Genomic DNA, 113,948 nt, shown 5'->3' with positions numbered 1-113,948 from the left:
AGAGATAGGGGTATTTTAGTAATTTTAGAGAATCAAGAGTTCTATAATAGGGATAGATGATCATTTGGAGTTTTATTGCCTAGCATTCATTGTATTTCATATTTACGGATAGTAATTATGTTTAGGGTTTAGAGTTTAGGATTTAGGGTTTAGGTTTATGATAGTAATTATGTCGTTTCCTTTAATTAAGAGGATCATCAAATGAGAATCAACCCACAAATATGAACGAAAATCGAGTTTGAATATCGTAATTGTGAGTGGAATATATAAAATATATTTTTTTTGTAGTTTATTATAATTTTAAAATATGGTAAAGTATGTTTATGAAATAAGTTTTTAATGCCTTGATTTAACGATTTTTCTAGAATAGATTTTATCTACTTATGGAATATTTATTATTAAAAATGTTTATATTTAGTGATTTTATTATCGATTTTCAGTAATTACACGACAATATCTTTAAAGAAAAGAAAAATAGAGTTAAAGTATGTTAAATGGAAATGAAATGAGATTTAAAGTATGATTATATATTTATATATGTGTGTATAAAAGATTGTTTGTAAAATTATTAGACAGTATCATTTTCCCCTATAAGAGATTTGCAGGTACAACAATTGACCCAATAGGCAACAACGATAATTATTTTGAAATTATAGCCACGTGATAGTGTTAGAAGTCATAAATATTTTATTGGGATATTTCAGATTGTATAATTTTGTTATAATTTGTGACCAAGGATAACATACTGTACTTTGACATTAGAATGTTTGGATGATATTTGGTACTTTGATTAAGAAAGTTGATAGTAGCTATTGGTTGAATATTGAATTCTTTTGGTAGTGTTTATTTTTTATAAATTTATAAGTTGGAAATAGTACACTTAGAGAGGAGATTCTACCAAATTTTTAGTAGGATCTTTGGATATTAGATTTATTATTAAACGGTTAGATGAAATTAGATAGACTCGCCTTAAGGGTTTCAAATAACTTTTATTCCAATCAAAGGACAGTTAATTACACAATTATTCCAATCAGACGTGTTGATCACCTGCAAAGGCTCTAAGGAAAGATCATCACATTTTGGGATTCATTACATGAATCAACGGTAGAGATTGCATCAATTACCGGCTGTACTGCCTTATATGTCGATCAAGGTCCATCATTAAACCACCAATGAGTCTCCCAAAGGAGTAACAATGAGGAAAGCCAGGTAGAACATGCATTCACACAAACAGAGTGATTTTTCTCCGGTCTAAGAAGCATTGCAAAGATAAATTTTCTGAAAACTAAAGCCAATGATTCAGAATACAATGCAAAAAGAAAAAAGCACATAACTTTTTGTGAACCATTGTGATTGTACTAATAGCATGGTAGCAATATGCCATATTTTTGTAGGATCTTATACTAAGATTTACAGCTCGTAAAGTTTGATCTAAGGGCTAAAAATTGTTGTAGGCTTATAGCTAGCATACAAAGATGCTAATGCTTGTTACACACTAATGTTTTATTCTACGTACAGTTAATCTCCACCACTGATGCTTGGCTCCCAATTTTGCCCATTGATCTTTTCTCTGTTTCTAAAGACTTCAAACGCTTTCATTATCATGCCTTGATGATGTCTTTCTTGCTTCATAATTCAAACACAAGCTTTCTCGCCCAGAATTTCTTCACTGAGACATTTTGTCGAATAGTTTCATACCTACATCAAACACTATCTCCTTTAACTAACAAGGAGATAGATATACCCTAATTTAAGCTAATACTAGCAAATTATTGATTAATCAAATAATGCCATTAAGAAATTAAGTTTATTGAGTTTTCTAAAAAGAATATTATGATCCGAATCACGATCTATAGTTGATAGATCTCAAGAAAAAATTTTCAGTTTAAATATTATGCTTCCTTAATAGGAGGAAGCTCTTTAATTAATTTACTCAATTATTTGAAATTTATTATATAACAATAACAAAATCCTGTATACATTGAAGTACATTTTAAAGATGAATGTTAATGACATTAATTATAAGATCTAGAACTGAAATATAAATAAATAAATAAATTAGCTCGTAATCGAATTAATACCATGATTTCATTGATTATATAGTCAATCACTTTTTTTGGCTTTGGCAATGAACAATCCTTCACCATGTTATAACGGTGGGAGTTCGAGAGACTTTTAAACTTAAGTTCAACTATGATATATCGAGATAGTTAATAGTAGAATATGTTTTAATTAGGTCCGGAGTTAGAGGAGCAATTTGATAATAAATTCAATATAAAGGGTGGCAACTTCAACTTTCAGGAACATTTCAATTAAGTTTACAAAAGCAGAAGCTTAAATAATAGATGCAATTTGGGGATTTTTTTAATCAAGTATACACTATAATTTTATAACCTATTATGTAATGTGATATGCTAAATAAATTCGGTTAGTATTGTGACTAATTAATCTCAAGCAGTTTAAGGGTGAATGAATTGAGATAATTAAATAGTACTTAATTTTAAATTTATTGGGAGTTAACTACTATATTTACAACAAAAATACACCTGACCGCTTCCGACCAAAATCCCACCGACACCGATTTATAAAAATTAAAAAACCAAATAAATCTTCTATTTCATTTTTTGTATTTTCCATTGACGATGAAATGAGAGCTGGTTTGGTTCCCTCAGAAAACGAAACGAAGCCCCATTTGCAGCAAAACCCCAAGAGAAAAAATTAAAAAATGTCACAACGAAAACAAACCCTCTTCATATTATCTCTTGTACTCCTCTGGTACTCATCAAACATTGGTGTCCTATTACTGAACAAGTATTTGCTCTCAAATTATGGCTTCAGGTTTCCAATTTTTCTCACAATGTGCCACATGTCAGCATGTGCGATCCTCAGTTACGTCTCCATTGTGTTTCTCAAAATCGTTCCTTTGCAAACGGTGAAATCGAGGTCTCAGCTTGCCAAGATTGCGACTTTGAGCACTGTGTTTTGTGGGTCTGTTGTGGGTGGCAACATTTCACTTAGGTACCTTCCTGTCTCTTTTAATCAGGCTGTGGGTGCCACGACGCCGTTCTTCACTGCCCTGTTTGCTTATTTGATGACTTTTAAGAGGGAGGCTTGGGTTACTTATGCCACCCTTGTGCCCGTTGTTGCTGGGGTCGTCATTGCTAGTGAGGTAACATTTGTTTAATCACCCCTTGCGCCTGTTTATAAGTTTTGGTTCAATGGCTGTTCTTGGCATTTGATCTGCATTTTAATTTGTGTTTTGTGCGATGCCTGAGAATCCAGATCTGGAACTTTATTGGAATTTGATCTATGAAATGAAAATCTCTTTGATCTATGTGCATTATAGAAATGATCTTATAATTTACAAGTTGTATGGTTTAATAAAAGATGGATTCTGGGTGAGTGCGGTTCTTTGTCAATGCAGCTAAGATGTACTATTATTATTTCCAAAGTATGCTTAGGTGACTATCTTTTAGGAAAACTTAATCTTTCATTTTAGCTCTCTGCTTTCTCATTATCTGATTTTAACCTGTTGTAATTCTACTTCCCGTGTAATTGCCTTCCTCTCTTCTAGTCTTAAAGTACTTAAACCTGGTTTCAATGGAGTTTTAAGCATTGAATATTCTTCTTGGTGGCAGGGTGAGCCGGGTTTTCATTTGTATGGATTTATAATGTGCATAAGTGCAACTGCTGCAAGGGCCTTCAAGTCTGTTCTTCAGGGTATCCTGCTTTCTTCTGAAGGGTAAATGCTTTATTGCTTTTGGTACATAACGTAAGTTTAATGCAGTCTGTAAATTCTTTATATTAAATACCATTTAGAAAATCTATTCCTTTTAAGAAGTAAGTTATTTTGTCATCAATGAAGTCAAATCACTAAAGCAAGAGTTATTGTCTCTACAGTCTACTCTTATCAATTAGCTATGAAATAGGTAATCCAAAATGGTGTCTTTCTTATATTCTTTTTGATGGTATACAAATTGCAAAAAGCAAGTTAAGGGGACAGTTGTTCTCAAAAGGTTGGGTGAGGGAAATATTATTTGTTAAAGAAAATTATTTCAGCCTTTGAAATATGTTGTTCACTTCACTTAATTCAATGTTGTCCTTAGGCATATTGTGAATGTTTCGTGCTTCAAACACAAGTATTGTGTTTTCCAAAGCTATTTCCAGTGTCTATATTGCAGATTTTGCTTATGAGCTTGAGAGGGAGCGCTTGTGCTTTGTGGACCATGTAACTTGCTCATTCTATCTCAAAGAGATTTTCGTATTAGTTTTCCTGATTCTGGAATGTACTCTCCTTACCATAGTTAAATCTTGTTAACTTGTGAGTCTGTGTGTTTGCTTTGGAGAGAGGAGTGGGCTTTCAGTTGTTAACTAGCAAGTAACAATTCTGGTTAGCTTGAGATAATTTTGTATAGCATGATTGCTTTATGCCCTTGGGAAGGGATGGATGTCATTATGGTCTTGCTCAAGCCAGATCTTTCGTTTTCTATGTGGGCATCTGGTCCATAGCTGCATCTTTTCTTTTTATTTTTTAACCGTCTTTTTTCACTTCTAATCCAATTGTCTTAGTTTTTTTATTTAAATGAAAATTGGAAAACAAAAATGTGCTTGACCCCTAGTGAGTCGTAGGTGTGGTCGTCTCATCAGTGGTTAACTGAAATAAATTCTTCCAGAAATTAGTTTTGCATTTGCTTTCTGCTGGTAGCATTCAATCCATTGATGGTCTATGACATGTTGCATCTAGATACTGTTTCTTTCTTCTTCCAATTTTTTTCTTTTTATTATTGCTAACTTTTTTTTTTGAAACTTTTTATTATTGCTAACTTTAAATGAATATGTTCATATTTTACTTTCATGATGTGATTGCAAAATATAGCACCACAAAAAAAAAAGATTAATAAACAAGTAAATTACCAAACACTTTTTAACTACTTTTAGGTGGTATGGATGTTTTGCACTTCAAAATCTTCATCTTTTCCTGTCGTTTCTTCATCTCAAACTTAAAGTTTCACGTTTGCTCACAACTGCATGCACTAACCATGTAGTATTTTGTTATTTTATTCTTACAGAGAAAGGCTGAACTCAATGAATTTGCTGCTGTACATGTCCCCAATTGCAGTGTTAGTTTTATTGCCTGCAGCACTTATAATGGAGCCAAAAGTGTTGGAGGTCATTGTATCCCTTGGACGACAACATAAATTTTTGTGGCTACTTCTTCTAATTAATTCAACAATGGCCTACTCAGCAAACTTGTTAAACTTTTTGGTGACCAAACATACAAGTGCACTAACTCTCCAGGTTTGATATCATTTGCCTTCACTATAATATTTTTTTCTACACATCAACCAATCATTGTCTAGCCTTTGTCAATCTACAGTTGATATTCAGTTTTGTTCACCAGTCTGCTTATAATAGTTATAGAGGATTTGAATAATACAATTATGTTGCATACATGTGCATGTCAGTGGCAACCATAAACCGAAAGTTCTCCAGTCTGGCTGCGATTTTGTCAAGTGAGATACATATATTTTTGATTTATGGTTGCCACTGACACGTTTAGCCATCTGAACCAATTGTCAAGTGAGATACAAACATCAGGATGTGATTTTGCTTCATATATTTTCGAGCATGGCAGTGTAATGGTGAATACATAAGTAAAAGATCTAGAAGGAAACTCCATGGTGGTTCAACAACTGTGATTCATGGATTTGTCTTCTACATAATTCTCATAACTGAAACTTGATAAAAGTAATCTCTTGAGGATTTCGTTGGATTTCTATACAAACAAAAAACAAACCCTAACAGAATTGTTACTTTCCATTGTTATTCTATTCTGATTTCCTCAGTTTTGATGCGAACAGGTATTAGGGAATGCAAAGGGTGCAGTGGCTGTTGTTATATCAATACTCCTGTTCAGAAATCCTGTTACATTCATTGGCATTGCTGGGTACACTATGACAGTTCTTGGAGTGGCTGCTTATGGCGAAGCAAAGCGAAGATATAGATGAATCATATTCTGCATTTTTTAAATTTCTTTTAAGGTAGCACGAGTACCTTGGTTTTGGTGGAGAGGATAGTGAAGTTAGATAATGCGACTAGATTCTTGGTGAAGTTGGGGGGCTACATTCTTGGTGGATATTGTTTTATCCAGACACAGAGAGGAGAGAGAAAGTGTTGTGTTTACCCTTTTAGCATTTTGTATTTGTTATGTATACAGACATATCTGCCTCTGCATTAGATTCTGTTTTGATATGTCTAGAAAGCCGTCTCCTTCTTCCTTGGGCCATCTCCATTCTTTTTCATTTTCTACAGGCTTGCACTTGATAGCTGCTAGCTAGTAATTTCAGTCGCACCATTTGAAGATCAAAAGCAAAAGCTGCACAATTTCAAGCATATTTTATAGCTTCTTCCATTCTAGTATTGTGAAAGTAAAAGGGCATTTACTGCAGTCACAAAGGCGACTTTCGGAGAAACGGGTAACTACCTGAAAGGCTCATAGCAGTTTAAAAAATCAATAGCAAACTAACGAGTATTTGACATGTGATCATAATTCATAAACATAGAAATTAAAAAGCATAGTAGGAAAATGTACGAGTCTTGTTCCATAGACTTGTAAAAGAAGCGAAGGGAATCATCGGACGACTGTAAATTTGCTCAAAAGTTCTAGATAGTTGCCTTTACAATTTAAAAAAAAAAAAAAAAAAAAAAGAACCAACTTTTGTAGCTGAGATAAACCTTTGATTGACTCGGGAGATCTTAATTGGTTGTTCTCACAAGCCTTATAACCAAGGATTTGTTTGTTAAACATCTTCAGTCTGAAATTTTATTAATTTTAAATTTTTTAACCACCAAGTTCAAGATAATTGGTGTAGTTTCTTTATACCTACAACACCAAAATATCAAATTATAAATGAAGAAAGGTGTGAGGAAAACATATTAGCTAAGTGGTTAATAAGCCGCACCTCTTGACTGGAGGTGCATAGAGGCCTCCGCCCTTCCATGCCATGTGTAGAGAGAGAGAGAGAGAGGGCAAAGATTTTATTAAATTTTTTTATTTTTTATTTACATGATTTTTAAGTATTTATACCTAAATGTAACAATAAATTTTTGTGATTTTTATGTAAATAAAAAATTGATAAAAATAAAAATTATATTTCAAAAATATTTTTATTAAATATACTTATTTCTTAAACTATAAAATTTAATTATTTTCTTTTCACTTACAAAGATATAAATGTCAAATAATTATGTTTACGATTTTTTTTTTACTAAAAAAAATACAACTTAAATTTCAACTAAAAAAAACAAAGATGTTATTCAAACATCTGTACATCTATCCAAACCTTAATTAAAATCAATTCTATTCGATTTCAGATAAAAAAACAAACTCTACCTAATTGTGATTTCACTTCAAGGTTATTCGCTTGAAGTTTCTTTCACTCAAATTGTGTGCACCACATTGCCCTTCAATTGCTTTGAAAAATTATGACCACCTTTTAAGCAGACTCTGGACCGCTAGGGATTTCTTCATAGCCATCATGGTGTTGAAGTTTGGGTTCAGACTTTTTAACCGGGATGCACTTTATGACAACTGCAATGGGCATGCTGACTGCTCCGATTAAGATGCACAGAAGCCACAGTTGCCAGCTAAGTGGCACAGTGCTTGCAAGTGCTCCGAGGAACTCGACTATTATTATTTGAAAAGCCACTGTTAAAACTAATATTCCTACGAACATCCAGCTGTCGAACATGCCTTTGAACACATTTATCTTCTCTATTTCCCGACTATTTATTTCATTGAACACCTAAAGTAAAATACAAAAGAAAAAATAAATAAATAAATAAATACCGTTCTCAATAATCATATAGGATAAGAAGTTGGTCAAGGGGAGGAAACGAGAAGCAATAAGTTAAATCCGAGAATAGTACCTGGCAAAACACAAAGGAGTTGAATATCACCGTATTGAGTACAGCGGTTGCATCTGCACCACTAAGCCCCAGTATCTGCTTCCCGTCAAAATTGAGAGCTACCAGGATGATTAGCTGATAAATGCTCTGACCAATTATGTTCCTCCACATGACCTTGGTGATGAAACTTTCACCCTTCGCAACAGGAGGCCTTTTCATTAATCCTTCATGAGGAGGTTCTGTAGCCAGTGCTAGTGCTCCAAGAGTGTCCATAATCATGTTGACCCAAAGCAATTGTACAGCCGTGAGAGGAGCAGATCCTGAAAGTTAAGTGGAAGCTCATGTTGATTATTTGTAATAAGTGTAATGGTACTATACAAGTAAAACAAGTGAACAGTGTAAAAGACTAACCTGAGGCACATGCAGAAACGAAGTTGATCACAAGAGCGACAACATTAACTGTTAACTGGAACTGCACAAATTTCTGAATGTTTATATATACTGCACGTCCCCACTTGGCAACATTTACAATCGTTGAAAAATTATCATCTAAGATGATAACATCAGCATTTCCTTTGGCAACCTGTAAATAGCATGCGCTTTAGGTTATCAGTACTATGAAACCAGGAAAAACATCATTAGACTGCATTAACCGTCTAGATGGATTAAACTGGTGCAATTCCAAAGAATCTCTCCTCAGGTTACAGTGGTTTAAAAGCCTTCAGACTTCAGGAGTACATTTTGTGAAAGCAAAGGAAATTAACTTCCCAACAGGCACTTGAAAATCCAATTATTTTTTCAAACTATCGTACTAATGCTAACCCTCGACTCAGATGTGAGCAGGGAGTGCGCCCAAACCAACTTGTCCCCACACTTAAAGACCTGATTATATTGCAAGAAATTGAAGATATAAAAAGTAAATAAACGATGCTTGATTACCATGCATAATTGTTAAAGACGCTGTTTGCTTTTATTATTAGTTGCTCTCACCAAAACACTGTACTACTACGGCAGATAACAAATTTCTTATTCACAATATCAACACGAGAATTGAGAAAGCAAAATATAAAACAATGAACGAATAAAAGTTCATGTGGTTCACGGATGCAAGTAAGCTGCAAAAATGGTTATAAAATCTCTTTACAAAGAAACATTTTTAGTTCATATAGGCATTTCTTTCAAACTATTGATGATGACAAATCTGGGGAAAAATAATTAAGCACTAGACATGACATTGATCAAATGCTAATAGTGCTCATAGACACTGCCTCCTAGAAAATATACCTCTTTTCTTTACTCAGAGGTAGAGAACAAAATCCATTAGGCACACTACGCATTATAGAAGAACCACATGTTTGAACAAATACGAAGAAGTTCTATACAATACAGAAACACTAACCTCTGTCCCAGCTATGCCCATTGAAAGTCCAATATCTGCTTCATGCAAAGCAGGAGCATCATTGGTTCCATCACCTGTCACTGCAACAACCTCCCCAAATGTTTTCCTCAACTGAGTTACCAAGGTGTGCTTGTCCAAAGGCAAAGAACGAGCCATTACCTGTATCCATAATAAACAGTCATAATAGTATTAGCACCTTGTGCATATAGATTCAGATTTTAACTTCATTATGTTCAGTTCAATAATATATAACCTGAAGTTTTGGTATGATGCGCTTCATATCAGCAGGAGACATGTTACGGAATTCTGGTCCTTCCACAGCCTCACCATCTGATGTAAGTATGCCACATTCTTTAGCTATTGCTCTAGCTGTATTTATATTATCACCAGTGACCATGCGAACAGTAATTCCAGCCTCTAAACAAGTTTGAACCGCCTCCTTGACTCCAGGACGCACGGGATCCTTAATTCCAACAACTGCTATTAATGTATAGCCACTGTCAGGGATGTTGTTTTCATTAGAAGAATCATTTAGATCTTTGAAAGCCAGGCAGAGAGTTCTCAGAGCTTCAGATGCGAAGCCATTTATTACATCAGTGATATTCCTGAATTGCTCTTCAGATAAAGGTACCGGTTCTCCATTGTCAGAAACCACTTTGTCACACATACTTAACACTATTTCTGAAGCCCCTTTGCAGAAAGCTCGCATCCCACCCGCTGGAAGAGCAATAAGCACGGACATCTTCTTTCTAACCGAATTAAAAGGCTCAACCTTGACAATCTTAAACTCTCTACGTTGGGCCTCAAAATCGCCACCCAGACGCAAGCCAAATTCTAAAATTGCTGACTCTGTTGGCGTTCCTAAAATGGAATTCTTGCCATCTTTATCTTTCACCACTTCCGAACCAGTATTTTGAAATATTGCCAGCAAGGTGATGTCCAATACTCTTTCAGATATTTCTAAGTGCAAGATGTCTTCTCTGTTATTGCCTTCAACCTTTGAAATTGTATTGCATATCCAGATTTTATCAACTACCATACGGTTCGTGGTTAATGTCCCCGTCTTATCTGTACAAATGCAGCTTGCAGAACCCATTGTCTCGCATGCAGAGAGATGCCTGACAAGTGCCCGATCATTCATTAATTTCTTCATTGCAAAGGCAAGGCTCAATGTGACTGCCAATGGCAATCCTTCAGGGACAGCCACAACAATTATAGTTACCGCAACGGCAAAGTAGTCAATCAGTGTCAATGCATCAGCTGAAGACCAAACTGTGAACTCATTATGAATTGCTTTCTCCCCCAAAAACCTTCCAGCCAATACTAAAAATGTAAGCACAGAAAAAAACAATCCAATTTTACCAATAATTGTAGCAACACCATTTAGCTTCACCTGCAGTGGGGTCTCATCTTCACCACCTTCATTCAGAGTTTCCATCAACTTCCCCCATTCAGTCCTCATACCAACTGTTGTCACCAGCATCTTTACTGAACCATCTTGAACTTTGGTACCGGCAAGAAGAAAAGGATTTTCATCACATATATACATCGGCTCACTTTCCCCCGACAAGCTTGACTCATCGATAAGCAGCGAGTATCCTGATATAAAAATCCCATCAGCAGGAACTTGGTCTCCAATAGATAAATGAACAATGTCTCCAACAACCAAATCATAAATGGAGACCTTTTGTCTTTGTCCATCCCTAGTGACCTGAATGAAAATCTTTTTCTTCTCTCTATCTAAATCCCTAAATTGCAAAGACTGCTTGTAGTCACTAATGGCAGTAACCATAACTACCAATAATATACTAAGTATGATTCCCAGCCCATCATACATGCCCTCTGGCCACCCTTCTGTAGCAAGTCCTACACCTATAGATAACACGGCGCAAACCATAAGGATAATTAATGTTAAATCTTGCAGTGCTTCCCACACAAACATCAAAAATGATCTGGGAGGTTTCTCTGTATAACGGTTGACACCATAAATCTTTTGCCTGATAGGTACATCACTTTTGCAGACACCTTCATTTAGGGAGACAGAGAGTTTTTGTGCAACTCCTTCAACTCCATCATTAGATTTCAAGCCTTTAATATCACGACCACGAACAATAGCTGCTAGATCATCAGGGTCAATAAGAAAACCCGCTTCTCTAGTCTCCTCTGAGAGCTTGTATTCAGGACGACCAGCAGCTGGACAAAAGCACAAATTGATTTGGGAAAAAGAAATTTAAGAATAAGAATCATAAGGAGCCATGTGGACTCTACAAGAAGGTGGATATCATACCATCAATGAACTGTAAAGCTGCTTTTTGAACGTAAAGAGCAACTCGTATTTTTTCCTAGGGAAAAGAGAAGAAAAAGAAAAGGATGAGATCAAAGATAATCACATAATAACTCATGACTCCATCATGAAGCTTGCTACAATTTGGGCAGCAACACCCTAGCCTTCACTGGATTCTAGTGTAGATTAGTTTCAAAGCATATCCATATTGCTGCATGGTCAATTACATTCAATATGGTGGCTAAAACTAAAATTCAGAACTAATAGAGGGTCAATTTTTCTGAGGAGAAAGATCCTTCTCTTCATGATCTGTTAAATGTGTAACTGCTTTATATTTCCACAGTTGTTACTTTTATGTAATTTTGCAACTGAGACACCAGTGATGGAACAAGCTGCATTGACAAAGGTCTCAATGTTCTCACCTAGGTTGTAAGTATCAAACATATCAGTTTATATGAATGTTTGTGGTCTTCCCTAACTACTTGAAAATCCAAGAACAATGCCTAAAGCCCCAAAGAGGTGTAACTTACAAGGACTTAAATTACCATGTATAAAATATTAGCATCCAATATATTGTTATCTACATTTACAATATTCATACAAACTTCATTGCTTTTTCTTTTTTCTTTCCTCCCCCCACAAAACAAAACCTGTCCTGCAAATTTGTGGTAACAAGAATTTAACTCCAGGTTGCATGCGTGCAATGCAAAAATAATGCACAAATTCCTGAAGCCCTTACATGACCTTGAAAATTTAACCATAGTAGTTTCAACCAATCAAGAGCCAAAAATGCTCCATAACATGAATTCTTATGCAATAGATATAATTCACACAATTCCTTGAGCTGAGGGAGTGTCTAGTGGGATGCAAATAAGTGTTCTCTCATTATATTCTGGTTATTTGAAGAAAAAAATTTATGACATAAATTACAAAAGTTAGCTTCTATATTCATCAGTTTTTGTATACCCTGGGATGATGGCCACCATCTACCTTGTCCCATCTAGTGCATTCTGCCTACAAAAAGTAATCCAATATGATGATCTCAAGTTCTTAACCATCAACCTAGCATTCACTTTCAAATACTTTCTTCCACCACTAAAATGATTCTTTTATGAATTTGATTAAAATAGAATGTTAAATTTGCCAACTTATCATGACTTGCTAGATCACTTATTTCTATGACTAGCAAAATGTAATTAATTGGTAACACAAAATTATTCTAGTACAATTACAACAGCCAAAACCGTGTTCAAACCGTGTTTAACCAATGTATTATATTCTGTCATTATCAATACCAGATAATGCATGCATTATTCTATGAAGGCTTTGTTAGGTGAACATATAAAAATTACCAATAGCTAAAAGACAACAAGTTCATCGTTGAAATCATTAAAGAAATAATTAATAAGTGTGAGATCGGCAACAGAATCTTAGGAAAGTTCTTAGATAGGAAAACTGGGTTTTTTTACTGGGATTAATTTACTTATATAGCACTGGTTAGATTTTACCCACCTTCACCCACTTATTTTTTATAATTGAAGAAAAAATTATGACCCTCGAACCGCTGTCCTCATAATTGTGAGGCTCTAGCAACTCGGCCAAGGACTGAGTAGGAAAACTAAATTTCAATTCATTGTTAGTTGCGGGTTTTTTTTTAGTATTAATTGTTATTACATAAAAAATAATATATAATTAAATCTTAATCTAATACGATTATAAATAGACATGACACAAGATTATAAAAAAATTTAATATAATTCAATTAAACATTAAATTCAAATTTCAGACTAACATACCCCATTATCCTTATTTCTAGCAAAAACATTTTACTATAGTATTTAACTTCATTTTTAAATTAATCAATTATGACAAAAGATTCCAATAAATGAGAAGCAGGACAAATCTGATAAGCTAGGTGGCAAACCAATGATTTTTATCGATAAGAAAAATGTGGAAGTGCAGAAGGTAAGTATTATTAAGAGAGAGAATTTATTTGTGAAAAAAATTGTGACAGAGTGCGAGCCGTCGTTATCAACACAGACAAAATTTCCCATTGCATCTCTATCATGTTATTAATGCTTGATGCACCGGGAAACTTCCTTGAAGTTTCCTAGATGTGAGGTAGTTATGAAAGTGAAGTTAATAATACTGGCTCAGTATGAAAGCTATTTCTTTATTTTTCAAATTTCAAGGTTGGCTCAAAGGAACACGCAAAAGGCGAAACCCTTTTTGACTGAAATTTCAATACAACTAATGACCGCTAAAACTTTGACATTACACGAGGAATTGGAATAAATTAATATTTGCATGAAGAATAAGAATCAAAATAGTTATTTATCCAAACGATAAATTTTTATTTTTGAGTTTAATTTATTTTTTAATTACAACAAATTATAGTAAATTAGTAGAATATCTTTAATTATAATTATGTATTTATTCACTAATAAAATAAAGAGAAAATAATTTATATAATTAATATTATTATCTTTACCACAATTATTATAGTAAAAAAGAATATTTAATTATTACCATTATTATTATTATAATATAATAAAATAATGGCAATTATTATTTTAATATTAGTAAAATAATTACTACTATAATTATAGTTATAATCGCAATAGCAATATTCTAATTATTTTATTTATTCTAATAATTATAATTAATAACATTATCAGAATAAAAATTATTATGATGATGATGATAATTATTATTATTATTACTACTATTATTATTACTGTTATTTTATTATAAATATTATATAATTATCAGAATTATTATTTTAAATATTTAAATGAGGTAAGAAAGAATAAATTTTGTTTAAAGATAAAAATATCAATTCAACTTCCATTTTCATTCTTATTCTTTTATATTTTTAACAAATACTATTAATGAGAAATGGGAACAAAACACACTATAATTTTATTTTATTTTTTTCAAGATAATTGCATTGACGTAATAAACGTAAGCTCTATTTGATCTTGTGGTTCAATCTATATGGTTTTTTTTTCACAACAGATAGAAAACCACCGCAACCTAAGGGCCATAGATTTTAAAACTCAAATTCCTAAAATTTCCAAAACAATTAAATGAAATTCACTGTTATATCGTATAGCACTTGCACGGTTGCACCTACCCATGGTACTAAAAACCAACTTGATAAATAAAATAAAATAAAATAAAAAGTGCTGTTATCTTCTATTAAAAGTGAGGTTATAATGGTATTTACTGTTCTTGCCAAAGTCAGTATTTTTTTCTCAAAATGAGGGGGGATTCCATGTGAAGCGGGGTAGGGGACAGTAGACGAGTGGTTGAATGCACATTTTGACTTTTTAAGAAAGGAGACTTAAGATCTACCGCGTTAAAACGTGGCAAGAGTCGATTGGTTGCTGACCTACTGGTGCATTCCATATGAAAATGCAAACATTGTATATGTGACAAAAACAGCTCAGTGAAGTTTTGAGATGCAGCCCGCGTCATCTCCGGCGCGGCGATTATTTCTATAGTTAGAAATTTTGTTAAACAAAAAGGATCTGCAAACAAACTGCCAACGGACATACACTAAAACTAAAAATTTTTGAATTGAAAGAGAGAGAGACAAAGAGAGAGAGACAAAGAAAATTTTGCCCTAATCTGGAAAAATGGGAAAATTTTTTTTAAAAAGTTTGAAGGATTAACAAAGAATGTTGGTTTCTCTTTCTAATATTTCAGTTTTGGTTGCGGAGAAAATAAAAAAAAATGAATGATAAAATGAATGAAGTAGAAGGGAGTAAGATTGGAGAGAGAGAGAGAGACAGAGAGAGAACCTGTATTTTGAGTTTTTTCTTCTCGGCCTCGGAACGCTTGACGAGATCGGCGACCATACGGAAGCGTCGACGGCGGTTCTTGACGATAGAGACGGCGGATCTCCACCGTCGCAAGGCTTGCTCCGATGGATTCTTGTGCTCCACATCGAAGTCCTTCCAGTTCCAAAATTTGTCCATTTTCCCGCTGTTGTAGAGAGCGACGAATATATGAGCGTCGAGACACAGTTTCTTCTCCTCGAGTTTCAGTCAAAACTTTTACACAATAAAATGATCTTAACTTCGTATCAACCAAAAAATTGGGCGTTGAGTGTCAAGTGTCCGTACAAGAATGCTCATGTGAGTTCCCTATTACCCAGTCAGATCATGACACGAGGACGAGGGTGAAATATAACTTTAAAATCTCGCTTTTACCCCGCCTCTGCTTTCAAGACAAAATGAGAAAGTACATATTACCAATTGTTTCCGCAAGAAAGCATATCTTGATTGGAAGCTGAAAAGTGATGGCGATGGGATCCAGATTTCCCTTTTATTTTAAGCAACTAAAAAAGTTAAATTCTAATTTATAATTAATAAATAGAAATTTAATAAAACTATTTTTTAATTATTTAGAAAAAATTTCGAGGGTTAAAAAAGAGTTTAAACCAATTTTAGACGACTTAAACAAAATAGGGTAGGATAGAAAATAAATAAATAAAAATAAAAATAAGCATAAAAGTGTATTACCAATGAGACCTCTTGCGAGACAAAAGCTAACCTAAAATTAGTATAATATAATCTTTTAATTGTTTGATAACTAAAAATTGAATTATATAAAAAATAATAATTTTAGGTTGATGTAAGTTATTAACGATGTAACTTAATAAGAATTTAGTAAGATCGTATGGAATAAATTTACATTAATTGTTTCTTGTTATTATTCCTTTTTTATTAAAGTTTTTTTGAAATAACATTTAGGTGTAATAAGTATTGCACCCTAACATATTATTAGTACGGAATTATAAACTCTTACATTTTAGTTTTTACTATTTTTTTCACTAAAAAAAGTTAATTGACTATTAGTTGAAATTTAAAGTAATAATTTTGCATTTGCTTTGAAAAAGTAAAATCACAAGACTCATTACATATATGTTGACTTGTAAAATATCAATTGAACTCTTGTTAAATTAAAAAATTATTTTACCCTTAAATTTAAAATACTAATAGAAAAAACTAACAATTATACCCATGTTAATTATACCCCTGCCATTAAGATGGGTTATTGTGGATACTTAGGTCAAGGGCATTATTGCTATTTTATATGTCAATATATGTGTAAGAATAGAGCTATTTAATAGAACTATTTAAACTTATAAATCTATTTATTAAACTCTTTTTTCTTCTTAATAAACCCATTGTTTAAATTCAAACAAGTGCATAATTATTAATTAGTATCTTAAAAGTCAATTAGCGGTTAATTGTTGGAAAAGTAGTAAAATGTAAGAGTTTGCAATTTATTAATAATAAAATATTGGATTGCAATATTTATTACATTTAAATGTTATTTTCCAATTATTTTAGTAGGAAAAAAAGATAATAACACTTTTTTAAAAAAAAGAATTTAGTCAATTTACATATTTTTTTTTAGAAGAATTTACATAAAAGTTAGTTCCAACGAAAAAGTTAGACTTTATCAAAAGAAAAAAAGGAAGGATAAAAAAAAAAGTTAAAAGAGAGAGAAGAATTTTGAAAGAACATGATTTCTCAATATATATTTTTTTTTGAGTTTGGACTATTGGCACTTTTTTAACATTCTTTCTAAATCCCTTTTCTTAACATATTCTTTTTTTAATTCTTAAAATAACTCTCATTTATTATATTTTCTTAATAAACTCGTGAGTGATACTTTAAAAAAAAAAATTATTAGGCGTTTTCTCTCACCTTTCTCCCATTTCAAACCACTTTCAATCTCTTCTTAATTAAAACATTCATAAATTTATAATTTTTATCTCTATTTGTCTTTATTTTTTCTAGTAGGTAATAACTTTGGCATATACATAAAGACATGTGTGCAAATCTTAAAAAAAAAATTGATCTAAGTAAACAAACTTCACAAAATTATCTTTCCTGCAAAAATTTTGTTTATATTTATATCAAATTCTTATTATATGACAATTCATTTTTTTTTAAAATTTTATAGATTTAATGAGTTTATAATGGAGAAAAAAATAACAAAACATAGGCAGGTTTAATTAGATAAGTTTTATTTTTAATATAATTTAAATATGAAGGATAAATTTATAAATAAAAAATAAGAGGGGTTTCATAAAAGATAATAGAGGGTTGCCAATAGCGTCTGATAAGACATGATTTCTCAATTTGAAATTATATAATTTATATAATATTGAAAGAAGTGGAAAAGATGTGATCAATATTAAAAACTGTGATCCAAAATGGACGGATTCCACATACAACATTCAACGGTGCTCTTTACTTTATCATACTATTTACCTGTTATTCAATTCCAATAACAGGTAGAAATTATTAGATACCACCACCAATGGTGTACCCAATAAGTTTTTCTATTGGATTCCGTTTCATTTTTTAATTGAAACCTTTTTCCTTCCGTCAGAATCCAATTCCACTTGATTGAATTTAATTGGATTCAATTGGCAGAATCAAAATAGGGGTATAAACAGAAATTCGTTGGATTATTCTATTCGGGCGCACCAACTAGTTATGAAATCGCATTGATAACCTCTACTCGTGTCCTAGCTCGTCTGAGAGCTAGATTTGCCTCAATTGTTTGTCTCTTGCTTTCAGCTTTCCTCAAATTAGCTTCTGCTATTTCAAGAGTTTACCAAGCTTCTCAAGGATCAATGGCACTACTCATCTCCGCTTCTTAGAATAACCATTGGTTGTTGGAGTGGATTCTTAGAATAACTATATCTACAGTTGTGGCAATAGACACTTAATTTGGTAATACATTTATTTGTCCTCTATTAGTAGATAAAATGATTCATTTCACTTCTAAATCCCAAACAATTCAATTAGGGATTAATACAAGAAGATTTAAGGTTATTTCTTTAAATTACTCCCTATTTTTAAGGTTGTAGCCTTAGCAAACAACTTCACGTATGTTACTTACCAAATAAAAGGCTTGCTCAGGAAGATCATCTAATTCTCTAGATAAGATCGATTTAAACCCTTAGTTTCAGCTAGATAAATTTATTTCCTTAGGAAAGAGGTAAATACATCAGCTATAAAAAAAAAAAAAAATTTAATAAGAAACGCTCAATTATTTTTGCCCCTACTACAGTTAAACGATCTTCTTCAGACAATTCGTCCAACCCAAGGATAGCTATGGTGTCCTCCTGTTCTTTGTAAGGTTAAAGTTTGTTTAACTCTTTTTTACTGTTTCATGATGTTACTTAACTTACTTGCCAAATTGATTGTCTTGGTTGTAACAAGGAGAAAAATCATAAGTTACAAAAGAAAATGCCAATAAACAAGCATGGGCACACCCACAAATTATCAAAACAAGAATTTTTGTATCGATTCAGGCGATAAGTCCTGGGAGGTAAAAGTTGAACAACGAAAATTATTTACCTACTATCTATTTTTTATTATTTTTTAAAATATATAAAATTGTTTTGACAGCGCTCTACTTAACGTTAATATTTTTTTATTAGTCTACACTCGTTTTAATACCATTAAAACTTTGCTAACATTATAAGGATAAAATTATCATTTCACAATGACACAGTAGTAGATAAGTACAAAATAATATAACTTCAAGTGGAATTCAGTAAAAAAAAAAATTAAGAATTACATATTTTTGAAAAAATATGAAAAAAAGTAGTCGGTAAATAATTTATCTTTACATTTAAGGGTAAAAAAAGTCATTTTCATAATATTTCATTAGTTTTCTTAACGATCTCCAAACAGAAGTGGACAAGTGAAAAGAAATGTAACTTCACGTGGATTCCAATAAAAAAAATAATTATGTATTTTTGAAAAACCTCGAAAAAACATGTGGTCGGTAGATGATTTCCCGTTGAACAAATAATACCCAAATTTCCTAAAACATCGATTACATAAATTTCCTCAATGAAAGAGTATATGAGAAAAATCTAAAATTCATGCTCATCGCTAATTTACAAGTGAACCAACGGACAAAAAGAGACCAACCATCTATAACATGTAATATGCATTTGGTAGCTAGGTTTGCTTTTTCATATCATTTGTTTTATAAAGGGTGAAAGGAACAATGGTGTTCCAAGCAAATAACCACTTTTGTAGATTTTTTTTTGCCAAACTTCAACTACTCAAATGGTCACGTCAAATGAATTAAAATTTATTAGGAATTTTTAGTCCCATCAAAGATTTTTTAGGTAAAAATATCAAACAAAAAATAAATAGAAAATAGATGAAGAATAAAGACCAAACACAAAAATTTATGTGAAAAAATTCTTATACCAGAGAAAAATCACAATCATCAATGATGACGAGAGAAAAAATTTAGTAGATGAAAAATTATTACACTGAATCTCTCAATAGACCTACCGTTTCTTTTATATTTAAAATTATCTACTTGTAGAAAAATTAATTGATGTGTTATATGAACAAAAGAATCCAACCTCTCTATATATAGTGATTATTTCTTATGGAAAAATTATTCATTTTCTTAAATTTTAAAAGAAAAATTTATAACTCCTTAAATAAGAATCGTTGCAAGTAAGAAAAATATCCTAATAAATCCAAATTTATATTACAAACAAGTTCGGGGTTGTCCAAATTGAGAAGAATTAAATGGAGGTAATAAAATAATGATAAACAAAAATAAATAACCGTTGGATGCGTTGTTGCTATCAGTCCGCCGATTATTAATATTAAAGACAAATAAGAGGTGCAAGAGTGAAGACACTCGGTACCCCACCGATTTTGCTAATGTTCAAAAAATGAAATATGCTATAAAAGTTAAAAAGCATCAAATCAGAAAAGGAAGGCTGGTGACCAATGCTACCTACATATATGTACAATGTCAAACTCTATTGGTACAAATTAATTTTACAATATGATATTATTATTACCACATATATTGTGTTTTTAAAAGAATAAAAAACCATTCCTCAAGCTGACCCAAAAAAAAATAAAAAAATAAAAAAATTAAGTAAATAGTGTAATAATGTTGACTCTTGACTCTACAAATACCGCATTTTAAAAAGAACAATCTCCATGCGTGACAACGAAACTCGCCTTAAAAGAAAACTCCTCATGCGCAAAGTCGCACCGCCTAAACTCTTCCCCTTTCCGCACGCTTAAAAAATCTCTTCCTTGTTATTATATCCACATTTATATTGTTGGCCACCTGCAATTCCACGTGTAGCACCCGTTAATGGTGGCAGGTAAAAAATGATTTCCATGGTGTGGAAGTTTCAATTTTCATAGAATATTTAAAAATGAAGAAAGAAAAAAGACATCTCCATGTGTTTTTGACCATGCCGTTGGGATATCATGATTCATGCCATGCCCCATGGGACATGTTTTGTTTTTGGGTAATGGGGTCAATGGGAGGCAAGCAAGCTTTGTTCAAAGTCTATTTTTTTATTTTTTTTGTCTTAACCACTAGGTTTATAATATAAATGATATTTGAACACCAACCCGGTCCACTTGACCGAATTATTTTCTGATAGTATTATTTATTTTGTTTCGAGTCCGAGTTTTAAGAGAGTTAGGAGATATGAACTAAAAAATTGATTCGCATTTTACTAATTATCCTATTTTTTTCTTTTTCTTTTTCTTTTTTAAAGAAAAGACAAATATATGAAAAAAAAAAAAAGTACGATGTATCATTTTGGCTGCCAGTTGCTATGATGTTATTGTACACTGAACGGTAACATTGAGTCCGTTGCCCTTTGCTACCCAGTTGTTCAAATATTAGTGCTCTTGTTTTTATAACATTGTTTTAAGCTTTAACTAACAATCTAAATTGATATTGAAATCAACCTACTTTAGCCTCCAGCATCTTTAGCATTTATTAATCTGCAGAAAACTTCTAACCCTTTAACTCAATCGGGTCAGATCTTTATGGGTGGTCTATTATTGCATGCTGCAACAGATGAAACCAACCGTCAGTGTAAGACAACTCCAGCCGTCCGCTTAAAAGTCGCAAACATTTTAGTTTTAGATAAAAGTATTCCCCGAAAATTTGAATATGGAATATAAATCATTCATTGCAGAAATTTGGGAAGAGATGATACAACTCTTGATAAGGTAATGGTATTTTCATGTCAAGTTAAATTATGAGCTCAATTGAATTACTTTCGGCTGCGACCCTTTTTCTAGAACAAAGGGTAGGGCATTGAGGGTGTTCAAAAAGATGGTAGAATTTTCAGGCACATACCAGTATATTGTCAAAGTCACTCAGCTTTTGGCTACCATGAATTTAAGCTTTTGCAACCAGTTCACGTGTTGATCTTGCTGTACATGGAGGAGAAGATAGTTGGTTAAGTGTTCTCCAATTCCTCTGGCAACTAGATATTCCTTGAGCGCGACTTGTAATTGAGGGTCCAAAGAACTGCAAATGCATTACTTTCAAGAAAGGTGATTATGTAACCAAAGAACTCAATGGGACTCCAGAATAATGAAACACAACGATGATTTCAGTAAAACAAGTCTGTTCTGTCTTGTGATATTTGAGAACAAATACAAAGATTATGCGATAGCCAGGGCCAAGCCTTACACTGAGAAGAAGTTGATGATTGTTGGAGTTTTTTAGTTTTTTTTTTTTTAATTCTGTTGGAGTTATTTAGTTAGTTTTTGTTTAATTGTATCTATTCAGCATAATCCCCAGTTGTGTCTGAGTCAACGAACATGAAATACTGCAATAATGATAATCAAATCTTCTTAATTTCATTAATGAGACACAGCACCCTACACAGTTCTATTATATACAATATCATCGGCACCCCTTATTACGATGACAAGCACAGGAAAGGGCATCCAATTGAAGAACCATGCTATCATTTTTCAGCTAAAATTAATATAACATTTACATTGTGAGTATCTTTTCACTTCAAAACTTAATCATGGCGTTGAAGTTTGGGTTCACACTTTTTAACCGGGACGCACTTTATCACAGCTGCAATGGGCATGCTACCTGCTCCGATTAAGATGCACAGAAGCCATAGTTGCCAGCTAAGTGGCACAGTGCTTGCAAATGCTCCGAGGAACTCGACTATTATTATTTGAAAAGCCACTGTTAAAACTAATATTCCTACGAACATCCAGCTGTCGAACATGCCTTTGAACACATTTATCTTCTCCATGTCCCGACTATTTATTTCATTGAACACCTAATGTAAAATACAAAAGGAAAAAATAAATAAATAAATACCATTCTCAATAATCATTTAGTATAAGAAGTTGGTCAAGGGGATGAAACGAGAAGCAATAAGCTAAATCCGAGCATAGTACCTGGAAAAACACGAAGGAGTTGAATATCACCGTATTGAGTACAGCACTGGCATCTGAACCACTAAGCCGCAGTATCTGCTTCCCGTCAAAATTGAGAACTACCAGGATGATTAGCTGATAAATGCTCTGACCAATTATGTTCCTCCACATGACCTTGGTGATGAAACTTTCACCCTTCGCAACAGGGGGCCTTTTCATTAATCCTTCATGAGGAGGTTCTGTAGCCAGTGCTAGTGCTCCAAGAGTGTCCATAATCATGTTGACCCAAAGCAATTGTACAGCCGTGAGAGGAGCAGATCCTGAAAGTTAAGTGGAAGCTCATGTTGATTATTTGTAATAAGCGTACTGGTACTATACAAGTAAAACAAGTGAACAGTGTAAAAGACTAACCTGAGGCACATGCAGAAACGAAGTTGATCACAAGAGCGACAACATTAACTGTTAACTGGAACTGCACAAACTTCTGAATGTTTATATATACTGCACGTCCCCACTTGGCAACATTTACAATCGTTGAAAAATTATCATCTAAGATGATAACATCAGCATTTCCTTTGGCAACCTGTAAACAGCATGCGCTTTAGGTTATCAGTACTATGAAACCAGGAAAAACATCATTAGACTGCATTAACCATCTAGATGGATTAAACTGAGTGCAATTCCAAAGAATCTCCCCTCAGGTTATAGCAGTTTAAAAGCCTGTTTGGGGGATTTATAACAACGAGACCAATCATACCCTAGACGAGGAGTCAGTCTCCTTACAAACAAGCAAATGGGTGAAGTCTAGTAGCAGGTATCCATGAGCAGGAATTTTCTGCTCGGCCACGAGGACGAGATAGTCTCCTGCTAGGAGTCGACAGCTTTCCCTGTTGAAGATCGAGGTCAGCAGACCCAGTCTATAGCGGTTAACGAAACGCGCACTCCTATTCGAGAATCTAGGCACGAAACCCACTCAGCCACAACTACGACATTCAAGCATCCACTTCCGTGAGTTGGGGAAAGTGATGGGTATGAATCGTGGGGGATCGGATTCACATGAAGGCTATAAAAAGGTAATCAACGAAGGTAAACAAGTTAGACATTTTGACATTAGAACTTAAGAAAAAGCATCTTTAGGGAGAAAGGAGAGAAAAGCTCAGAGTCATTTTTTACTGCCTAAGAGACCAAAAAAATAGCCACGAGATCAATGGCCGAGTTTCCCAAAAAAGTAAACCGAATTTTCTGACTTGAGTGTCGGAGGGTTTATGCCGGGGAAACTCCCGGCGTGCTCTAACCAGTTTATGTGTGCGCAAGAGTCTACTGAAGTTGAAGTCATACGAGGTGTTGTTCTGCTCGGTGAGAAGAGTTACGAGGAGAATCTACAGTTAGTCGAGAGTTTGAGAGTTAAGGAAAGATCCTGGTCGTGCAAGAGCAGACACCAGAATCTCGCATCAATATTTTGGCGCCATCTGTGAGGAGTTGGACAAAAAGCTTCCGTTAATAGAGAAGAGAATGAGAAAAGGAGTGAGGAGACAATAGACGTAGGTGGGGGTAGCGCCTAAGGAGCTTATTTAAGACTGAATGAGTCTGTGACCCTGAGAGAGATAGCTAATGAAGCATGACAAAAAGTAATGTATGAGCAGATGGAAATGATAGAGAAACAGATGGAGACTCTGACAACCATCTTACACGAGCTGAGAAATGAGCGAAGGGGAGTTCAAGAGAAGGGGATGAGAAGTGGTGGAATGGCACCAGGGCACATTTACAGAAGGAACAACGACAACACGATGAGAGGTCGTACCACTAGGAGATTTGGTGGTGAAGTAAGTAACTAATCTCTACGGGGAGAAAGTCATGGAGGAAGAGATCAATCCCTGGGGAGGCAGGTCTTTAACAATGATGATGGAGTTGTTAATACAGAGGAAAGGGAACTTCGGCAACACCTGCATGACATCGAGCAAGAAAGAGATCAAGTTGCAACACGTGACCTTGGTCATGCCATACAACTAGAGGAGGAAGTGCGTAGATTAACGGAGATAATAGATGACATGCAAGGACGTAGCAGAGCACCTGGCTGGAGGATAATGCTAGATGGTGAATCCCCCATCTCGGCAGAAATCATGAACGCAATCATTTCGAGGGATTTTTGCTTCTCAGACTTCAAATACTCTAGGAGAACTGATCCATTGATAAACATAGAGCGCTTCAATGATATAACTAGGGTGTAGGGGTTGTCTCAAGTTCAAAGGTGCAGGGTGTTTCTACTGTCTCTAGAGGGACGAACATGTGAGTAGTACCGGAAGCTTCCTCGAGGGGGTATCAAGTCATTCGAGCAGATGTGCTAGGAATTTACAGAGCAATTTCGGGGGTAATGACACATGAAGATGATATGATGGAGTTGACAAGCATGAAGTAAAGAGAGGATGAAACCCTTCGGAAGTTCATCAAAAGGTTCTATCGCGCTGTCTTCAATTTAGGAGCATTCAACCATCCCCAAGTATTGAGGGGACTAAAAGAAAGGGTAAGGATATAGCGCCTGTGGTACAATTTGAGAAGTCTAGCCATTCAGTCATATTCTACCGCTTACGAGCAGGCCAAGAGAGACATAGAGATTAAGGAGGAAAAAGCAGCAAAGATCAAGACAGACCAGCTAGAAGGGTTGAGGAGGAAAGAGAAGAGAGTCCCACCAGGAAATGGGTCGATTAAGAGGAAGGACCACCATGCCTCAGGTAGCAGTGCATGAGGTTGGGTCACCTCTTACCAGCCTAACTAGAGGCCAGCCCAATATTAGCGTAGCGGGATGCAACCTCCTCGCTCACCAGCCAGAGATTTCTGGATAAGGCATAACCAAACATACAATCATCCTTATCAATACCCATGCGGTGGTAGAGCGAGTAGACTAGAGGCACTAATGCCCCCTCTAGTTTAGAATGGCACCTGTAGGGAAAGGGCGGTGCACATGATTGACTAGAGCCAAGATAATGAGCAGTATACTTCCTTGAATGTGCCACTGGACGAGGTGTATGAGGCCATAAAAGAACAAGGATTACTGTACACCCTTATTCCAATAACAAAGCTACTCAGCAGGAGAGATAGGAGATGGTATTGCAAGTTCCATAGCACTCACGGTCATACCACGACCGAATGCAGGGATCTTAAGACTCAAGTTGAAGATTTGATGAGAAATCGTTACCTAGACGAGTTCGTAGATTGGGCCATCCTGATGTTGGGTTCGTCATGTGAAGGGGAACATAATAATAGAAACATGAGCCACGAGTAGCCGGTGGTAAGAGTAATTGCAGGGGCCCAACGTTGGCGAGAGATTCTAACAAATCGAGGAAGAACTACGCTAGGTATGCCATGACTAGTAGAGAAGTGTTCTTCAACACCCCAACAGCCAAGCGAGTAAGAATCAGGCAAGTCCCGATCATGTAGACAAATGAGGACGAAGAAGGAATTTTATATCCGCATGAGGATGCTTTAGTCATTAAAGCCACCGCTGCCAGCAAGAAGTTTGACTGGATTCTGGTAGATACAGAAAGCTCAGTCGATGACATGTTCAAGTCAACTCTGGAGGAGATGGGAATAGCAGACCTGAGATTAGAGCACACCAATACCTCATTGAAGGGGTTTGGTGGAGGAAAGCTAGTCCCTTTGGGCGTAGTCGAGTTGCCTGTCACGATAGACAGCTTCCCGACAGAAAAGATTATGATCCTGGATTTTGTAGTTGTCGATGAAGAGAGTCCCTACCAGATGATTCTATGTTGTCCCTTCCTGCGGATGAGCAAGGCAGTGCTCTCTAATCATTACTTAGCTCTCAAGTATCGGGTGAATGGAGTAATGCGGGTAGTACGAGGAGACCAGAGAATTGCCCGAAGCTGTTACTCCAAAACAGTAAGGAAAACAATGCAGATCACATCACTTGATACTCGAGTGAAGATCAAGAATGGCAGACAAAAGTCGGTTGAGGAGCTGGAAACGGTAAACTTGGAAAAAGCTGATTCGGGAAAAATAATTCGAATCGGGTCGAGACTTAAAGGAGAGCAGAAGCAGGAGCTAATGCATTGTCTGCGAGCTTACGCAGATGTGTTCGCTTGGACACATGGGGACATGCCGGGAATCGACCTTGAGGTGGCCTGCCACAGGTTAGCAATAAGGAAGGGTGCTCGGCCTGTAAAATAAAATAGAAGATGCTTTAACTAGAAGAGGTACGAAGCAATAAATAGTGAAGTAGAGAAGCTCTTGAGGGCGAGATTTATTCGGGAAATCAACTACTCTGAATGGATATCGAATGTTATTCTAGTAAAAAAGGCTAATGAAAAATGAAGAATGTGCGTTGATTTCACTGACCTTAACAATGTGTGCCCGAAAGATGGTTTTCCCTTACCAAAGATCGACTAGCTAGTTGACTCAATAGCCGGTCATGGGTTGCTTAGCTTCATGGATGCATTTTCGGGATATAACCAAATCCCAATGTACGAGCATGATGAGGAGAGCATGGCGTTTATCACTAACCAAGGTTTTTTCTGTTACAGCGTAATGTCATTTAGTTTAAAGAATGCGGGTGCCATATACCAGAGGTTGGTGAACAAAATCTTTAAGTCGTTGATTGGGAGAACGATGGAGGTTTACGTGGACGACGTGATAACCAAGTCAAAGAACCCGAATGAACATGTAGAGCACCTCAAGGAGACATTTGGGCTTTTGAGGAAATACAAGATGAAGCTCAACCCGGAGAAGTGTGCCTTTGGGGTCGAGTCAGGAAAATTTCTTGGACTCATAGTGAGCCATCGGGGGATCGAGGCGAACCTAGAAAAGATCCAAGCAATCGTGCAGATGAGATCCCCTCGCAACCTGAAGGAGATACAGAGCCTTACGAGGAAGTTGGCAGCACTGAGTCTGTTCGTATCCAAGGCGATAAATAAGTGCCAAGCTTTTTTTTCAAGTGATAAGGAATGGAAGGAAAACAGAATGGACCCCCGAATGTGAAGAAGCCTTCCAGAACTTGAAACAGGATTTGCAGAGAGCACCTTTGTTGTCCACGCCGCAGGAAGGGGACGTGCTCTTTCTATATATGGCGGTATCAGATCATACAACGAGCTCGGTTCTAGTGAGAGAGGAAGAAGGCATTCAGTATCCAATATATTAGACAAGCAACGCGCTGCTCGACGCCGAGACTAGATACCCACCGTTGGAGAAATAGGTATTTGCTCTTGTGGTTGCTGCTCAAAAGCTGAGACCATACTTTCAAGCATTCCCCGTCTCGATAATAACAAACCAACCTTTGCGGTAGACTCTGCACAAGCCGGATGCTTCTGGTCGACTAGTGAAATGGGCCATGGAGCTGAGAGAGTTTGATATAAGCTATACACCCCGAGTAGCGATAAAAACCCAAACAATGGCGGACTTCGTGGCAGAATTCACAGAGCCCGAAGTGGGTTTCGACCAGCTAGGTGCTGCTATAGTCAACGACGAAGATCGGGTCTAGCAAGTATCGGTGGATGGATCCTCTAGAGAACATGGTTCTGGAGCAGAGATTATTTTGGAGGGCCCAGAAGGGGAGGAGATCTCTTATGTAGTAAGATTAGAGTTCACAATTACAAATAACCAGGCAGAATATGAAGCTTTAATAGCGGGGTTGGAATTGGCTAAGGCAGTGAACGATAGTTGCTCGTTACTACAACCAGAAGATGCGTGTACGATAGTTCAAGGTTGGCAATTGGGTACTCAGGAGGGTAAATCAAAACACAAAAGACTCAACATAAGGAGTACTCAGTCCTAATTGAGAAGGGCCATACAAAGTCAAACATGTGGCTGGACCCGGAGCCTATAAGCTCGTCCGTGCAGATGGCCACGAGGTGAAACGACCGTGGAGCACAGCACATCTCAAGAAATATTTTCAGTAAGATCCAATTACACTTAAGAGTTATTTATTTCCTATTATCGTTTATTTCAATTTCATGTAAGTCGAGTTCAGTAATCAATAGAACGTGGAGGAATTTCATTTAGTTGTCACCGACCACGCGAAGGCAAGCAGACCACCAAAGTTCCAAAAAGTTTCTAAGGCATGAAAAGACTCAAAAGTCTCAAAGCCTGTTTTATGGCAAGACAGGAAGTCAAGCATGCCAGGATCTGCTCGACCAAGCTAAGACGAGCAGACAACTAAAAGTTTCAATAAGTTTCTAAGGCATGCAGAGCCAAGTCTCCTAGCATCTGCTCAATCAAGTGTAAGCGAGCCAAAAAAAAAAAACAAGAGTATGTGAAGCAAGCAAACGAACTGAGGAGTTTTATTAATTTCCCAACAAAAGTAAAGAACAACTAATATCGACATACAATGTTCCAAAAGGAAATCCACAATACAAAATACAATTAAGAAGGCGGGGGATCAGAAGGCGGGGGATCAGTAAGCGGAGTCGTTTCCGCTGGTTGGTCAACTTCAGGAGCAGGGGGTCTCACTGGTTGCGCCCGGAGGAGTACTTGCCTTGGCAACATCAGTAAGGGCTGCACGAGGAGGAGAAGTTGCCTCCTCGGATGCATTTGGATCTAACTCTTTACCATTTTCTTTGGCTGCCTCTTTGTCCATATATTCAGCAACACTAGCGGCAAGCTCATCCATCTTTAGATCAGGATACTGCTTCCCGAGAACGGCCATGATGCGCCGATAAAAAAGCCGAAACCCCTGGTCGTACTGGTTGTCAGCTTCTTTCTCTAAGTTTTCGACATGAGTCTAGTGAGAAGCACTCAGGGATTCGAGCTGAGTTTCATAGGTAGCTTTCTGCGTTTACAAGTCCTCTTTAACCTTATTCATCTCTTCTTCAAGAGTGATAGCCTTTGCCTGCGCGAGGGACTCTCGCTCAATCAACTTAATATTCTCAAGGTTGAGATCTCCAGCTTTCTTCTCTGCAGCGCCAGCTTTGCTTTTGGCCGACTGAATGTCTTTTTTCATTCTTCTATCGTAACGGCCGACCTTCGCTTTATAATAAGTGGCCATACAATCGAAATGAAAGGCACTGAACTGTATAGCCCCGACCAGCTCGCCTAGAGTGCTACCATCAAATTCCTCAAAGTCTTTCTCGCTCACGAGCTTAAAAAACTCGCTGATGTAAGGGATCAACTCTGGTCGATTATCGTGCAAACGAGGTTTTAGGCCTGTACGTAGAGGCGGAGAAGTGGGATCAGTGCCATTGGCAGTCCCACTAGTTTCGCCGGCCTTGGGAGGAGGAGGAGGTGATAGAGTCTTCAAAAGGGCGACCTGCTCCACAGTGTTGACCCATTTGCCAAGAGGAGAATCCTTATGGTGATCTTGCTTAGCAGCATTGAGATGAGGACGCTGTGATTGTTTTCTGTTCATAGCCCCGATTACAGCGTCCTCCATCTTGAGGTTGGTGGATATCGGGCGAGATTGGAGCAAGTTATAAGTGGACAACAATTCTCTGCACGAGCAGGAATTGGCCAACACAGTCTCGACCCGCTTGAGCACGTCAAGCTTGAGTTTGTAGTGGACGCCCCAGGAACCTATAGCTCGAGCAAAGACAGTGTCAAAGATAGATCAATCATGAGACCAACTAGGGGTACAAGACATCTAAAACAAGCGGGCTACCTGGAACTACGAAACGGGAGGGGACGAGAACATTCTCCCCATCAATCTGTGTCACTTGACCTTAAGGACCCCTAGTGAAAAAGAATTATTTTCTTCCAATTCCCACCACCACCTGTTGGAAGATCAGTTATGAGTTTCCTGGTCTTGGTGCTTGACATGAAATAATACCAACCGGCGTCTTTAAGGCTACTCTTTAACTGTTATAGGTGTTTGACCTCATCAACCGTGGGCTCACTCTGATAGCATCTGCTCCACAAAATGAACAGACCAGAAAGTAATCTCCACCCGTTAGGGTTAAGCTGACCAGGAGTTAAGTGCAACCCACTAAGCATCTGGATGAAATAAGGTTGTAAGGGCAGCCTGATCCCAAATTTAAAGCTTTTCAGAAACATAGTAACATATCCCCTAGGAGGTCACTGGGAGTATTATTTTTACCTAGAACCCTAAGAGGTATACCATCAGGGATGTCATAAATAGTTTGAAGATCTATAAGGTCTTCTATTGTGGTCATACAGATCGTGAGGTCAATAACATAATTTTTTGCCAGAGCTCTACCCCCTAGGTTCCTCTTCCTTTCTGGTTGTGATACCCCAGGTGAGGATGCTTCACCAGAGTCTTCACTCGGGTCCTCACTTAGAGTATCCTCCGAACCAGAAGACCCGTCATCGTCGCTATTTGAAGTGGTTACTTCAGGAGACATTCTCCTAGCACTATTCCCTAAACTAGATCTTATCAGTTCTAAAGGAATCTCGGGGTCAAAAGCGGGATTAGTAAGTAGACTAGATAGGAAGTCTAACTCGTCATCGCCAACCTCAATCACTTTCTCTTTGCCTTTTGACATTCCTTAAACTCTATCCGAAATGACACAACTGAACCCCATTCAAAATAACAACAAAAATCCAAAGTTGGGAAGGAGAAAACAGTACTTGAAGTAGTGAAGCACCATAACGAAAATAAGAACGGTAGTTTGAATTTTGGAGATGAAAGGATCACCGGCCGTCGGAAGATGTGAAAGAGATTGGATGAGGAAAAGAACACTTTAGAGAGTTAGGGTTTTGAAGTGACGGTGATGCTTTCGGTTTATTGCCATTCAAATAGCACGTGCTCCGAGGGTTCCACAATCGTCAATTTGAAGTTCAAACGGGTGGACGTATTCCTGCTGCCTCTTCTACATTTAATTGCGAAATGACTCTTCAAGGAAACAGCCTGTTAGTGGCAAAAGGGGAAACGACTAAGCGGGAGTGAGCAATATCCTTATTTCTTACAGCCAAGTCAGATGTGCCTCGAGAAAGCCCAGACTAATAAAGTTTCTAGTATTAATCTATTGCATTGCAAATACCAGAAACTGGGAGACTAGTGTTTGGGGATTTATAACGATGAGACCAACCATACCCTGAACGAGGAGTCAGCCTCCTTACAAGTGAGTAGATGGGTAAAGTCTGGTAGCGGGTATCCACGAGCAGGAATTTTTTGCTCGCCCACGAGGACGAGATGGTCTCCTGCTAGGAGCCGACAAGTTTCCCTGCTAAAGATCGAGGTTAGCAGACACAGTCTATAGTGGTTAACGAAATGCGCACTCCTATTCGAGAATCTAGGCACGAAACCCACTCAGCCACAATTACGACATTCAAGCATCCACTTCCGTGGGTTGGGGAAAGTGATGGGCATGGATTGTGGGGGATCGGATTCACAGGAAGGCTATAAAAAGGTAATCAATGAAGGTAAACGGGTTAGACATTTTGACTTTAGAACTTAAGAAAAAATATCTTTAGGGAGAAAGGAGAGAAAAGCTCAGAGGTATTTTTTAATAAACTTGTTTTGTTCAGCTGAGATTTTGCACTACTCCAAAATCTTATATAATCATCAGTTATATGTTGGTTTTCAAAGTAAATACACATATATAATATGTAAACACTAACCTCTGTCCCTGCTATGCCCATTGCAAGTCCAATATCTGCTTCATGCAAAGCAGAAGCATCATTGGTTCCATCACCAGTCACTGCAACAACCTCCCCAAATGTATTCCTCAACTGAGTTACCAAGGTGTGCTTGTCCGAGGGCAAAGAACGAGCCATTACCTGTATCCATAATAAACAGTCATAAAAGTATTAGCACCTTCTTGTGCATATAGATTCAGATTTTAACTTCATTATGTTCAGTTCGATAATATATAACCTGAAGCTTTGGTATGATATCAGCGGGAGACATGTTACGAAATTCTGGTCCTTCCACAGCCTCACCATCTGATGTAAGTATGCCACATTCTTTAGCTATTGCTCTAGCTGTATTTATATTATTACCAGTGACCATGCGAACAGTAATTCCAGCCTCTAAACAAGTTTGAACCGCCTCCTTGACTCCAGGACGCACGGGATCCTTAATTCCAACAACTGCTATTAATGTATAGCCACTGTCAGGGATGTTGTTTTCATTAGAAGAATCATTTAGATCTTTAAAAGCCAGGCAGAGAGTTCTCAGAGCTTCAGATGCGAAGCCATTTATTACATCAGTGATATTCCTGAATTGCTCTTCAGATAAAGGTACCGGTTCTCCGTTGTCAGAAACCACTTTGTCACACATACTTAACACTATTTCTGAAGCCCCTTTGCAGAAAGCTCGCATCCCACCCGCTGGAAGAGCAATAAGCACGGACATCTTCTTCCTAACCGAATTAAAAGGCTCAACCTTGACAATCTTAAACTCTCTACGTTGGGCCTCAAAATCGCCACCCAGACGCAAGCCAAATTCTAATATTGCTGACTCTGTTGGCGTTCCTAAAATGGAATTCTTGCCATCTTTATCTTTCACCACTTTCGAACCAGTGTTTTGAAATATTGCCTGCAAGGTGATGTCTAATACTCTCTCAGATATTTCTGACTGCAAGATATCTTTTCTGTTATTTCCTTCAACATTTGAAATTGTATTGGCTATCCAGATCTTATCAACTACCATGTGGTTCGTGGTTAACATCCTCGTCTTATCTGTACAAATGCAGCTTGCAGAACCCATTGTCTCACATGCAGAGAGATGCCTGACAAGTGCCCCATCATTCATTAATTTCTTCATTGCAAAGGCAAGGCTCAATGTGACTGCCAATGGCAATCCTTCAGGGACAGCCACATCAATTATAGTTACCACAACGGCAAAGTAGTCGATCAGTGTCAATGCATCAGCTGAGGACCAATCTGTGAACTCATTATGAATCACTTTCTCCCCCAAAAACCTTCCAATCAATACTAAAAATTCAAGCACAGAAAAAAACAATTCAATTTTACCAATTATTGTAGCAACACCATTTAGCTTCACCTGCAGTGGGGTCTCATCTTCACCACCTTCATTCAGAGTTTCCATCAACTTCCCCCATTCAGTCCTCATACCAACTGTTGTCACTAGCATCTTTCCTGACCCACCTTGAACTTTAGTACCAGCAAGAAGAAAAGGATTTTCTTCGTACATATACCTTGGCTCACTTTGCCCCGACAAGCTCGACTCATCAATAAGCAGCGAGTGTCCTGATATAAAAATCCCATAAGCAGGAACTTGGTCTCCAATAGATAAATGAACAATGTCTCCAACAACCAAATCATACGTGCAGACCTTTTGTCTTTGTCCATCCCTAGTGACCTGAATGAAAATCTTTTTCTTCTCTCTATCTAAATCCCTAAATTGCAAAGACTGCTTGTAGTCACTAATGGCAGTAACCATAACTACCAAGAATTTACTAAGTATGATTCCCAACACTACAAGAAAAATACTATATGACAACAGGCAGAGCTTGTTGTGGAAGGAGTTTCACGACGAGCACATGCATGGTGCGGTTCTTGCTGTAGCGAAAAGCAGGTAACTTTTAACTACACGCAATTCTTGTTGTTGAAAAATATATGAATGTTGTTAAATATCTTATGACAACTTGTAGTGATTGTGGTTAAAAAAGTCATCTACATCCAAATTTTTGACTACAAGCTTGTGAATGTTGTCATAAACTATATAGCTACAAGCAACTAATTGTCGCCATTAATTTCAATTTTTTTTTCAATAAACAACATATCTTGCATGTTGCCAATAATAATAATAATAATAATAATAAATATATAATAACAATAATGATAATGATAATGATAATAATAATAATAATAATAATAATAATAATAATAATAATTATTATTATTATTATTATTACTTACTTACTTACTTACTTACTACAACTACTACTACACTGCTGCCACCATATATAAAATGTATATGAACTAATTCAAATATTCGGCTTATTGTAATAAGATTTGATAAACATAGTAATGACCACACATCCCCGCAAAAAGTCACACAAATATTTTAGTATTCATACAATTAATCCATAGAAATTTCCAACATCAGTATAATTTCCATCTAGCAAAACACCAAAAAAAAAATAATTACAACACATCAGTGGCAGTTGCAATTCCATAAATATCAAATTCAAAAAATCATCTCCAGCAAAAGCTCCTTCAGCTTGCAATTCCAGCAAAAACTTCTTCAAGGCATACATACACGCCAACAAAAACATCTTCTTCAAGGCATATATACACGCTAACAAAAACATCTTCTTCAAGGCATAAACTCCTACAAAAAGGTCAACTAAATCAATTTTTATTTGCTGCATTTGAAAAATAATTATATATACATACCAAAGAGAATATTTGTATGCCTACATACCTTCTTTAAAACAATTTAATTCAACTTTTTGGCCAAGCAACAGTGCTTCCCAAAGCCTCAACTATTATATGAGCTTCATATGTCACTTTATATAAAGTCACTTCATCCATACCATCAGATATTGATTCCACCCAAACTTTCCAACAATATCTTCCAAGAGGCATGTGGTGAACTTTTGCCTTAGGGTCTGTTGAGGCAATCGTTCCTTCAGCCACTATTTCATCAACATCATCTGAATACCAATTCAATAAATAACATCTTGCATTTTCATAGTGGCCATTTTCTTGCATTGTACCGCTTCCTTGTTGTGACTATAAGCAAGACGAATATGGATTTACAACTTATAGGAGTGAGAAATAAAAGTTGGTTTAGCGAGTACTTTTTTTTTCTTTTCAATGAAACATTCTTAATAAGTCTAAAAAAAGATAAAAAAGCATTACCTGAGGAGTACAAGCTTGAGAAGTTATAATATCATCAAAACCTTTGCTTGGATTCTGTAAATGATTATAATTCTCTTAAGTCTTAGAATGGATTTCAAATAACTAGTTACATGTATATATGCATTATCATATAGTCATTTACCTGTTGGCATTGTTTTAAAAGCGCAGCTATCAAATGCTCATAATTCTTTTCAAGGACAGACATTCTTTCAGATTGAGCTTGCAGTTGGTTTTGAAGTTCTTTTACTTTTCCAGTAGATCGAATATGTGCTTCTAATTGAGTGGGAGTGGCTCCAAACCCCAGTCCTCGAACTTGTCCACGCTTTTCAGGTCCAAATACTTTTGCAATAGCATCATTACGTATGTTGTTAGGCCTTGCATTATCTTTTGAATGATGGCACTTTCTAACTTTTTCCTAGAAGAAGGCAAAATAGCATTATTAAAAACATACATATGAATAGTTATAACAAGAATACTTTGTATAGATATCTCTTACCAATGCTTTAGAAGCTGCTTCATTAACAGGTTGACCATTCTTTTTCAGATGGCCTTCAATCCAAACATCAACTCTAGTGATTTCAGATGGATTTGAACTCTTTTTTTTCTACAATTAAGAAAAATATGTAATTTAAAGTAAATCAAATAAGTGTAAAAAAATATTCGAATTAAATAAACTCATACCATGGTATGCTCCTTCCTAGCATAACCTAGTCGGCCCATTGAATGAACCACTTCCTGATTATTTCTCATTTCTTTAAACTTCTTACTTATTGCCTATCAATCAAACATTGAAATGTATAGTTTTAATAGATATGAACTTAATTCGAATACCATTATTGCAATGCAATGGACTAACTTACTTTAAATTCTGGAGACAACCTTTCCTTGACAAATTTAGCCCAATCTTCTTTGGAAGTTATATTTTTTGGCTTGATAAGAGAAAGTACACGTGCTTTATTATGCTCTTTGTTGGCTTGTTTGATCTTAGTTGTTCTCTGATTTGTATCGTCTCCAGCAATCACCCATCATTCTTAAAGCCAAGCGTTTACGAGACTCATCCACAACGAATTTTTCCTGTATAAATTATAAGAAAAATGCAAACAATAGTTGATATAATAAATCTCAAGATAAATGCTGTATTTGTTAATAAAGATAATTATTGCATAATATCATATACCTGCACTAATGACCAAAGATCTTCTTTTAGCTTGTGGTCAACCGAAAGCCAATTTTTCATGCAAACAGGCACATGTTCTCTTGTTATAACTCCAATAAAAGATGCATATTTATCAGAATTTACACCTACTGCCTGGCCACATTCGTTAAACTCAATGCTCAATGGTGGAGAACGATCTTGAATCATTCCAAGTTTGATTGGACCTCTTTTCTTTTTTGTGCCTTTGTCATCAGATTGAGATATGTGTGCATTTTCTCTATTACTAGTTGCTAATGGTCCATTCTCCCCTTGAATAGTTGCATTTTCTCCAAATTTATCTCGACTTCTTTTCTCACCTTGCCTAGAAGACTTTATACATAGCATAATTAATGTAGGAATAAACAAAAATAAAATAAGTATATGAAGATAAAAAAATTATAATTCAATGTTGAACCAAAAAAAAAAATTACTTACTTCAGCATTGTCCATCTCTTTTACCCCCTGCACAATTGTTAAATGCTGAAAAAAATGTTTATATTATTATGACAAGAGATTAATGCCAATGACAAAGCTAGAGCTTTGTTTAGAAATAAACATATAAAAATAATCACGGAGAAATAAGCACATTAACATAATCGTTTAATTTAAGGAACCAATTAATAGATTCATGAAAACAAATAACTATAACAATAAACTATAATTCAAGAATACATAAATAATTAGTATACTAAACTAGTCATCACACACTATATCCTCAACTCCTTCCCTTCTAAGAGGTTCGTCCTCATTATCATTTTCAGTTCCATGCCCACTTATGTCAATTGATAGGCATATACTATTATATCTAGATTACCTGAATTTGCACGAGCACTATTAACAAAGTCACGTGCTCCATTTCTATATTCATCTGAATGTCTACAAAAAAATAATAATGAGAGTAATAACTTATTGGTTAATCTAAAGCTATAACTGTTCCTAAAACTATTCATTATTTTATTAAATAAACATGAAACCTTGAGAAGTAGACCCATCTTTTATCCATTTTGAATTACTAATGTTGGCAAGACCTGGTTGTGCAAAGGTGATTAGTTTGGACCATATAAAGATAAATATAAAGAAATAGGATCCATTTAGAGTATCCAATAGGTTAGTAAAAGTTAACAGAATCAGACTATGAACAAACATAAAATAGACAAAATAATATAACTGCAATAGATTTTTTAAAGCAAACATCAAAATAGAGAAATTTCATTTAGAATTTTAATTATACAGCAGAAAGCAATACCTCAAGTTTTGCTTCGCAGTCAAATTGTAAAAAGTCACTGCTGATATAGGAGACTATGTTCAATGGCGTTAATAGGAGTTACCTGTTTCATCATGTCAACAACACCAATAATAGATTAAAATTGTGCCACTCAATTAAAAGAAATCATTATCCATCTCATTAGTAATATTTACTAATTTAAATTAAAAATAAAATATAATCTCCAAAATCAACTTTTCCGTGTAAATATTTTCAAAGAAGAAAATCATCTTTTGGTTTCAATGACCCACCACAAAAAATTAATATTTAGTTTGGTTTATGTCATAACATATGAACCCCACAAACAATAAAGAATTGTCCCACTTACCAAGAAATGAATTTGCAATGGGACCATCTGGAACGATTTTGAGTGGGAACATTAGTACAAAGCCCGAAATCTCCTGAAAAGAATTAGTGGAAAGAGCAAACTATTAATTAAATGGAATTAGGAAAGTGAAACTGGGCTTTATTAATGAAATTGAAAAGAAAAGTACCTGATAAACCCGATTCCTTGGGCACTTGTTATTACAATGACGATGAAGGAGCTTGATTTGCTTGAGTGGCAGAGAAAGAGTAAAGTGGCATTGTAAAGTGAACCCAGGTTTCATTAAGTCAATTACTTTTCTTTTCTTTTTTTTGGTTTAGTCAATTTGTCTTTTTTTTTATCTTCCTTTTGCCGCGCTTTAACCCGCGCTGTATAACTTATGCACGCGCAATGAAATTTTTTATTTATTGCACATTATTTTCTACTATTTTAGTTCTAAGAAATATAGTTAATGATATACTTGTTGTGCAAATTTTAATGTACTCGCAAGCGCACGAATCTATTGTAGTATAGACTAATGGTGACGAGTGTCGATCCCACGAGGAGGTGGATTTTAATTGTGTATAGAATTAATTTTGTAAATGAGTGGTTGGATTTTTTGGTGGAAATGATTTGGAATATGCTAAAACTTAAATTAAAATGGCGATAATAAATTCTGAAATTGGAATTGAAATGACGAGAATAAATTGAAGCGAAGATCTATTGAAATGACGTACTTGGGTATCTGGATCCATATCAACATGCATCATGGGCTAAATAATCCGTATTAATGCCAATTAAATCATGAGGGGGGAATCCACACCTCATGAACCACGCTCTAATCAATATGGTGCTAAGGGCTTATCGTGCCAAATAATAATAATCTTATACTAGAGGGCCGGTGAAACCAAGGCGGTACTAGACAAGATTAGTATTATTTGTCGACGAGAAGTCAAAACATCCACAAAAACTAGAGGGGATGAGAAAATAAATTTACCAAATAAAGCCCATGACACATGTTGAGACTTCACCTTCAACCCAAGCTTGAAAGAAAATTAGCCACTCATAATTGAACTAGGGGTAAAATGGAAATTTATTAAAATACGAAGAAAATACAAGATGGAGAAGGAATTACAGAAAATGGATCCCAAAAATGGATTCAGAGATCTCAAATTAGGGGGGGGAGGCCCCCTTTTTATAGATACATGGAGTAAATCATGGCCATCGGATTAAAAATAGTTTGGACGCTCAGGATTGCGCCACGTCATCAGTCAACAGTCCACGGTTTGACCACGCGGATGAACAGTAACACGGTTTGACCCGACTTTGAACAGTAACGCGGTTTGACCCGGATGAACAGTAACGCGGTTTGGTTGAAAATAATCCTGTGTGATGCATGCACCGTACGCGAGATTTTTCGTCCACTGATATGCTGCCACGTCACCATCAACAGTACATAAGAATTTTAGTCCAACAGGATCGTGACACCTCATCAGTCAATGCCACATCATCGGGCAATGCCACGTCATCATCCGTCTATGTGAACAGTGTCGTGAACAGTAACGTATACAGTATCGTACACGTGAATAGTACCATTTTTCCTTTTATGCTCCTCCTAAGGTTTTCGACCGTCCTGAGTTCAAAAGTGATGTCCGTTTTGCCGTCTGATCTCTCCTTTATTGTGAAATGACTATAATGCCCCTAAAATACATAAATTACTTAATTAAAATAAAACACACGTAATTAAATCATAAGAATGTTAAATACATAAAAGTAAGGGTTGTTAGTAAGACTTGAAATGTAAAATGACGGTTTTCTCCTTTATAAATATGCATTTTCTAACACTCAACACACCCCCCAACCAGCTTATTGCTAGTCCCTAGCAAATAAAGCGAAAACAAAATTCAAATTCAAAATAATTTTTTTTTTGTTTTAATAGAAACACTCGTATTTATTCCATCAGATTAATGATAGCAATCAAATAAAAGTATAAGCATTATCTCCAGTCTAAAGCAACATCACACCCACATCAACCATCCACATGAATTAGCCCAGTAGACTTTGTTTTAGCTACTCTCAAGAATGACATGTCAAACCCCAAAATCTCACTGGAAGTAGTGACACTCTCACAAATAAATTAATCCCAATAAAAATAGTCACTCCAATGAATGGTAATTGAGAGAGAAAATAATAAAGAAGTGATATCACATGCTCTCACCAAGATGAAATAAATATGCCCTCAGCTTAGAAATAATACGATCTCAAGTCAAATAAAATGTTAGTCAACCCACTTTATTTATCTTTTTTTTTTTTTTTTTTAATTATGCATCACTACATCTTTTTAGCCCATATAACTAGCTTCTACTTCAAACTATAGTTCCCTAAAATCAAGAAGGACTTTTATTAGGACGAAACGTAGGCTAGGGACATGGCTAACAAAGAAGGAAAATAAGGAAAACAAAGTGTATGTTTGAGAAAAATGCAGAGAATTTTTTTTTTTTTTTTTTGGAAGTTGCAAGGTGGATTTCACCTATTTTTATTCTTTTGAAACAACAACTTTTGTTTTTGTTTTTGTTTTTTTTGTTTTTTGTTTTTTTTTTTTTTGCTTTTATTTGGCATAACTTCACTGAACAAAATAATTATTTACATTTTCTCAAACATACATAGGTGATGGAACTTATAAGATATCAGGTAATACTCCAAATCGGAGTGGGTCAAGATGATAAGTTGACAAAGAAAATGTTTTTTTTTTTTTTTTAAAGGCTCAAAAGGGTTAACTATGGATATTAAATAAAAGGGATGGCTTGAAAGGCTCAAACGGATCAAAGATGGCCTCTCCATCGTCTTTTAGGGCTCTAAATAATTTTCCATATCTACTAGTTAGATGGGCCTCCAAATGTAGCAACACACTCTTTTTTTTCTTTTTTTTTTCTTTTTTTTTTTACCATTTTTTTTTAAAGGGTTAACTCAAAAGAAATGTAGAGATCGTGTATAAAATAATAAACTGCTAAGCTGTATAGAGAATGGGCAAAAGGGTTACTCTCCAAGAAAATGATAGGCTCAACAACTCACTTGGCACTTATTTATGACATGTTCATTCCTTCAAGCAACTCATATTTGTCTCCGACATCAACATGTAAAGTAGCAAACATAGCGTAACATCACTTAAGACCAAAGATAATACAAATAATAAAATTTGAAATTAATCATGTCATCCAATGTTAAAACAAATAACACAAATTTTTTTTTTTTTTTTTAACAACATTCTACCCCCCAACCTATTCTAAACATGAAAGAAAAATATGCATGCAGGAATGTGAAAATGATGTAGAAAAATTTATTAGAAAATTTTTTTTTTTTTAACTAAGAAGATGCGTTTCTAGAGGCACTACACTCCATATTCAGCCATCTTTGACTCAAAAGTTGGAAAATGTATATTTATAGAGGAGAAATTAAAGAAGAAAAATAAACATAAACACATAATAAAGAAAAAGAAAATGTCTGAAATTAATTTTTTTTTTTTTGAATTTTTTTTTTGAATTTGTTTTTAAACAATGAAGATGCGTTTCTAGAGTAACTACACTCCATATTCAGCCATCTTCAACACAAAAAGTTAGCAACAGTTAGTTTCTACAACAAAAAATTAGTGAAAACTTAACCAAAATTCCACAATTGTCGACTATTCCCTCCCCCCAACCAGAACGAAACATTGTCCTCAATGTTTGAAATGAAAGAAGTAGAGTTTAGAAGACATCACCTGGGTGGTGCAACACAGAAGAAAATATTTACAGGCGGAGAGTTAAATCTAATTTGTACTTCTTACTGCGGCTACTGTTACCATCATTATTTGGACGCTCCAACACAAAGGTCCAGGGGTCTGGCTCCGGTCGATAAGCTTGTAACATATCAAGTAGCTCATTAGCAGTGTGAGCACAAATAAAGAGTTTTTTCGCATTAGAGGGAATGAAATAGTTTTTTATTGCATGGTTAAGAAATGCGATAAAGCCATCATAAAAGTTATTGACATTTAACAAACCGATGGGTTTCTGGTGGATGTGCAGATGGGCCCAAGATGCTAGTGTCATAAGTGCCTCTAGTGTTGCAAGATCTCCTGGAAGGAAAACAAAAGCATCAGCATGATTAAGCATTTCAGTTATTCTTTCTTGCATACCTGAGACGACTAACTCTTCTCCAGTTGATGAGTCAGACGAACTGCCCAATGGTTTTAGGACTCTTGGGATGATGCCTAACACTTGACTTCCTCTGATAAAAGCTGCTTCGGAGACCATTTTTGATAACCCTCGGTTACCTCCTCCATACACCAAATGTAAATTTCTCGCTGCTATGCTTCGACCAAGATCTATGGCTGCCTCAACGAACTCTTTATGTTTGCCATAGGTAAATCCAGAAAGCACACAAATGTTCTTGAATTGTCTATTGGGAGTAGCTGCCATTGGAATATTTCTCAAAAACAATTTGTGAGTGTTTGACAAAAGAAATCACATTTAAGAGTCTTGGTGATAGTGGGTCACAGCTGTGAATGAGGTAACATGTTAGTGTCAAATAACGCATGAAGCACATGGCTCGCGAGTCAAAAAGAAAACAGTAAAAAGGAAATAGCAAACAATAATAAAATTATTAAAGACAATAATGCAAACAATAAAACAACAGTGAAATGAAATAAAATAACAGTAAAGTAAAAGGATATTTACACGTAGTTGCGACTGTGGCTCACATCTTCCTCTGGTTTTACGTCCAGAAACGGCTTGAACGCCCTCTATGGGTCGAGGATAGGCTTCCCATCCAGTTTTCTTATAAACAGGCAAACAGGGTCGTTTATAGTCAGATTCCCGAGACTATATCGTGCATGCTCTTTCTGGAATAATGGCCATAACTGGAGAATCGCTCCTTGCACATATCCACTGGGATGCGTTTCAAGAGACAAAAGGATATCATCCAATGACTCCTTATTCAAGCCATCCCTAATGAATTGAATCTTATCTTCCCTGTTATCAGACATCATTCCTAAAGAACATGGGTTTTTATTGCAACTCATTCTGGCACACTTATGACAAGCAACAGAAATTCTTCGAGCTCGTCGTTTTCTTGCATAATTTCCTTTACCACAACCAGGCATGTATGCAATAAATTTTGGAGGTAACTCACCTGCCGATCGTACTTTAGCCTCGATTAACCAACGGATGTCAGCAGGTATGTTATTTCTCATGAGTAATCGCATGCGTTCGGACCGAGCTTTATAGATCGTAAGGAGGGCATTCTGAGGAAGTGAAGGGAATCGCTTGTGAAGCTTCGTTAGAATCTCGTTTCTGTCCATACCTTCGCCTCAGAATATCAGTTATTATGGGAAACTGAAGTAACCGACTTGATTGTCACGGAGTACCGTTATCCGCCACTTCACCGGGGTAACAAACTAAAGCACACAAACAGAAAAACAAATTAAAACACACAAAGAAAATTAAAATCGTCCTCTTATTGAATTTACCTCAAGCTCCAACTGGATGTCGTAAACACTTCTCTCAATGTCTCTGAGTTGGCTTTCTAAACCCTCAACATAGGCTACTAACTCTGGTGGTTGTAGAGCCCAAATGCGTTGTGTTTTACAAAATTGAATCTGTCTTTTGAGATGAGTTTTGACACGTTGAAGTGGTTTAAGAATGTTCAGGAGGAACGGCCTAAGTATGAGACTCATGATTAACAATGATAAGAGAAAACTTAATGGTAAAATAAACACACTTATGCAAAAACAATTTCAATTAGCAAAAGAATAATATAAAGAACGAAAACAAAATCAAATCAACGAAAAGAAAGAAAAAAAATCAATTCAAATCTGGTGGGTCACTCAAATTTATTTCGGTGTCTTCTCCACGTGGTTGGTATTCTAGATATGGCTTTAATCTTTGACCATTAACTTTAAACGTGACACCGTTCTTTGGGTCCTTAATTTCAATTGCCCCATGTGGAAAAACAGTATGAACAATAAAGGGACCAGACCAACGAGAGCGTAACTTACCTGGGAATAGGTGCAAGCGAGAATTGAATAAAAGCACTTTCTGACCTGGAGTGAACGATTTTCTCATAACGTGCTTGTCATGGAAGACTTTCATTCGTTGCTTGTAAATCTTGGCATTTTCGTATGCATCATTGCGAATTTCTTCAAGTTCTGCCAGTTGTAATCTTCTTTCTGAGTTGGCTTGCTGCATGTCAAAATTGAATTTCTTGATGGCCCAATACGCACGATGCTCGAGTTCCACAGGTAGGTGGCGAGCTTTTCCATACACTAGCCTGTAGGGTGACATCCCAATCGGGGTCTTGAAAGCCGTTCTATATGCCCATAATGCATCATCAAGTCTTAATGACCAATCTTTCCTGTCTGGCCTCACCGTCTTTTCTAATATGTGCTTTATTTCTCGATTGGAGATCTCAACTTGGCCACTGGTTTGCGGATGATACGGGGTCGCCACTTTGTGTGTGATTGAATACTTTGTCAAAAGTGCTTTGAATGCTTTGTTACAAAAGTGGGCACCACCATCACTGATTATTGCTCGAGGGAATCCAAAGCGTGAAACAATGTTGCTTTTCAAAAATGCTATCACCACCTTGTGATCATTGGTCCTACATGGAATTGCTTCTACCCATTTTGATACATAGTCAACAGCAACCAATATGTATTGATGGCCAAAAGAAGGGGGAAAGGGTCCCATGAAGTCGATACCCCATACGTCAAAAATCTCAACCACTAAAATTGGATTTAGTGGCATCATGTTCCTTCGTGTAATGCTTCCCATTCGTTGACACCTATCACATGAAGAACAGAAAGTGTAAGCGTCTCGAAATATAGATGGCCAATAGAAACCACATTGTAAAACTTTAGTCGCTGTCTTCTTAGCACTGAAATGGCCTCCACAAGCTTGTTCATGGCAGAATGAAAGGATATTCTGAATTTCACTTTCTGGGACACATCGTCTAACAATTTGATCCGCACAATACTTGAACAAATACGGGTCATCCCAAAAGAAATTCTTTATCTCTGCAAAGAATTTAGCCTTGTCTTGCTTGGTCCAATGCTCTGGAAGTTTACCTGTAACAAGATAATTAACTATATCAGCATACCAAGGTAATACTTCCACACTCATTAATTGTTCATCTGGAAATGACTCATTTAATGGTAATTGTTCTATAATTGTGTCAAAATGGAGACGAGAGAGATGGTCCGCCACAACATTTTCTGTCCCTTTCTTATCTTTGAATTCCAAGTCAAATTCCTGCAAAAGTAACACCCAACGAATTAGTCTAGCTTTTGCATCTTTCTTTGTGAGAAGATATTTAAGAGCAGCATGATCCGTGAATACAATTATTTTACAACCAATGAGATAAGATCGAAATTTTTCTAATGCAAACACTACTGCTAGCATTTCTTTTTCAGTAGTTGAATAGTTCAACTGTGCATCATTTAATGTCATACTAGCATAGTAAATAACATGGGGAATTCGATCAACTCTTTGTCCTAATACTGCTCCTACTGCATAATCAGATGCATCACACATGAGCTCAAATGGTAAGTTCCAGTTTGGGGCCTGAATGATGGGTGATGATGTCAACAATTGCTTTAATTTTTCAAAAGCCATAAGACATGAATCATTAAAGATAAAAGGTACATCCTTAGCAAGTAAATTGCATAAGGGTCTAGAAACTTTGCTAAAATCTTTAATGAAACGTCTATAGAAACCAGCATGCCCAAGGAAAGATCTTACTTCTCTGACTGTTTTAGGTGGAGGAAGATTAGAAATGAGATCCACCTTGGCTTTGTCAACCTCAATACCTTTGCTCGAAATGATGTGACCGAGAACAATACCTTGTTTTACCATAAAATGACATTTCTCCCAATTTAAGACCAAGTTCTTCTCGATACATCTCTGCAGAACTAGTGTTAGATGATGTAAACATTGATCAAACGAGTCACCAAAGACAGAAAAATCATCCATAAAGACTTCAAGGAATCGTTCCACCATATCAGAAAAAATGCTCAACATGCATCGTTGAAATGTAGCAGGTGCATTACATAATCCAAATGGCATTCTCCTATATGCAAATGTGCCAAAAGGGCAAGTGAAAGTTGTTTTCTCTTGATCTTTTGGTGCTATGGGAATCTGATTATATCCTGAGTAACCATCTAGAAAGCAATAAAATTCATGGCCTGCTAATCTATCAAGCATTTGATCAATAAATGGTAAAGGAAAATGGTCTTTACGTGTGACAGAATTCAATTTTCTATAATCAATGCATACACGCCATCCTGTAGTTACTCTAGTGGGTATCAATTCATTATCTGCATTCGTAACTACTGTGACTCCTGACTTTTTGGGGACAACTTGTACAGGACTGACCCATGAACTATCAGAAATTGGGTAAATGATACCTGCGTCTAATAGCTTAAGGACTTCTGTTCTAACAACTTCTTTCATATTAGGATTTAACCGACGTTGCATTTCCCTAGTAGATTTAGCATTTTCATCAAGGTGAATGTAATGCATGCAGTCTACTGGGTTTATACCTTTGATGTCTGCTATGGTCCATCCTAATGCCCCTTTATGCTCTTTTAAAACATCCAACAACTTACCTTTTTGTTCGTCATTGAGGGATGATGAGATGATTACCGGCAGAGTGCTTTCTTCTCCCAAAAACGCATATTCCAAAGTGTTGGGCAATGGTTTGAGCTCGAGTTTCGGTGGTGATTCTGATGATGGAATGAGTTGCTTCTCTGATGGTGCTAGTTGTTCAACTCTTGACTTCCATTTATTAGTGTCCATAGATGGTGCTGAGTCAAGTAGGGCGTTGACCTCATCAACCGATCTGTCAATATCAAAATCCAAACCAAAGTGAGTTAAGCATGTCTGTAAAGGATCATCACTAAGGTTTGAAAGAAAAGTATTATCAACTATTGTTTCTATTAAATCCACATCAACAATTCCATCATCTGCACTGTGAGGTTGTTTGGCAATGTTGAAGATGTTCAGTTCCATAGTCATGTTGCCGAAAGACAATTGCATATTTCCAGTCCTGCATTGAATGTGAGCATCTGCAGTTGCCAAGAAAGGTCGGCCTAGAATAATGGGGATGTGCTTCCTTGAATCCTGTATTGGTTGAGTGTCAATTACAATGAAATCAACAGGAAAATAAAACTTGTCTACCTGGATAAGCACGTCCTCCACAATACCACGAGGTATTTTTGTGGACCGATCTGCAAGTTGTAACACCACTGGAGTTGGGTGTAATTCTCCCAGTCCAAGTTTCATGAATACAGAGTAAGGCAGAAGATTTACACTAGCTCCTAAATCCAACAAAGCATTCTCAATTGTGTGGTTCCCTATACTACATGAGATAGTGGGGGAGCCTGGGTCTTTGCATTTTAAAGGAATTTTATGTTGGAGTATAGAACTAACGTTTTCTGTTAAAAATGCCTTCTTTTGAACATGCATATTTCTCTTTTTAGTACAAAGGTCTTTAAGAAACTTGGCATAAGATGGAACTTGTTTTATAGCATCTAGCAAAGGGATGTTAACACTTACCTGTTTGAAGATTTCAAGAATCTCACCTGTGGATTTTCCTTTTTTTCCTTTCGCTAACCTTTGAGGAAATGGAGCTTTCGGAACGTATTCTCGTGGGTTGGTTTCTTCTTTCTCCTCCGGTGATGAGTCATCAACATTCACAGGTACAATTTGATTTTCTTTTGTCACTAGCATCTCCACCTTGTTGTCGACTTCTTTTCCTTTTCGCAAGGTCATTACTGCTTTGACCTCTCCATGCTGTTGTGGTGAACTGGTACTTGCTTCATGTACTCCTTTAGGATTAGGCACTGGTTGACTTGGAAACTTACCTTTCTCAACGGTCATTGCCAAGGTTTGAACTGAAGAAGCAAGTTGTCCCACCATCTTTTCGAGGCTTGAAACAGATTGAGCTTGTGAGTTGAAGCCTGCTCTCAACTCATTTCGTAGTCCATCAATGGTGCGGTTCTGTTGCTCAATCGTGGAGTGAGTAACATTCCTAAAATTCTGGAATGCATCCTCCCATGGTCTAGGTTGAGAGTGGTTCTGGTTCTGATTGTATGGTCTAAATGGTGGCTGAGAGGCTTGAGGATTTTGTGGAATTGGTGGAGCTGGAGCTATTGGTCCATTCTGTTGGAATCCTTGAGACCATGAAAAATTGGGGTGGTCTCTCCATCCAGGGTTATATGTGTTGGAGTATGGGTTGTAATTTGATGGCTTTCTCATTACACCTATGGCATTGGCTTGATCTGAGTATGAGTCATGGTCATGTGGCTCTGTTGATTTAGCAGTCGATAATGATGCTATTTGTCGAGAGAGACCTTCAATTATCGCTTTGACTTCTTTAATTTCTGAACTTGATTCGCCAATTTGAACCTCATTCACTCCTTTAATTCTTCTAGTAGTCCTGAGTGATCGACTCCGTTGTTGGGAATTATCTGCTTGTCGTTGGAAGAATTCCCAAATTTCTGACGCACTTTTTGACATTAGCTCTCCTCCACTTGTTGCCATTAGCCATTCTTGCACATTTGGTAGTAATCCCTCCAAAAAGTATTGGCATTGGTGCCATTTCTCATACCCATGATGTGGACACTTCAAGAGTAGCCCATTGAATCGCTCCCATGTCTCGAAAAACTGCTCGTCCTCTCTCTGAGTAAACTCTGAGATTTCCCTGCGAATAGCATTGGTTTTATGCACTGGGAAATATTTATTCAAAAATTTAGTTACCATTTGTTCCCATGATGAAATGCTATTAGCAGGCAACGTATTTAACCATGAACGAGCTCTATCCTTTAAAGAAAATGGGAATAGTCTAAGTTTAACATCATCATCTGAAAAATTCTCATATTTGAATGTTTGACAAATGGCATGAAAATCATTCAAATGATTATATGGATCCTCATTTTCTAGGCCATAAAATGTAGGGAGACAATTTAATACACTAGGTTTTAATTCAAAACTCCTAGCAGCTACATTTGGGTATCTTATGCATGACGTGCTCAAATTAGCTAAGGGACTAAAATAGTCCTTAAATGGCCTCTCCTGTGGTGCTTGTAAATCCATTTTATTTTTAACGTGTTTGTGTGTGCGAAGTGTTTTTTCTAATTCAAGGTCTATAGGTTCAAGATTAGGTAATAATGACCTACGACCATGCATGCAAAATAAATAAAATAAAAATAAAGATGCAAACAAAACAAAAAATAAAGATGGGAACAAAACAAATAAAAATAAAGAAGAGGGAGAAATTACGATACTAACCTTATTGCGCTATTACAACCTTTCTATAAAAATACACAAAAATAAATACGTGAAAGAAATTAACTAAAAATTAAATTAATAAGATAAACAAAAAAAAAATTACAAAGAAAAATAAATGGAAAATTAAATTACAAAATTTTAAAGAAGAGAAAAAGAAAAGAAATACTAACCTTTAAATGTAGATTCACTTTTTTTTTCTTTTTTTTTAATAATAAAAAAAAATACAAGAAAACAAATAAAAGAAATTATTCACAAAAATTAATTCTATGAATTAAAATTACTTACCTCCCCGGCAACGGCGCCAAAAACTTGTTGTGCAAATTTTAATGTACTCGCAAGCGCACGAATCTATTGTAGTATAGACTAATGGTGACGAGTGTCGATCCCACGAGGAGGTGGATTTTAATTGTGTATAGAATTAATTTTGTAAATGAGTGGTTGGATTTTTTGGTGGAAATGATTTGGAATATGCTAAAACTTAAATTAAAATGGCGATAATAAATTCTGAAATTGGAATTGAAATGACGAGAATAAATTGAAGCGAAGATCTATTGAAATGACGTACTTGGGTATCTGGATCCATATCAACATGCATCATGGGCTAAATAATCCGTATTAATGCCAATTAAATCATGAGGGGGGAATCCACACCTCATGAACCACGCTCTAATCAATATGGTGCTAAGGGCTTATCGTGCCAAATAATAATAATCTTATACTAGAGGGCCGGTGAAACCAAGGCGGTACTAGACAAGATTAGTATTATTTGTCGACGAGAAGTCAAAACATCCACAAAAACTAGAGGGGATGAGAAAATAAATTTACCAAATAAAGCCCATGACACATGTTGAGACTTCACCTTCAACCCAAGCTTGAAAGAAAATTAGCCACTCATAATTGAACTAGGGGTAAAATGGGAATTTATTAAAATACGAAGAAAATACAAGATGGAGAAGGAATTACAGAAAATGGATCCCAAAAATGGATTCAGAGATCTCAAATTAGGGGGGGGAGGCCCCCTTTTTATAGATACATGGAGTAAATCATGGCCATCGGATTAAAAATAGTTTGGACGCTCAGGATTGCGCCACGTCATCAGTCAACAGTCCACGGTTTGACCACGCGGATGAACAGTAACACGGTTTGACCCGACTTTGAACAGTAACGCGGTTTGACCCGGATGAACAGTAACGCGGTTTGGTTGAAAATAATCCTGTGTGATGCATGCACCGTACGCGAGATTTTTCGTCCACTGATATGCTGCCACGTCACCATCAACAGTACATAAGAATTTTAGTCCAACAGGATCGTGACACCTCATCAGTCAATGCCACATCATCGGGCAATGCCACGTCATCATCCGTCTATGTGAACAGTGTCGTGAACAGTAACGTATACAGTATCGTACACGTGAATAGTACCATTTTTCCTTTTATGCTCCTCCTAAGGTTTTCGACCGTCCTGAGTTCAAAAGTGATGTCCGTTTTGCCGTCTGATCTCTCCTTTATTGTGAAATGACTATAATGCCCCTAAAATACATAAATTACTTAATTAAAATAAAACACACGTAATTAAATCATAAGAATGTTAAATACATAAAAGTAAGGGTTGTTAGTAAGACTTGAAATGTAAAATGACGGTTTTCTCCTTTATAAATATGCATTTTCTAACACTCAACAATACTCAAAAAAAATTTTGTTATAATATTTTTATGAATAAATTTCATAAGCATCTATTTATGTCTAATTTACACCAACTTCATATTAAATTGAGTTAAAAAAAATTTAACAACACACAACTAAATGTTGTTATTTAAATAATAATTTATGCAACAGACAATTCAATGTTGTCTTAAATAACTAATTACAACATGCAAAGTTTGAATGTTGTCATTACATATTCCTATATCGCAACAAATGATTGCTTGTTGTGATAAAGTTTAACTCAATGGTCACTCATTGTGTGTTGCTAAAACTTTATATTTGCCAACATGCAATTTGCGATTGTTGTTAAATTATAAATTTGACAACATTTCATACGTGCACGTTGTTAAAATGATGTTGCCTTATCCCTATTTTCTTGTAGTGCAACCCATCATAGATGCCCTCTGGCCACCCTTCTCTAGCAAGCCCTACACCTATAGATAAACCGGCGCAAACCATAAGGATAATTAATGTTAAATCTTGCAGTGCTTCCCATACAAACATAAAAAATGATCTGGGAGGTTTCTCTGTGTAACGGTTGACGCCATAGATATTTTGCCTGATAGGTACATCACGTTTGTGGACACCTTCATTTAGGGAGACAGAGAGTTTTTGTGCAACTCCTTCAACTCCCTCATTAGATTTCAAGCCTTCAATATCATGACCGCAAACAATAGCTGCTAGATCATCAGGGTCAATACCAAAACCCGCTTGTCTAGTCTCCTCTGAGAGCTTGTATTCAGCACGACCAGCAGCTGGACAAGAGCACAAATCGATTTGGGAAAAAGAATTGAAAGAATAAGAATCAAAAGGTCCAAAGGCAAAGGAAAAGCCTTGTGGACACTACAAGAAGGTGGATATCTTACCATCAGTTAACTGTAAAGCTGCCCTTTGAACGTCAATAGCAACTTGTATTTTTTGCTGGGGAAAACCGAAGAAAAGACAAGGATGAGATAAAAAATAATCACATAATTTGGAAGTAGAGAGAGAACCTTTATTTCGAGCTTTTTCTTCTCGGCCTCTGATCTCTTATCGAGATCGGCCACCATACGGAAGCGTCGACGGCGGTTCTTGACGATAGAGGCGGCGGATCTCCACCGTCGCAAGGCTTCCTCCGATGGATTCTTGTGCTCCACATCGAAGTCCTTCCAGTTGAAAAACTTGTCCATTTCCCCCTTTTGTTGAGAGAGACGAACTTAACAGATTCTGCTTTGGAAAGAGAGAAAGCGGAGAATTGAGAAAAATTTTGACGAAAAGGGTAAAGAGCGGAAGCCAAATCCATAACAGTGTCCTCGTAATGGCCAAAGACTTATTGCATAACAGTGTTCTCAACTCCCTCTTAGGTTTCCCTTCATAACAGTGTTCTCAAGTGATTTGGCTTCCTTGAGCATCATTGTTTACGTTATTGCATGGACTTGAATATATTTCCAGTTAAAAAAAAGAGAATAACACCTTTATTTCTAATTGAAAAAAAGAGAGAGAGAGAAAATTTTGCTCTAATCTGCAAAAATGGAAAAAAAATTGATAAAAAAAGTTTGAAGTATTAACAAAGAATATCAGTTTCTCTTTCTAATATTTCCGTTTGGTTGCCGAGAAACTAAAAAAATGATTAAATGATTGAAGTAGAAGGGAGTAAGATTGAAGAGAGAGAACCTTTATTTCGAAAAACTTGTCCATATTTTCCCCCTGTTGTTGAGAGAGACGAACATACGACAGTAGTCTGTAACTTAACAGATTCTGCTTTGGAAGTAGAGAGAAAGCAGAGAGTTGAGAGAAATTATGAAGGAAAGGGTAAAGAGAGGAAGCTAATTTTTCTCAACTCCCTCTTGGCTTTTCATTGAGCTGTCTATAGCTTCAACGTTAGTGCATGGTGAAGTTGAAACACTTTTTCATCGTCGAACCACTTTACGTATTATTGCATGGTTTTAAGTTCTATGATGATTGCAAATGTTTATTATTACCCAGTCATATCATGACACGCCTCACGAGGTTGAAATAAAACCTAAAATTCTCTTGCTGTGGCCAAAATAAAACCTAAAATTCTCTAGCTGCGGCCAAAGTCAAGTCCCAGAGACAAAAATAGAGAAGTACACATTAACAATAAGAAAGCATCTTCATTGAAAGCTGACCCTACAAAATATAATGTTGACTTGTAAAATGCCAATTAAACTCTGGTTAAATAAAAAAACTATTTTACCTTGAAATTTAAAATAGTAATAGAAAAACTAACAATTATACCCATGTTAATTATACCCCAGCCTTAAGATGGTTTATTGTGGATACTTATGTCAAGGGCATTCTTGTTATTTTATATGTGAATATATGTGTAAGAATATGTGTAAGATTTGAGCTATTTAAACTTATAAATTTATTTATTAAACTCCTTTTTTTTTCTTATTAAAACATGGCATAATTAGTACATTAAAGGTCAACTAGCGGTCATTTGATAGTAAAAGTAGTAAAATATAAGAGTTTTGTAATTTATTAATTATAAAATATTAGAATGCAATATTTACTACATTTAAATGTTATTTTCCAGTTATTTTAGTAGGAAAAAAAAAGATAATAACACCTTTTTAGAAAAGAATTTAGTCAATTTACATAAAGTTAGTTCAAACGAGAAAGTTAAGACTTCACGAAAAGAAAAAAGAGTGGAAAAAAAAAAGCTAAAGAGAGGGGAGACTTTTGAAAGGACATGATCATTCTCACCTTGAAATTATATAATTTATATAATATTGAAAGAAGTGTAAATGATGTGATCAATATTAATGACTGTGATTAAATTAGACGGATTCCATTCACAACATTCCACAATACTCTTTACTTTATCACAGTATTTACCTGTTATTCAATTCCAGTATCAGTTAGAAATTATTAGATACCACGGCCAATGGTATCTAATAAGTTTTTCTACTCACCTTTGTTTATTGATTTTGTATCTTTTCTATCCGATTCAATTTGATTTTCGAATTGAAACCTTTTTCCTTCCGTCAGAATCCAATTCCACTTGATTGAATTTAATTGGATTCAATTAGTTGGATTATTCTATTCAGGCGCACCAATTAGTCATATTGTCTGCATTGATAACCTCTACTCGTGTCCTAGCTCGTCTGAGAGCTAGATTTGCCTCAATTGTTTGTCTCTTGCTTTCAGCTTTCCTCAAATTAGCTTCTGCTATTTCAAGAGTTTGCTGGGCTTCTTGGGGATCAATGTCACTACTCTTCTCCGCATCATTTACTAAAATAGTGATCTCATTATTCCCTATTCTAGCAAAACCACCCATCAGAGCCATCGTGAAGAGAACTATTGTTTGTTAAATCAGAATTTTAAAATACCTATATCTACAGCTGTGGCAATAGGCGCGTGATTTGGTAATACGCCGATTTGTCCACTATTAGTAGATAAAATGATTTCTTTCACTTCTGAATCCCAAACAATTCGATTAGGGGTCAGTACACAAAGATTTAAGGTCATTTCTTCAAATTACTCTCCATTTCTAAGTTTGTAGCCTTCGCAGTAACTTCATCTATGTTACCTACCAAATAAAAGGCCTGCTCAGGAAGACCATCTAATTCTCCGGACAGGATCAATTTAAACCCTCTAATAGTTTCGGCTAGACCAACATATTTCCCCGGGGAACCGGTAAATACTTCGGCTACGAAAAAGGGTTGTGATAAGAAACGCTCAATTTTTCGCGCCCTTGCTACACTTCCTCTTCAGAGAGGTCGTCCAACCTAGGGATTGCTGTAATGTCCTGTTGTTCTTTATAACGATAATGTTCCTTGCCAAAGACATGGGGCTAGAGAATATTTAACAGTGAGTCTAAAGGATCAAATGCTGGGTAGATATTAGATACCTTCAGCAACCGATAATTTTGATAATAGGGTAGTAGCATCTAAATGGGAGCAACACTATTAATTGTAAATGAGTGATTATTGTGAGTATTTCAATATTAGTATCTGTAGACTATAGTTTTCCTAACTGATTATCTAAAAGTAATGAGGAGATAAACTATAAATTACAAAAGAAAATGCTAATAAACAAGCATAAGCCCGACCCTAAATTAGATGTTCTAAGCAAATAACCACTTTTGTAGATTTTTCTTTCTTTTTCGTCAAATATTCATCTATTTTAAATTCAACAACTCAAACGGTCACGTTTTTAATGAATTAAAATTTTTAGGGATTTTTAATCTCATCAAAGATCTTACAAGTAAAAATATCAAATGAAAAATAAATAAATAAAATAGATAGAGAATAAAAATCAATCACATAACACAAGAATTTAAATGAAATCTTATACCAAATAAAAATCACGGCAGTCAAGAACGATGAGAGAAAAATTTACTATATAAAAAATTATTACACTAGATCTCTCAATAAACCTACCATTTCTTTTACATTTGAAATAGTTTACTTGCAAAAAAGTTGATTGTTGTGTTTTACGAACAAAAAAATCCAATCTCTCTATATATAGTAATTATTACTTGTGAGAAAATTATTCATTTTCTTATACATATTGTGTTCTTCCATGAATAATTTAAACTTCAAAAGAAAAATTACTTACTCCTTAAATAAGAATCTTTTCAAATAAAATAAAAAATATATATCCTAATCAAATCCAAATTTATATACAAACAAGTTTTGAGTTGTCCAATTGAAAATCAAATGGAGGTAATAAAATCATGATAAACAAAAATACATAAGAGCATAATTGTTGGATGCGTTGTTGCTATCAGTACCCAACAAATTTTGCTGTGGTTTGAAAAACAAAATGAAAAACGATGCAAGAAGTAAAAATATCAAATCAGAAAAGGAAGGCAGATGACGAATGTTACATATGTATACAAAGTCAAACTCTATTTCTCTAAATTAATTTTACAATATGATATTTATTATTACCGCATATATTGTGTTTTTAAAAGAATACAAAACCATCACTCAACCTGACCAAAAAGAAGTAAAGTCTCACATTTTAAATAGAACCATCTTCTTATTAGGGAGCTATTTATCGGTGGACAACTTCGTGCGCGACGAGTTCTTATTAGAAAAGTATAGACCACAATGAAACTCTCCTTAATGAAAACTCACCATACACAAAGTCGCACACGCAAACTCTTTCCCTTTTCGCACACTTAAATCTCTTCCTTCTTATTATATCCACATTTCTACCGTTGGTCTCTTGCAATTGCACGTATAGCACCCGTTAATGGTGGCAGGAAAAAATGATTATTTTAACTTATCAACCTAGTTTAGTCTCCAGCATCTTAAGCATTAACCTGCAGAAAACTTCTAACCCTTTAACACAATCAGGTCAGACCTTCATCGATAGTCTATTATTGCATGCTGCAACATATAAAACCAACCATCATTGTAAGACAACTCCAGCAGTCCATTTAACGGTCGCAAACATTTTAGCTTTAGACAAAAGTATGCCCAGAAAATTTGAATATGGGATATAAATCATTCATTGCAGAAATTTGGGAAAAGATGATACAACTCTTGATAAGGTAATGGTATTTTCATATCAAGTTAAATTATGAGCTGAATTGAATTACTTTCAGCTGTGACCCTTTTTCCAGAACAAAGGGCAGGACATGGAGGGTGCTCAAAAAGATGGGCCAGGGTGTAAAATTTTCAGGCACTGTACCAGTATGTTGTCTATGTCACTCAGCTTTTGGCTACCATGGATTCAAGCTTTTGCAACCAGTTCACGTATTGATCTTGCTCCTTTTTGTGTAGGTGGAGGAGAAGATAGTTGGTTAAGTGTTCTCCAATTCCTCTGGCAACTAGATATTCCTTGAGCGCGACTTGTAATTGAGGGTCCAAAGAACTGCAAATGCAACAAGAAGGGTGATTATGTAACCAAGGAACTCAATGCGACTCTGGAGTAATGAAACACAACAATGATTTCAGTTAAACAAGTATGTTCTGTCTTGTGATTTTAGCGAACAAATACAAAGATTATGCAATAGCCAGGGCCAAGCCTTACACTGAGAAGAGCTTGATGATTGTTGGAGTTATTTTTAGTTAGTTTTTTTTTTTTTTAATTGTATCTATTTAGCATAATCACCAGTTGTGTCTGAGTAAATGAATATAAAATACTGAAATAATGACAATCAAATCTTCTTAATTTCATTAATAAGAAACAGCATCCCACAGTTCTATTACATACCAATATCTTCAGCACCCCTTGTTACAATGACAAGCACAGGAAAGGGCATGCAATAAAAAAATCATGCTCCATTTTTCAGCCAAAATTTCATCATTGATATAAAATATAACGTTTACCTTATGTATCTTTTAACTTAAAAATTTGAAAAAAAAAAATTAAAGTAAAATCACATCACAAAAGCAGAAAAGAGGCAACTGATAGAACACCGATACCGCATGAGGAGACACATGAATGTTTAGGTATTTAAAAAAAATGAATAAACTTCAACCACAGTAGTGCACAGTGGAAAGTTTATTCAATACAACTTACAAACTGGAGGAAAGGGAGGGCGGATTGGATGGGAGAAGGGGAGAAGCATTAACAGAATCCAATAACAGCTTATCTCTTTGGCTGGGGCAATTACAAGTGTAAAGAGAGAAAACTAGAGTGAATTCTCATCTAGGTAACAGGTATGCTGCCTGTCCAACCATTACTAAGGACATGAGAATATAAAGCAGCCTATAAGAGGAGATGCATTTACAATGTTCAATAATTAAAAGGATTCATCAAGAGGCTATCAAATCTAATGGCCATTATCCCTCCCACCTATCTAATGTACTAACATATGGGGAAGTCTATCCTCAAAAGCATCCCTTCAACTCCAACAGCCAAAATTGAACATGCAAATTCTCCCCATGACCAACATTACTCTTGAATTCTTATCCATCAATAACTTATCGGAATTAGCTATTGTACCGGGATGGAAAACACATAACAACCTCACTAATCAAACTGAACATAGAGATATGGCACCTAGCTCAAGAGAACCCAATTGTACCCTAGCAAGGTCCTCTAGAAGCATTAAGTTCTCAGTTCAAACACAAGAAAAACGCAAACCATGTATGTACATATTGTTTCTTCTAGACTTCTTCCTTTAAGTCACATGCTACAACAATTGCCCTATTTGTACTAAGGGTTAAGGTTACTGACAAATAAACAAGTTCAGATTGTGTTCAGGTGATTTAGATTTATAATTAGTAACATCATGAGTATGATGGAAAAACTCTACCTGAACATGGGGCCTCTGTAGAGTGGACGACCAAGACAGGTTGATGATTGGAGATAATAGGCATTACGGATGTCAAAGTCAGACCCCTCAATATGCTTCTCAGTAACTCTGCAATCAAACTGCAAAATGGAACAGAGGCCCGGCTTTGTGAGACATACTTTCATCAAAACTTCCCTCGGAAACCTACTCTCTCTTACGAAGGTCTCTGGCCCCAGCAACGCCGAAACTGCTACTTCCTCACCTGACTCAAATTTCCTCCGCAAAACCACATCTTGGGACTGTGGCGCATCATATTCAACCTTAAAATCCCCCAAGGTACCACTTTGATTATCCTGCATGCCCATCAACATACATTAGCCGAAAAGGACCCCTAATTTCTTGAATTCATAGTACTAGACACACTATTGGAATATATTTCCCTGTGTATGTGGTGATCAGATGGCCGAAAGATAATAAGCATGCTACATATTTAATAAAAAGAATATGGTTAAATCTTCCTAATATTTTTTCTGGGTAAGTTTCCTTGTATGTTCTTATTACGAATAAAAGCTTCTTTAGCGTCAAATACTATCTACAACAAAATGGTGTAACTCAACTTCCACAAAACACCCAATGGCCCACCGAAGTTGTTAGTACGAAACAAAAGCATGCTTAAAAGAAGTAAAAAACCCATTAAGCATCATCAATAAAGCATCAAAAGCAAATCCTGGTTAATATTTTCACCTAGTTATGGGTTTAAAAATAGTTGTATTACATTCACCAGTTATGTATACCTGAAAGCGGTTGGAAGAGAGCTCGTGGGTAATTTCAGAGTTCAAGATCTTGAGCAAGCTAAGATCCTGGAGAGCTTTCTGTCCCTTGCGCAAAATTGGGCTGGCTTTAGGCATTTTCAATTTTACACACACACTCTCCCTTCTTTGCTTTCTGATTCGCGTCCCGTTATTGCGCACAAAGTAGTACAAGTTTTCCCATAAAATGGTTATTTGCATAATTAATCAAACTGTAGGGGGTCATTCAGAAAACTCGCATTCTTTTCTTCCCCAGTTTTTTTTTTTTTTTTAAATAATTATGACAAAAACATTTAAAAGTTTAATAGTTAAATCAGAAGTATCAGATCCAATGAAAATTGGGCAATTGCATTTGGTGGTAATTATTTTAATAATAATCCTTTTTCAATATTTTTATTTGAATCCAGGTGAAAATGCTTTCGTAATTCATCATGTTCAAAAACTTATAAATGAAAATGTAAATATTACCGTTGTGTTATGTAATAATAAAAATTGAATTTAAAAACATGAATAAATAGGCCACGTAATAAGCTAGTAATTCAGCAATTTTTTTTTCTATTATTATTATTGTCTAACACAACTCAATTCCCTCCGTGGCCTGTAACAATAAAATTTCATTACTTCTAAAATTACTTATTATTTTATTTATCTATCAACTGAGTAAACGCCACCTTACTTGTTAACTTAATAATTTTACCCTCTACATCAGTGAACAATTATTTCTTTATTTAACCATCAAATGTGTGAATGCTACTATAGTTATTGGTGTAATAACAGTGATATATAGTAGTAGTTAGAAAGTTGAATATCAATTTTATTCTTATCTAAAGCTTATTTGCCTAGTATTCGAATTGAGTGACCAACTGGATAAAGCTTGTTAATAGACGTTCGTGAGCAATTGCATTCCTTTAGGGCTCGTTTGGTATGCCGGATTAGATTGGATAATATTGGATTATATATAATATTATGTTGTATTTGATGCAATATTGGATTGGACTATAAATAATCATGTTTTATATTATAATATTACAATTTACAAGTTATTATTATTATTATTAATATCATTATAAACTAAAATTTTGTATTATTAATTATACAAATCAACTTCAGTGACATTAATGAAATATAAATCATAATTTAAATAATTTTTATTTTGTTAAATATATATATGATATTTATATTATTTTTATTCAATAATCTATTATTTTATAAAAATTTATCTTTTTGAATACTAATTTAATAATTAATTTATAATGTAAATTTAGAATTATAAAAATATTTAATAATTAAATGAATTAAAATAGATTTTTAATTTAATGTAAAATTAATAATGATTTTTAGTATAATTTATTATTTATATTATTAAAATCAATATTTTTATTGCATTTATCACATATTAGTATAATTTTAATATTTATAAATTATTATATTTAATTTAGTTATCAATATAATTCAATACTAACTAATCCCATGACCCCCCTTGGGATAATTTCCTTTATAAAATTAAGATTAGCTTGTGAGTCCAGGATAACTAAATCTCAATACCCTTGACAGTACCAAACATGAGATAAGGATAAAATTTTTAAAAAAGAGTTTAATCCCCACTTTTAATCCTCCAACCAAAAACACCCTTGGTTAATTAAGTTGGTCTTTAATATATTCTATTAACAATTTATGAATAATGCTAAACATTCTAAAATCTAGATTCTAATTTAATGTGACATTTATTTATTAAATGATAGTTAAATAATTTTATAAATTATGAAATTCATTATATAATAAACGAGTGATATATGACAATGAAATTCAAGTCGAGATTCAAATATTAGGATCTCTAACATTATCGATAATATATTATTTTGTTATTTTTTGAATTTCCGTTTGCCATTGGGTTATTTGCTGTCAACTTTCAAGTAAAATTTCGCCCCAACCCGACCCGTAACCTCCATGGTCTCGATCCGAGATTCAATATTATTGGGGTAATTTAGCCGCATCAGACAATTAAGCGAAATATCAAAAACTAAACCGTTTGAGTGGAGGACTGGAGTAGGGCTTAATATGAAATCTTCTTAAACCCTTTTCCCTCTCATTGATTGATTCAGTAAAATTGGAACCGAGCAAAATGGCGGGTGAGCAAGACATGAGTGGCTGGACCGATCTTCTTCACTCCTCAACAAAGCTTCTCGAACAGGCAGCTCCTTCTGCTCAGTTCCCTCCTCTTCAGGTACTCTTTTCTCTCTTCACTTTCCGTTTGTTTCCCGAGAAAATGAGACCAGAGACGAAAGTAAAATATATATGTTTTCAGCTGTTAGTTTCACTAATCCTCTTAAACTCTCGAGTTCTGTAAGTCCTCACCGAAATCTGATAGTAATGCATCTCTTTTTGCTTTCCAAGAAAAAAATGTTCCGAATGAAAAGAAATTTTTTAAAAAAGAAATCGAGAAATAAAAATAAATGTTCATGAACATGATTTTGTTATGCATTGTCTCCTCGTTTCTGCTTTTACTAATGTGAATGTTAAAAATTGAATTTTGTTTCTTTGTTATTCTTGTTAATTGACATTGAGTGAATTATGAGGTCTTTCAAGTGACCTAATTTCTGGATGATTATCGTTTGCAAACATAAAATAATGTAAGGAGTAGGCTTGTTTGATCCTTATTTTCCAAGGAAATATGCGTTGGTTGTTTAGTAAATTGTAAACTTTGTAAAGCATTTAGTGAGAAAAATACCAGCTTGTCAACAGCTGTTTATCTTAGGGAAAGGGGCAAACAGAAAAATTTTACCAAACGGCGTCTTTAAAAATTAGTCTGAGCTTTATAACATTGTGTCAATTTTTTTTTTTGGAATTAAAAAATGAGAAATTCACCTGAACTGGACTGTCTACACTCGTAAGACTCTTCGCTCCATTGGAGAGAAGTGGGGGGAGGTTTTTGAGCTCTAAGATGCAAGATATGAAATATCTTGGTTCAGAATTAGTCTCTCTTCTTTGTCAAACCAAACTAAACTTGTTATATTTTTATTGCTCAAAAGAAAATTAGTTTATTTAAACTTAGATATGTATGTTTGGATGCTTGTGTATGGCTTTTCCTAACTTTGGGTTCACAAATTGTACCCTTTTCAGAGGAACTTAGATCAACTAGAAGCATTGTCAAAGAAGCTCAAGGCAAAAACCATAAGAACCGAGACTCCTTCTCAGTCTATTGCAGCCACAAGGTACTTGTGATTCTCCTACCTACTGTCACTTAATTGGTTGTTGAAAAATCAGGGAAGCTAGTTTAAACTAAGATTCTTTTCTCAGGATGGAGATTCGAAATTTGTTTGGGGAAAATTGCCTTTAATATTTGTTTTCCTATAATTTCTTGTTTACTACATGGATGCAATTGAGCTTCCGGAACTAGGAGCATAAGATTGACGGTTTCATGCTGTTAATTCATTTGCACTGTATTTGCAGGCTACTTGCACGTGAGGGAATAAATGCGGAACAGCTTGCTAGAGATTTGAAGTCATTTGAATTGAAGGTGAAATTTATTACACACTGTATTTGATATATGGTAACCTAAAATTTTCTGGTTGTGACCTATTTTCATTTCATTATTTTTCAAATTTTTATTTCCAGTGGTACAAATATGTAACAATGAAAATTGTATCGTAGAGACTTCCATATATTTTGTTGAATGAAATTGATTTTACATTTTTTAGCTAGGTCGAGTAAGTTCCACTTTTTCTCTCATGCCAGCCCATGCTTCACTTGCTCTGATTGCTAACTTTACAAACTCTTGCATTTGGTTTGATTATGATGTTGACTGTCTATCTTGCATCACAAACTTTTATGTTGCTTTGTTGTCTCTGTTTTTTTTGTTTTTGTAATTCTTTTATTTATTCCTTTTTCTATCATTTACATCTAATAAATGATCTTTTCTCATTTGTTACTTTCTTTTACAGACAACATTTGAGGATGTTTTTCCCACTGAGGCAACTAGTGTGGAAGAATATCTGCAACAGGTAACTTTTGGTACTAGAGTTGTTCGCTATCAGTATATTCTTAAGATGTGTTATTGCTGTTACTGCTAATATTGAGCTTTTTTAATGTCTGTATGACTTTGATCAGCAAAATTATATTCTTCATGATTGTTGGCTTTAATTATGTAGTATAACTCCTTATGCTTATTCAGCTGGAATTATGTGTTACGTCAGTTACTGGAATTATTGGAATTTTATCCATCCAGTTTAGCATTTAAAGAAATAACTGCATCTTAGGAGAATAAGTTAGACCATTTATGTGCGCTTCGGATATTCTCTTGCTCCCAAACACTGATTTTAAAAGAATCATAAAATAGTGTTTTTGTTTTAATCTCAATCGTATTTCGGTTTTAATCTGTTGCTCTCCCTTCTCCAATCAAGTACACTGGCATTTTTGTTACTATATAGAAATACTGACCATTGAAAAGAGTTATGCATTATATGACTTGCCTTAGCATTTGCATCGATAGCATAGATGTAGATGCTAACATTTTTAGATTAAAAAAATAGAATGCATCCTCAGCTTTTTAGTGCTTGAAAGAAGATAGTGCTCTACATGAAATTTATACTTAAAAACTGTTCCCAGCATACCTGAAGTCTGTTCTTGGTGAAAGTATCTGGAACTTGCAAAATGATTTAGAATACAACAAATTTTGTCTGCAAAAAGGTATACAAGTGAGGAGATAACCCCAAAATCTTCATTATATGCAAATGAAACATTCCCTACCTCATTGCATCCCATTTCTTTCTCTTGTGATTGTGTATTTCAACCTTTGTGTATATTTTGTGTAAGAAGAGAAACCCCTATTCATGGCCTTGTTTTCAATTGCTGGAAGAATTGTTGTAATCTAACAATTTATGAGAACAGATTTCTAATTTTCTTATATCTTTCTTATCAAACCAAGAGAAAGAAAAGGAGATTTCTAATTTTCTTTGTTGCATATTTTTCTCGCATATAAGTAAACTCCAGTCTACATGTTGATCAGTTATGATGTTAAAGTGTTTGTTGACCTATGTCTGTGCAAAGCAAGAACTGCGATGATCAACATATTGTCATGTTATATAATTTTTCTAGATTCTCATGTGTGGTTGTGCCATAAAATGGATACTTATGGTTTTGATCAAGTTTTTACTAATTTGGTTGCTAAATTCTGCTTTGGGTTAAATACCACACAGCGTATTTAACTACACTTTATATTGTTTCTTTCCTTAAGCATAATTGGTCATATTTTAATTTTTATGCATTAATCTTTCACCTCAGGTTCATGAAGTTGCAATGGTGTCAGCCATCCAAAAAGCTCAGACAGATAACCTTAGAAGTTTTAATGATTACATGATGAAAGTTCTGGAGGTTTGTATAACCCAACAGATTTTTGGACTCTTTAATATTATTTTAATTCTAGCTCTCTTTTGTGTATGCTGCTGCCATCACAATTACTTCATTGTATTTGGCTATTAAAATTACTTTTCTCATGGATTTTCTCTTAATTCTTAGAGATGTTTTTAAACTAAAGTAATATCCAATATCAACAGCTGCATTTATTTCTTCTCCCATTGTATCTTTTTAGCCCCTATTTTTGGAGCATAACTCAGTTGCATTTCCTAAATAAATTGTTTATTTTTTCTAAGTTTTGCTGTACAAACATGCACACTCACTCGAAAGATAGAAAATATAAAAACAGTGTCATTTTTAATCAAGATTGAAGTCTGTAGATAACTTGTTTGAATATCCTTTTTGTGCCCCTTTAAATCTTGTCATGACGATTACTTTTGATTAAGTTGTCACTGATTTAAGTTAGACCAATACATTGGTTCTTTGTGCTCTAATGGAAGCCGTTAAGTACGGGGTTCAGCAACAATTGTGTATTTTGTGGGTATTCCCTTGTAATTTTAAGAAAAATGATGGAAAAAAATGTTATATCCAGCTTTTCTTTTAGTTTCCCAATAACCTTGTTGGAACAAAAGATTGTATCCTTCAAAGTAGTACATGTTATAATTTTTGGTACCTCCACCACTTGCAGTTGATGAAGTAAATTTTGGGTTCTTGTACTGTGGGAACTGTTTTTCTGGTAATAGCTGTAAATATCTTGATGGTAACTAACGGAAGTCTCTATTCTTGTGCTCTTTTACTTCAGATTGATAGGTGTAATCTGATCTTTGGCAGGAAGACTGGCAGAAAGAGAAACGTGACTTTCTTCAGAGCTTAAGCCGAATTTCAACATTACCCAAGACTAACATGACTGATACGAGCACTGGAGGTACTCTTCCTGGTCAAATGGCATCCATGGCTTCTAGTCCTCAGATTTCCTCAGGTCCTTCTGGGATGGAGCTTGTACCTTTAGCTAATAAGCCACTTCTTGAGAAAAAAGCAACTGTCTACGCTGAAGTTGTGAAGAACCTGAACAATGCAAGGCAGCAAGGACTGCCATTTAAAGTAAGACTCCTTTCTATGTTAAATTTATATAATGCTACATTTTGAAAGGCATCAAAGTCTCTTGTTTGAAATATATTTTACTTTAATTTGATGACCTTTTAGCTGTTTCAGAAATATATGCTGTCATCTTGACAGCAATCTCTGGTGAAGCTGGCAATATATCAGCTCTTTAACACAATATACCTGGCAAATTATAACTGATATCTGCTCTGTCCTTTATTTAAATTTTTTTTTGGGTTATATTTTATCAATATTTACAATTCTAACATGCATTGACATATGCAGTCTTTGGTTTGTTTAAAAAAAAATGCTTTTCTATGTGTTTACCATCTGTTTTGTCATTTTATCTAGCCTGCTACCGCTTTTAAGGGCGCTTATGAAAGCTTGGCCATTGAATCATCTAGTGGAAAATCAGTTAACATACAGAAAATATGGCACCTTCTTCAGGTTTACTCTATTCTCTTATCTGCTTAATACATGCTACTCTGTAACCTTGTTTTTGCATTTTCATGCTTTATATTATATTACAATGCAAGTATGATGATCTCTCAATAACTTTCAGACAATGATGGGTGAGCATGCAACTGTGCAACAGACTGCTTCAAGAAAGATGTCACTTGTAATTGGTGCAAGGCGCCACCTGGAATGGGGACACGAGAAGTATATTATGGATACTATACAAAGTCATCCTGCACAGGTAATGGTTTTGTTCTAGTACTGTTTCATTCGATTGATTGCACTCTTTTTTCAGGAGGTGATTTTACTTGATTGTTTAATGAATGATGTTCTGTTTGGTTACTGCTTTTGATTTTCTTTGCTCTCTGGCTGCTTTTTACACGTGAGATTGCTTTTGCTGTCATTCTGAAAGCTGCCCTCCAAACTTTTGCTTTTGCTAGCAGCGTATTCTTAATCTATCTTGTGCTTGTGTACTAAAGCTACATAAATCAACCTCCCCCTGCTTGTTTGAGCACTGATTAGTTATGCTATTAATTGCCATTACAGGCTGCCCTTGGTGGAGTTGTTGGAAATTTACAGAGAGTTCGGGCTTTTCTTCGAGTATGTCCTTACATTGCTAGTAAACCTGATCTTGCATGTTGACTTGTTACTTTACTTTTTGAGCCTTTCATCACCTTTTAATTTGTCTGTTGGTTTTGTTATGTGCCTCTTCTTTTATTTTATTTTTTCTTTCTATGCAGATACGATTAAGGGATTATGGAGTCTTGGATTTTGACATTGGTGACACTCGTAGGCAGCCTCCAGTTGATACCACTTGGCAGCAGGTCTTGATTGATATCACTGGCATTTCCTTTCTGTTGAATCTTCTATGCTTTACAATTATGAAATGATGGTAGATAGTTTATTTACCGTTCAAATTTCTTGCTTATAAGTTCCAGTTTCTTAAAGTTGGGATCAGTTTAGTTCCCCTGGAAATTAAGTTTGTTAAATATTTATTGTTATTTGAACGGAAGGTAGCAAACAATGCTTATAAATTGCTAGTTTTTGGGTTAAACACTTTTAAATATGTAATCCGTGACTTCTCTAATTCTCTTACTTGCTATATATGAAGCGTTTTGGTTTGCTATATAAGTTTAATCCTATAATCATTTTTAAATTTATGACCTATTATCCTGAATGGTGAACTTGCATTAGTGAAGAAATTATCTGAGTCATATGGAGCATGCTATGAGATTATGTCGCTTTTCTGTTAGCTTTGGTGTGCTTTCCTTGGTTGCAAGAGACTTTGTGCATTACGGCCTTGTTATTTTCTAATTCATTTAATGAAATGTATTGGAATTTTCTCCCACATTTGAATATAATTGTTCAATGTTTTTGCGTTTTAAGTAGGAACATCTAGAAAGCAATGTTTTGAGATATTTATTTGAATAAATTATGAATGTAATTGGTATGGAAAGATAAGCTTCTAATATGGTAAAAAGGAATGGTTTGTTATGGAAATAAAGATTTTTATCTTTTCAGAAGTTTTTGCAATCAGATATAAGTTAGGAAATGTTATTTTTCTGTTCAGATAAAAATATCTTAGAATAACCCTGAATAAAAAAAATTTAAAAAAAAGCAAGCAGACAAAAACATTTGAATGACCATGGAGTCATATTCAGACTTCAAACAAAAACACTAACAATCCCTAAGTAGATGGAGCAGGCTTCTATGTTAATTAAGTGTGCTTGAATGTTAACTTGCAGATCGTGTTGGTGAGAGACCTGATACTCCATGGCCTTTTATATTATTAAAGTTTATCTATTTTGAAGTGTTGAGTTCTCAATTTTCCTTCCTTCCTTTCTTCTTTTAAGATTATTGATAAATTTTGGAGGAAATGGTATGGAATCAGCTTTAGGTTTATTTGGAGTTATTCAGTGCTTTTATTTATGGATGAGTTTCATTCTAAGTTTTGCTTTTTGTTTGTAACAGATTTATTTTTGCTTGAGAACTGGATACTATGATGAAGCAAGAAACGTTGCCCTATCATCCCGTGCTTCAAACCAGTTTGCTCCTCTGGTACTCATTGTTCACTACTTAATCCATAAAACCTTATTATCAGGCCTTGTCCATTACATTTTTATTTTGTTATTATTATTATTATTATTATTTTTTGATAGCTTACAGAGTGGATAAACACTGGAGGTATGGTGCCGCCGGAGATTGCAGCTGCTGGTTCTGAAGAATGTGATAAAATGTTGAGAATGGGTGATCGAGTAGGTCGAGCTGCATATGACAAGAAAAAGTTGCTACTCTATGCTATCATATCTGGCTCTCGCCGGCAAATTGACCGGCTGCTAAGAGATCTACCAACTCTTTTCGGTACTATAGAGGATTTTTTGTGGTTCAAACTTTCAGCCATACGGGATGTACCCAGTGAAGCTCCTTCTGTTGTCCTGAGCGATGGCTTGGCCCCATACAGTTTGGATGATTTGCAGGTTTACCTAAACAAGTTTGATCCATCATATTATACAAAAAATGGAAAGGACCCTCTGGTATACCCTTATGTGTTGCTTTTAAGCATTCAGGTGCTACCAGCTGTTCTTTATTTATCTAAAGAATCAGGTGATGAGGGGTATAATATTGATGCTGCCCACATATCAATTGTGCTAGCAGACCACGGGGTCCTTTCTGAAGGTTCTGGTGCTGGGAAAAAACTGGGATTGATGGATCCATATGCAGAGGCATCCAGCATAATTAGGCAATATGGGTCTGCTTATCTTCGTCTTGGCAATCTCCAGATGGCATTAGAATATTATGCACAAGCTGCTGCTGCAGTAGGTGGTGGACAGTTGTCGTGGACTGGGAGAGCTAATGTTGATCAACAAAGGCAGAAAAGCTTGATGCTGAAGCAACTTCTAACTGAACTATTGTTACGAGATGGTGGAATTTATCTTTTACTTGGTTCAAGAGGAGCTGGGGAGGAAGGTGAATTGGGACGATATATAACTGATCTCAAAGCTAGACAACAGTTTTTACTTGAAGCTGCTGGGCAGTGTCAGGAAGCTGGGCTTTATGATAAAGTAATTTTTATGTCCTTGCCTTCCTCAATTTCTTTATTTGGGTTGTCTACTGAAGAATAACCTATCAACTTCTTATAAAAAGGAATAACATATCAACTAATCACTGGCAGTCTATATAGATTACAACCCAGACATTCCTCAATACTATGGTCCTGTGTCCTTGCTTACATGTTCCTATTGTTTATTTGCTCTTTGGCCCTTTTTCTATTGTATTAAGGGTCTTTTGTATGTTCATGAAATATTTTATTTCCTCAGTTTATAGTTTTTACTTTAATTGCTTCTGTTAATTAGTTTTGTGTTTGACATATTTCCTTTGTTTCTTCTTATTCTTATTTATTACCTAAACTCAGTCTATAGAACTTCAGAAGAGAGTTGGAGCCTTCTCAATGGCATTGGATACAATTAACAAGTGTCTCTCAGAAGCAATTTTTGCCATGTCCCGTGGTAGGTTGGATGGTGAAAGTCAGACTGCTAGCCTAATTCATTCTGGCAACGAAATTTTGGAGATGGAAAAATATTATCCTGAAGTCAGGTTATTAAACGCTTTTCATTTCCTGGTCTTTTATAGAGTTTTTGGCTAATATTGTGCTACTATTGTTGCTGTATGATTACAATAAAAGGCTTATTTAAAACTTGTTAGGTAAACCTTTTGAAACTTTGAAGGCATTACCTTACAGCTGATCTTGTGGACTATGGGATCTTCTGTTTCTCAGATCGAGAGTACATATAATTAAACCAAATCAAAAGCAACCGTCATAATTGAAATTCCCGAAATATATTCTGAGTTTAAACTCCTATGCATTCATGTTATTCTCTTCTCTTGTTTATTTAGGATGATTTCATATATTGCAGATAAAAATAGTTTATTAAGTATGGAATCTTGTACTTCTTATGGAATCAATGTTATTCACTTCTCTTATTTGTTTAGGTTGATTTTGTTTATTGCTGATAAAAATATTTATTATTATTATTATTTTGGCTGAAATCGATAAAAATGGTTTACTGGGTATGGACTTTGTAATAGAGTTTTTCCTCCATCCCTTGTCTGGACAATTGTATTCAAAATATTACTATGTCTCAAGTTTGAGATCTTTCCATAGGAATTAATAATAGTTCATTTTTAGGATGTTACAACCAGTAGAAAGGTATACAAATTTGTGAATTAGTGAGTTAAAAGAATTTCTGACATATGAATATATATATATATATATATAATTTGCGAAACTTTAAATTTTTGCACTGTTCTGAGTTACTTTGCTTCTTTTGGCAACTTTTCATAACTTGATGTTATGATTTACATAGATCTTTGTGCTCTTTCCTGACTCTTGAATTTCACTTGCAGTCTTCATGAACGAGAGCAAGTTCTGGAGCAACAGACTGTATTGAGACAGCTTGAGGCAATATTGTCTGTCCATAAGATGGCAAGGTCAGGCCATTATTTAGATGCTTTGAGGGAGGTCGCCAAACTCCCATTTCTTCCATTTGATCCACGAGTTCCAGATGCCATGGTTGATGTGTTTCAGAGTTTATCTCCTCACGTCCAAGCTTGTGTGCCTGACCTACTGAGGGTTGCTCTAACTTGTCTGGACAATGTTACAGATACCGATGGATCGCTTCGTGCCATGAGGGCGAAGGTATGCTGGTGATGCTAATCTAGATCTTCAATTTTGAAAGTCAGATAAAGTTGCTCTTCTGTGCTTATAATTTTGTTTATAGAATGTCTAAATTGCCTTGTGGCTCATAGTATTGAGAGAATTTTCATTTTCATATGCATATACCAAAAATAGCATATCCTGCATCGAAATTTTATCCTTTATAGCCTCCCTCACCCACCAATACATAAGAAAATTTGAAGAAACACTAACAGGGATTGTATATGCTATCGTTTTGGATGGATTTGATATATTGAAGGAGGACCATCTGGGATTATCAAGCTTTCATGCTATGGTATTGTATATGCTGTTCTTTTGTTGGATGGATCCACATGCCTTTTTGGTCCTTCAGACACTATCAAAAGATCTTTCAAATGTTAGGCAAGTTCAAAATAAAAGAGGATCCCATTTCTACTAAATAGTCTTGCGAGTTAGATTAATTTTCAGGGTGTATTTTTGGACTTGTACCGTCCCCAAAATTTTGATTGTTCAGAATGCTTGAGAGCGTATCATATACCTCTTTGATATATGCTCTTGCTTCACCACTGATGTGTCTTCTGTCGTATGCAGATTGCAAACTTTCTTGCTAACAATATGAATCAGAATTGGCCTCGTGATTTGTATGAAAGGGTCGCCCGGAGCTTGTGAAGCAAATTGAGAGAGCTGAAATTTCTCTACCTGGCCAAGAAAGTATGAGAGGATGCATTTAAACTATATGTAGAAGGTTTGTAAGATATGAATGACAAAAATCAATCCTTGTTGTGTTGAAACAATTATCGGAGACATTAGGATGGAAGTGAAAGGTATTTTTATTGTTGGAATTAATTTTCTCCAACTTTATTTCCAAAAAAGAAAAAAAAAAGTTGCTAAGCTTCTGTCTCTGTGTAAAATTTCAACAATTGCAAGCGTTCGATATCTCTCCCCATTTATATTCACTTTGGGTGCATATATGAATCAAGATAAAAGTTGAAAAATAGTAAGCTACATCTAATATTCCATTTAAATTAAGAAGACATTTAATATGCTTCGAGTCCAATGTTACCATAAGTTTTCTGTGTGCGCTTCAAAGTTTTTCATTGCATATCACAAGCTATGGGTTGTATTTTTCATTAATTTGTTACAATCTATAAGCAAATTATAATCTGGGGTTTAGACTGTAGAGGTTGAATGCATAAATATATAGTCCAAAGACCTGCTAACCTAACTTAAAATTCTGTGTTTCTAAGTTATGTAACACACAATACTTTGATTTAGAATTGTAGTGCTAAATTAGGTTGAGGGTTAATTTCGAATTACCCTTCGTATATTGATTATTTTTAAATTATTTTTTATTTTTAAAAATTTTAATTTATCTTTTACTTTTACTAAGAAGATAAAAAAAATTTCACCAATCCACTTTCGTCTTCTTTTATTTTTTAAAAGAGTTAAGAACTTGAATTTTTCAAAAATAATACCTTTGATAAAATATAAAAATAATATACAATTAATATTTACTTACATATTAAAAACGACCACAACACTAACACCAAATCTAAATCGACAAGTAAAATGATATTCAAGAGTTTATAATATAAATTTTCTTTTATTTCGGAGATTTTGCAATCTTAATTGTATAATTATTAAAGTAACTAGACATCTTAAAATGCCACATTAATTCACAAAAATTATTAAAAAAATTTTAAGTGCTCAAAAAATAATATATCACGTCATTGGAAATAAGATTTGAGACAAATATCAATAATATTCGACTCTTAAGTATCAATAACACTGTACTCCAAAATTTCGATTCTTTCCAGATATCCGAATACGCCCCCGCGACGCCGCCGTCGTTCGTCTTACACGTTGCTGTCGCCGGCCGTCTTGTTCAACCGACGCCGTCGCTAACTCCAGCGCGAATGAAACCCATTGCTTCTAACTATTTTCCGATTTGAAGAAGTGTTGGAGGCTAGTTTTATTTTTTAAATTCGTTAGTTAGTTAGCGTATAATTTAAACATGCCCATCTCTGTTTTGTTGTATAATTTGTTTCCTTGTGACTTGCTATTTGATAAGTAGTTAAGAATTATATAACCTCAAACAAATTAGAAGGCTAGTAGAAGTCTTTTTTCTTATGCTTGTGGTGTATAGCATTTGTTTGATGAAATGTCTGTAAGAAGAATTGTGGTATTTTGTGATACTTTTTAGGGCAACCCTTATGCAGTCATTCTAAAGCATCCGTATGAACAATTTCTTGGCTAAATAATAGTCCATGTATGTTTGTTACAGCTAACTCAGTTTATGTGAAGTTGACTGAATAAAAAACTTTAGCATATTCAATCAAAATATTTACCAATAAAAGCAATTGATAAGAAAGAGAAGCGGTAGAGTTTGTTTCTTAGAAATGCATTATCTGTTAATTTTGGTTATGCTTTATTCATTGGTCAGATTATGATAGGCCCATTCTACTATGTTGTTTGCCTTTGGTAACTATCTCTACGTAATTTTCTCTTTGGCCTATTTTTGAAAATTGTTGTTGGGAAGTCTCAGGTGAAACCAGAATGGAAGAAAATGATTGTGATTCTTGGGAAAAAGCCAGTGATAACGAGGACAGTTATGTGGACGAAATTGATGAAGAAGATTATTATATGTCAGGTTTTATATCCAAGTTACAGTTTAGGTACAATATTATACACTTTGGCCATAGTAGTTGGCGATTCCGGAAAATACTCTTGACTACTTGTGGGGTATTGTTTTCAGGAAAGACATTTCAAAGGCTCATTGGAACAATGAATTGGGAATGGCTGAGGTTGTAGAAAAGAAGGGTAAAATGTGGACGACGACGGGAATTGTTCGAAATGGAAAGACCTACTGCTCAATTGAGGAGACTCTGTAGGTGAAATTCTCCCTCATTCTTGTTGGTTTTGCTTGAGAATCAATTACTAATTTTCTTATTTGTATGTATAAAGGTTAGATTGCATATTGAAGTGCTTTTTTTTACTGCTAAAAGTACTTCAAGTAACTAGAACAATGGTGGTGTTTATATCATAATCTTCAGTTTAAATAGGCAAAAGTTTATCTTTTCCCCCGGATATTTTAGACATCGAATGCTGTCTGGAGAAGCACTGATAAGTGAATTTAGGTACTTTGTAGACAGTTCTATGGTTTCAAATGATCTAGCCACCAAAGCACCCCATTAACAGTAGGAATTTGTCGTTTTGTTCGTCTTTAGACGTCGTCATTAATGTGGATTTTATCTTATTAGAAATTTCACAGGTCCTATTGACTAACTAACAATCTATCAAGAGGTTAAAAAAAGAAAAGAAACATATTAGCGAAACGAAACATATTAGTGAAACATGGCAAGAGAAGGGAAATATTGCATATTAATCAAACAATCAAAGTGATAGATACTATTCAATGATTTAGAAGTGGAACTGTCTACTGCAGATGTGTTTTCTATAAATCTGAGAATTTGAGAGATGAGGCAATAAATTGCTTATTTCTTGCAGGTTTTTGGCTGAAATTGGGGCTTTATATCTTTTGGACAATAATGATTTGTGTCTCCCATTAAAAGAGATTTATGAAAAGATTGCAAATGAAAAGTCTGGATGCAGTTGGGAGCTTTTTGAAGTTTACAGGCACCTCAAATCTCTTGGCTATATTGTGGGACGGCATGGTGTTCCTTGGATCGTGAAGATCCCCAAAGGTAGAGATATTAACATCACAAGTGACCCAGTTTCTCTTCAGGTAACTCCGAAAAGACATGGAGTCATGGAGGTGGAACCAAAAGAAGAGAGTTCTCTAGTCGCTTTGTTCGACAATATACAAATTAATGAAGTGAGGCCAGTGTTTGATGTTTATCTTCCAAATAGAAAGTTCAAAAAGTCTTGCCCTGGGGATCCAAGCTTTTTGCTCTACTTAACATGCAAGTATGTATAATAATTTCTCAGAGCTTGAGTGTCATTCCAATCTATGAATGAAAACTGTTCAGTGTCACATTTTAAAGTATGTTGCACCTAACTGTATTTGTTCCTCTAATGTGTTTTGTAGAGGAAATTCTGTCTGCATTTATTCCGGAAGTACTGGAAAAACTTTAATGACTAGGGAAAAAATTCGATAACATAAGTTCTGAGATTTTATTGAGTTTTCTACATATAATAACTTCTCTTTACTAAAAAGCTTCCTGAAAAAGTTTTCCATTTTTATTTTTTATTAATCTGGTTTACTTGTCAAACCATTCTCAAATGACTTGCTCTATTTTGTAGGGTCTGTCCACCATCCAAGGCAGAAATTGAAGTCCTTGAGAGACAATGTGGCAGTATTCCATTGAAGTTTTGTCATGTAGAGCAAGGTCGTGTTAGTTTCTTTTCCTTTGATAGTGTGGAGCTTCCTATTCTCCCCTGACTCGCTGATGCATTTTCGAGAACGAATGCACAAAACAAGAGCAGTATGTCAAGTAAATTTTAGATTAGTAATTCAATAGTGTGCGACTTATAATTCTTTAAAATTAATACAAATTAGTGGGACCAAGTGGCTCTGAATTGATATTTGCCTACAGTTTGCACTGCATCAATTTGGCTCTGTACAATCATTTTTCACTTTTTTTTTTACATGTGCTCTATCTATATTTGGATTGTTTGTTTACAAAAGATAAGGGTTGGATGGTAGAAATGTTATGCCACCACGAAAGGACATAGACCCTTAGAAAACCCATATTTTACTCATGTGTTACCATGATAAGTTGATCTCAAGATGTGATAATTTTCTTGTCGAAAGATGTTAGAAAACAAACAAATTGGGACTTAAACCTTTATTTGATTGGGACTTACTCGTATTAAGCCAAACATGCAGGATCTGTGCTATGTATTTTTAAACATTTGGAACCTTTGCATATATTCAAGCTGCCCAAGTGGATATTTTTGTACGGCTACTAATAATTTGAATATATCTGTGCCGTTATAACACTATTTCTAAAAAGGCTTATAAACATGATATCAATTTGCATTGAAAAACACGAGGTTTCTCTGATTTTTGCTGACATAGCAGCTCTTCTTAGTATTCAATATGAGGCAAAATGGCAAGGAAGTAATGCTTCACTTTGATTAATTATACTGTAAAGTCAGTCATTAGTTCATCTATTAGAATTCCAGATCTGTCTGGCAACGTGAGCAATAAAAGATTCCAACTCCGTGCAAGAAACTCCACCTTTTAGCTACAGACTGTTGCAAAGCTTCTACCAGTTCACAGGCCTTTTCCCTCATCTTATCTCCTTCCTCCGATGCCATCAACCCCCTCGCAGCTTCTTTAATAACTGATGATCTGTTTATTTCCTCTCGGTGTGCCCCTTCGTTGAGACCATCAGACCAACTTTAAACAATTCTGTTATCAGCACAGAATTTCTGGGTTGGTCTTAGTGCATAGGCCAAGCTGCTGTTGGCACTCCCATACTAATGCTCTACATGCACGAGTTCCAGCCACAGAGATTCATAAACCCACCAGTTGACGGGTGCCCCAAAATTTCTAATTGGGTTACCCAAGCTCTGATAACGATTCCAACTCCTTCCATCCTTGCCTCAAACCCGTGTGGAAATTCAACTCTCCTGCCTTTTTCTGCAAAAATATCCCCTTTATCTGCATCTCTCAATACCCAGGTGAACTTTGTCTTGCTTTCTTCTAAACCAATTGCAAGTTCGTTTATCTGTTCATCCGTCGTGGAAGTTGTTCCAAAAGAAATGTAGACAACAGATTTTGGTGCTTGCTTATCTAGCCAGTTCAAGCACTGCTCTTGTCTAATTGGGATCTTGTTCCTGCAGATCGTCACTGGATGCAACGGCCGCCCAATAGCCCATTGCTTCTTGATTTCGTTAATCTGTTGTAGAAGATCAATGTAAGTACGTTCTGTTGAGCCTTGATCGAATTTAATCAACCAAGATTCCCCAAGACTGCTCTAAACACTCTGATGCTTGACTAAGAAACAAAATAAAAGATACACAGAAGAAGCTAAAGAACAGCAACAAACGAGAAAACAGTTTAAGTGGTTCAGCCTGGAGATGGCTTACATCCACTGAAGAACAGAGCAACAATCTTTATTCAATCACCAGGAACAAGATACAAGTTTTAAGATGAAATTACAAGCATCACACACCCTGATTCCGTATCCCTTAAGGCTATATATACACGCTTAAGAGAGCCCAGAAAATCCCCCCACCAGTCAGCTCTCCTCTGTCAATAAGACCCAGATTTTCCCGCTCTTGTAACAGAACATAACGACCTCTGAGCCACGTGTTTGCTTCACGTTAAATGCAGGCTCTAAAACGGCACTCAGCAAAGTCGTATGGATAAGTGGAAGCATGTGATGGCCACGTGCTTCACTTACTCACAGATAGATGAATGAACATCTTGTCATACAGCTTTGAATGATCTTAACCGACCAGTCGTATTCCGTTCCAATCACGAACTGACATGTCGTATGGATTTCTGGAAATCAGTTTCAGAGCTCACACTTCAACAATCTCCACCTTGAGCTTGAAACCCTCATGAACCTGTTACTCTTCTCTTTAACTGTCTGTCACTTATTTTTGACAGATTCCTGCTAATTCTAAGCAAAGCTTGAACTTAGCAGTTGTCACTGGTTTAGTCAGTATATCTGCAACATTTTTATCTGTATGGATCTTCTGCAGCTTCACAGTTGCTCTTAACACTTCCAGCCTTATGAAATGCAACTTGATATCGATGTGCTTGGTCCTCTCATGGTGTGTCTGATTTTTGCTCAGACATATTGCACTTTGGCTATCACAGTTTATCACTATTGACCTTTGATCAATACCAAGTTCTTTAAGCATTCCTTTAAGCCAGATGGCTTCTTTAACTGCTTCTGCAGCAGCTGTGTATTCAGCTTCTGTGGTTGAAAGTGCCACAACACTCTGTAGTTGAGCTTTCCAATTGACAGTGCAGTTGTTGAGTGTGAAGAGATATCCTGTAAGTGATCTTCTTCTATCCAGATCCCCAGCATAATCTGAGTCCACATAACCAACAATCTGACTGTCATCTTGTCTTGGTCCTCCATACATTAACCCATATGTTGCTGTCCCATTTAGGTATCTGAGAATCCATTTTACAGCCCTCCAGTGTTCCTTCCCAGGGTTTGCCATATACCTGCTTACAACACTCACAGCATAGGATAAATCAGGCCTAGTTAAGACCATAGCATACATCAAGCAACCTACAGCACTTGCATAAGGTATATTTATCATGTCAGATATTTCAGCTTCTGTTTTTGGACACAACTGATCTGATAATCTGAAGTGAGGTGCTAAGGGTGTTTGAACTGGCTTTGAGTTTGCCATTCCAAACTTGTCAATTACCCTTCTGATGTATTCTTCCTGACTGAGAAACAAAGTACCAACTTTTCTATCCCTGTGTAGCTGCATTCCCAGAATTTTCTTTGCTGGACCAAGATCCTTCATGTCAAACTCTCCTTTAAGCTTCTGTTTCAGGTCTTCAATTAAGCTCATGCTCACACTGGCAATAAGCATGTCATCTACATACAATACCAGATAAACCATCATGCCTGAATCTTCTCTGAAGTAAACACAACAGTCCAAGTTACACCTCTGAAATTTCTGCTCTAACATAAAGCTGTCAAACCTGAGGTACCACTGCCTTGGGGACTGTTTGAGTCCATACAGAGACTTCTTCAGATGACAAACCCAGTCAGCCTTTGATTTGTCTGTGAATCCTTCAGGCTGAGCCATTACTATGTACTCTTGTAATTCCCCATGTAAGAATGCTGTTTTTACATCCATTTGTTCTAAATGCATGTTGTTTACAGCCACCAGTGACAGGATGATTCTTATAGAGGCATGCCTTACTACAGGTGAAAATACCTCAGTAAAGTCAATCCCCTCCTTTTGAGTAAAGCCCTTTGCAACAAGTCTGGCTTTGAATCTCACTGGTTCCACTCCTGTGATACCATGCTTGAGTTTGTACACCCATTTGCATCCTACCACTTTTTTCTTGTCTGGTTTTTTCACAAGTGTCCAGGTGTCATTCTTATATAAAGAATCCATTTCTTCCTTCATGGCTTTCAACCACTGGTCTGCATTCTTCCCTGAAACAGCTTCCTTGTAGGTTTTAGGTTCATCATAATCCAGTTCATGGGCTGCTGTTAATGCATATGCAATTAGATCTGCATATGCATACTTCTTTGGTGCCCTTATCTCTCTCCTTTCTCTATCCCTGGCCAGCTGATAATCATGCAATGTTGTTTGTTTTTCTGAAATTCCATCAGAATCTTCTGCATCTCTTTCTTCATCCTCTGATGCCTCATATGAAGTTGTATCTCCAGATTTTCCAGTAAGCTCCACCTTAATCTGATCTCTCAGTACACCAGTGTCTTTCTCTGAGTTTTCAAGCTTCTGCACATAGCTCTTAAGCATTTCTTGCTCATTGAAAACCACATCTCTACTGACTATGCACCTAGGTGGTTTTAGATCAGTACACCAGAGCCTATAGCCCTTCACACCCTCTGGATATCCAAGAAAGACACATTTCAGAGCCCTAGGCTCAAGCTTTCCTTGCTTTATATGTGCAAATGCAGGGCAGCCAAATATCTTCAAATCAGAATAGTTAGCAGCTCTGCCTGACCACATTTCTACAGGTGTTTTAAAGTCTATGCCACTGGATGGACTTCTATTGACTAAATAGCAAGCTGTCATCAGTGTTTCAGCCCATAAGGACTGAGGAAGTTTAGAGTGAATTAGCAGACATCTTACTTTGTCCATGAGAGTTCTATTCATCCTCTCAGCAAGTCCATTTTGCTGTGGAGTGTGCCTTACTGTCTTGTGTCTTACAACTCCATTCTGAGCACAGAAATCATTAAACAATTGATTGCAAAATTCTAAACCATTATCAGTCCTTAGCCTCTTGACTTTTCTACATGTTTGTGTTTCTACCAGTGCTTTCCACTGCTTAAACTTCTCAAAGACTTCAGTCTTACTCTTTAAGATATACACTCAAACCATTCTAGAATAGTCATCAATCAAGGATAGGAAGTATTTAGCTCCACCTAAAGAAGTTGTCTGTGCTGGTCCCCACAGATCAGAGTGGATGTAATCTAAGGTTCCTTTGGTCTTATGCACTGCAGTTTTGAAGCTAGTTCTAGAGGATTTTCCTAGGACACATACCTCACAGAACTCAACAGGACCTATCTTATCATCCCCCAAGACTCCCTGTCTTTCTAATATCTTCATCCCTCTTTCACTCATATGCCCCAATCTCATGTGCCACATTAGTGTTTTGTTTGGATTCATGCTAGTTGAGACACTAACATCCCCTGTAATGGCTGTCCCTTGCAGCACATACAAGCCATTATTCTTAGCCCCTTTCATTATCACCATGGACCCTCTAATTATCTTCATAACCCCAGATTCCATTTTAATGATACAGCCTATTTGATCAAGGATCCCTAGGGATATTAAGTTCCTTTTTAGCTCAGGAACATGTCTTACTTCACTTAATTCCCTAATCACCCCATCAAACATCTTAAGCCTAATGGTTCCAAGTCCAACTACTTTACAAAGTGAGTTGTTTCCCATCATGACTTCCCCACCATTAAAAACTCTATAACTGGAAAAAAGATTTTTATCAGGGCACATGTGATAAGTGCATCCAGAATCCAACACCCACTTACCATTGGTTTGAGTTCCAGTGACTAGAAGAACACCAGCTGAGTCATAGCCTTCATCATCCTTTTCATCTGATGCAACAGCAGCATCTCCATTCTTCTTGGGTCCATCTCTATCTTTGTTCTTTCTCTCTGGACAGTCCTTCTTGAAATGTCCCTCCTTGTGGCACTGGAAACATTTCAGATTTTTATTCTTTGACTTAGATTTGCTGCGTTTTCTATTCTTGTTACTGTAATCCTTCTTCTCTGGTCTACCCCTTGCTGTTAAGCCTTCTCCATCTTTTACTTCTGACTTCCTTGTAACCTCTTTTGAGCTGAGAGAGTCTTTCACATCAGCCATGGTTATTGACTGCCTTCCATATAGCAGTGTGTCCACGAAATGTTCATAGGAGGGTGGGAGAGATGATAACAAGATTATTGCCTTGTCTTCATCTTCCAGTTTCACATTGATATCTTCAAGATCAAGAATGATCCTGTTGAAGTGATCAATGTGATTTGCCAGAGAGCTACCTTCCTCCATCTGCAATGTATACAGCCTCTTCTTGGTGCAAAGTCTCTTGGTTAGGGACTTCTTCGTATATAGGTCTTCTAATTTCTTCCAGAGGCCTGCAGCAGTTGTTTGATCCCCCACTTCCCTCAGAACTCCATCTCCCAGACTCAAGATTAAGGTGCTATGAGCCTTGTCTAATGCCTCTTGCATTTCTTCTTCACTGAGCTTGCTAGGCTTCTTTTCAGATCTTGGATCACCCAATGTTTCTTCAAGCCCTTGGTGAACCAACAAAGCTCTCATCTTGAGTCTCCATAGATGGAAGTCATTCTCTCCAGTAAATTTTTCTACTTGAAACTTAGAGGTTGCCATTTCTTGGAACAAGAATCAGAGTTGTTGGGCTCTGATACCAATTTGTTGAGCCTTGATCGAATTTAATCAACCAAGATTCCCCAAGACTGCTCTAAACACTCTGATGCTTGACTAAGAAACAAAATAAAAGATACACAGAAGAAGCTAAAGAACAGCAACAAACGAGAAAACAGTTTAAGTGGTTCAGCCTGGAGATGGCTTACATCCACTGAAGAACAGAGCAACAATCTTTATTCAATCACCAGGAACAAGATACAAGTTTTAAGATGAAATTACAAGCATCACACACCCTGATTCCGTATCCCTTAAGGCTATATATACACGCTTAAGAGAGCCCAGAAAATCCCCCCACCAGTCAGCTCTCCTCTGTCAATAAGACCCAGATTTTCCCGCTCTTGTAACAGAACATAACGACCTCTGAGCCACGTGTTTGCTTCACGTTAAATGCAGGCTCTAAAACGGCACTCAGCAAAGTCGTATGGATAAGTGGAAGCATGTGATGGCCACGTGCTTCACTTACTCACAGATAGATGAATGAACATCTTGTCATACAGCTTTGAATGATCTTAACCGACCAGTCGTATTCCGTTCCAATCACGAACTGACATGTCGTATGGATTTCTGGAAATCAGTTTCAGAGCTCACACTTCAACACGTTCCATTGACCTGCTTGTGTTGAGGAAATCTCCCGCTCTTAATTTCATGAATTCTGCTTGAGAAGCAAAGACATTCATGGCCTCGAAGGTAAAGCAACCTTCAAGAGATGGAAGGTCATTTGGCACTTCAGCTTCAATTTGGAAAGGCTTTCCCGGAGCTCCCCATAGGTTGAAGAACGAAGTGAAGGCAGAGGTGCAATGGAGCACGTAGGTTTCTGAATTAGGTATATAAGTAGCATCCTGGACAACGGATGCCAGAAGAGCATCGTGGATGATGATGATTCTATTGGCTGTCAGAGAGAGCGTATGTATTAGTGCCGTGATGGGTTGGCGAAGGTGCATGCAAGCTTCAAAAATCTGGAGATGTGTAGGAAATTTGATGGATGCTCGAGGATTGGGTGGAGGGGAGAGGAAATGAGGGATCGGGCAGTCATGGAACTGGATGCGGTTGATGTCAAGTAGATCTATTCCATTCATGCGGACCTTGGCCCCGCGATTGTGGATGGCAGGGCCGGCATAATGAACTGGGACGGGGCCGTATCTGGGGCCTTTAGGAGTATTTATTTTATGAGGCCTCTTTTTATTAAGTAGTTTTAATATTTAAAAAAAAGAGTTTAAAATTTATTTCATTTTAGTTATTGAATTTAACAAATAATTAAGAAGATCTTAAAAAATTTTGAAAACAAAACTTAAAATTTACTTCTTTTAGAATTTTGATAAAAAAATAAATAAATAAATGAGAACAATACTATTTTCAAATAGACTATTTAGAATAATAGAACACATAAAGTCGAGATGATAAATTGATGATCAGATAATGGATATGGACTTTATATTTTTAAAAAAATTAATTTTTTAAATTTTTTTACTTTTTTTATGAACTAATACATGTAATAATTTTCTTTATAGAGAAGAGAGAAAGAAATATTTTCATCTATGATTTCTTAGATTATGAGGTTCTTAATAAAAATTAAAAGGAATACTAAAAATTAAAGATTCTAATGTTAAATAATTAAGCTTTTTTAAGAAACTAAAAAAGTAAAAATTTTATTTATTTTTTTAAAAAAATAATGAATTAATTAATAGTTAGACAATATTATTAATTATATCTCTTTAACAATAAGATTACCAAATATAGATTTTTTTATTAAAAATAATTCTTAATTTTAGGATAATTATTAATTAGAAAGATTTCTAATAAGTTTTACTAGCACACATAATTTTTTTTCTAATTTTTATTAATTAGAGAATTAGTGAAGAAATACAAAAAAATGAGGCATTTTTAAAATTTGAGGTCTTAAGCGACCGTTTTTTTCGCCTATATTTAAAACCGTCTCTAAATTAGGATGGCGTAAGATGAAATGAGACATGATAGTCTTGGGAGATGGTTGAGATTGCTTTGTGTTAGAAATGGTACCATGATCACTACAACTAGAGCTTCTTTTATGCCATCATAGTTTTGGTTTTCGAGGTCGTGTTTATCTATTGATGAAAACTTGGAAGTGATATGTGCTGTGTTATTGATTCAATTCAAAAAGCTTTCTGGTTTGATTTGGTTAATCTTCCCTTATAAACTTGTGACTAGAACCGTTTAGTGTTCAATCTAGTAGATTTCCTTTATGGCTTCCTATGCCCATTTTGGTTATTTAGCTTCAAGTCCTAAGTGAGGGGACATCAGTTAATTACAATAAATTTGACAAATCTTCACAGACCACCTATCCTTTGGCTCATAGTCATTTATTAAGCTCTGAGCTTATCAACATTATCTTCAAAGATTAAAAGACCAATTATAAATACCTGATAAATAAACATTTCTAGTTGAAATCTTCTAGCTTTTAACATAATTTATAAGGATGAAGCCAATCTTGCAACGGTGGCAGCATACTACTAATCTTGTCTTTTTGTGGTTTCAACACACCACCATACTATTCTTGTCTCCTGTACTTTCAATTTGAAATAGACATGTGGCATGTTACATGAATCTAGTCAATTTACTTACTAAAAATAGATGACCTAACTGGATCTGCCATGCCTAGAACTTTTTTAAAAAGGAAAAAGAATAACTAGAGTGAGGTAGTGACGCATGCAGTTACATATGCAAAATTATGAGGATGGTGATAGCCCAAAATGGCAAAAACTGAAGCCGGTCCCACATGAGGTAACAGGATTTGAAATTGACATCCAAATCTCATCCATCCGATGATGATCACACTACTGTTTGTCGTGCCTCTCAGTTATTTTGGGATAGTCGTACATGGAATAACAGAGAGTCCCCTTTCATTAAGTACCCGATTAAATTAAAAGATAAAAATATATTATATTAGAATGTATTATTATTTTTAGTTTAATTTTTATTTTAATAGAAGTGAAAGATTTTAAACTAGAAAATTACTTTTTTGTGGGTAATTTAAAGAGTAATACTAGAGCCACAATTATTTTGAGCAAACAAGATATAACATGAAGAGATTGGTTGTACTAAACAATTATGGGTCTACATAATTGAAAAAAAATAATTGTTATTACTTTTAAGCTAATCTCTTTATGTTAATCAATTTGTACACAAAACTGTTCATGGTTCTATCATTATTGTATTCTAAATATCCAATAACATTTTTATAGGCTTATCAACAATATATATACATTAACCCCCTTTGATTCGTCCGTTTATATTTTATAAAACTAAATTTGAAGATGTAACAGATAAATCCGGTACAGATAGATGTTGACCTTAGGATTAGTCTGGTTGTTTTTAAGAATTCTTTTTTTCTTTTTTGGTTGTCCACCCAAGTTTAAATTTCAAATAAGAAGTTCAAAAATTATTTTGGACTTCATTCGAACATGTTATTAAGTTGTGTGGTTTAATTGAAATAAGTACAGACACGCTATTAAACCACATGATTTTATAATAAATTGAACATTAACTCTAATATACCACTTAATAATATGTCTGTACTAAAAACAAAAAATGAGAGCACTTATAACTAAGAATTTATATATATATGAAAAAGAAAAAAAAAAGTAAGATAGATGTCTGATTTGTTTTTCTGTTTGCTTCTTTTCCCTAGCTAACACCTAACGGCCAGAAACAAGTTACAAAAACGAAGGCATTAACTTTCCTATTGTCTTTATTCCAAACTATTATTGTTTAATTGAAAATGCCCAATAAGAACCCGGGAGTTTAATAATCATAGAGCATAAAGTAGGTTGGTCCCGAGATAGTGATGATAGATGGATGCATTTTGTGATAGGACATAGTCATTATAACATTAATATATGGTCCAAACCTAGGTAGCTAATAAAATGGGATGCCTCATCCCTCATAACGTATAAATAAATATCTCTCAAAACCTGTAGAGAAATTCAAATTAAATTAAGTGAGAAATCTAATTCAATTGCAACCCATTAATTTTACAAAGAATGTTAATGAAAAGTTGCTTTATCCCCATAAATATATTTGCTTAGTTAATGGTGGCACTTGAATTTGTCAGAGAAGTAATAGGAAATGATGGGTGCATGTTTATCATCAATCAAGTGTGATCACAGAAAATGATAGGTGAAAATTAAAATCAAAATCACTTGTAACTGATCCACCTCACCAACCTATCTAGTGATATGAGCAATAAAGGAATCAAACTCCATTCGAGAAACTCCACCTTCATCCATTGATCTTCTAACATTACCACCCAATTCAACAGCTTTCTTTCTAATCTCGTCCCCTTCCTTTGATGCCATCAATCTCTTCACAGCATTTTCAATGACATTTGATGTCACAATCTCATCTCGCCGTGCCCAATCCGCCATAACTAGGCCAAGTTTCAGCAAATGGGTTATAAGCAGTGTGTTTCTTGGCTGATCAGAATGCATAGGCCAAGCCACTATAGGCACTCCCATTGTGATGCTCTCCATGCAAGAATTCCACCCACAATGACTCATAAACCCCCCTGTTGAACAATGTGCTAAAATTTCGAGCTGTGGGGCCCAGTCCCTCACTACCAATCCCTTATCTTTGACTGAATCTTCATACGCTTTTGGCAGCTCAGCTCTTCTCACTTCCCCATTGAACACATCTCCTCTGTCAGCGTCTCTGAGCACCCATATGAACTTTTGGTTGCTTTGCTTCAATCCAACGGCAAGCTCCTTGATTTGCTCATCACTCATGGCTGTTGTTGTCCCAAAAGACACATAAAGCACCGAGTTTTTTTCTTGTTTATCAAGCCACTCCAAGCAAAAATGCCTTCCGTTTGAGCCACCTTTATTAGGTAATGTCACAGGATTGAATGGTCCTAAAGCCCAGTGATTAAAGGTTTCAGCAACTGTTGCCTTCTCAAGCAAGTCCATGTAAGCACTCTCTATGACTCTACTCGTGTTGTAAACGTTGCCACTATTGAACTTCATGTGGTCGTATTCAGAAGCAATCGAATCAAGGAACTCACTGGTGAAGCAACCTTCCAAAGAAGGAACATCTTTCGGGATCAGACCACTGGCCTCATTAAGAGTAGGGTTTCCCATTCTTTCCCATATGTATAAGTAAAGAGTGAAAGCCGACACGCTGTGGAAAGTGTAGGATTCTGCGTTGGGGATCAAACAAACGTCTTGAATCACAGACGCCATTAGTGAATCGTGAATGACTACAACTCTTCTCGCCGTCGCAGAAAGTGTGTTCAGAAGTGTTGCCAGAGGATGGCGAAGATGCTTTGATGCTTCACAACATGGTATAATGTGAGAAGGGAACTTGCATGCGGCATTAGGGTTTGGTGGAGGACAAGGATATGGAGGGATTTCGAAGTCGTGGAAATGAATGTTGTTGTTGTTTGATGATACGTCAAGGGGGTCCCACCCGTGAACGCGAACCTGCGCCTGCCGGTTATGGACGGCGGAGCCGACGTAGTGGATCGGAATGTTGTAAGAGAGGACTAGACGGGAGAGTTGGAGGAGTTGGTTGAGATGGCCTTGCGCTGGAAATGGCACCATGACCACAACAACTTCTTGTTCTCGTTGCTTAATGATGTTGCCATTTTGGTTGGTCATTTGTGACACAAGTTTGAAAATGTTTTGAAGTGATCAGGATATTTTAGTTCTTAATTTGAGCTTTGAATATATAGCCAGGGTTAATATAGCAGAAAATAGGAATCTTGATTTCATATAAAGATAAAAGTTACGTGAATGCCTATTTGTCGTTAATAATATGTGTCACATTGATGTGGGCTAATAACAATGTGGTTAATTATAGTGGTGAATTGATGGGAACCAAGAGAAATTGGCTTTATTATTAGTTGGTTAGAAGTATTTCAATTCGGTATCGCAGGCTTTATTAAATTTTGGAAAAGTTATTAAAACATGTGGTTTATTTAATATAATATTATTATATTATTATATTATATAATTTAATAATTTTTGTAGGTTTTAATAAAGTTTAGTATCTTGGATCAAATGATTATTCATTAATTGATAAATTAAGAAGTAAAATTATTTTTTCATCTGTAAAACAAGCGTGTATATCTAGAACCTAATTAAAATGATAGTAATTAATGTGGAGGAAGTTGATTATCAAGTTAATGAGTATTGTATCTATATTTGACTAGGGGATAAAATTTCTCACTAAATTAACTATTTATATGTGTTTGACAGATGGTAAAGACCCTTCAAGTTGAGGCAAAACGCCCCTTAACGGATCTTATCTTTCTTCACGAATTATCTTTGAGCCAAAATGTGCAAAATGAGAAATGCCAGCTAGCTAGAATTGGTTGCTTGTCAATTTTTTATGGTGCTGTTTACTTTAATTTTCGGTGGGGTTGGTTATTTATTTTCCTTTTTTTTCACAAATAAAATCACAGTTTGATGCACATTATTTCACAGGATACCAATTCAACGTACCGTCACTTTCTTTAAAATTACAAGAATATCATCAATTCGTCTTTAATTAAGAGATATTGTCGGCTTCTTTTTACTTAAATTAATATGTATTACTAGAGCGGGATTGGATCGTTCAACTAGAGCATGTGTATAGAGAGGCAAATTGTGCTGCTGATTTCCTTACTTCTTATAGTTTAAATACTCCTATAGGCGTGTATGTTCTTCTTTCTCCTCCTCCTGAAATTGTTGGCTTACTTTATAAGGATGCTTATGAGATTGCACACTCCCGATTAGTGTTGCCTTAGCTTTTCGTGAGCCCTTTTATAACTAAAAAAAAGTATTACTCATTCTTTTATTGTTTTCATAATAGTTAATAATTTCTCTGATAGCATAATTTTACAGCATTACTAATATTTTTAAATATACTTTTATTCATATTTATTATAAATTAGATAAATTATATTAATAGAAATTAAAATAAAAAAGTTCAAGCAGTAAAAATAAGAAATATATATTTCGGTGTGATTAAAAAATAATATAAGATATTTTTTTGTACTTTTTTGTATTTTTTAATTAATATATATTAATATTTACAAGATAAATTATCAAATAAATAAACAATTGATTTACCCTTCTTTTTCATTAAATTTGTTAGTGTCATGAGATTTTTAGATATTATAAAAATAGTATAAAAATAAATGGTATATATTAATCTCCATATAGTGTAAAACTAGCTAGCAATTCCCCTTTAATTAATTGCTTCGTTGTCAAAATTTATTGATCTCTTTTTTGTTTTGTCTGTTTTTACTTTCCAGTTTCCACGTGATTATATATCTTAATACCTCTCTAATCGTATTAACAATAAAAATTTGTAACAAATTTTCTTCGGAACTTACAAACTAATGAAGGGAGTTTGAAAACACCCGAAACAAAACTAAATGTGACAAAGGGTACATACACACATGCAAATTTTCGAGCTATATGCAATCATCAAATGGTTTCAGACTCTCGATCGACAGACCCATGATTCATCATTCATCGTGTCAAATATTCAAGTTATGGATTGAGTGTAAAGGGGCTAGTTTTTATTTTTATTTTTTTTTCATTTAACCGGGGACTTATATTCACATTAATTTTAATGGGAACTATAAAATGACATTTTTATCTAATATATAAAGTTATAGAATAAGTGCGCAGGGGTTAATTTAGATTTTTATACTAATTTTTCATATTTTATATGAAAACCCATAATTTTTTCAAACTCTACAAGTGCCACGTCATTCTCTAGCTATATGTTTTCTGTGTCCTTTGTATCATATGCAGATCGAGTTCTTATAAGTAAAAAGGTTGTGTAGGCTCACTCCTATGTGAGTCTGACTACTCTAAAACTAAACTATGCTCATAAGATTTAACTCATATTTAAAAATTAGTTCAAAAATTAATGGTTGTCCCAGTTTTGCATGAGGATAATCAATATCGATTATGAGGGATTTATATGTAGAATATTGATGAAATGACTGATTTTCTTCCTACCAACTTTGATTAATAATACTTCTAAAGAGAGTTGGCAACTTGCCTTTGTTATAATAATTGATCATTGACATATGTAGGACTAGATGAAATGAAGCGGAATTGGAACGTAATTAAAATCTTTTGTAATGTATATCTTTTGGAGTGACAATTACTACTTGAGTTGATGATAACTACAAACATTTATTTAATAGCGATTGTGTCCTTTATTTTTTTGTCTCACCCAACACTTTCTATCGGTTGTTTTGCTGCCGGCCCTCCCCATAAATATTTTTAAATAAAAACTTTATCTTGAATCGGTCTCTGCGTTGTGACTTCTTAGAGAGATTGAAGATAAACATTACGCTGTACATATTTTGATCATGCAAAATTCGTCTTTGTTCCCGTGAAAGGTAAGCTTGAGACACAGATAGTGAACTGAACTCTATAAGTAGGACACTTGTCAACCGTTGGTTGGACAGAAGCTGCTTGATGTAGTGGTATTATATATCCCCACATAATTTTTCTTCACAATCACGCACATGGCTTCGCAGGGAGCAGGCAAGCCATTTGGGAAAATCGTGAAGACAGCATGCACCCACATTTTTGTTTTTCCTTTTGTCCGGTTTGGTGCTATAAACCAAGTTGCTTACTCCCTTAGGCTTATCTATTCAGAGATAAGATACAATCTGTCTCAATACTAAAACCTCGATCCTTCCAATTCCAATTCAATCTTCTCGATGGCCCAATCAGTTTACATAAAATCTCAATTCCGATTGGCGCCAGTCGATATTTCAATTTTACCCACCATTAACACGTGTCCACCATGCACGTTATATTAGGCCTTTATGAAGCATGATACATCATGGGTCTTGGAAAGTTATATTAAATTCTAATGTTGTTACTCATTAAGTCCCACTTATTTCATGTGCTACTATTGTCTTGTATTAGGTGGTTACCTTTGAGTTATTGTCAGTTTCTTATAATGTAAGTTAGCAGTTGTCTAGAATCATTTTCAAGTGCGAACTAGCATTTTACAACATTATATGTAAAGAAATTTTACATTACTTGTACAGTCTCTTTATATCGCATTACAAAAAGAGTTTTGTTAGTGCTATATAAAATATGGACATTGGAACGCCCGTTATTTGCTTTCCTCTTTTATCCTTATTAAATTGGTTAGAATAGTTAATATTGGGTGTTTGTGTGTGAGTAAAACTTATCAATTTATTTTAAATAAGTTACGTAGCTTATTAGCTTTAATAAATTAAAAAAAATGAATTTTCTTAAAACTCACGTTTTCTTGCTTTCTATTTCTTTTATGGTGCGTTTACTTCAAGAGAATGAGAATGAGGTGGAATGTGAATATGCTGGGAATGGGAATGAGCTGGAATGAGAATGATGAATGAGAATGAGATTTCAATGTTTACTTGGTAAAAATAAATGAGAATGAGAATATGCTGGAATGCCATCGATGTGTTTACTTAGCAAAATAAATGGGAATGAGGAATGTGAATGAGAATCAATTTACCAAAATACCCATAGTATTAATAATTAATAAAAATAATTAATTTATCATTATTAACAATATTATTATTGTTGTTGTTGTTGTTATTATTATTATTAAATTTCATTAACTTTTATTATTTTAGTTATTATTAATTATTGTTATTATTATTTTTATTAATATTATCATTATTAAAATTTATTATTATTAATATTATTATTATATTTTATTAAATTTATTATTTTAGTTATTATTAATGACTGTTAATATTATTTTTATTAATATTATCATATTAATATTTATTATTATTATTATTAAATTTTATTAACTTTATTATTTTAGTTACTATTAATTATTGTTATTATTATTTTTATTAATATTATCATTATTAACATTTTATTATTATTATTATTAAATTTTATTAACTTTATTATTTTAGTTACTATTAATTATTGTTTTATTATTTTTATTAATATTATCATTATTAACATTTATTATTATTATTATTATTATTTTAATTCATATCATTTTTATAATAATATTTATACATGTATCTAGATAATGAAAATTACATTATTATTATTATTAAATTTTATTAACTTTATTAATTTAGTTATTATTAATTATTGTTATTATTATTTTATATGAATACTTTGGAGAAGGAAAAAAAAAAAAGAAAGTTTTATAACTTCTACTTGCCTTAAGGTATTAAATATTTCTTTTACTTATATGATTTATTTTTAATAATTGTCTGCCTTTAATTACTTGTAGTATGATTTAATTACTTGTAGTTTGTAATGCTATGATGATATGAACAATCTGCATTCTTTGCTTCAAATCGTTTTCTTTATTTAGAATCACATGAATTCTTTACATATCATGGAACTAGACATCCTAAGCTGTACACTGTTAACATAAATTATTCTTTATTGATTTTGATGATAACAAACATGATTAAAATTGATTAATCGTTTTAAAAGCTCAACATAATTTTCATCTATTTTGACAAGTTTCATAAAGTATTTTTATAAAGATTTGGAGACAAAACAGTCATCTTGCAAAATAGTTCACTGCAGCAGTTTTTGTGGAAAACGGCGATCCGACATGTGTAGTAAACGGCTCGCCGATTTCAAGCAGAAATGGAGATTAGCCTCTGGACGAAAACGGCACACCGACATTTGTGATAAACGGCTCGCCGATATCAACCAGAACTGAAGGGTAGTCTCTGGACCTAAACGGCGAACCGACATGTGTGATAAACGGCTTGCCGATATCAACCAGTAGCCTCTGGAACAAAACGGCGAACCGACATATGTGATAAACAGCTCGCCAATATCAACCAGTAGCCTCTGGACCTAAACGGTGATCCGACATCTAGATAACGACGATCCGACAATTTGAAAAATCAGCCCAACGGTCATATTGACTAGTCAAACGGCGATCCGACAGTGTGCAGAAAGTCAATAACGGCTAGTTTTCAGCAGCAGCTATAAATAAGCTCATTCAAATTCAAGCAAAGATTGTGTTAACATATATGTTTCCATAATATTGATTTTGATGATAACAAACAAGATTGAGAATGATTAATCTTTTAAGCTCAAATTGTTTTTATTTTTAAATAAATCATTATTTTCACATTATAAATGTTTTATATTTAATGGAAAAATGATTTTATGAAATTGATTGTTTTTATTCTTTTTAAATAAATCATTATTTTCACATTATAAATGTTTCATACTTAATGGAAAAATGATTTTATGAAATTGGTTGTTTTTCAAAGTTTATGGTTTAATTGAAAAGAATTTTGAAAACTTTGATATAAACAAGTATTACTTGAAATTTTGGTAAAAGGACTTATTTGAAAAGTGTCATAGCATTTTTGGCCATATCATAATTTCAAAAATTTTTGGGATTAACAAAGCATTATTTAAAAATTCTGGAATTGGACCTATTTGTAAATTTTCATAATATTTTAGGCCATACTACAGTTTTATAAAGTTTTGGGGTCAAACTGTAAAATTCGGGAAATGTTTCACTGTAGCAGTTACTGTAGCAAGCGGCTTACCGGATACTGATAAACGGCAGGCCGGATTCGGGGCAGTAAGCACCAGAACGAAAGCGGCTAATCGGATGTCCATAAACGGCAAGCCGGTTACGACAAAAAATGTGCATAACGGCTAGTAACGGCTAGTTTTTGAGTTCACACTATATAAACTCAAAACCAATTCATTTTTGGGAATCCAAGCAAGCAAGAACAAGTGCACACAACATATATTGAGCTTCAAATTCGTAACTCATCATTCATTCAATCATCTTTGTTCTTCAATTTGTATATCCACTCTTAAAGAGAGTTTCATTGTTGTGATTTTCATTTCTCATCAATTTGTGAGTGTACAAGTGTGAGAAACACTTGGGGTGAAGAGATTGGAGATATAATCTCTTGTTGTAAAGGTTCATTGACACCTTGAAGTCAATTGTAAACTTTGAAGCCTTGGAAAGGCTTGGATAGTGAAATCCTCAAGCGGGTGAGCTTGGAGGTGTGGACGTAGGCGGGGATAGCCGAACCACGTAAAAATCCTTGTGTTCGTTTTCTCTTCCCTTACTCTTTTAATATTGTGTTTATTTGAATTTATTGTTTTCGAATTGATTAAGACATTAGATTGAATTGTTGTGTGGTTTGCCTAGGATAATTTTTAAAATTCCAATTCACCCCCCCTCTTGGGTTGCACACTTATATTTCAGATTGATCACAACACAACCATTTGAGCTAATATTCCAGAATACAATCTTCATAGAGCTTAGAACACATTCTTGCTTCATCTATTCACATATTAAGCATCATTGTGTAATCTTATATATTGTGAGAGGCAAAACAGTTTGTAATCTTTTACGTTGAGTGATTGTAAGTGTTGGGATACACTTGGGTTAAGAGATTGGGGATAATCTCTTGTTGTAAAGGTCCATTGACACCTTGGAAGTCAAGTGTAAGCATTTGAAGCCTTGGAGGCTTGCTTAGTGGAATCCTCAAGCCCAGAAAGCTTGGAGGCGTGGACGTAGGCGAGGTTGGCTGAACCACGTAAAAATCTCGGTGTTTGAATCCCTCTTCCCTTATCTTTTTATATTGTGATCATCTTAATTGTCATTGCTTTGAATTTGATTTATAATTGCATTAAGATTTTCTTTAATAAATTGAATAATTTTTTAGAATCCCAATTCACCCCCCCTCTTGGGTTGCATACTTGTATTTCATACACGTCTTTAAAAATTTTGGCAATTTTTGTATCAACAAACTATGTCTCGTATGATTGCATATTTAATTTCATAATTTTATTCATTATGGTTAAATTATAAAAAATCATAACATGCGATTGTTGCAAAACTGGAAATTGTTTTCCAGAATTTCAGAAGCTGAAACATGTAACAGTTTTGGCTAATTTATGAACATTATATGCCATGTTAGGATTTTATAATGAAATTTCAATCTTTCCTTTGTCTTTTAAAAAACATGGAATCGCTATTTTTGGGTATGTAAAATAAAAGATATGAATTTTTGAAATTTTGTCTTCAAATCTGAAATTTTTGGACAAGTTAGATGTTCTCGGAAATAAAATGCTTTTAAAATAGTTTCAGGCATCCAAAAATTATGAATTTTAATTATATGCTTTCTGAATGTGTCTACTATAATTAGAAAAAAAAAATTATTTCGAGTACTAGAGAATATTTTATGAATTTCCTAAGGGGTGGGGCTATTTGAACCCACCAAACAACTCATTAAAACCACTTTTGAAAATAATTTTTTATGATTAAAGTACCCTTCAATTAAATTACAGTTATGTTTTAGCCTAAAGGACTACACATAATGTAATTTTGATGATAACAAACATATGTACTAAATGATTTAATAGATATTGTATTTTACATTTTCACTAGTTTTGAAGGGTAATATTTTTGCAAGTGAATCAAGTGAAATCAAGCTCAAGACACTCAAGGGACAACGACGAAATCAAGAATAAAGTTTAGAGCTCAACGGACAAATTAGTGCGATAAAATTCTTGTAAAGTCGGTATGATTTAATTGATGCATGATTTAGCATTTGAGAAGCTCAAGAGATTAATTTAATTAATTACTTTTTATAAACTAAAAGGTTTTTATTTTTATAAAATAAAGTACCTTGTGGTTTTGAGTAATTTGGACTTAAATGCTAAGTTTTGAAATCTTTTATTTTAATAAGTATTATTATTAAATTTCGGAGTTGGACCTTTTTACAAATATTTGAAATGTTTTGGGCTATACTATAATTTATGAATATTTTGGACTAAAGTGAAAGGTTTTGAGAACTTTGAAAAATATGGGGATTATGTTGAAAATGACTTTTTTGCGCAATAAGGGCTAGTTTTCGGGCTTTAACTATAAAAACTCAACTCCAACTTCATTTTAAGAACTAATGCAAGCATAAATAAGATCATATAACATATATTGAGCTTCCATTTCGCAAATCATCATTTATTGAATCATTATTGAGCTATAATTTGTTATCTACTCTTAAAGAGAGTTTCATTGTTGTGATTTTCATTTCTTATCAAATTGTGAGTGTACAAGTGTGAGAAACACTTGGGGTGAAGAGATTGGGGAGATAATCTCTTGTTGTAAAGGCCCATTGATACCTTGGAAGTCAATTGTAAACATTTAAAGCCTTGGGAGGCTTGGATAGTGAAATCCTCAAGCCGGGTGTGCTTGAAGGCGTGGACGTAGGCGGGGATAGTCGAACCACGTAAAAATCCTTGTGTTTGTTTTCTCTTCCCTTACTCTTTTAATATTGTGCTTGATTGAATTTATTGTTTTTGATTTGATTAAGGCAATAGATTAAATTGTTGTGTGAATTGTATTGCATAATTTTAAAACCTCAATTCATCCTCTCTCTTGGGTTGCATAACTTGCATTTCATTATGGACATTAAAATATAATAAAAAAGAAAAAATAGAATTTTTACTCTTTGAACCCATCTTCATATTCAACATAATTTTATCAAACCCTAATCATAAAATCCTAATTAAATTGTCATTAAATCCTAATCAATGAAGAGGTTTTATGGAGGAACACAACAAAATTGACAATTGTTTGAATCGATAACACTAACACGACTTAAAAGTGTTTAATTTACTCCCAAGTATAAGAGTGGCTAATTATACTATAGCTCGGTGAGTCCGAGGTTGATCCACAGAGTAATGATTTAATTTGTTTATTTAAATTTATCTAAAAAATGAAAATAAAATTTAAATGTATGCAATTTAATTTGAGAAAAAACTATGAAATTAAATTAGTTAGGGTTATGGATCCACTCTTAGTAATAAATACAATTTAATAAATTATTTTTATTTTATTGCCCGAAAGATTAATTGTATAAATTACAATTATTTTCCCATTAATTTTATTATGGATTAAGTACTTAATGTGTCAAAACTTAACTTGTCTACAATAAGTCAAAATACTATTTTATCATACTTTATACTAAGATATTAAGAATTGATCGTGCCAAACTCCCATATTTGTCTACAATAAATCAAAATTTCAAAATATAAAATATGGATAAAATTAACTAGAAAATAGTTTAATTTATATAATTAAAAATGAAATTTGATTAGATCATATTTTTTTACTAAGAGTTTTACCTTCCCATAACTATTAGTATTTAGCTAAACATAATTGAAATAAAGGGAATTATTAAAATTAAAAAAACATAATTAAAAAAATATTTGAAAATTGAAAATAAAACTAATTTTATTTTATTGAAAATATATTACAAAGAGAGATGTGAAGAAGAATTTGAGGGGAAATGAGAAGAAAAATTGTGGAGAGGTGTGTTCCCCCTCTCTTTATTTATACTAATAAATGATTAATCCACACCACATAAATAAATAAAGATAATTACATCTTAACTATACATTTGTCCCACTGACAAAAGATAAACTTAACTTAATTCACTCAAGCACATCTAAAACATTTCACTAACAATTATAATACCTAACATAGTAAAAATTTATAATTTCAGAATTACCACATTTACCGTGGTAAAAACTTATAAATTTACAACAAAAGTATTGGATCTTCCTTGACAATGACGTAATTTCTTGGACTTCAAGATTCCAAATTTAACATCCGTATATTTGTTTGGAGCCTCAAATTGTGTAAAATTATTATTTTTATCTAATGAACACACAAAAATACACAAAATCAAATATTTAGAAAAATAATTAGAAATACATAATATATTATATAAATACAAATGTAAATCATATTATAAACACAAAATAATATTTTTACCCCTTAATAAACATACAATTTTTAACACTAATCAAACATGTATGAATACATCTCATTTTTCTTATGAAGTGGAAGAAACCCAGGCCTACAGTCCAAAAAATACAAGAACAAAAAAACACGAGCAACTGATATATATGCATGCATTCTTCTTGAACTTGATGGGCTTAGTGCTGAGATTGTCTATGACTAAAGGGCGGGAGATTTTCTTCTTGTGTGTTGTCTTCACCAGCTTTCCCGCAACTTCTCATCTTGATCGAATTCCAAACTTCAGCATCAATGGAACCTCACCTCTAGTTGGAGAAGCTTGGGTGAAAGGCAAAACCCTTCTTCAAAACAAAAAAAAAAAATTGTGAAACATTTATCAAGGGTTTATAAATGAATTTAATAGGTTTAATGAGTAAAATAACTACTATTATAAAAATTGGGTTTAATAAGGGTACATTAGGTACTTAACTAGGTTTATTGAGTAAAATTTAAAATTTAAAAATGTGAAGGTGGGCTTATTTAGTAAATGAGTTTAGTGAGTAGGTTGGTGAGTTCAAATAGCCTCACCCTTTCTTAAGTGATAAAGGTCTGTTTTAGTCAATGACAGACATTTTTGTTACTTTGGTGAAAGGTCAATATTCTGACTTGATTTTCACTTATGCTTATTTTTGTGAAATTTTGTATGCAATGCCATGCATGTTCATAGTACCTCTGTAAATTTTCATGGTTTTCTGACATGTGTATAGGTTATTAAAAACTAGCATGTGCAAGATACTCATGTTTATGTCTAGAATATGTTTAAGTATTGAGCTAGTATAAGTGCCTATGATTTAAGGATGATTGGGATTATGTTTAAGGTTAGAGATACTATTGATAATGATATTTTTATGATTATTATAGAATGTGGGTGAGCTCGTTGGTTTGTTCTTGAGGTATTGAGTTGATTGCTGCAGATTGAGATAAGTAGATTCATACATGGTACATGTACTCTATTATTCATTTACTTTTGATTCAATGTATGTATTATGTTGAAAAAATAGTATATGAAATTGATTTGTTTAGTTTATTACAATATTTTGTTAAGTAAAATCATTTTTTTAAAATTATTTATAAAAAAACTTGTTTTATAAATTGTCTTAAAAATGAAAGCTTTTGTTAAATTGTTTTAAGTCAAATATTGTGCATGGATTTACTTACCGAGTTGACGGCTCACCCCTCGTCTCTAGTATTTTGTAGATTGATTAGAGATGTGACTTGGGTATTTAGATGGAGATTTTTTTTTAGTGAATCTTTGGAGTTGCTTTAAAGATTAAATTTGGCTAGGTTTTTTATTTTAGATTAAAGACTTTTCTTTAGAGACTTTATTTCAAATGTTTTACGTAAAGATTCAGTTGGAGTATGAATAATGATTGTCTATCTTGAGGTTTATTAATAAGAATAAACGATGTGAGATTTCATTCCAATTTTACTCTTGTGCTTTCATGGGTAAAGTTTTTAGATGTTACAGACATCTAAATAAAAAATGAATAAAATATGGATATTTTTATTTGAGAAGAAATGTGGGCGAGGCTATTTCATTCTATTAAATTGTATTTTTATACCCATTTTTGGTTTAAATGTTCTCTTATTAATTTGCTAAAGTATTTTTTTTTATGGAATTAACTAATTAATTGAACACTGTTTTCTCTTTCTCTTGCTATTGCTCAGTTTCGTACACACCGTTTCACATATGTTCTTATTTCAATGTTCAATTGCAAGTGAATGTTAATGTTTGTCCATCAAAAATTGATAGATTTAGGTTTTCTATAGGCCATCATCAATTACAAACAAAACAAAACTCACTCTCAAAAAATAAATTTCAAGCAAAATTGACAGGCCATGAAAATTGAAAGCCACTACGTTTTCTTTTTACGTAAACTCTTTGAAAAGAAAAGTCATGATTCAAATGACATCGACATTCTTTGACCTTATTGAAAAAAGAACATTGATTGTGATGACATGAATTGTAAGCCTTACCTAAAAGATACTGATGGTCCCGGAGATATGCATAAGGCTGCGCTCGATGAGAGTTTTATGTTAATAATTCAAGAAATGCAGTAATGATTTATTGAAAATTCAATTATAATTTAATAAGAAAGATTAAGAATCAACGTCCATCACAGACTGTGGGTGAGAATTTAGTTTGCATGATGTTAAGATAGAGAGAGAATATGCATCCGTAAAAGAAAGGTGAAAAAAAAAAGAGTAATTTTGACGGTTTAAAATTTTAAAATAAATATTTTTTTGTATCAAGTGTAGAAAGAGATTCAGTGGGCTCAAGTAGCCCCATCTAAGAAATATTTATGTAGGAAAATGTTTCAATAAAAGATTCTAAATTTATTAAATTTCGAAAAAATTCTTAAACCATATGAAGTCCATAATCCTAGACCAGATTAGTACTCATACATATACATACATATATGTATGTATGTATAGTATGTATAGTTATAGTTTTTCTCTAGCGTGTATATCCGTATTTTTTCAAATGTGCTTTTATAATTTTTTTATTAAAAAATCTCTTAAATACACTATATGATAAAATATATTGCATAAGAATGTGTATTTTACTTATTTTTTTCAGCTTATCTCTTACTGTAATAAGTTAACAATTTTGAGATCAGATTACTATGTAGAGCGAGAGATAAGTGCGCTAACAAGTAACAACTGGTCGTGAAAAGATTCTTGAAATTTCTTTAGGAATAGACTGAAAATTTAATTTGTGAGGATGGTAGGTGCGAAGTGCAGTACCGTGGGGGGCATGCAAAATCAACATTATGGGAGTCCGCATGGGAGTTCACATGGGCCCCCGTTGCGTCTGACCAGACCATCTTAATGATATGGACAGGGCCACAGCGGTTGATTTGGGTCGGTTTCGGATCCGTAAAAGTTTGAAAAAAATTAGGATTTGAAAAAATGTGGACCTGTACATTAGAAAATATGGATTCGGATATTAAAAATTAAGAAACAGACCTATGTGGATTTGTGGTGGTTTTAAAAAAATTTATGTGAATTTATGGTGTTTTTATTTGTGGATTTGTAGTGGTTTTAAACTTGAATTTATGTTATTTTTTATGTTTGATTTATGCTATGGCATTTTTATTTGTGGATTTATAGTGTTGATGTATGTTATTCTAAGTATTGTCTTGTTGATTGTTGAATTATAGTTAGATTTTATTAATTATTAGGTAAATTTGTTGAATTTTAAATTATATTTAAATTTAGTATTATGTGGATCTAAATATCTGAAAAATCTGCCCGCAATTCGCATGGGTATTACTGCATCTGAATCCACTTTTTTTTTTTTTTTTTTGGGAATCCAGATGATCTGAATCTCAAAGTTTCAATGCGGATTTGGATTAGGATGCACTTACATCCGACTCTAAATCTAGATTTTGCCATCCTTGTTCAAACCATTCTAAATCAGCTTTATGTAGATTTAGAGCACATCAAATATATTTCTTAATTTTTTTTAATACTGATTATACATTAACTTATTATATTACATAGATATTTACAACTGTTATACATAACCGAAACTTACATTATTACATTAAATTCTATGAAGTATATGCCCAGATAAATAACCCTCACATTATTACATTAAATTTTATAAAGTATATGTCCAGACAAATAACCCTCACAGACGAAGGATATCTCTACTCCACTCGCATTTCGTAAGGGAGAAAAATTTATAAATATTTTATTTTTTATTTTTTTATTTTAACCCCCACAATACTTTTGTGGGCGCAACAACTCAACCACTCGCCCAAAGGCCGAGTGGTTATTTCTTAATGTTAAGAACACAATTTTATATTGGTTAATAATAAATTGTGAACTGAATATATAAAAATTAAGGAATCTTAAATTCATGGGTTTCTATATTTAATATCTAAAAGAAAATTTAACTTTCATAATAAAAAATAAGGGTTCTTCAAACAAAATGAAGAGTGATAGAATCAGATCAATTCCCTAATTTGGTGGTAAATCCTTTACCCAATGAAAGTAAATGAAGGGGACATATTATCCATTCAAAACAAAATATCATTAAATGCAGGCTTTCTAGGTAGTTGCTCCTACAGAACTAAAGCGATATAAAATTATTGGTTGAGTAAAGATATAGAAGTCAATGGAATTAGCGAGAATAATAATGTTTTTTTATGCTAGGCCACAGACATCACAGAGAGCTTATGTTTCTAGTGCTACGCTCTTAAAATTAAATTCAGAAATTTCACATACCATACATTTACGAAAATGTTGTATCCTTACTTTGTAATGTTTGTTTGTATTACTTCAAATCTTTTTGCTACTATGCATCTTTAATTTTTTTTCCCATCTCTTTCTTTCTTTATTCCCCCCCCCCCTTCCAATTTGCTTCAAGAGTCATTGAAATACTCAACTTAATTAAGATTAACACATAACGATCGTTTTCAAGAACATTAAAATTTCGATTAATGTGAAATGGACCAGCAAGTGTGATGTTGAATTAAGCATCTTTGCTCGCCTGCCGCAGTTGGCAAGATGCATAATTCATCTAAATTTAACCAGCATCAAACAAATTAAAAAGCATAAATGGGGGACGGCTGCTAGCCGGCTAGCCACATGAAAATTCCATTTATTTGGTTTCTTGTAATAATTCTGATGACTATAATACAATGCGTGAAGGTTCAAGCTCTGTGGGGTTTATCCTTGCATCTCTTAATCGTTACCACTCAAATAATTTTAGGAGTTGTAAGAAACTGATTTTAAGTCAACTGACAGTTACAATCAACTGAACTTAGACGCTGCCTCAATTCACGCATTTACTAAAGATTTATGGAGCATTCAATTGCTTGAAACCAAAACTTGTGGACATAATTTTATTGCGATTATGAATTTATGATAGGACCGGAGATGTATAAATAGGACCGCTCTGGCATAGCGCATAAAAACTCCTCTGCACGACTCGCATTGATAAATTTTGGACTGGCCAAACAAGAGAGCCCGAATTGATTCATGCTGGGCTCAAATTCTAAGCACAAAGCACTCAACGGTCCACCACCAAAGCATGAACGATTAATTAATTAATTTCTATTTTTTTGCTTCAAGTCATCTCCTTAATTATTAGAATTAAATTTTCCTCAAATTTTGTCTTATATAAATATTATTAAGTTTGGGAAAAAAAAAAGGAAAAAAAGAAAGAAAGAAAGAGGAAGCCAGAAAGGCAGAAACCTAACACAACAGGAATAGTAAGGGATCAAATGATCAAATAGACTATGCCCAACTTGCTTCTTTAGGATTATGCCTAACAACTTAATTATCAGAGTAACACACACAAATTAAAATATTTCACAAAGGACGCAACAAGTAGAAGCAATAACAGTTAAAAACTGAAAAAGGGTAATGAACTACAAACAGCAATCCAACTTTCCTAGGTTACTGTACAAGATCATTATTTTAAACTTTATTAGGTAAAACAATGTAAATAAATTAAGCATAAATTGAAAAATAAACTTGTATTAGCTCCTCTCTGTCTCTCTCCCCCTTCTCTCTGTCTCTCTCTCTTCACTTTTTTTGACTTTTTGTCAATATTTGTAAATTAAAGGTTGCAATGCAGTCAACTGCACAAAGACAAAACAGTCAAGAAAATAAGTACGAAAATCCTCGTAAATAGGATGCTGACAGATTCTGAATACATCAACGTGAGGGCAGTTCAAACCACTCAAGATGCTTGTTTCACGGTGTTGTTATTCATGCGCTCTACATTTTACGGGCTGCAAAGGTTTTTAAGATCCTCTTCCTTGGCATACCAGTTTGGTATTATCTTTGAGACATGAGGATAAAGATCCTTGTACGAATTTCTGATTGTCCCCTCAGCAACTCCAGTAGCAACAGAAATATCTGCATTTATGCAACTTCCATTTAAATATATGCACAAAGAAGACCCAAAAACACCACGATGAATCAGAGTACCAGTAGGGTTTTAATCAGAGCATGTTACTAGTGACATGAAAGGTCAGACATGTGAAGTAAACCATTAGAGTTGTGACATCAAACATTAACTTGTGAAACAAATAGAGTTATATGACTACAAGTCGTGTGTTTTCAGTAATATTACCAGTCCCATCAATTCTAAAAGATACAGTCGGACCTCATGTTAGCACCTAAAATTGTTTAGGAAACATCTACTTTAAATTAAACAAAGGGAAATTATCCTCTAGCCGAAAGTGCAAGCCGACGAGTTTCTGACAAAATGTCTCTGCACAACCTCAAGTTCTACTTTTATATCAACCAACCTCTTTTCCGTTAACGCCGTTAGCCACCATTAAATAATCCACATTAAAAGACTATTTTGACCCTAGATTCAGTTAAGAAAGTAAAAAGACGATTTTAACCGTTTTTCATTTCAGGGACAAAATAGTCTTTTATGTTTGATTATTTAACAGTGACTAACTGAGTTAACTTTAACAGTGAATAACAGAGTTAACGAAAAAGTGGTTGGTTGATATAAACTTAAAAATTGAGTTGGTGCAAAGATATTTTCAGGAACTTATGTGGTTACTTGTACTTTCGAAATTCTTTAGGTGATTGCAGGATAATTTCCCATTAAACAACTAAAATGAAAATGTATCAAACCTTTGAGCGGCTTCTTGTCATCTGAAAGCTGAGTTATAATATAAATAACTGCAGCTGCAATTGATATTGGGCTCCTCCTGCAAAGAATGATCAATCAACTTAAGAAGTTAGGGAAAAATATAGCAAATACCATAAAGGATACACTATCAGTTGCATCTATCAAATTAATTTAATAGTAATACGAAACTCGCTAATGAATTTGAAAAACTTCTTTTCCTCTAAGATGAGGCTCCTTACATGGGATTAGCTACATCAGTCACATAAAAGATTATGAACCACGAAGCTATGTATATTATGCTGCATATGGTACAAAGATGTGCCAGTGAGTTCAGGCACATTAAATATTGACATATGAAACCTATCATAGGCTGCAAAGTCATTTAATAAAAAAATTCTCAATCATTTAATTCCTTGAGCCTTTCCAAAGTACACGCAAACAGTATCATCACGATGAGCAAGCCAATTGATTTATGATATTGGAAACACAAATACCTGAGAGTTACAAGTCAAAATAACTTGTTCTTTTTCAATAAACTAAAGCTTCCTTGTGTAAAATCTGAAGATAAACCATCTTCTATACTGTAAACTGGGACAACCCAGTTAACTTGGGTAAATGAGAATAACAAGAGCAAATCAAGGCAAATTTTAGATACATGCAGAAGCTCAACCACAAAACTGAGTCAACACTACAAGAACAGGGAGTACTTTGCAATCGTGTTAACAACTCCTGACATTATTTCTCTATTATAGAAATCCCATCAAAATCCTCGTTAACATCCTGACAGCTAAAGATATCACCAGGAAATTTTTGAAAACCTCAAAACCATTGAAATAAAAAACACTAAATATCCAATCAACTTCTAAGGCTGCTTCTTCTAATCAAATTTCTTCTTCGTTTTACAAAAAATATATCTGATTCATTCTAGACAATTCAATTCTAGCCTGTGAACCAAAAGTAAAACTAAACCATCTGATATCCAAAAGAAAATTTAAAACTTGAATGGAATTGGTAATATTCAAGCAAAACAATACTTTAACTTTTATATTTACCATGATAATGCAAGGATAAGTTATGAATACCTTATATCAAACTCCTCGGACTTCTGAACAGCTTCTTGGGCAGCTTTAACAGCTTGATTATTCATACCCAAATTGGAACAGAAGCGCCTCTAAACATTCAATCAGAAATTGATATCAGTAGCCAGAATATATAGTTAGAAACAAGCAAATTAAATGCTATTGTTTTCGATGAAAAACAATAAAGTAATTACTCCAAAAAGTTTATTTCTAGACAGATAAAAAGAAAAAATTCCCACCATAAAGTCCCCAGCATGTATAGTTCCCATCTCCACTGACTGACCAGTCTCCAAACCCAGCTGTTTCACAATGTATTCTTTTGCTCGGCCAATTTCCTTCTTTGTAGCTCCATTGGCGACAGAGCAGATTTCTAGTTGAAATCCATAGGTTCAATGAAGCTCATACACAAATGGAAAGATAAATGAGGAAGCATCCAGATGTTAAGAGAATCTTAGGCTGTACCCTTAACAGTGCGTGGCTTGTCTTCTTGTCGACAAGCAATGTACAGGCAAGCAGCCAATAATGCGTCTTGATTTCTGCCTCTACTAGACTTTTGATCTTCCACCTTCTTATATATCTCATTTGCCCGATCCTTCAATACAATTAGAAAGATAGTATCAGAGAAGATCAAACATTTGAATCTCAAGCACGTCAAAGCTAAAAAGAGGAAGAAATGACAAAAAAGCCACCAATCAAACATTTTTGACATAAGTGGAAAGTATAGCAAATTTCTTTTCCTTTGTCATTGCTTTCACAGAAGAAAAGAAATTATTGAATAGTTATTCCACTTTCATAATATTTTCTTCCAGGAAACATCATATGATGCTGGGAGGCAATTTGCACTCTCCTCCGATCCCAACCCATCCTTTCCAAAAAGGAAAAAATCAATGAAAGCTAGATCACTGAAAATCATCAGGTGATTTTCATTTCTTTTAAAAGATTGGGTGTTCAATTACACTATTTTCACCACTTCTGTGTATATATTCAATTTCACAATAGCCCTCTGATATCTTTATTTCTGACCTCTGAAAGGGCACGACAGGTTACATTAATGAAACAGCATAACATCTCATACATATGATTGTTTTTGCCAGTCATCTATAAGATCTGCAGTAAGTCTGCACTGATAATACCTGGGCAACTAGTTTTGCATGAAGAAATAAGTTCACAGGATACTACAACACATTAAGGCACATTCGTAGGCACACTTATTCACATATGCTACTGATAGTAAGATTATTTCCAAGGCTTCTCAGTCTCATCATAGTAAGAATTTTCGATGCTCTTGCCATGATTACACAATCTATGCGCAGACATAAGGAAAACAGTGAAGGTACAACATGAGTATTGAATTCTTTTCCAAATTTTTCTATCATAACCGAAAATTTTCCTTCCACAATTGAAATTACCATTAATAGAACTATTACATCCAATGATGGAGCTCGATAACCAATTTGTGATTCTTAGTTGCAGAAAGCACAGATGGATTCAAGCATAACAGAAATAAATTTAAAAAAAAAAATTACGAATAGATTCTTTAATTAACATCTGACGATCATGTCAGAATCAAATGTCATCTATTACTAGATAATAGAAGTCTCTCTCTTGAGTGCATTAAATACACACAGGGACTGGGATAATTAATAATGCCCAGTGATCCTTTGACATGTTAACAAATATACAAATGGTGCTGAATATTTGACTACCATTGTTAGAGGTTATGCTTTGTCCACATATGTCTCCAACTTTTTTACACTTTCAGTTCTAACTTGCTATAATCTCCCTCCTCTTTGATATTATAGTCAACCCAGTTACTTTAACTAGCTCAAACCTCAGGCAGAAACACACTCTAGAATATTCTACTTGCAATCACTTTTATCAAGAACATTATAGTTATTCATTTATCTGCTGCATGTTGAACTTCTGTAACCTCGTACAAAAGGAAATATTTCGTGTCATTTCAAATATACAATTTCCAACCTAACTAATCTTCAAAATGAGACAAATACTAAGTTGCTTCCTTGTTTTGTATGTTTATGTCCCAAAAAAATCACAGGAAATGAAGTTATTATGTATGTGTGCTAACAATTATAAGAATGTATTTAAATTGCAGTACTAGATGCCCCCGTTATACTTATTATTTTTGTACCCATAGTCATCACCACCGATCAAATTCTCTAGCTTCATCCTTGAATTCACATATATACTTTACTAAACATTGAAAAAAATCTGAATAATAAGTTAAGTCCTATCACCATAAACATACATAAGTTGATGAGCTATTCCTAATAAAAGTTTGCCCTTAAGAGAGTATCAAAACATCTATGATCACATAATTATCAAGATAATGAGTATCGTACCTTAATGGTTGCAACGAGGCCTAACCTGAAACATAAAGTCCACACCACGTCAGCAAAAAGGAACAACATTGCATCAATCAAAAAATCACATACTTCTCATTGCCTATTGTTATTTTCAAATTCCAAGCTCCCACATGCGTATACAAACTAAGCTGATTATTAAAAAAAAAAAAACACTTCCGTACGGAAAGAACTAACATTCGCAGTTGCAGAATTAGCTAAAGATTCAAACTTTTAGCTCAAAATATAACGATCATAAAATCAACTAACAAAATTAATAACCGATCCAAGATCCATATAAAAAAATTCGATCCATCCGCCTACGCATACCTATCAGACATGGTAGCAATTGTTTTAAAAGCCAAAATCAAGCCGCGATCCGGATTCGAGCCGCGATTCTGCCAGCGTCCGAGCGACGACGACAAGAATTCTCCGGAAGCTCCATTAGGCTTGGCGATGACGGTGGAGAGGCCGCCGTCGGCCAGGAGCGGGTTGGTGGGGCCGCCGACACGGACGGGGTCGTTGTCGCCGGATTCGTTGGCGAAGGTACGCCACTCGGAGGTCTCGTCGATGGAGTGCGACTCCAACACGAGGCCGCACTCCGAGCACACCGTGTCCCCCGCCGAGTGGTCGAACACCACCTCCGTGTGCTTCTTGCAGTCCGAGCAAAAGGCGTCCGTCATTTCCCCTTCGATTTAATTTAATCCCCTACGTATTTCCGTTTCTTCTTTTAATTTTTTAAAATTATTTAAATTTTTAATTTTAATTTAATATTATAGCCCTGTTCTTTGGGATTCCGGTGGAATTGTTGTGCGAAACTTTTTAGGTGAAGAAATGAAGAGAGGAAGAAAGAGGAAGGGGGAATTGAATTGTGAGAAAGAGGTCCGTATTCCGTAGCGATATTTATAGACGGAGTAATAACGTACGGGTCCTTAATTAATTTATTTTTTTTCTACGAAACTTTCAATTTATTTACATTAGATATTTAGTAGTGTCAGCCAATCACGAACTTAATAAAAGAAACATGCATAGAGACGAGACGACAAACCTCACCCAACTTCGTCCAGTAAATACGTACTTTTATCCCTTGCAATTACTTGAAGAGTTAAATTTAGGCGACTATTGGTGCATTCCCATAGCATATTCTCAGTCAATTGAATTGTTTTAAGACGGTGTTGAATGATTCCGTTGAATTTAAAAATTTGGCCAATCAATGAGAGTTGTGAAAGAGTTGTTTACTTAGAGAATGGGTTGTAAGAGACTGCAATGGTTGAAAATGAAATTGTTACAGTAAAGGCAACGTATCAGAGATGGTTAGGGTCGTTATCACTAAAGATCTTAATGTGAGAAGAAGATTGATGCAGAGGAAAAATTTCGAGGATGTTATGTTCCCTCCACTGTATATTTTTCTCCATGGTCTTTATTTTGAGTGACGGCCTCTTTATATAAGAGAAGTAATTAGAAAAATAATTAAGTTAAGAAAATTTATTTTTTATAGCTTGTAGAATTTTAACGAGAATTGAAATTTATTTATACTATTAATTCTTATTTATATTATGATATGTTTGTTGATATGGATTTTCGGACTCTAGGATCTATTTGTTTATACCGTTGAGTCTGATTAGATAATGTTCTTACTTAAAAGAAATTTAAAAGATTAGGAATCCAATTTTGCTCTTATTTATTTATAATTTAATTTTTTTTAAAAAAAATAGTTACTAAGTTACATTACATTTAACCTAAATATGTTGTTCGATAACCCCTTAATTATTTGATTGATAAGCAACAACTTATTTATAAAGATTTAGATTGATATGTAACTTAACAAGATTTTTTTTTTCTTTGAACTAATAGATGTAAGAATTAGAATACCACGAAATCGGTGAATGGAAACTGTCATTTCATTTGGTACCAATTAGGTGGGAGATTAGAGGAAATGTTGGTTCGCAATTACGGAACTTTGTGTCGCGAGTCAAGACCGTCGGCTGGTCGTGGCGGCTCGAAGTTTCATGCGTTGTCAAGACTCGAGGAGTCTGGCACAAAACTCAAAATGGTCTTGATTGGGTTATAATGCATCTCATCGTCCACTAGATCGTCTCTATCTTCAATATTTTGACGTTTTTTTAGATCTTTCCACTTACAGTGATTACTTTCCCTGTTGTGAGGATTTTGTCGGTACTCTTGAGGATGAGATTGTGAGTAGGTGGCAAAATAAATTCACAAATTAAATTTGTGATGAATCTTAAATAAATTGGGTTAAAATTTAATATATTTGAATACAATTTGTTTATTAAACAAGAGTTATTGAATTCATTAATCGGAAAAACTAAGTTTTTTCTTTCTCTTTTTTTTGGTTTTAACAATTTAACTTCCTTTGCAAGCAAATCCTGCAGTGCAACTTCAACAGATTTCAATTCTTCTTCTAATTACATAATTAGATAACGGTGGACATCTTTGTGACTAATGTGGATAGAATAAATATTTCTCTAATATTAGTAAAAGTAAAAATTTAAATTATATAATAACAAGATTGATATAAAATAATTTTAATTAATTTTTAATTGTAAGTATCGATAAACTTCTCATTGTAATATTAACTATTAAGGAAAGCTAAAAAGAAAAAGAAAAAGAGACATTTTGAACCCAACAATTTTTCTTTATACACAAAATGTCACACTCCTTACCCAATCTTTCTGGTGAAGGAGATTGAATTGTAAGATGTGAAAGAGCTTTGAGTTCAATGGCTTATAATAGTCTTCTATGGAATTGTCTTAAAAAAAGGGAAAGAAGCATTTACACCCTCAAAATTTAGAGAATTAATCACAAATATTTATAAAAAAGACACTAAAATTTATTTTTGATCATAATACCCTTTGAATTTAATAATTAAAAACTTGACTTTAAATTTTTTTTAATTAAAACAAATTTAATATAAATAATATAATTTGTTTGGTAGACTGATAATGTTAAATTATTTTTAACATTTAAAATAATATTAAAATTTTAAATCATTATAATTTTTTATTAATATATTTGTATTTATTATAAAGATTTTAAATAAATATTTGGGTTAAATAAATTTCATAATTAACAAAATATATCCCCATTAATAATATTAAAATTATTTTCACATAATATTAAAAAATTATTTTTATTTTAATTAATTAATTTATTTTCATATATGTTTCTATTTCTTATTAGAAATTACTTTAATGTAATAAAACAGGTCTAATAGATTGCAAAATATAAAAATATTTTTTAAATATTAAATTTATTTTAAAATGCATATATTATTACCTTTATTTAATGTCATATTTTTATTTATTATAAAATTTTAGGCTTCTTTTTTGGATTTATAGAGTCAAATGGTGTTTTAGTAAAAAAGAGGCTTTGGTAACTTTTATTAAAAATTTGAGAGTTTTTGTGACTATTTTTCTAAATTTTGGGAGTGTAGATTTTCTTTTTTAAAAAAAGTGTTGACAATCTGAGAGGGTAATAAGTAGCTCTTCAAGGAAGGATTCCATCTAAATGGTAATAGCTTAAACCTTGGGGCGGCAAATGATAATTTCAGTAAACTTACAGAGTCGATTTTCTGTCGACTCAAGTGGGGGTTTTTAATTAAATACACTTTAATAGTTATAAAATTATTTAAATACTCATTTCCTTTTTTATTTTTATAGATACCCTAACAAATGCATGTAAAGTCTGAAATACTCTTAATAAATGCATCAAATTCACTCCACTTCATTGTCTTCATAGTTCTTTCACTTCTTTCACTTAAATCTCTTCCCACTGAAATTCTCTCAAAATCTCGTAAAATCTCTCAAAATATCTCATAACTTCTTACACAAATACAAGTATGTATTCACTTCTTTAACTCCCACTCTTTTTCTAAATGAAAGGAGGTGCATTGCTCATTAAATAACCCAATAAGATATGTTAATGTTGTTGGGTTTTGAATTTTTTATTTTTTAGGAAAATTTAGAAATTTTCCTCACATTATAATGTTTCATTTTTAATTATTTTCTCCATTTTTTGTTATATGTAGAAATATATGCATTGTAGGTTGCTTAATTAGTTTTTTCAGCAATATAATTTATTTATGGCGAAAATATTTCTCCTCGTGCATTCCTTTTGACATCGTGTACGTCATGTAATCAGTCATGTAGGTCGTGTAATGATAGTGTTGTTAGGGTGCACCAAATTTAAAACCTTACTACTAATATAAATAACTAGCATAGAGTAAGGATCGATCCCACGAAAATTATACTAGTTGTATTTATTATCAACTCTAAGGCAGGATTTAAAACAAAATAATAGTAGTAATAATAATAATATAAATTAATCTAACTAAAGAAAATGCCAATTATAAATAAAAAGGAGGGTTTTATGAATTTTTAAATAATAGTAAGAAATAAAGAAATTAAAACTACCAATAATAATTTAATAAAAACTCTAATTAAAGGAGAAAAAAATAATAATGATGAAAACTTTGGTTAAATGATCATTCGTCACCATCAAACATGCACATAATATTTCAATTCTATCATCAATTTCTATTGAAACTATCAACCGTAGACAACAATAAGCATTGTTAGTCTTAATATTTCCTTAGTGTGTCGTTAAACAAAACAAGCTCTTCACCTAATCTCTAACCATTAAATAATTTAAAACAAACTCTTTAAATTTAAGATAATGGAAGCATTGAGTAGAGAAAGATATTATATTGATCTAAATAATAAACACACAAGCTCAGATTATTTAACATATATTATGTTCTCCAATTGAAATCACTTATTATAGCCTACTACTAATGATTAAAATATCATGATAATTATGGATGAAAAATTTTAATCCAGCAATAGAAATTATTCAAATCTTATCTAATTGGCCACTCAAATAAGAGAAGAATAAAATCATAAACCTTAATTCTAGAAGAACATAAACAATCTCAATTAAATAAATTGAAAGTTAGAAATTGAACATTAATCATATGACATATTTGGGGTTTTGAATTCACCCTCAACCAAATAAAAAATCTAGTCTAACATAATTAAATTGGGAATAAAAGAGATTTGATAAAACCAATTATGGAAATTAATTCAAACGGCTAACTCTCTTTCAATTTAATTCCTTTCAGTTTCTCCCTTATTTTTCCTTCTTGTGGCTACTCCCTCTTCAAACCCTTTTGGCTGCCAATTCTCTTTTTAAAAAGTCAAAGGTTGGCTTTTATAATGCTTAAGCCAACAACCTTGTTAATTAAGGTTTGAACTTTTGTTTTCCTTTTTCGTCCTCATGCACAAGCTTTTGTGATTGGCAATGATTTTCTAAAGCCAAAAGACTTTATTTTACTTCCTTTCATGTGCTGGCCACTTTGACAATTTCCTTTTTCTTCAATTTGCTCTTCATAATTTAATCCCATGCACGTGAACTTTAACTTTGGCAAGACATACATGCAATCTTTTTAACTTGGTCAAGTGAATCCATGCACGTGCAATTACCAAAGTAAATCGTTTATTTTCCAATAATGCATGTCCATTCGAAGCTTGAGGAAATTGAATTCCAATATTTTATCTTCAAATTCTTGTTGGCCACGGCTTCTTAAATTTATTTTCCCTTATCTTTCAATTGATTTTCAATTTAATCATACCATTTTTATCCATAATCTCCAATTAATTCCCTATCATATAAAATAATATAATTAACTAGCAAATATTAAATTAAGGATAAAATAGACAATAAAAAATTAAGACAAAACTTAACATAGTGAAATAACTAAATTAAAAATTAACTAAAATAATTAGAGTACTTAAAAACCAAGAAAAAGTTGGAGAAATTAATAGCAAAATATATAGAAAATATGCACTTATCATGTAAGTAATATAATCATGTAGGTTGTGTAGGTCATGTAAGTAATGTAGTCTTGTAGGTCGTGTAGTTTAAGAACCTCAAACAATGCATATGTGCCCAGAATAAATTTACTTGCTACTAGAAGTAATTTATTGTCACAGAAGTTAGTGGTGATAGTGATGTGTCGATGGTGAAAGAGGTGTTTAAGTTAAAAGAGGCATTGCAAGAAAAGCTTAAAGCACTAGTTGTAAAAAAAAGGTCCAATTTAAAACCCAAAGTCAGACAAGGACTTACTTCTTGTTGTTTGTGTAGATGACAACTGCAAATGGCGCAGTCTGTTGTGCAAATTTTATTGAACTTGCAAGTGCACGTATTTATTGTATAATAGATCAATGGTGATGAGTGTCAATCCCACGAGCAGGTGGAAATTAATTATATGTAGAATTAATTTTCTATGAGGGTAGTTAGATTTGTGGTGAAAGTGATTTAAACTATCTTAAAATTTAAATTGGAATGGCGGAATTAAATTAAAGTGGTAACTATTATAATTGAAGTGCTTGGGTATCTGGATCTGCATCAACATGCAATATGGGCTAAATATCCCTTATTATTGTCAATTAAATCATGAGAGGGATTTCCACTCCTCATGAACCACACTCTAATCAATATGGTGCT

The 113,948-nt window shown here is 34.3% G+C and overlaps 7 protein-coding genes and 1 long non-coding RNA gene across 13 annotated transcripts; 3 read left to right on the top strand and 5 right to left on the bottom strand.

Annotated features, from left to right (window-relative positions):
* The first annotated feature begins 2,594 nt into the window (after window positions 1-2,594).
* On the top strand, window positions 2,595-6,286 carry LOC102607124 (probable sugar phosphate/phosphate translocator At3g10290). Its single transcript, XM_006492889.4, has 4 exons — window positions 2,595-3,169; window positions 3,639-3,742; window positions 5,070-5,298; window positions 5,862-6,286. The coding sequence occupies exons 1-4, from the start codon at window positions 2,726-2,728 to the stop codon at window positions 6,006-6,008; spliced, it is 924 nt and encodes a 307-aa protein (XP_006492952.1). The 5' UTR covers window positions 2,595-2,725; the 3' UTR covers window positions 6,009-6,286.
* A 941-nt stretch (window positions 6,287-7,227) lies between these two features.
* On the bottom strand, window positions 7,228-15,748 carry LOC102606838 (putative calcium-transporting ATPase 11, plasma membrane-type). Its single transcript, XM_006492888.4, has 7 exons — window positions 15,398-15,748; window positions 11,595-11,649; window positions 9,561-11,500; window positions 9,308-9,466; window positions 8,320-8,491; window positions 7,930-8,228; window positions 7,228-7,805 (listed from the first exon to the last, which is right to left on the bottom strand). Exons 1-7 carry the CDS (start codon window positions 15,572-15,574, stop codon window positions 7,497-7,499), a joined length of 3,111 nt encoding a protein of 1,036 aa, XP_006492951.2. The 5' UTR covers window positions 15,575-15,748; the 3' UTR covers window positions 7,228-7,496.
* A 5,677-nt stretch (window positions 15,749-21,425) lies between these two features.
* LOC102631025 (mitochondrial acidic protein mam33) lies at window positions 21,426-59,515 on the bottom strand. Of its 4 annotated transcripts, none has more exons than XM_052434491.1 (4): window positions 59,346-59,514; window positions 58,573-58,904; window positions 57,000-57,182; window positions 21,426-21,485 (listed from the first exon to the last, which is right to left on the bottom strand). In XM_052434491.1, the coding sequence occupies exons 1-3, from the start codon at window positions 59,457-59,459 to the stop codon at window positions 57,020-57,022; spliced, it is 609 nt and encodes a 202-aa protein (XP_052290451.1). In that variant the 5' UTR covers window positions 59,460-59,514; the 3' UTR covers window positions 21,426-21,485; window positions 57,000-57,019. The 4 variants fall into 4 exon arrangements, with proteins under 4 accessions (XP_052290451.1, XP_052290452.1, XP_006492950.2 ...); XM_006492887.4 differs by lacking the exon at window positions 21,426-21,485 and adding an exon at window positions 56,191-56,695; XM_052434492.1 differs by lacking the exons at window positions 21,426-21,485; window positions 57,000-57,182 and adding an exon at window positions 21,785-21,953 and having other exon boundaries at window positions 59,346-59,515.
* On the bottom strand, window positions 36,245-36,557 carry LOC127900061 (uncharacterized). The gene is made up of 2 exons (XR_008052038.1): window positions 36,424-36,557; window positions 36,245-36,337 (listed from the first exon to the last, which is right to left on the bottom strand). It is a non-coding gene; the product is annotated as an uncharacterized LOC127900061 (long non-coding RNA).
* A 1,847-nt stretch (window positions 59,516-61,362) lies between the features above and the next one.
* On the top strand, window positions 61,363-71,858 carry LOC102630722 (nuclear pore complex protein NUP93A). The gene is made up of 15 exons (XM_006492885.4): window positions 61,363-61,584; window positions 62,481-62,572; window positions 62,811-62,877; window positions 63,302-63,361; window positions 64,641-64,730; window positions 65,544-65,813; window positions 66,165-66,260; window positions 66,376-66,510; window positions 66,816-66,869; window positions 67,010-67,093; window positions 68,241-68,327; window positions 68,429-69,331; window positions 69,682-69,863; window positions 70,674-70,965; window positions 71,554-71,858. Exons 1-15 carry the CDS (start codon window positions 61,483-61,485, stop codon window positions 71,629-71,631), a joined length of 2,592 nt encoding a protein of 863 aa, XP_006492948.2. The 5' UTR covers window positions 61,363-61,482; the 3' UTR covers window positions 71,632-71,858.
* Window positions 71,859-72,698: 840 nt separating this feature from the next.
* LOC102630019 (uncharacterized) lies at window positions 72,699-75,501 on the top strand. 3 transcript variants are annotated; one of them, XM_006492883.4, is made up of 5 exons: window positions 72,700-72,927; window positions 73,508-73,637; window positions 73,718-73,849; window positions 74,470-74,889; window positions 75,226-75,501. In XM_006492883.4, exons 2-5 carry the CDS (start codon window positions 73,519-73,521, stop codon window positions 75,362-75,364), a joined length of 810 nt encoding a protein of 269 aa, XP_006492946.2. In that variant the 5' UTR covers window positions 72,700-72,927; window positions 73,508-73,518; the 3' UTR covers window positions 75,365-75,501. The 3 variants fall into 3 exon arrangements, with proteins under 3 accessions (XP_052290209.1, XP_006492946.2, XP_015380924.2); XM_052434249.1 differs by having other exon boundaries at window positions 72,699-73,637; XM_015525438.3 differs by lacking the exon at window positions 72,700-72,927 and having other exon boundaries at window positions 73,472-73,612.
* A 10,152-nt stretch (window positions 75,502-85,653) lies between these two features.
* Window positions 85,654-87,372, bottom strand: LOC102629740 (zeatin O-glucosyltransferase-like). The gene has a single exon (XM_006492881.4). The coding sequence runs from the start codon at window positions 87,186-87,188 to the stop codon at window positions 85,761-85,763; it is 1,428 nt and encodes a 475-aa protein (XP_006492944.2). The 5' UTR covers window positions 87,189-87,372; the 3' UTR covers window positions 85,654-85,760.
* Window positions 87,373-102,718: 15,346 nt separating this feature from the next.
* On the bottom strand, window positions 102,719-108,307 carry LOC102629446 (transcription initiation factor IIB-2). The gene is made up of 8 exons (XM_052433702.1): window positions 107,754-108,307; window positions 107,424-107,448; window positions 105,526-105,655; window positions 105,303-105,433; window positions 105,067-105,155; window positions 103,987-104,063; window positions 103,070-103,251; window positions 102,719-102,971 (listed from the first exon to the last, which is right to left on the bottom strand). The coding sequence occupies exons 1-7, from the start codon at window positions 108,104-108,106 to the stop codon at window positions 103,118-103,120; spliced, it is 939 nt and encodes a 312-aa protein (XP_052289662.1). The 5' UTR covers window positions 108,107-108,307; the 3' UTR covers window positions 102,719-102,971; window positions 103,070-103,117.
* Window positions 108,308-113,948: the final 5,641 nt, after the last annotated feature.

The sequence above is a fragment of the Citrus sinensis genome, chromosome 9, assembly GCF_022201045.2.
Source record: "Citrus sinensis cultivar Valencia sweet orange chromosome 9, DVS_A1.0, whole genome shotgun sequence".
Taxonomy (NCBI): Eukaryota; Viridiplantae; Streptophyta; class Magnoliopsida; order Sapindales; family Rutaceae; genus Citrus; species Citrus sinensis.
This window is presented reverse-complemented; position numbering and strand designations above follow the sequence as displayed.

Bases quoted from the DNA above. Each gene is read 5' to 3' on its own strand.
- LOC102630722 (XM_006492885.4), top strand. From the start codon at position 61,483: ATGGCGGGTGAGCAAGACATGAGTGGCTGGACCGATCTTCTTCACTCC. The intron at 61,585-62,480 runs GTACTCTTTTCT...TACCCTTTTCAG, and splicing joins CTCAGTTCCCTCCTCTTCAG to AGGAACTTAGATCAACTAGA. The intron at 64,731-65,543 runs GTTTGTATAACC...GATCTTTGGCAG, and splicing joins ACATGATGAAAGTTCTGGAG to GAAGACTGGCAGAAAGAGAA.
- LOC102630019 (XM_052434249.1), top strand. From the start codon at position 73,519: ATGGAAGAAAATGATTGTGATTCTTGGGAAAAAGCCAGTGATAACGAG. The intron at 73,638-73,717 runs GTACAATATTAT...TATTGTTTTCAG, and splicing joins ATATCCAAGTTACAGTTTAG to GAAAGACATTTCAAAGGCTC. The intron at 73,850-74,469 runs GTAGGTGAAATT...TATTTCTTGCAG, and splicing joins TGCTCAATTGAGGAGACTCT to GTTTTTGGCTGAAATTGGGG.
- LOC102606838 (XM_006492888.4), bottom strand. From the start codon at position 15,574: ATGGACAAATTTTGGAACTGGAAGGACTTCGATGTGGAGCACAAGAAT. The intron at 11,501-11,594 runs GTATGATATCCA...GCTTTTGTCCAG, and splicing joins AGCTTTACAGTTCATTGATG to CTGCTGGTCGTCCTGAATAC. The intron at 7,806-7,929 runs GTACTATTCTCG...ATTTTACTTTAG, and splicing joins ACTCCTTTGTGTTTTGCCAG to GTGTTCAATGAAATAAATAG.
- LOC102631025 (XM_052434491.1), bottom strand. From the start codon at position 59,459: ATGCCTAAAGCCAGCCCAATTTTGCGCAAGGGACAGAAAGCTCTCCAG. The intron at 58,905-59,345 runs GTATACATAACT...ATGGGCATGCAG, and splicing joins TCTCTTCCAACCGCTTTCAG to GATAATCAAAGTGGTACCTT. The intron at 57,183-58,572 runs GTAGAGTTTTTC...TTGCATTTGCAG, and splicing joins TACAGAGGCCCCATGTTCAG to TTCTTTGGACCCTCAATTAC.
- LOC102629446 (XM_052433702.1), bottom strand. From the start codon at position 108,106: ATGACGGACGCCTTTTGCTCGGACTGCAAGAAGCACACGGAGGTGGTG. The intron at 105,434-105,525 runs GTACAGCCTAAG...GATTTCAACTAG, and splicing joins CAAGCCACGCACTGTTAAGG to AAATCTGCTCTGTCGCCAAT. The intron at 105,156-105,302 runs GTGGGAATTTTT...TTGAATGTTTAG, and splicing joins TACATGCTGGGGACTTTATG to AGGCGCTTCTGTTCCAATTT.
- LOC102607124 (XM_006492889.4), top strand. From the start codon at position 2,726: ATGTCACAACGAAAACAAACCCTCTTCATATTATCTCTTGTACTCCTC. The intron at 3,170-3,638 runs GTAACATTTGTT...TCTTGGTGGCAG, and splicing joins GGGTCGTCATTGCTAGTGAG to GGTGAGCCGGGTTTTCATTT. The intron at 3,743-5,069 runs GTAAATGCTTTA...TTATTCTTACAG, and splicing joins ATCCTGCTTTCTTCTGAAGG to AGAAAGGCTGAACTCAATGA.
- LOC102629740 (XM_006492881.4), bottom strand. From the start codon at position 87,188: ATGACCAACCAAAATGGCAACATCATTAAGCAACGAGAACAAGAAGTT.